General features: G+C 36.9%; 2 protein-coding genes and 1 pseudogene across 3 annotated transcripts; all 3 read right to left on the bottom strand.

Annotated features, from left to right (window-relative positions):
* Positions 1–1,402: 1,402 nt before the first annotated feature.
* LOC132282986 (calmodulin) lies at positions 1,403–7,651 on the bottom strand. The gene is made up of 4 exons (XM_059784844.1): positions 7,461–7,651; positions 3,555–3,712; positions 1,990–2,070; positions 1,403–1,901 (listed from the first exon to the last, which is right to left on the bottom strand). Exons 1-4 carry the CDS (start codon positions 7,534–7,536, stop codon positions 1,767–1,769), a joined length of 450 nt encoding a protein of 149 aa, XP_059640827.1. The 5' UTR covers positions 7,537–7,651; the 3' UTR covers positions 1,403–1,766.
* A 48,055-nt stretch (positions 7,652–55,706) lies between these two features.
* LOC132287420 (small nucleolar RNA R71) lies at positions 55,707–55,805 on the bottom strand (annotated as a pseudogene).
* A 13,270-nt stretch (positions 55,806–69,075) lies between these two features.
* On the bottom strand, positions 69,076–121,587 carry LOC132283914 (uncharacterized). Of its 2 annotated transcripts, XM_059785954.1 has the most exons (10): positions 120,999–121,580; positions 119,590–120,358; positions 96,343–96,961; positions 95,907–96,078; positions 94,566–94,926; positions 91,911–92,021; positions 82,849–83,200; positions 79,756–79,981; positions 74,723–74,944; positions 69,076–69,394 (listed from the first exon to the last, which is right to left on the bottom strand). In XM_059785954.1, the coding sequence occupies exons 1-10, from the start codon at positions 121,523–121,525 to the stop codon at positions 69,241–69,243; spliced, it is 3,513 nt and encodes a 1,170-aa protein (XP_059641937.1). In that variant the 5' UTR covers positions 121,526–121,580; the 3' UTR covers positions 69,076–69,240. The 2 variants fall into 2 exon arrangements, with proteins under 2 accessions (XP_059641937.1, XP_059641938.1); XM_059785955.1 differs by lacking the exons at positions 69,076–69,394; positions 74,723–74,944; positions 79,756–79,981 and adding an exon at positions 82,068–82,294 and having other exon boundaries at positions 120,999–121,587.
* Positions 121,588–144,179: the final 22,592 nt, after the last annotated feature.

Raw genomic sequence — 144,179 nt, 5'->3', positions numbered from 1 at the left:
AGAACAGCACAATTTTGATGTGTTTGTTGTTCTTTGTTGAATTTGAGAAAGAACGGCACAGCTTTGGATGTGCTTGTTGTTCTTCGCCTTCAGAGAGAATTTGTTAAATTTGGTGAAGAACGGCACGATTTGATATGCTTGTTGCTCTTTGCCTTCAGGTTTGGATGTTGGGGATGAATATCGGCAGCGCTTCTGTATTTACTCTGGAATTCTAAATCTTTGGATCCCTCTAGATTTTTGGCCCTCTGGATTTCTGAGTCTCCCAATTTCTGGACCCCTTGCTTCTTCCTCCAGGTCTCTATTTATAGGCTTCTTGGATTAATAAGATGATGACACGTGTCCTCTCCTGATAAGGATAAAATCATAATTGGGTCGGGCCGGTTATATTATGATAATTATCCTTAAAACTAATTATTTCAAATATATTTTATTAGGAATAATTATCTTTTCATTTAATCATCTGGGCTGAGCTAATTAAATAATTTAAGTGGACCAAATTTGGGCCAATTAAATAACTTAATTAAACATTAGACCCATATTTGATAGGTCAATTTGTTAAAACAAAAGTCCATTAAAATTTTAGTGTCTACAACATGTAAATAATAGTTGAGTCCTCAAGAATACTCAACTATATTCACCTAATCTATGACTTATATTAATTTATTTATTTACTTTTATTATTGATTTTTTTTTTTTCATCATGATTATCATCATCCTATGCGCGTATTTAAGGCTGTGGAATTCATATCAAAGAATCAAAGTTTGAGAGTATACAAAATTCCAATTTTACCCCTCAAACCCTAGATTGATGCAAAATGAAGAACAGTTGATGCGGTTGATACTTTAAACTTGTTTTCTCACTCTTATCTTGTAATACAGATTGAGTATTGTTGACCGTAACCTCTTTTATATATTGTTTGTGAGCTGAGAGGGCTCATAAGGTCTAAGCAAGGGTGATGTGGACAGGGGAGTGCAGTGTGCACTTAGTTGTACTAGTGTGTGTGTGTGTAGAGAATTATGATAATCAATCTTTCCCTTCTCTCTCTCTGATTCACATTCATCTACTGTGAGGATGTCCAATTCTTCATTGGGTAGTCCTAGTAAGTCAGTGACAAACCACAAATTCTCTCCCCAGAATGCAAAAGCCTTGCATTGGCATGACCTTACCAACTTCAGGATTTTGAGTTTTGATATGTTTTAACCTTTATACTACCCCATAGATACCTAAAGCGTTGACATGAATGTGTTACTGGTAATCAATTACTTGTGAGACTCATTGTACTCTTTTTCTGGATATAGTGGATTGATGCACTATCGGGCCTGCATAACCACAACTCTCACTTGTAACAAAGCAACTTGCCCAAATTATTGAATTGATCATACAGAAATATTTTCAGAACTATTTTTGAAAAAGCCTAAAATCTCATTTAAGAAAGAGCAGATCAGTTCAGTAATAATATCCTTTGTTACTGCAAAGCCCATACGAGATCCAATGTATCAGATTACAAATTGTAATAAAGACCCTTTTTTTTTATTCCTTCCCATTGTCATGAAAAGGTCACAAAGACCCTTTTTTTCGGTTTATGGTGGTGGTTAGCAGAATTCACCAGCATGACAGAAAATAAAGTTCAATTCCGACCAAATAGACGACCAGTTAAAAAAATACCCGTGATCCTTGCTAAACACCAATTAAAGGAAATAAGAAGGAACCCTCCATATGGACTCTCTAAAGTTGAGAGATGCTGCCACTAAGGAAATAATTGCCATCACTTGGCCAGCATCATCCTCACAAATTCCTCATAGTTCACTTGACCGTCGCCATCAATATCTGCTTCCCTTATCATCTCATCCACTTCATCATCAGTCAATTTCTCCCCCAGATTTGTCATTACATGACGAAGCTGCAAACATTCAAATTAAGTATGTTTCTCGTTTCATTAAACAATTAAATTGACAGACAAGCAAGTAGAATCAATACGTGATCCTTACCTCTGCAGCAGAAATAAAGCCATTCTGATCTTTATCAAAGACCTTGAAAGCTTCTTTGAGTTCCTCCTCTGAATCAGTGTCCTTCACCAGAAGAAAAGTATGATTACATTACAATGTGTGTACATCTATCATGTACTCAAAACAGTTAAGAACTCATTCTTGTTATGGCCCCATATTATATAAATATAACATAATTTTTCTTTGGTAGGGTATATACGATTATCACTTGACTAAGACTACTCCAATCCTCCATCACGCACTGCATGTGTACTTGTATGCGTGCACACCCACCCAATGTGTAAGTGCGTGTGCGCGTGTGAGAGCAAAGATTATTTATACTTGACTTACACCAGTAAATAACTTCACGTTGGACCTAAAGAAATTGCATTGAAAAACTAATTTATATACATATAAGAACTGCCAAACATTATATTTCTTCTTCTTTTTTTCTTTATTTTTTTAAAAAAATATATATATATATATATATATATATATATATATATAGTATGACATGCAGTTGACTAGTCAATGAATGTAGCCAATCATGAGTTCTAAACCAGGTGAAAACATGGTGGCAAATTGTCCCCTTATGGCCCAAAGTATAAAATTTCTACAACCCAAGATACAAGACATTTGTAAAAAATTCAAATATAAGTGCATATATGTTTCAGGATGATTTGCGGCATGTAGCAGCCTCAAGCTGCAGTCATAAGTTAAATAATCAGCATGGTTAAGCAACTTTTACAATTAAAACAAGATTATAGATGTTTATATTAACAATAGCTAATTGATTTGCATTTATACAAACCAAGGGATATTGCTTCCACAACCTGAGATACAAGCATAATATGTGCAAAAATTTGGAATCATGCATGTCTCAGACTTTCAGGATGATTTAGAACATGTAGCACCTCAAACCAGTCATGAATTAAATAGTCAGCAAGGCTCAATTAACTGGTACACTTATAAAAAGATCACAAGATGATTGAAATTGACAAAAAGCTAGTTGATTTGAGTTTGTACTGAAATGAAGACCAACAGAAATGCGTCAATATAAATATATATATATATATATATACATATACACACACTCATACATACATCCATACATACATACATATTAAATATATATATATATATATGCAAGGATCAAAGGATTATAAGTTTGCAAAAAGCATGCTATTCTTTGATCACCAAATTATCATCTTGCTGAAGAAACTATACTTCTGCATAGTAAACACTAAAACGCAAAGCATTTTGATAAGTACCCCAAAAAGAGATTTATTCACGGCGACAAGTGGACCAAACAGCCAAATGTTGTAGGCAAAGGTCAACTCAGATTTAAAAAATGTAAAATTAAGGCCAAGAAGGTGGGGAACATGAAAAAAGATAAAAACAAAATAAAATAAATAATAATAATACTAATAAACCTTGGGCTGCATGCTCTGAACAAGCATGTGCTCAGAACCAAAGCCTAATATCCGAACATCACAGGCATAAACAGAATCAGTCTCTGGGTTTTGCTAAGAATTTGGAGCCCAATAAATGTACAGAATTGAACCCACCTTCATTTTTCGTGCCATCAAATTCAGGAACTCAGGAAAATCAATGGTACCATTTTGATCAGCATCAACTTCATTGATCATATCTTGCAGTTCAGCTTCAGTGGGATTTTGTCCCAGAGATCTCATCACTGTACCCAACTCTTTGGTAGTTATACAGCCTGTAAAATCAATTCAGACATCAAAAAAGAAATTTCATTTGTCAGACAACAGTTTCAATCTAGAAGTAGTAACATAAAAGAATAAATAAGTACAACCACAAGAGAGTAACAAAACAACTGGAAAAGAAAATCAATAATAATAATGGTTGCATGGCAAACAGAAAAAGTTTGTCATAAGTTTGTGTCCCATGCCTTTAAGGAACTTTTAGCTATTCCTGTTCTATCCTGTGAAGACAATATTACACAAGAATTTTACAGTTCAAAACTCAGACATCAAGTGCAATAAGTGTGATCATTGAAGCCAAAAGGCACCAAGTGATTTCAATATGTTTCTTCATATGGTTCAAGCTCACTTCAAGCTTAGTGAAAACTTGATTTATTGAGTTTGAGTATGGCTTGATATATTAACAAGCTGCTCATGTTGGACTCAGGCTCAAACAGACAAGAAAGTTGGCATTTGAGAGGGGGGAAAAGAGTTGTTATATAATTCATATCAACTCTCCCTATCACACAAACACATGGGAGAGAAGGAGAGAGAGGAGGGGGGGTATTCTGTCTTCTCACATTTCTCAACTGACCCAAATCTACATCACAGAAGTGAGAAGACTATGACAAACAATAAATGTGAGATCTCCATCTGATGCAATTGCTCTCCCCCCACTCGGAATCCTCTGATATATACCAACTCCACTACCCTCTTCATCAACTTTTTGGGTGTATTATTTCATTTATAATGCAGAATTTTTGGCTTCGTCATTCTAAGGTAACATAAAGAATTTCGTAAGTGATATACTGTATTAATATGTACTAATATAAGGATTAAATATACAATGTCGGGGGATTCCACCTGGTGAATATTATTTGCATATGCATATGAGGTCACAATTGTGCTCATTGAAATTAACAAAACATCACTTACGTGAATTTGATTTGCATTTTCTAAAACATAAAGCGATTCATTTGCATGTCCAAAGTTTAGCTTCCTAACAAGCAATAGTAGAATTTCAACCTCTTTAATAGATGCCCAAAGCTATTACTAATAAGCACTAAGACTTTGTAAAAAAAATAATATTTAATTCCAACATAGAGATTTTTGAACAGCCATAACATAGATTCTGCCTTATTCTCTCCATGTCTCTCTCTTTTATATGCTTCATTTCATATGCTTTGTCAAGTTGTGTTGACATACATCACTAATATTGTAGAGTAAGCACTAAGACTTTGTAAATAAATAATATTTAATTCCAACAGAGATTTTTGAACCGTCATACAATAGACTCTGTTTTATTATCTCCATGTCTCTCTTTTATATGCTCCATTTCATATCCTTCATCAAATTGTGTTAACAACTTGACGTACAACACTAATATTGTAGAGTAATTCATCACTAAAAGTTACACCAAGCAAAGCCAAGTTGCACAGGTGCAAGGCGGCATGCACCAGTGCAATTCATGTGACTTTGTGACTTTTTATATGCTTGAAGAAACATGTGAATTATTGCACCGGTGCAATAATGGAAGAGAGGGTAAATAAGAAAGAAAAATGGATTAAGTTAGTAAGGTTGGTGGAGAGGGTAGTTTGGTCATTTCATAATAAAGATAAAAAGGGACATTTAGGTATCAAAAATATCAAATGTTTTTCCATGTCTATGTAATATAGGATCCAAAACTCCATTTGTTTCTAATTTTCCCAATTGCCACTCTTAATTTAGGGTTATTTAGGTTATTTTATTTTATTTTATTATTATTATTTTTTTGCCTAGTATGTTTTTTTAACTTCAGGGTGATTTCTTCCTTATTTTAGGGTTCCTTCGAGCTTGCCTATGATTTAGCCTGTAAGTAAGGCTCATATGTAATAAAATTATTCTAACCTTCAGACACTCTATTTTTTAATTTATCCTTGTTCCTGCACTCTTCATATCTTTTCTATTTATCTTCACATCCCTTTCTTCTTTGTTTTTCCTCTCATTTTCATGTGTTCTAGTCCTCTTATGGTTTCTTATCCTGCATCACCTGGTCAACCTCCCCTTTAGTTGACCTGATTCTAGGTTTACCAAATGGCATCTAAAAGGCATTACTCAGTATATGTCCCACCTATGTGGAGACCTAGCTCCTCACAAGTGGGTCATAATGCTCATTTCATTTACTAGCCCTTAATCAACAAAAATAAACAATACATTATACTATCATATGGTTTATGTGCAATTCAAAAAGTTCCAAAATCGATGGAGAGAGGCATTAACAACATACAAAGCATATAACATTGCAAAAATACAGTCACACACTAAGTCATGAACATAAACTTATTTTCCATTTTATAGATTTTCTTGTGCAATAATTTTTATAGTGAAAAAGGTTCCTTATCCAAAATATGATCATAGACATCATAAAAAGCCCATAGCATGAATTCCAAGGTCTTAGATCATAGAAATCATAATAAGCCCAGATCATGAATTCCAAATAGTCTTTGCATGATATAAGCATAGTATGAAAGGTTTCTAACTTAAAAAATGAAAAATGGAAATATATATATATATAAATAACCCTATCAAGCCCACTAATAAAATTCATTAAATTCATTCATTAGAACCGCAAATTCATTCATTGTAAATGTCTTGAGCAATGACACAAGCTAATTTTAGCATTCAATAATTTATATATGTATAGAGTGTCAAATTGTTTTTGTCGTTGACAAAAGAAACATGAAACATGTTGAAGCGACAAAGAAAGAATATCTCAGCAATCATAATTATTCAGATGTGAAAAGTAACAAAGAGGGTGCGTAACAAGCACCAAACTTATTATATGCTTATAATTACTAATTAGTAAACAAATGCCAATCAAATCCAATTAAAATAGCCTTAACCATCTATCTTATGTCTAAAATGAACAGCTTAAGCCTCAATCATATTCATAAAAATCAAATGCCCAAAGCTTCATAACAGAATAATTTTTTTTATTTAACCAAGAAGTTTCCTTGGTTTGTCACCGCAGCTAATGAATGAACCACTGAGAATCAAAAAAGAATGGAAGAACCAACTGACCATCAAAGGAATACAAATCTAATAAAAACGAATCTTGAAATTAACCCTAATATGAGTACATGCTCTCAAATACATAATTTCACAATAGCCAAGAATAGAAGGCTGGTTAAGAGCCAATTGAAGCTAGATAAAGCCATCCAATATGATGAAAATTCAGAAAGCTACCTAGCTCTAATCATGATCCATGTCCCTATTACGCACCCCTAAACCCAAAGGAAAATAAATGTGCTCCCATGGCCGACAGAGACCAAGCATTCAGAACACATTATAATAAAGAAAGAATGGATTAGTAAAGAAAACATACATATCTAACAGTAGGCAAACAAAAGTAGTGTGTATCAATAACCATGTAGAATCTTAACCTTGCATAGTATAAAATAAGCAAGATGTATAAATGAAATTTTTGAGGGAAAAAAATGAATAAAAATTCCAAGCCCGCAAACAAGAAGGACACATAGAGAGCAAAAGAAATTGCTGAGGTTGTAAGGTTAGAAACACAAAAGACCCAAATCATTGACTTGGGTTATTTCCAAATGAACATTCAGAAAACCAGATCTGGACTAAAATAAATCACAAACAAAAACTAAACAAGCAGTTCGAACAACAAATGAAAGCTAATCAGAGAGAGAACAAAACGGAAGTTAACAATTATGCGTCTGTATATATGAAGATATACATGTGTGTGTGTGTGTGTCTGAAGAATACCATCGCCGTCCTTGTCAAATAGGCTAAAAGCTTCCTTGAACTCGGCGATCTGGTCCTCAGTTAGCTGCTCAGCCATGTCTATCAAGTATCGAGCAGAGAGAGAGAGAGAGAGAAACCGTAGACGGAGAGTCAACCCAACTAAATGAAGGTTTTAGGGTTTACTCTGGAACAAAGGCTAGAAAGAGGCACAATGCATTTTATACTTTTGGACGCCACGGTTATTACGGTACTAAATTGAATATTACTAGCATCAACATCATTATTAGGAATAGTAGTAATCAGAACTTGTTTTTCATCACCTTTTATTTATTTATTTAACATCATTACTTTTTTATAAACACAATATAAATATGCTCATTTTTAAACTCTATTTAACATTTTATTGTGTAAATTTACACATTTTGGATTATTTATTTTTATCTATTACCTTTTAGGTAAAAATAGAATACACAATAATTTTACACACGGGTATATATGTTAATAGACTGCTGGAGATAAAACAAAATTTACACATAATTTTAACATACTGTTACAGATATTCTTATGAAACATATTGTATATTTTTTTCTTTTTATATAGAAGAGAAGAAAAGAATCCCATAATTTACTATGTTAGGATAAAATAAAAATTTTTAATTATTTCACCATTATATATATCTAATAATTTATAGACATAGTACAATAATTTAAAATTTATATAATTTATAATATGGGTAAAGTACAACCACACCCTTTTAGATTTGACAAAAGGATATTCAGATGAAACTTACCTGTTTTTTGGACAAAGACACCCCTGAAGGTTCAAAAATGGACAAAGACAACCATTTACATGAGAAATTGACCAAATTACCCTTTAACCGTTTAGGAGACTTTAAACTTTGCATTTAATAAATTTGACCAGTCTATCCTCATGAACAATTTATGCATAAAAAAAAATTAAAAAACTTTATATTGTTCACTTTTTTTTTTTTTTTTTTTACTTTATAAATGTCCAAACTTCTTAAAAATGAGACGTCTAAAATGATTTTTTGATCCAATACATATATTTCAAATAAATTATATTTTGTTATTACTTCTTTTCTTTTTCTTTTTTATTTTTAAATTAAGATGCTTAATTCTTTCATTTAAAAAAATTAAATCAATCTTTTTTCCTTAAAAATAAAAAATATAGTACTAGTATAACTTTATACATCTTAAATTATATATCAAATATTATGCATTTCTCAACATAAAAGGGAAAAAATAGTAATAAAATAAAGAAAAAATAATAATAATAAAATAAAGGGAAAAAAAAAAAGGCATGCATAAAGTTAAGATACATAAAGTTATACTGATACCTATTTTCTTTTATATTGGGAAATGCATAATATTTGATATATAATTTAAGATGCATAAAGTTATATTAGTAATATATTTTTTATTTCTAAGGAAAATAGATTGTTTTAATTTTTTTAGATGAAAGAATTAAGTATCTTAATTTTTTTAAAAAAAAAAGAAAAAAGAAAAGAAGTAATAACAAAATATAATTTATTTGAAATATATGTATTGGATCAAAAAATCATTTTAGATGCCTATATTTTTAAGTTGGGACATTTATAAAGCAAAAAAAAAAAAAGTGAATAATATAATTTTTTTTTTTGTTTTTATATTTTTTTTTAATGCATAAATTGTTCATGAGGGTAAATTGGTCCAATTTATTAAATTGTAAAGTAAAAAAAAGTCTCCTAAACGATTAAAGAGTAATTTGGTCAATTTTTGATGTAAAGGGGTGTCTTTGTCCATTTTTGAACCTTTAAGGAGTGTATTTGTTCAAAAAATAGATAAGTTTGTTCCGAGTATTCGTTTGCCAAACTTCAAGGAGTGTGACGGTATTTTATCTTAATATTTAATTAAAGGGCCAAAGCTCGTCATAAGTAATAATTATCTACTCATGTTTATATGAACCAATAAGAACAGGTCACGTGTCATGCGCTTCCTGCTTTCCTACCAAATCTCCATTGGTATGGAAAGAAAGTAACCTTATTTTATTAACCAAAACCCATCCTTTGTAATAATGTAGAATATAATATAATAAGGGAATTGACTTTTAGTAAGAAAAAAAGTTGCCCGTTTTTCCTTTTTTGTCTTTTTTCATTCCTGCTTTCCCACCAAATCATGGAAAGAAAATAAGCTAATTTAATTAACGGAAACCCATCCTTTGGAATAATCTAGAACCTATATAATATGGGAATTTTTTTTAGTAAGAAAAAAAAGTTATCCAAGAACAGAGAATTTTTTCCTTTTCTCACACTTTTTCCTCTGCGGTTAAATAATGTGTGCCACATTCCATCTCACAAGCCATGTGAGACAATTTACCTCGCTGGTGGACCCTGTTCCACTATGTGTGTGTGTGTTATAGAGATAAGTTTTAAGATTTTTTAATCTACTAATACATGAGAATTTTAAAGGGTTTCAACTTCTCTATAATTATAATTTGAATTTTTCATATAATTCTACTATGGACGTGCATGTTTATAATTCGCCATTTTTTTTCTTAGCAACTAAAATATTTACATTCACATAGATCACATAAATAATGAAGTATGTTACCAAATACCTGTGCTAAATACATATATATCAACCCACACATAATGAACTATTAAATTATATATAACTCTATAAATGACCTTGTAACTATCCAAATCCATTTGATCCGAATAGTTAATCGGGTCTGTTGGTGAAAATTTTCTCTTTATAAAAGATCATTCAAGATAAAACAATAAGTAGCAAGAATTACTCCGAGAAAAGTGTATACTGCTCGATGATCTTTATTAGAGGACTAAGCCTCTGTTTATATACAAAAAGGTGGTGGAATTATGGTAGGACTCGCCTTACTTGTCTTCCAATTTATTCCATATACAATTCTTTACTAATTAAATTACTTCCTTTTATCATTATCTCCATGTCAGATTTTTCTTTTTGTAGAACATTGCTTTCAAGTAGGATCCTTCGCTTAGCAGGACTCATTGATTCTCAAATAGTCTAGGCCGGATACATCTTGGGCCAGCTGAGCTTGATTGATTAACGATCTTGGGCCGAATAGAGATTCAATTTGGGCTTGACCAGGATTGGGCTTCTATAATCCAGGAAAAGATCAAAAGCATAATTTCATATTGTAGTCATGTGGATTACTATTACTGGAGGGAGATTTTTCCCTCTGCACTTTGCCCCCAATTCGCTCTTTAATTGGACTATGGCTCCTAATTAAAAGGAAATTGAAGTTGCACAGTTGCCAATTTCGCAAGAGGCGATTCAATGAGTGTCCATTGTCATTCTGTCCCAAGAGCTTTTACAAGACTTGCTTTGGCCCTTACTGCGTTCATTAAGTTCTTTGCTTCGTCGTGAAACCAGGTTAGTTTCTCATCCACTTCTTTGATCTTGTATCATGCGCACCTCACACCCATTCACGACCACATAGAAATTGTAGATTCCGAGTCCACACCTTCGTCTTCCCCTATGTTCATTAGGGTTCCTCCCCCTAGGGTTTTTGACCCCTCTGAATCTGCGAACGATTCAGTCAGTTAAATGGATGATTCCTTACCTCAAGCTGAAGTATCCATTTTCGGGTTAGATAGTATTTTCACTAAAGAGAAGAAAAGAGTGATTTTGTCTATTCGGCGTCTCAAGTTCACTATTGAGTTTGTAATGGAGGAATTTGAAATCCCTGAAGGGGTAGAAATCGTTGAATATCCAAATAAGGCTAATTTCAGTTCAAGCGAGGGCGTCGGAGAGAATGAATTGCTTTTATCGGTTAGGCACCTTAATGCTCTTCGCTTTCTTCTTCACCCTTTCTATCACTTGGTCTTCAACAAGTTAGATCTTGCCCCTCTTCAAGTAAACCCTAACTTTCTTCGAATAGTCTCGGCTCTTCTTATTCGCCGAAGACTAGAGAGTCTTGACTTGACTCTCGCTGACCTATTAATTACTTACACCATTTCTAGGCATGGGACCAAACTTGGCCATTTTTATTTTACTTCGTCTCTTCAGACCAAACTTGGCCATTTTTATTTTACTTCGTCTCTTCAGCAAAGGATATGTACGGACCTCCCTTCCTCTGAGGAGAGGTGGAAAGAGAGTGATTATTGTTAAGGGGAACTGGTCTGTGTCTCAGTCGAATAAACTCCCCATTCCTTGCAAATTTGGGAAGCTACGTATAGAGTATTTTCCCTCTCTTCATAAAAAGTGCTCTGGTTGTTTCCCATGTCAAGTTTTACTCTTTCACCACACTTATGAATTTCTTGGTGTTTTTTCAACAACATTCCCCTCCTCTACAGCTAAGAAGAAGCTCACTTTCCTCGAAGGACAAGTTTGGAGTGATCCCCCATCTGTTGACGATTTGCTCTCTTCATCCAACCTTAAGGAAATCGCTTCTAGTGCTATAGCTGCTGATCTCATGGATTTGGCACTTCTTCGACAGCTTCCCTCTTATTGACGAGGAAAAGAAAAAAGCTGAAACTCTTAAGAAGAAGGCAGCAGAGGATCAGCCCTTTACTGTTATCCGCTCTACTGAACATGAGAAGGAGGTGTTGACCTTAAGGATTTCATCCAATGACAATCTAGGTGTTTTGATGATAACAAACCATTAATGGTGTTTAAGGACTAATGTTTACATTGAGTGTTATATAGATTATTCACATTCAAAGAATGACCTCAATGAAGCACTAAAGATCATTCAAAGTATTCCATTATTCAAGATCACATCAAGGAAAGAAATGGATACAATGAAGACATGAAGTTGCAAGGAACAAAATGCAATGTCCAAAGGTAGCTTGGACTTCAATGAGCAAGAAAGCAACTCAAAGGAAGAAAGAAAGCAATACTACCTCAAGCCTAAACGATCATGGACAATGCATGAAGAAAAGGGGTAGATAGGATGGTGAGTGTTTTGGATTCAATGTCAAAGTATTTATGAATCCATTTGAAGCTCATCTCTATAGGATCATGCATATTATCATCATTCACATATTCCTATATCCTTAGTACTAGACTTTGCACTTCATTGATAGATATTGTCATATGAAGTCTTTGCTAAGAAAGGGTTAGTTCAAGCTTGTATAAGCTTTGAAAGAACTCACAACTTAAGCTAGAAATGCTAGGACCATGCACATTAATCATAAGATTTACTTTGGTGTCTAGAAAGAAAAGGAAAAGGCATTGAACTTAATATTTCATCTTTAAAGCCTTTGTTGCCATAATTTGGTAAATGACTCTAGGACACAATGCACTTGAAATTTATCATCTCCATATGTCCCTAGACTCTTAGAAATAGGTCTTGAACAAAATTGAATCATTCATCAAAGTCCTAGGTGCTAGAAAGATGGATATCTCAAAAAAAGCTATTTTCAGCCTAGAAAATTTCAGACCAGCTTGCACTAAAACTGCTATAACTATTTGTGTAGTTGGAATTTTTACACAAGGTCAGTGGCATTGGAAAGCTGACTTCGAGCCCTTGAGTTTAGACTCAAATTTCACCTAAATTGGATTAAAAATGACTGAGATATGAGCTTCACAAAATACATAATTCTGCTCTGCGAAAATTCTGACCAGGTTGCACTTAAATAGCCATAACTTCTTCTGTGTTTGGAATTTTTGAGCAAGGCCAGTGGATTTAGAAAGCTGACTTCAAGCCAATAAATTTAGACTTAAATTTCACCTCATTTGGAGTTTCATGGACTGAGTTATGCCCATTTGAAGTCATGCCATTTTCTGTCAAAATCCAAAACAAGGTGTTGCCTCCATGAAAACTAAAGCAAGCACATTTTATCAATTGGAGCCACCTCCCATTTTTATTGGAGCCGCCTCCCAATTATTGGAGCCGCCTCCCATTTATTGGAGCCGCCTCTCATTTTTATAGGAGCCGCCTCTTTGCACTCCAGTAGCCAAAACTTATGTCGTAGAATGCATTTCATGGATTGGAGCCGCCTCCCAGTTATTGGAGCCGCCTCCCATTTATTGGAGCCTCCTCTAATTTTTTGTAGAGCCGGCTCTTCTAAGATATTTGAATCTACAACGGCACTTTTCTGCATTTAAGTCTTCCAACTACTTCTAACAGACATATTAAGCTACGGCTGTCTATATAAGGAAGGCTCATTTTGCTGAAGCATACAGACCACCATTTTAAGAGACATAATATTACATTTCAAGAGAGCTTTTGTTCTCTCATCTTCTCATCTCTCTCATTCACTCTTATTCTATCTTGAGAGATTCTAGTAAAGATTAAAAGGGCTTTTGCTCTTGCTTTAATCTTCATAGAGTTTTTGCTCTATTATTCACTTGAGAGATTATAAAAGCTTACATTGTTCACTTATATCATCTTCTCTCATTCATATCATTTATAGAGTTTGAGCTTCACTTATATTCATATATACTCTAGTTGAGAGCTAAAGTTTGTACATCAATCTTTGAGAGATATTTCTTGTGAGCTTGCACTTGTATATCTATCTTGAGAGAGATTCAATCTTGTATTTCAATTACAATCCTTTCTACAAACTTGTAAGGGTTGGTGTGACCCAAAAGAAGCCTAGGAGAAGGGTGTTCTCCTAGCAAGGAAAAGAAGCAAGGTCTTGCTTCATGTAAAGGTTTGCTCTCCACCCGCAAGGAGAAGCTATATTGGATTGGGAAGTCTCAAGAGGGATCTTGAGCCGAGGAGTAGGAGTTTCCGAACCTCGCAAAAATCGCCGTGTTGTTGTTTGCAATTTCTCTTCCCTTATCTCTCTTATAATTATGCTTTAATTGCTTATTCCATATCTTGATCTCATATCTTGATTATTGCATAATTACTTAAATTGTTAAATAGAAATTGTATTTCTATATATTGCGAAAATTATCTATTGTTTGGCATTGACTCTATTCACCCCCCCTCTAGAGTCAATTCTTGGGCAACAATTGGTATCAGAGCCTAACTCTAATTAAAGGACTTAATCGTCTTAGAGTACGATCATGGCCAACAATGGTAGTATCACCCACTTAGAAGGACAACCCAATGATCAACCTCCTTGTTTTGATGGAAATGATTATATCTATTGGAAAATTAGAATGAAAGCCTTTCTAAGAAGTATTGATATTGATTTATGGAAAGTTATTGAATTTGGTGATCATATCCCAACCAAAGTTATTGAAGGGAATGAAAATCCTAAATCAAAAAGTGAATGGGATGAAAATGATCATAGATTAGTTCAATGTAATGCTTTAGCCACATGTTATCTTTATTGTGCATTAATCAAAAATGAGTTCAACAAGATTATCTTTTGTAAAACGGCTAAAGAAATTTGGAACTCACTTGAATTAGCATATGGAGGATCAATTCGTGGTAAGGAATCATATATGCCTATGCTTATTGAAAAAGACGTGTCTTCCATCATAAATGAAAATGAATCAAGTAGTGAGATGCATTCTAGTTCTACTAACATTACTAATCATTTGAACTTTCTTAGTAGAACTTACTCTTATTCCTATAGTGAAGAAAATGAAGCAATGCAAAAGAAGAGTATAGACCTCCAAGCTTCTAGCAAAGAAGTAAGTTGCATAAAAGAGGTGGTTAATCTTTGTCTCATGGCCGACAAAGATGAGGTAAATTCTAACCATGATGATTTTGATGTAAATATTTCCTATAATGAGTTAGTGGATGAGCACAATGAATTACTTGATGCATTTAAAGAATTACAAGGTGTGTTAGAAAACATGCTTGTGAAATGTGCTTCCTTTAAAAAGGAAAACCATGATCTCCTTCAAAGACATGAAAAAGTTCAAATGGAAAATGACTTTTTGAAAAAGGAAAATCATCATCTTGTGCAAAAATTAGAAAAGATTCAAATTGAAAATGAGTCATTGAAAAATGAAATGAAATGTGTATTTTCTAAAGAATCTTCATCAATTGATCTTATTCCTGAAAATGAGTCTTTAAAGAAAATAATTCATGATCAAAATGACATGTTAGCAAAGCTTACCAAAGGAAAAGAGAATTTGAGTACTATACTTAGAAATCAAAGAGATGTCTTTTTCAAAAATGAGATACAATATAATCCTCACACTAAAGATGCATGTTTGTTAAGAATAAAAAGGCCTTTGTATGATCATTTTGTCAAGAGTGGTCCCCAAACCTCTAAATGCAATTATTGTAAAAGATTAGGACATAAGATTCATGATTGTCCATTTAGAAAGAAGTTGAGGTCAAAGAAGATTTGGGTTCCAAAAGGAACTTATGTTCCATTGCCTAACTTATATGGACCCAAGAAAATTTGGGTACCAAAAGAAGAATATGCAACCCTTTCTTATAGGGTTACTTAAGGGCATCAATTAAGGATTATGAAGGAAGCATCACTCTTGGGAACAACTTCAAGGGCAAGGACAAGTGGATTCTCAAGTTGGTGCCTAGAGCACAAAAGAAATATTATGCCAAGAATTTCTCAATCACAAAATGGAAAGGATGCATCACATTGAGAAACAACTCCCAAGCTAATGAAGTTAGCACCATGGGTAAAGAATTTCTTTCTTATTAATGTGCTTTTATATGAAGAATTCAATCGTGAAATTCTAAGCATGACATTCTTAATATGCTACTAGTTGCTAATAGATGTAAAAATGTACATGTTATAGATTTTGATTTTTTTTGCATGAAAGTAGTTTGTTTTGGCATATGAGTTATGAACATGCTAACACGAAATGATACTCTATCTTCCAAATAATCTTTAGATTAAGTATTCTCAATCTTTGTGAAAGATTTACTTTTTGGAAGATATGCCATCAAAGGAAAGCATACACTATCTCATGAAGACCATTAATGCTATTTCATTTGAACCTTATCAAATCTATCAAAGTAGCAATGTCTAAAACATCATCTATATGCCTTTGTGATCTTAAATGCTTTATCCATTTTATTGTGTCACTTCCATGCATATAGAAAATGAGGTTGTTCATCTTGAAAAGGTTTAGTTGGGCTTAACAAAATAAGAAATCAAAGAAATCCTCAATTGAAAATCTCAAGGAACAAAACTCCATGGAAGAGCCATCTCATAAAATCTAAGAGTGAGAGTTTATAATGCCTTCCTAAGAGTGTTTGAATAGTTCACTTCATTATTTTGATCCATCATTGGAGAACATTCTATATGTGCTTGATAAAGATCTGATTCTCTCTTAAAGTTGTAAACTTTTATCTATGTTTCTTTTCATTCACATCATGATAGTTAACATGTGTCATCATTGGCAACTAAGCTAGAATATCTCTCCAAGTCTTCAACCTTGAAGAAGGAATTGAATGAATGACTTTGTGCACATGTGACTTTGATTAAAGGAACAAAAATGCTATATGTTTTTGCATGAAATGATTTGTATCAAATGCATTTTTAAGTGACTTTAAATTCAAAGGTCTCTAAAAATAAACCACACAGATTTAAATTGCACTATATGTTTAAAATGATCTCTAGCCTATGTGTTTTAAAAATAAGCTCCTAGAGCTCCTTTCAAAAGGCTTTGTGGTTTTCTAAAGAATGATGGTTTTTGAACAAACTTAATATCTTCATATATTATAGCTTTCAAAACCATTGCTGAAAATATGTTGATTGCATTTAAATTTTATCCTTGAATCAACATTCATGATTTACGCAAAGATGTTTACCACTAGCATGCAAAATGATTTAACTTAGCATGTTGAGTAAACATGAATTCTTCTAAGGATTAAAACTCCTTAAGTATCATAAAAATAAAATTTATATATTTATTTGTCAATTTAGTCTTGGGAATAAGTTATTCAAATAACAATTTGTTCTAGCTTAGATGACTAATGTAATAATTCAAGTGCAATATGCATCTCTAAAAAGCATTCAAGAACAAAACATATAGAAATTAGATACCATTTTCTTAGGGATCATGTTTCTAAGGGTGATATTGATCTTATTTTTGTGACTACTGAAAAGCAATTAGCTGACATCTTCACAAAACCACTCCAAGAGGAGAGATTCTGTCTACTCAGAAGAGAAATTGGAATGATCATAGAGCAGAATGTCATGCAGTGAAGTAGCAGCAGCAGAGCCGGCTCCAATCTAAATAAGAGCCGCCTCTATAGAAAACAAGAGCCGGATCATCTCATTCAAGAGCCGCCTCTCCAACCTGCATCCAAGAAAATCACAAATCCTAACTCTCGGTATCTCTAGAGCCGGATCACCAAATTTCATGAGCCGGCTCCCCAAAACCTGCATCCAAGTCCTAACTCTCGGGATCTCTCAAAGCTCATCAAGAGCCGGCTCCAAAAATCAAGAGCCGGCTCCAAAAAGCTCTTGAGCCGGCTCCAAAAAGCTCTTGAGCCGGCTCCAATTTTCCTTGAGCCGGCTCCAATCAACTAAATCTCTTTATATTACTCTCGGCACTTCATCATAGAGGCTGAGGTGATTCAAATTTTGCTGTGGACACTTCTAAAGGTTGAACAAGGTCTGAGCACACATAACTTGGTGATATACAACTGTTGAAGGGGCTTAGGACTACATATTGCAGCTGGTATTAATTTCTATATCTCAAACCTCAAGCTTTGATTATTTTCTGGTTTAAGTTTCTGGAGATGAGTATATATTGTCATAATCTTGCTATGCTATGATTTTTAAACATCTGAGCATGATTAAAATGTTGTTTTAAGGCTATCAATGTTGAGTTTTGAACTAAGGAGTGACCTACACTAGTTTTGTACTTTGAACCACACATGTTTTAGCTTGTAGTAGTTTTGCAAGGCTGGTTTGGATGTTGAAAATGCATTATATTACTGTGATTGTTGTGCTACTCATTTGAGCATGAATATATAGTTAATATACACTTGAGAGAACCATAATCCAAAATTTTGAAGTGGTGAAAAACCAAAAATACCCTTATAACAGCGCTGCAGCAAAAATCTGGTATATATGCTGATTTTGGGCTTTATAGTGATGAAACCTTGCTATAATCTGAGAGGCAATGATGTGAGCAAGTGTTATATGATGAAATTCAGCTGTGGGAGCTAAATTCAAGAAGGACCAGCCACAAAATTATAGATTTGCCCTCTAAAACCTAAAGGTAACAGGTGCAGCAAATTCACCTGCTGCAAGCTGTTGTTTGCTGCCCTTTTTGTGCTATAAATTGTTGATTCATTGATCCTAAATTATGTCCAAGCTTCAGTATAAGTGTATTTCATCTATGTCAAGCTGAGGGAACCTTTGACAAAAGAGAAGTTGACTATTTTACCCCTCAAACCATAAAGTTACAGGTGTAGCAAATTGCACCTGCTGTGAGTTATTATTTTGTTATTTTATTAGCTGCAGTGTTAAGCCCTTGTTGATATAATTTGTCTTAGCTATAGAAAAATTTTAATTCATTATTTTCAAGCTGAGGGAGTCCTTGGTTGTTGAAGTGTTTGTGTCTTCAAAGGCAGTGCTTGATAAAACTAAGATTTGTGGTTTTTGGTTCTAATAGTGCTGCTGTGAGCTTAATATATATCATACCTTGCTATATAATTTGTTCTGAATTTATAAGCAAGTGTATTTGGCATATTGAAGACTGGGGGAGCAGTGTTTGGGTGGTCCTAGAGGCTAAATTACAAACTTACCCTTGAGAGGTGAAGTTGAGGGTTTTGAAGAAGAAAAGGCTATTGTGCACTTATTTTGAAATACATTGCTTCATTATTCAATTAGTTGCATAATCTTTGAATAATATATTATGTAAATGGAAGCATATTGATAGGGGGAGATTATTAGTAATCTCTTGTGAATGAATATTGCATGGTTTACTAAGCTTCATTGACTTATCTTGAAATTGACAAGCATGCTACAAAATGACTTTTTGGTCATTAGATTCATTCCTATGAACTTTCATGACTTTGATGATATTTCCCTCTTTCTTGAGGATATCAAATGTGAAGAAATATATTAGGGTAGAAGTAGTCTTGAGTTCTAAAATTTGCCCCTAAAAGGTTGTTTGCCTTTATGCTTATTCTAGTTTATGCTTCATTTTTGTTTCATGTTTGATTATGTATACTTTTGTATATGACATGAACCTTAAATGATGATTCGAACTCATGTTGTCAATGAAATTGGCCTCTTATGATATAATTGCTTATATGTTTCATCCTAAAACATATTATAGTAACAACTACTATTGCCAATTCTTGATTATCATTACATCACCATGTCAATTCTCTATGCTAAATGATCAATACTACAAGAAGATGTCTTGACCTCCCACCTTTTTGAGATGCCAAAGGGGGAGAGAAATGTGATGTGTTAAATGATCTAAAATGATTTATGATATATCAAGCATGCCATTTTATAATGATATATCAAGCATGCCATTTTATAGTGATATATCAAGCATGCCATGTTCAATGAATGCACTTTGATAGGGGGAGCATTTTTCAAATGCTACTCCATTTGCTTATGAACACATCAATGTTTTGTCATCATCAAAAAGGGGGAGATTGTTGACCTTAAGGATTTCATCCAATGACAATCTAGGTGTTTTGATGATAACAAACCATTAATGGTGTTTAAGGACTAATGTTTACATTGAGTGTTATATAGATTATTCACATTCAAAGAATGACCTCAATGAAGCACTAAAGATCATTCAAAGTATTCCATTATTCAAGATCACATCAAGGAAAGAAATGGATACAATGAAGACATGAAGTTGCAAGGAACAAAATGCAATGTCCAAAGGTAGCTTGGACTTCAATGAGCAAGAAAGCAACTCAAAGGAAGAAATAAAGCAATACTACCTCAAGCCTAAACGATCATGGACAATGCATGAAGAAAAGGGGTAGATAGGATGGTGAGTGTTTTGGATTCAATGTCAAAGTATTTATGAATCCATTTGAAGCTCATCTCTATAGGATCATGCATATTATCATCATTCACATATTCCTATATCCTTAGTACTAGACTTTGCACTTCATTGATAGATATTGTCATATGAAGTCTTTGCTAAGAAAGGGTTAGTTCAAGCTTGTATAAGCTTTGAAAGAACTCACAACTTAAGCTAGAAATGCTAGGACCATGCACATTAATCATAAGATTTACTTTGGTGTCTAGAAAGAAAAGGAAAAGGCATTGAACTTAATATTTCATCTTTAAAGCCTTTGTTGCCATAATTTGGTAAATGACTCTAGGACACAATGCACTTGAAATTTATCATCTCCATATGTCCCTAGACTCTTAGAAATAGGTCTTGAACAAAATTGAATCATTCATCAAAGTCCTAGGTGCTAGAAAGATGGATATCTCAAAAAAAGCTATTTTCAGCCTAGAAAATTTCAGACCAGCTTGCACTAAAACTGCTATAACTATTTGTGTAGTTGGAATTTTTACACAAGGTCAGTGGCATTGGAAAGCTGACTTCGATCCCTTGAGTTTAGACTCAAATTTCACCTAAATTGGATTAAAAATGACTGAGATATGAGCTTCACAAAATACATAATTCTGCTCTGCGAAAATTCTGACCAGGTTGCACTTAAATAGCCATAACTTCTTCTGTGTTTGGAATTTTTGAGCAAGGCCAGTGGATTTAGAAAGCTGACTTCAAGCCAATAAATTTAGACTTAAATTTCACCTCATTTGGAGTTTCATGGACTGAGTTATGTCCATTTGAAGTCATGCCATTTTCTGTCAAAATCCAAAACAAGGTGTTGCCTCCATGAAAACTAAAGCAAGCACATTTTATCAATTGGAGCCGCCTCCCATTTTTATTGGAGCCGCCTCCCAATTATTGGAGCCGCCTCCCATTTATTGGAGCCGCCTCTCATTTTTATAGGAGCCGCCTCTTTGCACTCCAGTAGCCAAAACTTATGTCGTAGAATGCATTTCATGGATTGGAGCCGCCTCCCAGTTATTGGAGCCGCCTCCCATTTATTGGAGCCTCCTCTAATTTTTTGTAGAGCCGGCTCTTCTAAGATATTTGAATCTACAACGGCACTTTTCTGCATTTAAGTCTTCCAACTACTTCTAACAGACATATTAAGCTACGGCTGTCTATATAAGGAAGGCTCATTTTGCTGAAGCATACAGACCACCATTTTAAGAGACATAATATTACATTTCAAGAGAGCTTTTGTTCTCTCATCTTCTCATCTCTCTCATTCACTCTTATTCTATCTTGAGAGATTCTAGTAAAGATTAAAAGGGCTTTTGCTCTTGCTTTAATCTTCATAGAGTTTTTGCTCTATTATTCACTTGAGAGATTATAAAAGCTTACATTGTTCACTTATATCATCTTCTCTCATTCATATCATTTATAGAGTTTGAGCTTCACTTATATTCATATATACTCTAGTTGAGAGCTAAAGTTTGTACATCAATCTTTGAGAGATATTTCTTGTGAGCTTGCACTTGTATATCTATCTTGAGAGAGATTCAATCTTGTATTTCAATTACAATCCTTTCTACAAACTTGTAAGGGTTGGTGTGACCCAAAAGAAGCCTAGGAGAAGGGTGTTCTCCTAGCAAGGAAAAGAAGCAAGGTCTTGCTTCATGTAAAGGTTTGCTCTCCACCCGCAAGGAGAAGCTATATTGGATTGGGAAGTCTCAAGAGGGATCTTGAGCCGAGGAGTAGGAGTTTCCGAACCTCGCAAAAATCGCCGTGTTGTTGTTTGCAATTTCTCTTCCCTTATCTCTCTTATAATTATGCTTTAATTGCTTATTCCATATCTTGATCTCATATCTTGATTATTGCATAATTACTTAAATTGTTAAATAGAAATTGTATTTCTATATATTGCGAAAATTATCTATTGGTTGGCATTGACTCTATTCACCCCCCCTCTAGAGTCAATTCTTGGGCAACAGGAGGTTAAAGAACCTCCTTTAAAAAAGACAAAACAAAACCCTCCGTTAACCAGCAAGGGTAAGAATGTCTCCAAAAACAAAGGGAAAAGGTTGGAGAAGATGACCCTGAAGAGGAGGTTAGGGCTTATGTCCTAGTAGAGGCTGGAGAACCTTGGAGACCTATCTTCTCAAAAGCTGATAAGTCAGTTCTTCATTCTAGAGACTCGATAGTCACTGATCCCTCTGCGTTTTTGGCAGTAGCTCGGGGGATATGGCTACCCAAAGATGAAGAAATTATTGGAAACATGGGGCTAGACCAGTTGCTTCCTTCTGCCCCCGTTTGCATTATGGAGGTTTGTATTTTCCCTCTTCCTTGATATTTACTTAACTTTCATTTCACATTATTTACGATATTGTTGATTGTGCATAATATGTACCACACCATGGCCCTGTGTGCCACTGTTGAGGCTTAGTCCCTTTCTATCAAGAAATTGGAAAGGGACCTCGCCACTGCTAAGAAGAAGGCTTCCAATGCAGCTCTGGATGTAAAGATGGCCTATGAGACGAGGGATATGCAAAAGAATCGCTTGGCAGCATCTGTGGCCAAGGTGGAGGCACTGGAGGCAGAGAACCAGCGCTTGAATGATGTAATTAACACTTGCATTACTGTTGGGAAACAGATGCAAGAACACTACTCTACCTTGGTGTGCTTATCTAGCGTAAAGGCCTTTCGGTTCGGCTTCAGCCAGGGCTCAGGTGACAAACTGAAGGACCCTGAGGCTTTTATGCTGATAGGGGGGTGTACTTACCTTATGCTGAGGGTCCAAAGGCCCAAGAAGCTAAGGTGATCTTCGCAGAGATGTTGAAGTCTCACCTAGTGGATCCTCCAACTCCAAGTTCTTCAGTTCCTCCAACTTCAAGCCCATCAATTCCTTCAGTCTCAAGCCCGAACATAGTGGATGTTTTTGACTCAGCTCCTTTTGACCCCAAAAGGAAGTGAATCTATGTAATTGCTTCGGATCGATGTATTTATTATGTTTGTGCGAACAATGTCTGTTATAACTTTGATATTTAATATTTAGAAAATCTGCATACTTTTGAGTACTTCAAAATTGTATATATTTGCTGAGCAGCTTTCATGTCTTTTGAGAAAAATTTATTTTCTCTTAGAGCTTCTTACTCCTCATGGTCCGAAGCAAAAACAGGGACGATAGTAAGAAGGGAACTCTTATGACAATTCAATTACTAGCTAGAGATGGTTGTGCCATTTAGTGATTTAACCATCAAGGGAACCCTTCTTGCTATTGACCTTGTGTGAACAAGTATATCAATACTTGTTTTTCCTTGTATTATTTTGATGTGGGACAAATTACTTACTTGACTTAGTAATTGTTTTGATCAAATTCATTGATTTTGAGAGTAAAATATCAAAAAATATATCAACCTCTACTTAAGTTTTGGCTGGCTTATCTGGGTTTTGACCCATTTACTTGTACTTAGACTCCTAATGTCTGAAGCATGAAGTTCCTTGTCTTGGAGGAATGTTTTGATGTCTTCGGACTCTTGAGATCCTAGGTATGTGTTTGACCGGTATCCTCAAAATCCTAAGGTCCGTAGTGTATGTCTCTTTAGCCTCTACATATGCCTTGTAGGAATTTTATTGATGCCTTTAAACTCCCAACTTTTAGAGTATGTGCTACATTTATATCATCATGATCTGAGGATTTTGAAAAAGATAGGCTCAAGAAAGAGGGTCTCTTGATATGTATGTCTCTGATTGAGTGATTTCGCTTGAAGACCCATTTATCAAGGGGCACCTTTCTTGGCGATTAACAATTGTGGGATTGCACTATATATTACACTTACGTTTTTCATTTGTTTTTGATGTGGGACAAAACTTTTAATGGGCCTTACACTATTGGGCCAAGTATAGGGGCCTACAAGTGTGACAGCTATAAAGAATATTTGCTCCCACTTGGGTTCAGACCTATTGACGTAACTTCGGACTCTTAGTGTCCGAGGTGGTAAGTTCCTCGGCCATAAGCCTGAGAGGAATTGTATTGTACCGGACTTTTGAAATCTGAAGCATGTAGTTTCTCGACTATGAGCCTAAGGGGAATTGTATTGTACCGGACTCTTAAGGTCCGCAGCATGTAGTTCCTCGGCTATGAGCCTGAGAGGAATTGTATTGTACCGGACTTTTGAGGTCCGAAGCATATAGTTCCTCGGCTATGAGCCTGAGAAGAATTGTATTGTACTGACTCTTGAGGTTCGAAGCATGTAGTTCCGCGGTTATGAGCCTGAAAGGAACTGTATTGTACCGGACACTTAGGGTCCGAAGCATGTAATTCCTCGGCTATAAGCCTGAGAGGAATTGTATTGTATCCTTCGGACTCTTAAGGTCTAAAATCTAAGGTGGAGAAGATACCACGTATGCAGGATAATTCTCTATAGCTTATAGGCCGAAGATTTAAAAATGATGTGAGGCCACGAAAAAGAGTGACCGTGACTGGGAAGTCTCCTATGCATTTACTTGGGTGACTATCTTCCATAGAGACTTTCTTCGTGGTGGCTAGATGTGGTGAGCTATGAATATATTAACTACACACACTTTTTATTTCTAGTCGATGTGGGACAAAAGTAGAATTTATATTTTAGGCCAGAAAGTCTGGGCTTAAAAAGAGAGAATTATTGTAAAGAATGCCCACTGGTACTATTGATTACTAGGCCCTCTTTGCAATATGCCCAAATACTTTCACTATTCCTTATATAAAGGAAGGCTTAAAGCTATGTCTAAACGATATGGGATCACAACAAAATAAAAGTTTTGGGCCAAATAAATTTGGGCTTTGTGTACAAAAAATGAGGGAAAATATTGCAAAGAGTGTCCTTTAGATATATATGGCCCAAGTACATGCCTTATTTTCCAATGGGTACTCGATATACGTGCTTGCTAAAGTATGCCCCTATGTAAAAGGACTTGTAGAATAATTTTTTTACCAATGTAGGATAAAAGTACAATCAAAATACCAAAAAATATAGTTTCTTCTTTCGTAATATCAATAATAATATCAATAGTAGGGTATATGTGTTGCCACTTATGACGAAAAAGAAAGTAACAATACATAGTATCCTACATTAACATCGAATAATATGGTGACCGTTGGATACACGGATTAATCGATCGTTCGTGTATCCGACGTACTTCCACATCATGAGTTTAAAAAGAGGGTGCAAAGAGATATAGTTAATAAAAATCTTTATTAAGTAGGCCATAAGCAACCATATTTGTATAAAGACAAGTTGACTATATTGTCTAATGATAGTACCTTTTGAGGTGTATTGCATTCCATGGGCGTGCAATTGTTCGCCCGTTAGCTTCGACTAATTGGTAAGCCCTTTTCCCTACCACTTTTGTGACTCTATAGGGTCCGATCCAATTGGGTTACAATTTCATTACATGTGTTGTTTCCTACTTCAGCACCTAATTGCCTACTATAAAGCTTCTAAACCTAACTCGCTTGTTATAACTGTTATGCAACTGTTGTTGGTATGAAGCGAGCCTAATTGCTGCAGCATCCTTCTTCTCCTCCAAGAGGTCAAGGTTATGCTCTAGCTGCTTATCATTGTTTCCTTCGAGCAACAAATATGTCCGTAGAGTCAGAATTGCAGATTCCGTGGGGATAACAGCTTTGGACCCATAAGCCAATGCAAAGGGGATTTCCCTCGTTAGCCGTCGTGGGGTGGTTCGGTATGCCCAAAGTATTTTAGGTAGATTCTCGTACCACTCTGACTTAAACTGCTCCAAATTTTTCTTCAGACAGTTGAAGATGGTTCGGTTAGTTATTTCAGCCTGCCCATTCCTTTGTGGATGACTAACTGCGGCTAACTTCTGCCTAATCCCATGCTTGGCGAAGAACTTTCTTGTGCTTCTGCTGTCCAAGTTCTTATTGTTCTCAATTATGATAACCTTCGGCACTCCGAATCGGTAGATTATATTGTTCTATAGAAAATTCTTTACTTGCTCATGGGTCATGCTTAAGTAAGCCTCTACCTCTACCCACTTTGGGAAGTAATCCGTGGCTAGTAACACGTATTCCTTTTGCTCCACAACTTTGGGTAAAGGTCCGACCATATCAATCCCCTATTGTGCAAATGGCCATGGATTCGCCATTACGTGCAGATCTTTAGCAGGCTGGTGCTTCATTGGGCCATGTCGCTGGCACTTATCGCATCTCCTGGAATATTCTTCGGCGTTCTAAGCCAAGTATGGCCAGAAGTAACCTTGAGTTAAAACCTTATATGCGAGGGATCTTTCACCGAAGTGATTGCCATAATCTCCATCATGATTTTTTGTACAGTTGATTATTGATAATAGAGTATTTGGTTACGGAAAACCTTACTTTCCTTGCCTCAACTTTCTGGTTCGAAAGAGTTCTGTGCTTGAGGTAAGCTTTCAGCGGGTCCATCCAGCATGGTTCTCGTGGAATATCTGGGATCACCATTATCTCTTGCCGAGGACTTATACTAGGTTCATCCAAGATGTCTATTGGCACTATTTGGACCAAATCTTCGTCTGAGGAAGACATCATTGTGGCCAGTTGATCTGCTTCGGAGTTCTCTTCACGAGGTACTTGGTGGAATTCGATTTAATCGAATCCACGTGTAGCACTATCTACAGCCTCCTTATAAGTTTTCATTCTTTCTTCTTTAGGCTAATACTTGCCTGTCACCTGATTCACAACAAGTTGGGAGTCACTAAAAATCTTTAAACACCTTACCTGGAGCTGGTTTGCCAACCAAAACCCGGCAAGCAAGGCCTTATACTCGGCTTCGTTGTTAGTGGCAGGAAAAGTCAAACGGATTGACTGTTGCAACAAGGTGCCTTCAGGGGTTGTAATAATGATTCCAGCCCCTGCAATGGTTAGATTCGAGGAGCCATCCAACCGAAGCTCCCACTGTGGTTCAGGAGGCTCAGGCTCGTCGGGTTTATCTTTATATTCTAAGAGAAAATCGACTAACGCCTATCCTTTGTGTGACACCTTTGGCTCATAAGTTATATCGAAGGAACTGAGTTCGATTGCCCACTTAGTAATTCTTTCAGATTAATCCGGCTTGGAAAAAATAGATCGCATGGGGTAGTTAGTAAGGACCACGATGCTATGAGACTCGAAATAGTGCGGAAGCTTTCTCTTTACGTACACCAAGGCTAGTATGATCTTCTCTGCTTTGCTATATCTTATTTCAACATCTGTCATCGTCTTACTTGTGTAAAATATCGGGTACTGATTCTTTCCTTCTTCTTGGATTAGTATGGCACTAGTAGTTATACTGGAGATTGCTAAGTACATGATGAGGGATTCACCAGGCTTTGGAGCAGACAAAATTGGTGGTTTAGCCATGTAATACCTTAACCGATTAAGTGTTTCCTGCTGTTGAGGTCCCCATAAATCCTTGTTCTTCGATCTTATGGCATCGAAAAATGGTTTACACTTATCTGAATCTCAGTAGGTGAAGTAGGCTGTCCCCACTCAACCACCGCTTAAATCTTGGCCAAATCCACCGCTATTCCCCTCTCTAACACCACGTGACCCAGAAACTTCACCTCCCGTTGCCAAAATTCACATTTCTCGAACTTGGCATACAACTGGTGCTCACGAAGCGTCTGCAAGACTATTTGAAGATGTCTAGCGTGATCGTCCTCTGTCCTCGAGTAAATCAAAATGTTATCTATGAAGACAATGAAAAATTGATCCAAGTAAGCCCTGAAGACTCTGTTTATTAAATCCATGAACACCGCTGGTGCATTAGTCAACCCGAACGGCATCACCCGAAACTCATAAGATCCATATCTAGTGAGAAACGTTGTCCTCGGAACATCCTGCTCCTGAACCCGAAGTTGATGATATCCAGACCGCAGATCAATCTAAGAGAAATAAGTAGCTCCCTTCAATTGATCAAAAAGATCATCAATCCGAGGTAAAGGGTACTTATTACGAATAGTAACCTTGTTCAACTCTCTCTAATCTATATACAGCCGAAGTGAACCATCCTTCTTCTTCACAAACAGAACTGTTGTTCCTCAGGGTGAAGTACTCCTACGAATAAAACCCTGGCTGAGTAACTGCTGAATCTGATCCCTCAGCTCGCGCATCTCCACTGGTGCCATCCTATACGATGCCCTAGCAATAGGCGTAGTGCCTGGAACTAAGTTTATCACAAAGTCAATCTCGCGACTAGGCGGCAACCCTGGAATCTCCTGAAATACATCCGGGAAATCATGTACAATTGGTATGCTATCCGAAACAAATAGGTGCTAATGTCCCCGTTAAAACGTGGCATAACAACGACGTAACATCCGGACTAAGTGTGGTAACCACAATAGACCCATCCAAAAACAAATAACTTGAGCATGGTAGTGATAACCAATCCATCCTAAGTATCCCGTCATAAGTGTGCATGTCCAGGACAAAAGATTGGCTAGAAATCCGAGTCTACCAATATCTAGTGTCACAAGCACATCACTCTCATGAAAAATAGCAATATTGCCCAATAATATAAAAGTATCCTAAGGTCTACTGCATACATGTGTCACCAACCAATCCATAAGAATCCCATGTTTTGAAATACTCCGTAGAGCAAAACACATAAGGTAAAACGAAATGCTCCTCAATCGTCCCATTTTTTAGATTATGGTTCTGTCCTGGGAATGCCTCCTTCTATACCAAACCTACCATATTGATTTACACAAGTTCTCTTATAAACTCCTTGGTAATCGTCCTGTCTCAACACGACATACATATAAGCAAATATCTGTTTGCCTCAGCAAAACCAATCACTCCACTGTGATAGACATTTATGAGCCCAACATACACATTCTAATATAGCTTAATAAAACCATATGTGTATAACTCACACACAAGCCATCACAAAACAAAATAAAATAACCAAAACCGTGAGTTCACTTTATTAAGAACTTTTCCAAAACAAAACCGTCAAACAAATAACCGTAAGGTATATATATTTTTTTAACATAATCCTAATGTACGTGATTAAATCCGTACTACATTCTTACTAATACCTTCTCCACTACTAGTAATTATAAGTACTCTTAAAAGAGCAGTCATCCTCGAACTCCGGTGTCCTCCATCTTGAATGCACTAGTATCTCCTCCATCCTGATCTTCTTCGGGGTCTTCCTCTCCGCTTGGCTCAGCTTTGAGCACCACCGAAGTTGTGCTAGGTCCACAGTTTGGTGGCCAATCCCGTACGTAAGAAACTTTCCTTAACTTGTACTCCGATGCAACGCCTATTGGAATCAACTCCCTGGTCTCCAATTCTGCCTTCTTGGTCGGCCTTCATAGGGGAATCACCGGAGTAACCTTCCTCAGCTTTGGACCCTTCTTTGCTTTCATCGCGGCCCTCATCATCTTCCTAGTGCCAAACATTCTAAAATTTCAGAATAAACTTGACATTAGTACTTTCTAAACGAACCGTAAAGGAATACTATGAATCCTAACCTTAAGCTCTAATCCAAAAAAAACGCTACGCGGAAGTCTTAATACGAAACACCCTAAAGACACTTGAACCTGGAGTGCTCTGATACCAACTGTGATACCCCTCGGATCCGAAACATGGGTTGATCAGGCCCAGGCCAAACCTGAGGGAAATATCAAACAATTAATACTTAACAAACACAGAATACAAATTGAAATAATAAGAAATAAATAATAAATGGCTGGAAAGAACTCTAATTGAAAAATCCTCAATGTATAATCATTAAACCCATTAATCCAAAACCTCCAATTATTTAACAACTCGGGAATCCATCTAGAGGACCCCTAATAAAAATCCCAACTGTAAAATACAATAACTGTAATCAAAATCCAAACTAGTAAGGAAGCAGTACTACGTAGTTGGTGGAATAGAAGTCTGTATCTGCTTTGTAAGATTAAGCTCTAACCCTGGAACTGACGAGCACCTGGAAAATAAAAGAGTGGGTCAGGCCCACATGCAAGTCCTATTATACTACGATCCAAACAAGAATCTGATACGCAGATACATCCTAGATAGACTCAACAACATCTAGAGTAGTCCATATATGTATATAATACACACTATAGGACGCTCACTAGTTCAATAGGTCTGTCTCAGCCTGAGTAGAGATACCATGCAAATCGCACATTACGTGGTCATGTGTACCAAGACCTACCAGGGAACATCATTACTGTCCAGCTATCCATCCTAGGCGATATACGCACCCTAACCATGGTTATGAGACTTAAGCTCATACCATGGCTTCATAACATAAATATATAAAGTCCGTATCCTCCTAATACAGAATATCATCCATCTGATATAGTGGCTTGATATCTGTATAACAATTCATCCCAGAAATCCAATTATGTCATTTAGTTATTTACTGACCTGACACTAACAGAAGTCGAACTTAACTTTTATTGTTAATCCGAACCTTAATCCAGATTAGGTAGGCTTAGTGTCTGAACCAATCCATTCCTGGTATGCCACCGTCCCATACTGGTGCATACTATCATCTAGTTGACAAAAATAGTATAATTATCTATCAAGCACATTCCAAAATAAGCGTACGTATAGTTTAACATGGGTGTAACTAAACCATGCCTCCACTGAAAGATTCAGAATCCAAGTTTCAGTCCATTAAATTGATAAAACAGGTTTATGCAATTTGCTTCTCCAAGCAGTACCATAACTGGTGCATTTATGTACAGATTTAAGCATCAGTTTATTCTAACTAAGCATACACATTATTGAATAACAACATGCTTATAACAGAGCTGCACAACATGATTCAAAACCTAAGAACATGCAAAGGCATCAAATCCCCCCCAAACAGTGTCGTAACAGATGAGATATATAACAGATTTAATTATCAGTTAAACCCAACCAAGCATACATATAATTAAATAACAGAATGCTTATAACTCAGCTACAAAACATGATTCAAAACTTAAGATCATGCAAAGGCATCAAATCTCCTCCAAACAATCTGCAATACAAGTTAGTTACTCAAACTTCCACATACAGACCTTTGTTCAAACTCATGTTAATTCTGCCCTAAATTCCTAGATGTAAGCTTGTTTCTCAAGGTTTTTTTATAAGTCTTAAGCAATGTATTAAATCACCCAGAAACCTTTAAACAGTGTTAGAAACCTCAGTCTCAGCCAAACAGAGTATAAAAACTCAGTTTTACGTAATACCAAGAGAAAGAGAAGGCTCTGAAACTCAGAGAGCCTTCTCTATTCAAGGAGAGCCTTCTCCACTTCAAGGAGAGCTTTCTCCACTTCAAGAAGAGCCTTCTTCACTTTAAGGAGAGCCTTCTCCACTTCAAGGATAGCGTCTATTCTTCTGTTGTCTTCTTCGACTCCGGTGGTTTGCAGTCTTTGAATTTAGTTTTATTACATGTTTTAAGGTTCCATCCTCATCCCAGATTGATCACAAGACAGAATTATACAACTAAGAATTTAGTTACACATCAATGTTTAAAGCAAACAACAACCATATATACACTGCCCTTGTAACAACTAAGCAACAAACCTAATTCAATGATGCTAGAAATTGATTTAACATGTATAAACGATGTAATTAAAATTTAGTTTAATTCCTGGAGTCTACCTAAACATGCACAGAACACAGATTCATAGAAAGAGAAGAACAGAGACTTGCCTTTGAGTCTCAGATTTGAAACGCTAATTCCACGTCTTTGAGTTTTCCCTTGCTCTGCCTTGCTAATCCCCCCCGTTCACTCTCTGTTTTTCTTTGCTTTAAGACTTAAGCTTATGTTTTTTTTTTCTAAAACCCTAAACCCCAATAAGCGTATGTATTTATAAGCTACAATTAACCAAAACCCTATTCCAACCCTAACTATAAGTCGGCCAATGTTAAATCCTAAAACCCTAATCTAAGATAAACAAAATAACGAAACCGTGAATTAACTAAAAGACTCAATTAACTACTTAAAGTAATTAAAATAAGTTACATAATAATAAGCAATTAATTTAATTTAAATAAGTCAAAGAATTCAAATAATTTAATTAAATCCAATAAAAACAATTAAACCAATCAATTAATTCAAGTAATCCAAAGAATTCAAATAATTAATTAAATCAAATGAATCAATTAAGCCAATCAATTAATTCAAGTAACAAAACAATTAAATAAATACTCAAGTAAATACCAGAAATATCCTTTTAAAATTAGGGGTATTACAGCTTTGGAGCTTCGACTTCCTCCTCTACTTTTAAATACTTAGGCAGAGGGCTCTGTAATTGCTATTTGGAGATACCTTCGGGGTCGCCTCTGGCTGGGATTGCTTGATCCTCTTCTTTGCCTCATTCAATGTCAGCATGTAACATTCTGTGATACCCCTCAGATTCGAGACATGGGTTGATCAGGCCCAGGCCCAAACCCGAGAGATATCAAACAATTAATATTTTATAATGAACACAGAATACAAACCGAAATAAGAAATGAAGTTTAAGCTGATAGAAACTAAAATAAAATCCTCAAATAATAAAGATTCAATAATCCAGCTCAAAAACCTCCAAGGTTACAACTTGGGAATCCAACTAGTGGACCCCGAAATAAAACTCCACTGAAACTGAAAAACTGAAAGTACAGATATTCCAAAACTAAATCATGAAGTGAAATCCTACATCGTCGGTAGAATGAATGAGAGTCCCTGCTTAGCACGATCAAGCTTGAGACTGGAACCGTCTATTATCCGAAAAGAATAATAAAGAAGTGGGTTAGGCCCACATGCAAGTCCTATTCCAACTGTAATCCATACAGTGCCCGATACGCAGATACACCCTAGATACCCTTAACATAACTACGTAATCCATAAATATACATATATATCCACACTAAGGACATTCACTGGACTATAGTAGAGGTCTCAACCTGAATAGAAGGTAACATGTGAAAACGCACCCAAAGGTAGGCATGAGTACCTAGACCTAACAGGGTACACCTACCCACTAAATCTAGCTACGCATCCACTGCATATACGTACCCTAACCAATGACTCTGAGACTCACGCTCATATCGTGGTATCATAATCATATATCTAAAGTCCATCCGAAACCATAGTATGTCATTCACTTATTCAATGAGGAGACATACAAAATACCGTCTAGAAAAGCACTCAACTTATTCAGTGGAAGTGACTTAACCACAACCAATTAATCCAAGGAGTCATTCAACCTGGTCAGTTGATTCAACTCAACACATTAATGGATTCCATATTTTATAATCTATACTTTCCATCCGGTAGGTTAGGTCTTAGCGTTTTGAGCTAAACAGTCCCCAGTATGCCACCGTCCCATACCGGTGCATATAATCCTCCATATCCATGCAAATTACAATACAATAATCATAATTGAGTAATTTACAGTCCTAACTAGTATCCAAATAATTTTATAAATGGTTTTGTTATACTAGCAATTGAAAATCAACAGTAATCTATGTAATAGTAGAAAAGTTTACTGTTTCAACGATTTAGATCCCAAAGCATGTACAGATTCAAAAATAAATATATAGAGGATCCTATCATGCATTCTAGTAGGCTTTTGTAACCATCCTACATCCCACTACATTGCCAAAATTTAGTTAGGCAATTAATCCATCGTTCCTCCGTTAACCGTATAGAAAATTAGTAATTTTTATACCGTTTGTCCCATTGATTAAACGTAAGATTTTAGCCCTTTAAAGGTCTTAATAATACCTAGGACTAACTTTTTAGTCATACAGTGAAGTCCCAAACTCAGTCCAAACAGTCCCCAATTCCTACAGTCTCAAAATTTATCAAAAAAAACAAGTTCTGAAACTATTCGTGAGAAAGAGCCTTCTCCAGATTTTGGAGCAGGCTCTAACTACACCTGGAGCCGCCTCCTAGGTGGGTAGAGCCAGCTCTACCTCTCCTAGAGCCGGTTCTTTGATGGGGGAGGCGGCTCTTTGTATTCCAGAGCCGTCTCTCTCCTCCTCCTCGAGCCTCCTTCAACCTCTGTTGCTCCTACAACTTTTTGCAGTGTTTCCGGCCATTCACAACCTGTCTAGTTGGTTTTAAACTGATCCTAAGAGTCCCATCTAAGTCCAGTATCATTCCCAAGATGTGTTTATAACAGTTAAATACAACAACAGAGGCTACAGATTCATCAGATTGTTCATGCTTCAAGAAACAAATAAATCACAGACACGCACAAACTGTAACTGAATTAATTTTCACACACACAGAACATTGATATACCATCAAATATACATAAGAAACTCAGTTAATTCTTAATTAAATCCTAGAGACCACCTAGGTGCATAGAACACAAGCAAAGGGAAAAAGAAAGAAAAGAACTTGCCTTTGAGTTTCAGACTTGAAACTCTAAATTCTCAGCTTCTGTAGTGATATGTTTGTGTCCTAAACTGCAAGTCTGCTTCCCCAGTAACTTGGTTCAACCTAGAGACACCTCCTATCTTCCTCTGTTCTCCTTCTGTACCTCACAATTTCTGTGTCTTTCACAGAATTCAATTCACGTCTCCTAGTTAACTGCTATGAATCCAAACCCTAAGCTTACCGCATGTAATATATTTATAGGCTTAACTCTGAACCCTAATCCTTGTAACCTTAAAGCCAGAGCCCATCTCGGCCCATAAACCAACCTAAGATATATACCTACGTCGACCACCCATGTGAATTGCAACCCTAAATTCACGTAGAGAACAGAAAACTAAATTCCCTTAAATTTAAATTTCCATTAAATAAAATTGATTAAACAATTAAATAAACACAATTAAATAAATAATTAATTAATTAAATAAACAGTTACCAAAAACAATTTAAGTAACATGACTGATTAAACAAATAAACCATTAAGCAATTAATTAAGTAACATAACTAATTAAACAAATAAACCTTACTTAAATAAAACTATTACGCAAATAAGCAAATAAAATGCAAAAAAACTATAAATTAAATTCCAGGAATAGCCTTTTAAAATTAGGGGTATTACACATTCTTTGGCAGCGATTTGATCTTCCCAAAGATTGATAACTTCTTTTCCATCTAGAGACAAGCATCACATCACCTGATGAAGGGTAGATAGGACCCCGTTCATTCGGTGAATCCAACCTCTTCCCATAATGAGATTATAGGAAGGATGGACTTCTGTCAGAACAAAGTTTTCCTTCAATGTTCTTTTCGCCGCAGTGACAGATAGATTAATTACCCCAATGGGGTCCACCTTTGTGCCATTAAACCCGATCTTTGGGGCTGAGCCCGCACGGTTTTGCTCTTGGACTTTATCCCAAAAGGCCTCATACCAATTGGAGATGACATACTTACATATAAGCACTTCATCTTTCCTTTACCCAGGCGATATAGGATTGTGCACCCGTAACTCGCCAGTGTGGTAACTTGTCAGTGTCTCACACCCGCACACGGCACACCCGCCCACAGGGTCATCACAATCCACCCCCGTTGGAGGCCCGACGTCCCCGTCAGTATACTTCAAGCTGGATCAGGCTTTGATACCAAACTGTCACACCCCAAATTTTAACACAAGAACTACTTGTTCTGCATATAAAATCTAAAGTATAACTTCCACCAATTCTCAACATACATCCACCATAACTAGAATTTCGATGAATCTCATCATATAATTTATTAACCTGAGAGTCTGACAAATTTATCCAAATAATGAATAGAGGTGAAATTTCCTCTAACATAATAAAAACATCCATAACTACTAAATCAACTAAACAAGATCTCACAAAACACCAACTTTATTACAATGATCATAATAAAGGAAAACCAAGTAAAACATAAGTAAATGTGCAACGAGTTAAAATCTGTCCTCGTCATGTGACTCCATCACATTCTTTATAAAAATCGTTCAGCAAGCTAACCTTACCTTGTATTTCCATATATATAAGCAACTCAACAAATGCATTAATAAAAAATGCATAACCCAGTTACTTATAAACTTATAACCATCGTTTACTTTTAACAAATCCATATATCTTACATGAGCCCCGGGCTCCCATCCAATAAAGTGGTGTAAATCGTATAGTCCCTGACTGCTGAAAACACACGTGTGGCTGGTTTGTACGTCAACTCCCCAAATGATCCCTGATCACGTCCACACAATAAAGGCTCATTAGACCTATGGCCAAAATAAAAGGGTAGTGCACTCTTATATAGGCACGTCAAGGAGTTGACTTCCCGAATGGATATCTCCACATCAAAATCCTCAAAATCAAAGTGAACCAAGTAAGCTTGTAGGGGATCCTCCGTTGAAGGAGGTGGGATTGGATTTTGAATGAGTTCATCAGCAATAGTGACTGCAAAACACTCACTGTCATCCGAAGGAAATTGCACAGCATTGAAGATATTGAGCTTAACAATCATATTCCCAAAAGAGATATCCATCAATCCGGTCCTACAGTTAATGAAAGCATTACCTGTAACTAGGAAGGGACGTCCGATGATGGACAGAGGCCGCACTACCACCTAGTTTGAGAGTGTGAAATTTAAGGCGAGGGCCAAGAGTTTTACATTTATAGAAGCCACTACTACCTTTCACTATAAATATAGCTAAGGCGAGTAGGGATCGACCCAAGGGATTGTGAGGGTCGGACAAGGTTGTGGAATCGCTATTAGGGCTAGTAGGTCGAGTGATCAAACAATTGGTTGGTTGGTTGATTAGAGAGCAACTAAATTGAATAAGGTAATAACAAAAGAATGCAAATTAGAGTAAGTAAGAGAGAGAAGAGTCTTGGGGTTTAGAGATCACCACCAAGCAATGCATTTCTATACCATTGACAAGTGACTAATGAGGGAAAATGGTGTGTTGCAATAATGGTGTGTGTGTGTGTGTGGTTGGTTCAACAAGCAAGGATGGCTAGTTAAGCATGTATTGTCTAAACATCATGTGAAAGGCACAATAGATCAAAACAAGTCCTTAATCCTTTCATTAAGCTCACAATCCAAATACAACACAAGGTTAGAGACATATGCTACTTGTATTCAAAAGCATGGATCATCAAACAACAATCATGGATTGTCCTCCCATTTAACACTACACTACCACTACACTACATCTACATTACTAGCATGAAAATAAACTAGGGGAGAGGCACAATCCATCAAGGATTAAGTATAAACCATTAAGAAAATCACAAGAGTATTCCATTAAGCACTATGTTTTGACAATCTCTAAATCTATAGCATCAATACACATAGACATGCATCAATAACACAAAATCTAGAGACAAACACATGAACATCTAGTCTAACATACATAGACATATGGATAGAATGAAATGATCAATTGAAAATATTTAACCACATAAATCATTGAACAATCAAGATCTATATATATCAAAGTGTCAAAACATTAATTATAACACCAATCCCTCAATAATACCCAAGATTAAGATATAGAAAGCATGTTTGGGGCTAACTCTAGCCCCAAGAGGATGTCTAGCCACTCATGGTGATGCTCCTCCAACCCTCAAGGGCTAACTCCATGGTTGAAATATGCTCCTTGTTAATGAAGAGTCTCCAATGGTGTCTCTAGCCTCCTCCTCCTCTAAGCTTGCCTCCTTTGAGAATAATCCCTAGAATTGTATATTTCTCAAAAAGTGCATCATATTCCTTTTATAGGTAGGTCAAGTGATACACAAAATGAGCTGGGGTCGTGCAAAAAATATTCTCTAATGATTGGATAGAGGACAGATTGTACAAGCTGGCTTTTTAACTTTTTCACACTAGAGGAAGTTCGATCGATCGAACCTTGGACTTGGATCGATTGAACTGGCTGAGATCCATTGAACTGAGGCTGGATCGATCCAACTGGTTGAGCTTTTTGGGAAAAGACAAATCCGAGATATTTTGGGAGATATTTTTGGGAAAAGGACAAAAGTGGTTAGTAGGTGGTACAGTTGTGGATAAGATCAATCATTTGAATAAGGACAAAAGTGTTCAATCGATCGAAGGGTGGTGTTAGATCGATCGAACTTTGGACTTTTTGCTTTGGGTCAAGGTTTGGATCTATCTTGAAGTACTGAGATCGATCATTGTTCGATCGATCGAACCTTGAAGTTGGATCGATTGAACTTTACTGCTTCCCACCTTTGGCTTCATTTGCTTATTTCTTTCTCCACTTTACTCCTTTCTTTGTTTAATCCCAGAATTGCTTCAATTAAGCTCTTATTTGGCTGAGTTAGCTTATTTTCGGGATAAGTGCCTGAAAATGGAAATAATACGAAATCAATCTAAAACGGTAAAGTAAGATAGATAAAGGTATTAAAATGCTTAAGCTTAAGGGGTTTAAATACGCACTTTTCAGCACTCATCACACCCCCAAACTTAAATATTACTAGTCCCTAGCAATGAACTTGAAAGTAAAGGAATGAAATGAACAACTATACAAGTATGAATCTAGAAAATAATAAATGGATAACGTCACTTTCGTAGGGAACACGATTGCACTTAGCATATGCAATAAGCCTTTTAAACCCCTAGGTTACCCCTAGTGGACGAGTGAAGTCTCGTGAGGGTTTCCAGAAATGGTACCCACAAACATTAAGCTCAATCTTTTAAAAAAGGCACCAATATTGCAAACAAGCATTGTGAGAAAACTACCTCAAATATGCAATTTTTCAAACATTTCTAAGCAATCTCCCAAAATCTCAACATCAAGCAAGCAAGTATGGTCCTTCACACATCAAGAAAATGATCATACAAATCAAAACAACTCTAGAATCCTTTTTGAGTGGACCGGCATCAAATGTGTTGCTATCTTAGCCAACTAGAGAAATGATCACATCCTTACCCTCAAACTAGCACACAAATCTAGTACCGATCATCAAGACAAAAAGTGGACATTTTATTAAAGCTTTATTATTCTAAGTGCGCTTATTCTTTTCACTCAATTTTTTTATTTTTTATTTTTATTTTATAGGATCAAAGATGGAAGCATGGTGCAATGTGTTGATCTATTAAGCTTTCTAATGATTCATAGGGTCAAGCGTTAGGTCAATGACTCCCAAACCAGACGGCTTTAGGGCATTAGGCATTCAAATATCCCTACGAACTTACAAGCTCAAATCAACTAGGTTACAAATCAAGACAACAACCATCTAATCATTTCCCACTTCTCACTTTTTGGGAGAAGTCCTCACTTTTTTATTGCTTTTGTAACCTTTTTTTTTTTTTTTTTTTTTTGTATTCAATTATTAACCTAGAGTTTGGGCCCTCCACCTTTCGGCGCCAGAAGTTCAGTGCTCGATGAGGCTAGAATCCCGGCTACTTAGTGAAAAAGGATTGTTATCCACATTTATCAAGAATGAAAGCTTTCAATGGACTACTAGCTCAATTAGGATATAACCAATTCAATAATCAACAAAGCATGTACCCCACAAATGAATGCTAGTGTGCGCCTGTGCTAGTGTAGAATACTAGAATGAATCTCAAAACAGTCATAAAATCAGGATGATGTGGACCACAAGTGCAAGCAAGATATCAATCTTTTAAAAAATTTACTCCTAAATGGCCTCCACAAAGCACACAAGGAGTATTGGACTCTCAAGTCAAGAAAATTTTAAATTTTAAGCAATATAGTCCTCAAAAGATCAAAATCATCGCTAGATATGGACCAATCATAGAAATATCCCTCAAATACACAAGTCATGCTTAAAATTTTGAATTTAAAACTAACACTGCAAAGCACCATTCCCCCCAAACTTAAATGGCACAATGTCCTCAATGTGCAAGAGAACAAAGGAAAGAGTATACCAGTGCAACTAAGCAAGAATGATCAGGACTGAAGTATCTGAAGCGGGTGGCATGGCCCCCCCAAACTTGGGATGAACTGTGGTCCTGAAAATTGGCACTTGGATAAACTCATCAGATAACAAAATGAGCTAATTAGTGTACAGTGGACATGCAAGTGTAAATGGGATAAACAGATAAAGAAATGAGAGAGGTATAAGGGTGGTCTTGAAAATTGGGTAGCACTCTCTCACTGAAGTCACTGTGATGCACCTGATGGAGTCAAACATACAGATTTGAGATTATAATCATCTGACATCCACAATAAAAACAGATATATAAAACAGATAAAGTGCAGGTACAACAAAAATATCAAAGCCGACAAACCGGCTGCAAAAATAATAGTATTGTACAGTGACAAAAATATAGATCAGAGATCAGAGAGCAGAGAGAGATCAAAAGATAGAAGGAACTGGGAACTCAGGATGATGAGGTAAGACGGGCAGGTTGGGCTCTGCGGATATCTCTAGATAGATCTTGGAACATAGTCGCGACATCCGTGCGGAAGGCAGCAAAATTAGCTCTGTGGGCTGTAAGATCAGTTCGTATGGCAACAACAGCATCCTCAAGAGTTTGCAGGCGTACTCCAAAGCCGGGGGTCAGATCTGGAGCCTCAAGTATAGAAGAGTCAGAAGAAAACTCCAGAGTCTGTTCTTGGTCGTGAAAAGGCAACCCAGCTGGAGAGTACTGCTCTGTGTCATCTGCAGGGCGCTCTAAATCAATATCTATATGCTCAGCAGCTGGATTAACTAGTGCGTCGTCCACTGTGGGATTTGCTGCTGCTGCTTGAGCTACTGCCTCTGCCTCCTCCTCAGCCTCTAGCTCCTCTGCAGCCACTACTGCGTGGTCCTGCAGTCTAGTAATAATGGCGTTGTAGCTCTTGGTCCAGTCCTTCTTCAGAAAGTGACAAGAATTTCTCTCGGGGTGCTCCCGAGGATGAATAGGGTAGCGCTGGTCAATAAGAATCTGGGTGATGAGGTGGCTGAATGGGAGAGACTTAGCCCATCCAGGCGTCTCCTTGCAAATATACTCATCATATAGCTTCCTCATCACGCTCCAGATGAGCACAGGAATAGATACCCAGTGGCCGGTGTAGAAGGCATAGAGGGCTGTCAAATAATCTCACATTCTCTGAATCTTGTGCCCTACCATGTAAATGTTCCAGAAGAGCATGGAATTGGTGAACCATAGGTCATCTGGAAGGAATGTCCGGGTGGCGAAGGTCTCGCCAGCGGCATGGTGACCTGTAAGAAATACTGCCATGTCGGCATAAGAAGGCCTGTACAGCCTCGGATATGTCTCCTGAAGCTCTGGAGGACAGCGGTGTGGACAATGGCAAGAGCGAGCTAGCGAGTCCACTGTAATAGTGATCTGATGGCCATCTACAAAAGTGACCAACTCTGCTGTGGTACGCGGGGATGGTCGGAGGTTCTGGTAGAACAATCGTACCAGCCGCGGGTAGACTGGCTCTGTGACTGGGGCAAGAATAGCTGCCAGGCCCCTTTGAATGATATCGTGGTAAGCTAATCGGGTCAGCACCGATCTGGAGAAAAAGGCCATGTCGAACACCGACTCATGGTCGACCGCCATATGTGCATATCTAGGCATGGGTCTATCACGCTCCTGAGCTGGCTGAGCTGGCTGGCGTGGTAGAGATGGTATGGGTAAATGCTCAGCTCCAGCACGTGGTGGAGATGGTGATGGTGTAAATGCAGGATGAGCCGCAGAGGTGGATGGAATATGATCAGCCTCTACTTCAGCCTCGTGAGATGGTGACTGAGGTAGGGTAGCCTGTGCTGGCTCCTATTGTGCATGAGAGGGCTCTGCTGGCTCCTCTGTCCGTGGTCTGATATGGCGCTGAGGCCCATGTTGCCTGTTGGCAATGGTCTTCCTCTTAACCATGGCCTGCAAAAAGAAAAAGAAAAACTTGCAATGGGAGTTAGTGCCATAATAAGAAATTTTAAGCACAATATAGAAACATGTATGTCAAGTAAAATAGACAAAACAGATATGACATGAATATATGCAAGTGGCAGGATGTGAAACATGCTAAACAATATAAGTATGAAATGCATCCAATGTGAAATATCACAGGCATTGGGTATATATGAGATAGCATGAACATAAGGTATGAAGAATGAAGTGTGTGTTTGAGATCTGTGAAATTCGATCGATCACAAAAGTTGGATCGATCGAAAATAAGTGAGATCGATCTCACAACTTCGATCGATTCAAGATATGAGTTCGATCGATCTCTAAAGATCGATCTGAGATACAAGTTCGATCGATTGAACTGTGCGATGAATGTAAACAGTCACAGATCTGTGACTTTGGAAGCACGGGGCCCACACGAACGTGTTCGTGGGCCCATCAACACAACACATCATCAAATCCCATCACCCAATCATGGCCCATCCTCCCAAAAATAGATCAAACACATATATATACATACGAAGCATATACACATATATACAAACATGCTTCAAGGTCATCAATAGTGGATTTCATCATAAAAATGGCTCGGATTCAACACATAGAGTATGTATGGATGAGATTGAAGCTTAAATGAACATGAGATGCTCGGATCTTACCTCAAAACGATGAGAGAAGTGGAGAAGGTACGAAGGAAGTGAAATCCGAGATGAGGGAGAAAGTGAAGCTTGGATCTCGCGGGAGATGGAATAGATGAGAGTGCACAGTGGCGGCGAGAAGCAAGGGTTTGGGGTGTTGGATCAATCTAAAAGATCGATCTTGAGACCCTCCAGGTCTATTTTAAAAACATTCCCGACATAGTTCAATCGATCGAACTGAGACTTCAGATCGATCGAACTTTGATGAACTCTCCTCAAGTATTTTTTGAAATTTTTGAAATTTTTTAAAAATGCAAAACTAAAAATAAAAAAAATTAGAATTAAAATTAAAAATTGAAAAATAAAATAAAATAGAATAAAATATTTTTGGATTTTTTTTTTTTTTTTTGTGATTTTATTTGAATAAACAATAATAATTAAAAACAAAAATATTTTTGTATTTTTGAAAACTTTTTGAAAAATAAAATAAAATGAAATGAAAATAAAATAAAAATAAAAATGAAAATATTTTTGGATTTTAAAAATTAAAGAAGTCAAAACAAAGTCAAACAATGAAATGAAGAACTGAGATCGATTGGAACAAGAGTTCGATCGATCAGACAGAGGGCAAAAATATGTAGGTTTTTGGTTCAGAAAATTGGCTAAGTGTTGGAACTTGAAGATCGATCGAACTTTGAAGTTGGATCGATCGAACTTTGAAGTTGAATCGATCGAAGAATTTCAGATCGATCTTGGAATGTTTCGATCGATGAGACAAAGAGCTGAAATATGCAGGCTCAAAATTTTTCTAAGTGTTGAATCATGAGATTGATCGAACTTTAAAGTTGGATCAATCGAAGGTCTCCTAATCAATCTAAAAATAAGTTCGAACGATGGGACAATGAGGTGATTTGGATGCAAGTGGATGCAGGTAGAAAATTTTTCTAAGTGTTGGATGCAGAATGGAGTTCGATCAATCGAACTCAGGTTTGAGATCGATCGAACTATGCAGAATGCTCAATAATGACATGAAAGCTCATGCAATCATCACCAAAGTTCTTATCAATACATATGAACCAAAAACAAGTATCTAGACTTCGCAAGAAATGAAATGAAAGATAGAAATGAGGGAGGAATAGGGTTTTGACACCCTACGAAATGTTTTTAATAGTCTTTAACATCTCTAGCAAGACATTGGGCTCTTTTAGCCCGGATCAAAGATCTTGTAATGCATCCCCTCCTTGTTGGGGTGATAGATGCTTTGAACTCCACCCAACAAATGGTTCTTTGAAGAACTTGTTGGATTAAGCTCAAAAGAAACTTTTGATCCTTTGTCTATGCAATCACAACCTTTGGGCTTCCATGCCCTTTCAAAGCAAGAATTTGAAACAAGACTTTTAGAATGCAAGGTTAAAGATGATTCTTTGGAAGTTTTGGTCTTACACAAAAGCTCACTTCCTTGACATTGAAGATCATGACATTTATTTACAACATTAATCTCTCCTTCATAATTGTCAAATGAATTGGGTGCGGGATTAAAGATATTCAACTTCACCTTCATGTGGCTAAATGAGATCGTCATTATCCCCGTCCTACAATTGATGTTGGCATTAGCGGTTGCCAAGAAAGGACGACCAAGGATAACGGGAATTTGGCTCTTAGGATTAGGGACCGGTTCCGTGTCTATGATAACGAAATCCACGGGAAAAAAGAATTTATCAAATTTAATCAAAACATCCTCAATGATACCCCTAGGCTTCTTGATAGATCAGTCGGCACGTTGCAAGACTACCGACGTCGGTTTTAATTCACCTAGGCCCAATTTGACATAAACCGAGTATGGAAGAAGGTTAACACTTGCTCCTAAGTCAAGAAGCGCCCGATTAATGATATGATCACCAATAATGCATGAAGTAGTAGGTGAACCGGGGTCCTTAAACTTTGGCAAAGTGTTATGTTGCAAAATTGAGCTTACTTGCTCGGTCAAAACCATTTTTCTTGGTGCTTGGCTCTTGTTCTTCTATTTTTGGGTGCACAAGTCTTTCTCGAGAATTTAGCATAAGCCAGAATTTACTTGATTGCATCCAAAAGTGGAAGATTAATTTTTACTTGCCTAAACATTTCCATAATTTTATTGGTTTTTGCCTTTTGCTTGTCTTTTGAAATGGATCTTTTTAAGGCATCCGGAAATAGAACTTTTGGTTTAAACACTTTTTCAGAATTTTTTTTTGAACTCTCTTCAACACAAGAAGTTTTTGAATCATTGTTTCAAATCATTTTTCAACAAAACTTTTTCAACATCATTTTTCATAACTTCTTTTTCAAATACATTTTTCAAGACTTTCTCATTCACAAGATCATATATATGCAATGAAGGAGGAATGTGATGTGAAACGGGACGGGTGACGACTTGAGGTTGCACCAGTTCACTCTCTTCATTGGACATTTCAACTTGATTGTCCACAATCCTACCACTCCGTAAGGTAGTCACCGCATTAATATGTTCAATGGTGTAGCCTTCTGATGAGGAATGGGTTTCCACAACACATTGTTGCTTAGGTGGGGCATTAATAGGCATATTTCCCTTCTCTCTTGCATTAAGAGTGCTTGTTATTTGCCCAACTTGGGTTTCTAGCTTCGCAATAGATTGAGAGTGAGAATGAAGCATTGTGTGTTAGCCTCTAAAGTGCCCAAAGCATTCAAAACTTTTTCTTCAAATGCGGGACTTCTAGTATTTCCTTGGGAATAAGATTGGTTGGGGAAATGAGAGTTAGCAAATTGATTCCCTTGTGATTGATAAGGTCTATAACCTTGGGATCCTTGGTTTTGAAGTGGAGGTGGAATGTACTTCCCTTGAAAACCGCCTTAATAAGGGTTTAAGCCCTCTTCTAGGTTTTTCCAAGAGAAATTCGGATGATTCCTCCAACTTGGATTATAGTGAGTACCATAAGGATTGTTCCCTTGGTTCACAAAAGCTGCATTGACTTGCTCATTAGGTTCATTTTGCACTTGTCTGTGAGGACAATGAGAAGTAGACTGAAGAACACTAGAACAAGTCATACATGTTTCATTTGATGCACGATGAGAATGGTTAGGAAAGGAAGATACTTGGTTCGCCGAGTTTTGGTTAATCAAAAATTGATCAAACCTTTGAGATAAAGACTTCATTTCGGCAGCTATTTCATTTGAATGGTCGACTTGATGTAAGCCAACACTCTTCTTACCTTATGAATTTCTACCATTCTTAGATGATAATGTTTTATGCAAATAATTTTCACTCATGCTCTCATAAAGACGCCACACGTCATTCTCATGCCTATCAATGTATGAGCCACCCATGGAAGCATCAACCATACCCTTATAATTGTCCGATAAGCTCTTAAAGAAATATTAAACTAATTACCAATTGGGCATGTCATGACGTGGACACTTCCTAAGCAACCCATTGAAGCGTTCACATGCCTCATGAAACGTTTTTCCATCTCCATGTGAAAATTCTCGAATTGAGGTTCTCATGGCATTGGTCTTTGAAACCGGATAGTACTTCTTCAAAAACTCTTGTTGCATTTCTGCCCAAGAAGTGATTGAAAAAGGCCTAAGATTGTTAAACCAATACTTTGCCTTGTCTTTTAAGGTGAATGGAAAAATTTTGAATCTCAAAACCTCTTTCGGCATGTCCGTATAATTTACGATGGAACATACTTCAAGAAACTCATCCAAATGCTTGTAAGGTTCTTCACTTGGAAGTCCATGATAGTTAGGAAGCATTTGAATGGTTTGTGGCTTAATTTCATAATGATGTGCTCTAAATGGAGGCAATTGGATAAATGTAGATGCATTATACTCATTAGGCACATAATGGTCTCTTAAAGCAAGAGGTGGATTAGCTAATTGAGGTGCAACATGAACACCTTGGTTTTGAATTCCTTGATTGATGATGGGAGGTTGTGGTGCATACATTGGCCTTAGCATTCCATATGGAGCTTGGCCTTGTTGTTGTGGTGGTTGGTGAATGTATGGCCTAGGCATGCCTAATGGTACTTGTATGTTCTCATTGTGCACATTAGGATGAAGAATACCTTGTTGGTCTATGTGACCAAGGTCCTCAACATGATCATCATTATCGTCATCCATTGATAGATTGGTTCTATTTGAACTTCCTCTTCCCCTAGGATTTCTAATGATGGATTCAAGATGCAAATCAAGAGGGACAAGAGTTGGTCTCAATGAACGACATCCATGCATGCACAATGTAAAACACAACAAGCACAAAGAATGACAAACACTATGCCTTCACAACAATGCAATTAAACTTCTTCCATAAACACTTAATTCATACTCCCATGCTTTAACAACAATGATGTAAAGAACAATTAAAAACAAGCCTCCATGTGGGCCGACGATTTAACTAAGGGATTGAGTAAAGAAAGTCTCACAAAGGTCCTTTAGCACTTCAACTCCAAATTTAAAGCTTAGCTTAGCAAAAAAAATTTAAATTTTAGCTTTTTACTTTCTTTACTTGCTTGAATACTCCTTTGCTTACTTCCTCTCCAACAATGCACCTAGTCAAGTAAGAACAACACAATAAGTAATCAAAAAGAAAAATAAAAGTAAAGTAAAGACACGATCAAAAGAGTACTAATTCTAATTGATTCCACAATTCTGACTTGCCTAATCAAATCAAATCAATCCCCGGCAACGGCGCCAAAAACTGATGGACGGAGACCGCATTACCACCAAGTTTGAAAGTGTGAAATTTAAGGCGAGGGCCAAGAGTTTTACATTTATAGAAGCCACTACTACCTTTCACTATAAATATAGCTAGGGCGAATAGGGATCGTCCCAAGGGATTGTGAGGGTCGAACAAGGTTGTGGAATCGCTATTAGGGCTAGTAGGTTGAGTGATCAAACAATTGGTTGGTTGGTTGATTAGAGAGCAACTAAATTGAATAAAGTAATAACAAAAGAATGCAACTAAGAGTAAGTAAGATAGAGAAGAGTCTTGGGGTTCAGAGATCACCACCAAGCAATGCATTTCTATACCATTAACAAGTGACTAATGAGGGAAAATGGTGTGTTGCAATATTGATGTGTGTGTGTGTGTGTGGTTGGTTCAACAAGTAAGGATGGTTAGTTAAGCATATATTGTCTAAACATTATGTGAAAGGCACAATAGATCAAAACAAGTCCTTAATCCTTTCATTAAGCTTATAATCCAAATACAACACAAGGTTAGAGACATATGCTACTTGCATTCAAAAGCATGGATCATCAAACAACAAGCATGGATTGTCCTCCCATTTAACACTACACTACCACTACACTACTAGTATGAAAATAAACTAAGGGAGAGGCACAATCCATCAAGGATTAAGTATAAACCATCAAGAAAATCACAAGAGCATTCCATTAAGTACTATGTTTTGACAATCTCTAATTCTATAGCATCAATACACATAGACATGCATCAATAACACAAAATCTAGAGACAAACACATGAACATCTATTCTAACATACAAAAACATATGGATAGAATGAAATGATCAATTGAAAACATTTAACCACATAAATCATTGAACAATCAAGATCTATATATATCAAATTGTCAAAACATTAATTACAACACTAATCCCTCAATAATACACAAGATTAAGATATAGAAAGCATGCTTGGGGCTAACTCTAGCCCCAAGAGGATGTCTAGCCGCTCATGGTGATGCTCCTCCAACCCTCAAGGGCTAACTCCATGATTGAAATCTGCTCCTTGTTGATGAAGAGTCTCCAATGGTGTCTCTAGCCTCCTCCTTCTCTGAGCTTGCCTCATTTGAGAATAATCCCTAGAATTGTATATTTCTCAAAAAAGTGCATCATATTCCTTTTATAGGTAGGTCAAGTGACACACAAAATGAGCTGGGGTCGTGCAAAGAATATTCTCTAATGATTGGATGAAGGACGGATTGCACAAGCTGGCTTTTTAACTTTTTCGCACTGGAGGAAGTTTAATCGATCGAACCTTGGACTTGGATCGATCGAACTGGCTGAGATCCATTGAACTGAGGCTGGATCGATCCAACTGGTTAAGCTTTTTGGGAAAAGAAAAATCTGAGATATTTTGGAAGATATTTTTAGGAAAAGGACAAAAGTGGTTAGTGGGTGGTACAACTGTGGATAAGATCAATCATTTGAATAAGGACAAAAGTGTTCGATCGATCGAAGGGTGGTGTTGGATCGATTGAACTTTGGACTTTTTGCTTTGGGTCAAGGTTTGGATCTATCTTGAAGTACTGAGATCGATCGAACTTTGTTGCTTCCCACCTTTGGCTTCATTTGCTTCTTTCTTTCTCCACTTTGCTCATTTCTTTGTTTAATCCCAGAATTGCTTCAATTAAGCTCTTATTTGGCTAAGTTAGCTTATTTTCGGGATAAGTGCCTAAAAATGGAAATAATACGAAATCAATCTAAAACGGTAAAGTAAAATAGATAAAGGTATTAGAATGCTTAAGCTTAAGGAGTTTAAATACGCACTTTTCAGCGCTCATCATCCGAGAATTATGGGAATGTGTTTTCTTGGGTCATGGACTGGTTCCGTATCAAGAACCACGAAGTCTACCGAGAAGTATAACCTATCCACCTGTATGATAACATCTTCAATGATTCCTTGTGGTTGTTTAATAGATCCATCAGCAAGTTGCAACACTATCGGAGTTCGTTTAAGATCACCCAACCCAAGTTGTAAGTAAACTGAATATGGAATCAAGTTCACACTCGCTCCTAAGTCAAGGAGGGCCCTCTCTATCTTGTGGTCACCAATGACACACGAGATTGTTGGGGCACCCAGATCCTTATACTTTGGAGGAGTGCTGTGCTGAATGATCACACTCACATTTTTAGTTAATCTTACCTTCTTTGGTAAATGATTCTTGAAAGTGCGTTTTTGAGTACACAAATCCTTGAGAAATTTTGCATAGGGAGGGATTTGCTTGATAGCATCCAAGAGCGGAAGGTTGATATTTACTTGCCTAAAGACCTCCCATATGTCCTGAATTTTACAACTTTTGTTCCCAAAATGTGTCGACTCTTGGAGACGTTGAGGAAACGGAGCCTTAGGCTCATAAGAAGTCTCCACATTTGGGGGCATAAGCTTAGAATTTTCAGTGCTAGACTTTGGATTTTCAAGAGTGAAATTTGGATTAGATGAGCTAGGATTTGAATTTTTGGGAAGAAGAATTTGTTCATCTTTTCCTCCATCAACCTTGTTGTCCACAATTCGACCACTTCGAAGGGTGGTGATTGTTTGAACTTGTTCATGAGTAGGCCCACTCGGAGGAGGGGCTTCGTCAATCACATGCATCCCTCTAGGATTCTCAAATGGTTGAGCTGGAAGTTTTCCCTTTTCTCTTTGAAGAAGTTGGTTCACTGAATTAGCTATTTGTCCCACTTGATTCTCAAGTTTAGCTATTAACTGGGTAAGTGAATGAACCATTTGGAGAGTGGGCTGCAATGATGTCAAGAGTTGCTTGTTGGATTCCAAAATTTGCTTGTTAAAGGATTCCATCATTTGCTTGTGTGCAGCCAAAATCTCATCAGTTGGAAACACAAGAGATGGAGTAGAGACATTTGGATTGTAGGGTGGACTGTAACTCGAAAAAGCCTGAAATTGCCTATTAGGAAATTGAGAAGGGGGCTGATTTTGATGCCCTTGATTTTGAAAATTCGAATTTTGTGGGGCGGGTTGCCTCCACGAAAAATTCGGATGATCTCTCCATCCCGGATTATAGGTATTGGAATACATATTATTTCCGGGCCTAGAAAACATAGCATTTACTTACTCTTAATTGTTACTAAGAAATTGCTCATGTGTGGGGCAATCTTCCGAGAGATGAAAAGGGCTAATGCATGATGCACACACCGCACTTGCCGAATTTTGAGACAAGGAAGGAGAGAGATGTGGTGCCATTAATTGATAGAATTTGTGAGCTATGGTATCCATTTGAGAAGATTCTTCCCTCAGTGTCTTTGGTTGACATAGATTGGTGTTCTTTGCATTGGTTGAGGTTGGAGCACTACGAGAATTATGTTGCAATGAGTTTTCACTCAAATTCTTGAGTAAGGTCCAAGCCTCATCCCCATTTTTAGACATGAACATCCCTCCACATGATGAGTCAACCATGAATCTATGGGGGTCGGTTAAACCAGCATAGAAAGCTTGCACCAATTGCCATTTTGGAATTAGGTGGTGAGGACATTTTCTAAGGAGGTTTTGAAGTCTTTCCCAAGTCTCATAGAGTTGTTCCCTATCGATTTGTGCAAAGCTAAAAATAGAATGCCTCATTTGGTTGGTCTCACTCACAAGATAGTATTTTTTTTTAAGAATTCTTGCTGCTATTGAGCCCATGTAGTGATGAAGTTTGGAGCAAGGGAGTTCAACCAATATTTCGCCCTATCTTTTAAGGCGAATGGGAAGAGATGCAAATGGAGAGCATTTTCAGGGAAGCCCCTAAGCTTGATGGTAGAACATATTTCAAGAAATTCATCAAGATGCTTATAGGGATCTTCATTTTCAAAGCCATGAAAGGATGGAAGCATTTGAATTGTGCTAGATTTGATCTCATATTGGGCTGCCTCAATATTTGGCATTACTATGCAAGAAGGAAAGATATAAGTTGTAGGGATGAAATGGTCCCTAAGAGTCATATGAACTACATTTGGAATTTTGGCTCTATTATTATTGATTTCCTCATTCCTGACATTTTCTCCATTACCGGCCATTGTATTAAATTGAAATTCAATTCCTCTTATGTTTGCAGATTCCCTAAGGTTTCTTCTAAGAGTCCTTTCAAGTGAATTTATGTCAATGGGAGATTCAAGAGTTGGTAATGATAATGACCTACGGCTAAACATCAACAGCACAATTTACAACAACCACAATAATTCATCACCATAACCTCCACATACGATGTTCTCTTTCTCCTCAATTATTAACAAGACAGAAAATAAATGGCCACGACAAGGACAGATGCTTTGTAAAACAGACTAGCAGGAATAGCCTCAACAAGGGCTTCACAATTAAATATCTCTAATTTAACCACATGTAAGATATTCACAATTTTTGAAACTAGGACTTCGAAAAACTTACCTAAAGTCCTCTAGACTTATGATATTTTCAATTTTTCCTCGGCAAGCCTTGAGTACCTAGAATCTCACTAGAATACTTAAAACACAACAATAGTCAAAATCGAAAAAAAAAATATTCACAAGAAACAATATTAAAAATTAAACTAAAGTTAATCCTTCAACCTCGATTACAAAACCGTTTACAATCCCCGGCAACGGCGCCAAAAATTGATCGGTCTCGTCGACTATTACAATAATAATCAACCCTTTGCTGCACAAATCATTGTAAAATAGGGTTATTGTTCGGGTAAGTCGAACCACTGGGATTGCTAGTTTATGGCAACCAAGGTCATTAAAATCACTTAGTTTGATGAAGGGGGTATAGAGTTTTGTTTGTTTTGTTACTTAGAACTAGGAATTAAAAAGTGCATAAAACAATAATTGTAAGGAAATTAAGAGGAAAGAAATCTAAGTAGAGAGGACTAGGGAAGTGAATCCACTACCTACCCTATAAACATGCTAAAAAATGATTTACATGGGAGAAGCAACATATATAGTAGCCATGATATGTAGCAACACATGGATGCTACATTATCTTCAAGAAATTCATTAAATCATAAGGCAAGAACAACCTATCAAAGATTCACATGCTTGAACTACCTAAACTAGGGTGTAGCCTTAGACATGCTCACTAAGCTAGAGATTATCAAGCCCTTAATCAAATGATGAAAGCACATCAAGCATAGATGATGAGCGCTGAAAAGCGCGTATTTAAACCCTTTAAGCTTAGGCATTCTAGTACCTTTATCTATCTTACTTTACCATTTTAGATTGAATTCGTATTATTTCCTTTTTCAGGCACTTATCCCGAAAATAAGCTAACTCAGCCAAATAAGAGCTTAATTGAAGCAATTCTGGGATTAAACAAAGAAATGAGCAAAGTGAAGAAAGAAGGAAGCAAACGAAGCTAAAGGTGGCAAGCAGCAAAGTTCGATCGATCAAAGTTCAAGGTTCGATCGATCGAACAATGATCGATCTCAGCAATTCAAGATAGATCCAAGCCTTGACCCAAAAGCATAAAGTTCCAAAAGTTCGATCGATCCAATACCATCCTTCGATCGATCGAACACTTTTATCCTTATTCAAATGATTGATCCTATCCACAGCTGTACCACCCACTAACCACTTTTGTCCTTTTTCCCATAAATATCTCCCATAAATATCTCGGATTTGTCTTTTTCCAAAAAGTTCAGCCAGTTGGATCGATCCAGCCTAAGTTCGATCGATCTCACTTACTTTCGATCGATCCAAGTTCAAGGTTCGATCGATCGAATTTTTTCCAGTACGAAAAAGTTAAAATTCCATCTCATTGAAAGTTGTCCTTTATCCAATCATTAGGGAATATTGTGTGCATGACCCCAGCTCATTTTGGGTGTCATTTTGACCTACCTATATAAGGATAAGGATTGCTTTTTACAAGGGGAGCCAACATTTATTTTCATATCATCTCTTGGAAAGCAAGCTTAGAGGAGGAGGAGGCTAGAGACACCATTGGAGTTCTTCATCAACAAGGAGTAAATTTCAACCATGGAATTAGCCCTTGAGGGTTGGAGCATCATCACCATGAGTGGCTAGACATCCTCTTGGGGCAAGAGTTAGCCCCAAGCATGCTTTCGATATCTTAATCTTGTGTATTATTGAGGGATTAGTGTTGTAATTGATGTTTTGACACTTTGATATATATAGATCTTGTTTATTCAATAATTTATGTGGTTTAATGCTTCTAATTGATCATTTCATTCTATCCATATGTCTATGTATGCTAGAATAGATGTTCATGTGCTTGTCTCTAGATTTTGTGTTATTGATGCATGTCTATGTGTATTGATGCTATAGATTTGGAGATTGTCAAAACATAGTGCTTAAAGGAATGCTCTTGTGATTCTCCTGATGGTTCATGCTTATACCTTGATGGATTGTGCCTTTCCCCTAGTTTGTTTTCATGCTAGTAGTGCAGATGTAGTGTAGTTGTAGTGTAGTGTTAAATGGGAGGACAATCTATGCTTGTTGTTTGATGATCCAAGCTTTTGAATGCAAGTAGCATATGTTTCTATCCTTGTTTTGTATTTGGATTGTGAGCTTAATGAAAGGATTAATGACTTGTTTTGATTTATTGTGCCTTTCACATGTTGTTTAGACAATATATGCTCCATTGCTTAGATATATTGTGCCTTTCACATGATGTTTAGACAATACATGCTTAACTAGTCATCCTTGCTTGTTGAATCAACCAAACACACACACACCAATATTGCAACACACCATTTTCCCTCGTTAATCACTTGTCAATGATATAGAAATGCATCACTTGGTGGTGATCTCTAAACCCCAAGATCTCTCTCTTTCTTACTTACTCTTAATTGCATTTCTTCTGCTATCATTTAGCTTCATCTAGTTGCTCTTTAATCAACCAACCAACTAATTGTTTGATCACTCGACCTACTAGCCCTAATTGTGATTCCACGACATTGCTCGATCCTCACAGTCCCTTGGGACGATCCTTACTCGCCCTAGCTATATTTTTAGTGAAAGGTAGTAGTGGCTTCTATAAATGTAAAACTCTTGGCCCTCGCCTAAATGCACATTCATCAGGCTTGACGGTGGTGCGGCACAACACCGGCCAGTTTTTGGCGCCGTTGCCGGGGAATTGTTGATTAGATTTGGCAACGTCGGATTTGTGGAATTGATTAGGATTAGTACTCTTTTGATCGTGTCTTTACTTTATTTTTATTTTTCTTTTTGGTTAGTTATTGTATTGATTACTTAACTAGGTGCATTGTTGGAGAGTAAACAAGCAAATGAGCCATTGAGCATTCAATTCAAGCAAGCAAAGAAAGCAAAAAGATAAAAATTGTAAAGTTACTAAGCTAAGCTTTAAAATTTGGAGTTGAAGTGCTAAAGAACCTTTGTGAGACTTTCTTTACTCAATCCCTTAGTTAAATCATCGGCCCGCGTGGAGGCTTATTTTTTATTGTCTTGCATCATTGTTGTTAAAGTATGGGAGTATGAATTAAATGTTTGTGAAAGAAGTCTAATTGCATTGTTGTGAAGGCATAGTGTTTGTCATTCTTTGTGTTTGTTGTGTTTTGCATTGTGCATGCATGGACGTTGTTCATTGAGACCAACTCTTGTCCCTCTTGATTCGCATCTTGAATCTATCGTTAGAAATCCTAGGGGAAGAGGAAGTTCAAATAGAGCCAATCTTTCAATGGATGAGCATAATGATAATCATGTTGAGGACATTGGTCACATAAACCAACAAGGTATCCTTCATCCCAATGTGCACAATGAGAACATACAAGTACCATTAGGCATACCTAGGCCATTCATTCACCAACCACCACAACAATAAGGCCAAGTTCCATATGGAATGCCAAGGCCAATGTATGCCCCCCAACCTCCCATCAACAATCAAGGAATTCAAAACCAAGGTGTTCATGTTGCACCTCAAGTAGCTAATCCACCTCTTGCTTTAAGAGACCATTATGTGCCTAATGAGTATAATGCACCTACCTGCATCCAATTGCCTCTATTTAGAGCACATCGTTATGAAATTAAGCCACAAACCATTCAAATGCTTCCTAACTATCATGGACTTCTAAGTGAAGAACCTTACAAGCATTTGGATGAGTTTCTTGAAGTATGTTCCACCGTAAAATATTCGGACATACCGGAAGAGGTTTTAAGACTCAAACTTTTTCCATTCACCTTAAAAGATAAGGCAAAGTATTGGTTTAACAATCTTAGGCCTTTTTCAATCACTTCTTGGGCAGAAATACAACAAGAGTTCTTGAAGAAGTACTATCCAGTTTCTAAGACCAATGCTATGAGAACCTCAATTCAAGAATTTTCACATGGGGATAGAGAAACGTTTCATGAGGCATGGGAACGCTTCAATGAATTGCTAAGGAAGTGTCCACATCATGACATGCCCAAATGAAAATTAGTTCAATACTTCTTTGAAAGCTTATCGGACAACTATAAGGGTATGGTTGATTCTTCCATGGGTGGCTCATACATTGATAGGCATGAAGATGACGTGTGACGTCTCTATGAGAGCATGAGTGAAAATTCTTTACATAGAACACTATCATCCAAGAATGGTAGAAATTCACAAGGTAGGAAGAGTGTTGGCTTACATCAAGTTGACCATTCAAATAAAATAGCCGCCGAAATGAAGTCTTTATCTCAAAGGTTTGATCAATTTTTGATTAACCAAAACTCGGCGAACCAAATATCTTCCTTCCCTAACCATTCTCATCGCGCATCAAATGAAACATGTTGACTTGTTCTAGTGTTCTTCATTTTACTTCTCATTGTCCTCACGGACAAGTGCAAAGTGAACCTAATGAACAAGTCAATGCGGTTTTTGTGAACCAAGGGAACAATCCTTATGGTACTCATTATAATCCAAGTTGGAGGAATCATCCGAATTTCTCTTGAAAAAACCAAGGAGAGGAGTCAAACCCTTCCCAATGCGGTTTTCAAGGGAAGTACATTCCACCTCCACTTCAAAACCAAGGATTCCAAGGTTATAGACCCTATCAATCACAAGGGAATCAATTTGCTAATTCTCATTTTCCTAACCAATCTTATTCCCAAGGTAATACTAGAAGTCCCGCCTTTGAAGAGAAAGTTTTGAATGCTTTGGGCACTTTAGAGGCTAACACTCAATTGTTTCATTCTTACTCTCAATCTATTACGAAGCTAGAAACCAAAGTAGGGCAAATAACAAGCACTCTCAATGCGAGAGAGAAGGGAAAGATGCCTATAAATGCCCCACCTAAGCAACAATATGCTGTGGAAACACATTCCTCGTCGAAAGGCCACACCATTGAACATGTTAATGCAGTGACTACCTTGCGGAGTGGTAGGATTGTGGATAATCAAGTTGGAATGTCCAACGAAAAGTGTGAATCGGTACAACCTCAAGTTGTCACCCGTCCCGTTTCACATCCCATTCCTCCTTCATTGCATCTACATAACCTTGTAAATAAGAAAGTCTTGAAAGATGTGTTTAAAAAAGAAGTTTTGAAAAATGATGTTGAAAAGGTTTTATTGAAAAATCATTTGAAAACTTCTTGTGTTAAAGAGAGTTCAAAAGAGAATTTTGAAAAAGTGTTTGAACCAAAGGTTCCATTTCCGGATGCCTTAAAAGGATCCATTTCAAAAGAAAACCAAAAGGCAAAAACCAATGAAATCATGGAAATATTTAGGCAAGTGAAAGTTAATCTTCCACTATTAGATGCAATCAAGCAAATTCCGGCTTATGCCAAATTCTTGAAAGACTTGTGCACCCAAAAGCGGAAGAACAAGAGCCGAGCACCAAGAAAAGTGGTTTTAACCGAGCAAGTAAGCTCAATTTTGCAACATAACACTCTTCCAAAGTTTAAGGACCCCAGTTCACTCACTACATCATGCATTATTGGTGATCATATCATTAATCGGGCGCTTCTTGACTTAAGAGCAAGTGTTAACCTTCTTCCATACTCGGTTTATATCAAATTGGGCTTAGGTAAATTGAAACCAACGTCAGTAGTTTTGCAACTTGCCGACCGATCCATTAAGAAGCCTAGGGGTATAATTGAGGATGTTTTGATAAAGATTGACAAATTCTTCTTCCCGGTTGATTTCGTTGTCATAGACACGGAACCGGTTCCTAATCCTAAGAGTCAAATTCCCGTTATCCTTGGCCGTCCTTTCTTGGCAACCGCTAATGCCAACATCAATTGTAGGACGGGGATAATAAAGATCTCATTTGGTCACATAAAGGTGAAGTTGAATATCTTTAATCCCACACCCAATTCATTTGACAAATATGAAGAAGAAGTTAATGTTGTAGATGAATGTCATGATCTTTAATGTCAAGGAAATGAGCTTTTGTATAAAACCAAAACTTCCAAAGGATCATCTTCAACCTTTCATTCTAAAAGTCTTATTCCAAACTCTTGCTTTGAAATGGCATGGAAGCCCAAAGGTTATAATTGCATAGACAAGGGACCAAAGATTTCTTTTGAGCTTAATCCAACAAGTTCTTCAAAGAACCATTTGTTGGGAGGAGTTCAAAGCATCTATCACCCCAACAAGGAGGGGACGCATTATAAGATCTTTGATCCGGGCTAAAAGAGCCCAATGTCTTGCTAGAGACGTTAAAGACTAGCAAAAGCATTCGTAGGGTGTCAAAACCCTATTCCTCCCCCATTTCTATCTTTGATTTCATTTCTTGCGAAGTCTAAATACTTGTTTTTGGTTCATATGCATTTCAAGGAACTTTGGGGAGGACTGCATAAGCTTTCATGTCATTATTGAGCATTCTGCATAGTTCGATCAATCGAACTCCATTCTGCATCCAACACTTAGAAAATTTTTCGACCTGCAAAAACCTGCATCCAAATCACCTCTCCGTCCCATCGTTCGAACCAACTCCAAGATCAATCAAGAGACCTTTGATCAATCCAACTTCGAAGTTCGATCGATCTCATGACTCAACACTTAGAAAAATTTTGAGCCTGCATCAACCTGCATATTTCAGCTCTCTGTCTGATCGTTCGAAACATTCCAAGATCGATCTGAAAGTTCTTCGATCGATCCAACTTCCCAATTCGATCGATCTCATGTTCCAACACTTAGCCAATTTTCTGAGCCAAAAACCTGCATATTTTTGCTTTCTGTCTGATCGATCGAACTCTTGTATCGATCGATCTCAGTCTTCATTTCATTATTTTAACTCTGTTTTGACTTTTCAAATTTCCAAAAAATTCAAAAATATTTGCATTTGCATATTCATTTTATTTTATTATATTTTATTTTATTTTTCAAAAAGTTTTCAAAAATCCCAAAATATCTTAATTAATTTTTAATTATTAGTGTTTATTCAAAAAAAAACTTTGAAGAGAGTTTATCAAAATTCGATCGATCACAGTTAAGTTCAATCGATCGAACTCTGTCTGGAATGTTTTTAAAAATAGAACCGAGGGTTTGCACGATCGATTGCAAAGATCGATCTTACTCACCCTCATCCTCAAAACCCTAACCTCTCTTCGTCGCCATCACTGTCCAACCACTTCACCATCTCCAGCGAAGCTTTTCGGCGAGTTTCCAAGCTTCACATCTCTCTCTCATCTCGGATTCCATCTTTCCTTCTTTGCATCCATTTCTCTCACTTGTTCAAGTTAAGAACCGAGATTCACTTTGAGATTTGATGTTCGATTTGATGGTTCAATGATTTGCATATTCGATTTAGGTTGCTTAGATGGATGAATCCGCCATTGATGAGCCTTCGAAGCATTATATATATATGTGTATATGCGTGTGTATGTTTTGTAGATATTTTGAGATTTGTTTAGATTTGTTGGAGTATGGGCCTCGATTTGTGATGGATTTGTTGATTTGTTGTGTTGTTTAGCCCACGAACATGATCGTGTGGGCCCCATGCTTCCAAGGTCACAGATCTGTGACCTTTGAGTTTTCAGCGTCGCACAGTTTGATCGATCGAACTTGTATCTCAGATCGATCTTGAGAGATCGATCGAACTCATGTCTCCAATCGATCGAAGTAGTGAGATCGATCTCACTTACTTTCGATCGATCCAACTTTTGTGATCGATCTCACTCCTTTTTATGATCGATAGAACTTCACAGATCTCACACATACACTTCATTCATCATATCTTATGTTCATGCTATCATATCTATGCCCAATGCCTGTGATATTCCACATTGGATGTATTTCATACTTACATTGTTTAGCATGTTTCATATTCTACCACTTGCATAGATTCATTTCATATTTGTTTTGTCTATTTTACTTGACATACATGATTCTATTTCGTGCTTTTAAATTTCTTATTATGGCACTAACTCCCATTGCAAGTTTTTCTTTTTCTTTTTGCAGGCCATGGTAAAGAGGAAGACCGTTGCCAACAGGCAACACGGGCACACCTGACATACTAGGCCACGGCCAGAGGAGCCAGCAGAGCCCTCTTATGCACAGCGGGAGCCAGCACAGGCTACCCCGCCTCAGTCACCATCTCATGAGCCTGAGGATGACCACATACCATCCACTTCTGCAGCTCATCCTGCTTTCACTCCATCACCATCTCCACCGCAGACTGGAGCTGAGCATTTATATATACCACCTCAGCCAGCTCATCTGCGGCGTGATAGACCCACGCCTCGATATGCGCATATGACACTCCACCATGAGTCAGAGTTTGACACGGCCTTCTTCTCTCGATCGGTGCCGACTCGATCCGCCTACTAGGATATTATTCAGAGGGGCCTGGCTGCTATTCTTACCCCCGTTATAGAGCCGGTCTACCTACGGCTGGTTCGATTGTTCGCCGCATACCACAGCCGAGATGGTCACTTCTATCGATGGCTATCCGATCACCATTATAGTGGACACTTTAGCCCGCTCTTACCGCTATCAACACAGATGTCCCCCAGAGCTTCAGGACACATATCTGAGGCTATTCAGGCCTTCATATGCCAACATGGCAGTTTTCCTCATAGGTCACCATGCCAGTGGCGAGACTTTCGCCACCCGGACATTCTTTCCTGACGACCTATGGTTTACTGATTCCGTTCTTTACCGGAATATATACATGGCGGGGCACAAGATTCAGAGGATGGGCGATTATCTGACAGCCCTTTACTCTTTCTACACCAGGCACTGGGTGTCCTTTCCCGCGCTCATCTGGAGCGTGATAAGGAAGCTGTATGACGAGTACATCAGCAAGGAGATGCCCGGACGGGCTAAGTCTCTTCCTTTCAACCACTTCATCACCCAGATCCTCATCGACCAGCGCTACCCTATCCATCCTCTGGAGCACCCCGAGACAGGTTCCTGTCACTACCTCAAGAAGGACTGGAACAAGACCTACCACTCCCTTATTACCAGGTTACAGGACCACGCAGTACTGGCTGCAGCAGAGTTGGAGCTGGAGGAGGCACAGGTACAGGCCCAGGCCTAGGCACAAGCAGAGGCACCAGCAGAGGCAGTAGTAGCACATCCCGCAGTGGACTACGCACCAGTCGATCCAGCTACCGAGCGTTTAGACATAGACTTAGAGCGCCCTGCAGACGATGCAGAGCAGGACTCTTTAACCAGGTCGCCCATTCATCAGCAGGAGCAGACTCAGGGACTTTCTTCTGATTCATCTATGCCTAAGACTCCAGATATGACCCCCAACTTTAGAGTACGTCTGCAGACGCTTGAGGATGCTGTTGTTTCCATCCGAGCTGACCTCATAGCCCACAGAGCTGACTTTGCTGCCTTCCGCACGGATGTCGCGACCATGTTCAAAAATTTATCCAGAGACATCCGCGGAGCCAGACCTGCTTGTCCTACCTCATCCTTCTGAACTCCCAGTCTTTCTATCTTATGATCCCTTTCTCCTTTTGATACTTTACTATTGTCACTGTATTCTTTTTACAGCCGGTCTGTCGGCTTTGATATTTTTGTTGTACCTGCACTTTATCCATTTTATATATGTCTATTTTTGCTATGGATGTCATATGATTGTGTTCTCATATCTGTATGTTTGACTCCATCAGGTGCATCACAGTGACTTCAGTGAGAGAGTGCTACCCAATTTCTAGGACCACCCTTATACCTCTCTCATTTCTTTATCTGTTTATCCCATTTACACTTGCATGTCCATTGTGCACTGATTATCCCATTTTGTTATCTGATAAGTTTATTTAAGTGCCAATTTTCAGGACCACAGTTCATCCCAAGTTTGGGGGGGGGGGGGGGCAATGCCACCCACTTCGGATACTTCAGTCCCGATCATTCTTGCTTAGTTGCACTGGTATACTCTTTCCTTTGTTCTCTTTGTACATTGAGGACATTGTGCTATTTAGGTTTGGGGAGGGGGGATGGTACTATACAGTGTTAGTTTTAAATTCAAATTTTGAGCATGACTTGTGTATTTGAGGGATATTTCTATGGTCCATATCTAGCTATGATTTTGATCTTTTGAGGACTATATTGCTTAAAATTTAAAAATTGCTTGACTTGAGAGTCCAATACTCCTTGTATGCCTTATGAATGCCATTTAGGAGTAAATTTTTTGAAAAATTGATATCATGCTTGCACTTGTGGTCCACATCATCTTGATTTTGTGATTGTTTTGAGATTCACTCTAGTCTTCTACACTAGCACCAGCGCACACTAGCATTTATTTGTGGGGTACATGCTTTGTTGATTATTGAATTGGTTATATCCCAATTGAGCTAATAGTGCATTAAAAGCTTTCATTCTTGATAAAGGTGGATAACAACCCCTTTTAAATAAGTAGCCGGGATTCTAGTCTCATCAAGCACTGAACTTCTCGCGCCGAAAGGTGGAAGGCCCAAATTCTAGGTTAATAATTGAATTAAAAAAAAAAAAAAAAGCAATAAAAAAAGTGAGGACTTCTCCTAAAAGGCGAGAAGTAGGAAATGATTAGATGGTTGTTGTCTTGATTTGTAGCCTAGTTGATTTGAGCTTGTAAGTCCGTAGGGGTATTTGAATGCCTAATGCCCTAAAGCCGTCTGGTTTGGGAGTCATTGACCTAACGCTCGACCTCATGAATCGGTAGAAAGCTTAATAGATCAACACATTGCACTATACTTCCATCTTTGATCCTCAATAATAAAAAAAATAATAATAATCGAGTGAAAAAAATAAGCGCACCTAGAACAATAAACTTTAATAAAAGGTTCACTTTTTGTCTTGATGATCGGTACTAGATTTGTGTACTAGTTTGAGGGTAAAGATGTGATTAATTCTTTAATTGGCTTAGTTAGCAACACATTTGATGCCGGTTCACTCAAAAGGATTGTAGAGTTGTTTTGATTTGCATGATCATTTTCTTGATGTGTGGAGGACCATACTTGCTTGCTTGATGTTGAAATTTTGAGAGATTGCTTGGAAATGTTTGAAAAATTGCATACTTGAGGTAGTTTTCTCCCAATGCTTGTTTGTAATATTGGTGCCTCTTTTGAAAGAATGAGCTTAATGTTTATGGGTACTATTTCTGGAAACCCTCACGAGACTTCACTCTTCCACTAGGGGTAACCTAGGGGTTTAAAAGGCTTGTTGCATGTGCTAAGTGCAATCGTGTTCCCTACGAAAGTGGTGTTATCCATTTATTGTTTTCTAGTTCATACTTGTATAGTTGTTTATTTCATTCTTTTACTTTTTAGTTCATTGTTAGGGACTAGCAATATTTAAGTTTGGGGGTGTGATGAGCGCTGAAAAGTGCGTATTTAAATCCCTTAAGCTTAGGCATTCTAGTACCTTTATCTATCTTACTTTACCATTTTAGATTGATTTCGTATTATTTCCTTTTTCAGGCACTTATCGCGAAAATAAGCTAACTCAGCCAAATAAGAGCTTAATTGAAGAAATTCTAGAATTAAACAAAGAAAGGAGCAAAGTGGAGAAAGAAGGAAGCAAATGAAGCCAAAGGTGACAATCAGCAAAGTTCGATCGATCCAAGTTCAAGGTTCGATCGATCGAATAATGATCGATCTCAGCACTTCAAGATAGATCCAAGCCTTGACCCAAAAGCATAAAGTTCCAAAAGTTCAATCGATCCAACACCATCCTTCGATCTATCAAACACTTTTGTCCTTATTCAAATGATTGATCCTATCCACAGCCGTACCACCCACTAACCACTTTTGTCCTTTTCCCATAAATATCTCCCATAAATATCTCGGATTTGTCTTTTTCCAAAAAACTTAGCCAGTTGGATCGATCCAGCCTAAGTTCGATCGATCTCACTTACTTTCGATCGATCCAAGTTCAAGGTTCGATCAATCGAACTTCCTCCAGTGCGAAAAAGTTAAAATTCCATCTCATTGAAAGTTGTCCTTTATCCAATCATTAGGGAATATTGTGTGCACGACCCCAGCTCATTTTGGGTGTCATTTTGACCTACCTATATAAGGATAAGGATTGCTTTTTACAAAGGGAGCCAACATTTATTTTCATATCATCTCTTGGAAAGCAAGCTTAGAGGAGGAGGAGGCTAGAGACACCATTAGAGTTCTTCATCAACAAGGAGCAGATTTCAACCATGGAATTAGCCCTTGAGGGTTAGAGCATCATCACCATGAGTAGCTAGACATCCTCTTGGGGCTAGAGTTAGCCCCAAGCATGCTTTCTATATCTTAATCTTGTGTATTATTAAGAGATTAGTGTTGTAATTGATGTTTTGACACTTTGATATATATAGATCTTGTTTATTCTATGATTTATGTTGTTTAATGCTTCCAATTGATCATTTCATTCTATCCATATGTCTATGTATGCTAGAATAGATGTTCATGTGCTTGTCTCTAGATTTTGTGTTATTGATGCATGTCTATGTGTATTGATGCTATAAATTTGGAGATTGTCAAAACATAGTACTTAAAGGAATGCTCTTGTGATTCTCTTGGTGGTTCATGCTTATACCTTGATTGTGCCTCTCCCCTAATTTATTTTCATGCTAGTAGTGTAGATGTAGTGTAGTCGTAGTGTAGTGTTAAATGGGAGGACAATCTATGCTTGTTGTTTGATGATCCAAGCTTTTGAATGCAAGTAGCATATGTCTCTATCCTTGTGTTGTATTTGGATTGTGAGCTTAATGAAAGGATTAATGACTTGTTTTGATTTATTGTGTCTTTCATATGTTGTTTAGACAATATATGCTCCATTGCTTAGATATATTGTGCCATTCACATGATATTTAGACAATACATGCTTAACTAGTCATCCTTGCTTGTTGAATCAACCAAACACACACACACCAATATTGCAACACACCATTTGCCCTCATTAATCACTTGTCAATGATATAGAAATGCATCGCTTAGTGGTGATCTCTAAACCCCAAGATCTCTCTCTTTCTTACTTACTCTTAATTGCATTTCTTCTGCTATCATTTAGCTTCATCTAGTTGCTCTTTAATCAACCAACCAACCAATTGTTTGATCACTCGACCTACTAGCCCTAATTGTGATTCCACGACATTGCTCGATCCTCACAGTCTCTTGGGACGATCTCTACTTGCCCTAGCTATAATTTTAGTGAAAGGTAGTAGTGGCTTCTATAAATGTCAAACTCTTGGCCCTCGCCTAAATGCACACTCATCAAGCTTGATGGTGGTACGGCATGACACCAGCCAATAGACCATCAAAGAAAGGACCTAAGCCATGGACTATCAAAGTTCTCCAACAACATGCCATTAAAACCATTTCATAATCTCATTTCCATTGTCACTATAAAAATGCAAGCCATACAATCATGAGAAAATATGATCTAAGACAAGATAATAGATTCAACATAATCATTTATAAGAATTTAGGTTCATTACATCAAGTGTAAACTCTAGATTATGAAATAACCACATATACACATCATTTGCCCCAAAATAAACAAAACTAGAACATGCTTACTAGAGAGGGCTTCATCACCTCCCTAGATAGGGAGTTAGTTACCCATGGATGCAAGGGAGGAAGTAGAAGAAGTGGTCTCACCCTCCATTTTCGCACCTAGGAGCTCCAAGACACACAAACCCTCTAAACTCACAATATTTCTCTATCTAAAACTTGCAAAAATGTGAGATATCTTTTTCTTGCAACCATACATGCCTTATATCCATTAAGATAGCCTCCTAACTACCCTTAATTTTGTGGCCTCTCAACCCTAGAAGATTAGAGAACCACCCATTGGGTCAAAGGGGATAAGATGAGCTAAATCATGGAGTGGGTGAGCAACTCTCTACAGATTGGCGGGCGCCCGTGGCTTTGTCGAAGAATCTAGTCATTTAGGCGGGCGCCCGTGGTGCCTCGGCCTCACTAGATTTTTCTCTTGAACTTCTCTAGGCGCAGACTGTTGACGCAATTCTTCTTCCTAGAACTTTGTGCATAGAGCGTCATGAGTTCCATGGATCACTTGGCTTGGCCAACATGACGGTCCCCAGCAACGAAGTACTTTGATCTTCAAAAACTTATCAAAGCGTCACTTTTAACTTCCTTTAGGGAACCAACCTGAAAATAGACAAAAGTATGCAAATAAAGCTAATATATACAGCATAATCAACTAATGGACTTAATTAATGCAAATAAGGGTGCTTGAATATGCAATATTCGGCACTTATCAGAGAGTATGCAAAGCGGACAATATCTACATAAAGCGGGGCGAGTTGTTACAAATGGTATCAAAGTCATCCCTAATTCAAAAAAAAATGGGGAGGTGTGCACTATCCTATAAGGAACAAGAGCCCAACAAGGACGCTGGTCCCAAAAAGGGGGTGATTGTGACATTCCACATCGCCTGGGAAGATTATTTGTTGGCAGTTATATCTGTGGACTCCTTCTAACTGTGTAGATACATTTTGAGGAAAATCGTGAGCACAGGGAGAAGAGTGTGCAAAGCAGACAATATCTACAAGAGCTGAGGTAGGTTGTGGCATGGGCCCACTCTCTGTTCCAACTGAATTAAAATAATGTTTTAAATTATTCTAATGAATATAAAATTAAAAATAGGGGAAATATTTATAATATTTCAAAAAATTAGAATATTATATTTTAGAATAATGTACTTAATTATGTGAAAATACTTAACTTTATGTGAGATTTAGATGGCGTTGCTTTTATTAATAGAATTATTGGTTGAAGAGTTGATTTTATTTAATGTTATTATTGGTGTTTTATGTTTTATGTTGAAATACTTAATTTTAAGTCAGATTTGACGTTAATTTTATGGATTTGTTTTAGATTAATGGAGTTATTGGTTGAAGAGTTGATTTTATTTAATGTTATTGTGGATGTTCTATGTATGTTATGCCCTAAATTTAAACATGGGACTAGAGTTTTCTATTTTTAAATTTGAGGGTGTGATAGTTCGATATCATAGCCTAGGCTTAAGAGTTACCTGAAAAAATGATATTAAGGATAGAAGTAGGTGATATGAGGATAGAACTTAAGTGATAGCTAGGTCATTGGGTATGATACGTATTCATTATCTACTTTCCTGCCATACTCTTTAAGTAATATTAATAATAATATCATTTCTTCCTGAAAATAGGATCTATAGAGCTAGTAAAGGCAAATGACATGGTAGGTATGTCGGTCGCCGGTCGTGAGTTGGTTAGTTAGAGGAAACACTTGAAATGTCGAATCCTGATGCAGGACAAGATTTTAAGTCTACTCTTACTAAAGAGATGAGAGATTGTGGGTTGTTAATTGTAGGAAACTAGTTCCTCTTCGTGAGTAGATGATCATGGTATATTTATTTGTTCAAACCTATTTCCGGGTGAATGAGAAATTGTGTCCCAAAGTGAGATAATTGAAAAGCTTAAAATGAAACAAATGAGTAATTGGAAAGGTGTTACAAGGGAAACTTGTCCCTCATTGGATCTAGATGGAGAAGTGAACATGTATTTATGGGTTGCGTGTTTAGCCCTACCTAATAGTTTAACCTTTTAGGTCTGATCGCGAACCACCTGGCCCGTTACAATTGGTATCAGAGTTAGACCCATTTCTTGATCCAGTGTCACGCTAAATTCCCGGTTTGGAGGTGTCCGAGTATGCCACCCCGAGTAAGCAAGGCAGCCCGGCGGCAACGAGGGCGTTGCAAGTTCAGGTGGGGGAGAGTTATAAGGGAAACTTGTCTCACATCGGATCCGGATATATATGGGTTAGGTGTTAGGTGAAAAGGTATATATGGATTAGGTGTTAGCCCCACCTAATAGCTTAGACTTTTGGATTGAATCGTGAAGCACCTGGTATATATGGTGGGGAAGTGAAAAGGTATATATGGGTTAGGTATTAGCCCCACCTAATAACTTAGACTTTTGGATTGGATCGCGAAGCACCTGGCCGTTACAAAAAGCTTATCCCACATTGGAATCTAATGAAATTTTTTATGTCTATTTATATAGAAGTGTGGGAAAGGAAGCTCACAACCAAAATGTTGTGGTGGGATGGACTTAGTTTTGGTTGGGCTTGACCTAATTGAACAACACGCACCACCGCCTCTCGTTTGGTACTCTCTGTGGAGAGTGGGCATGGACTTTCAGTAAGATTTAACTTTTTACTGATGGAAACGTCCAACACCATGCGGGGTGTAAATTTGTCTCAAGGATATAGTATATTATTTAGTTACTTTAATTTGCATGCTCAATTAAATATTCTAAGTGAAATATTTAATTAATAGTTAGTTGGTTTGTTCATAGTCTCATAAGCATATTAGGGTGATTTCTATTTAATCTTAAATGCCATATGAAGCATATATTTTTCAATATTGAATTTACTAGTGCTATAGATCCATTTGATTATGAGAAGTGGGTTGAGATTATAGAGAAGTGCTTTGAGATTATTTTGCATTTGGTAGCATCAAATTTGTGCTTTAGGTTTGGGATTGGAAGAAATATCCCAAATCCAAACCACGGATTTGGTGCTTTCAAACATATAATTGAAAACACTTTGATAGTTGTGTTTAGTGTTCACTGTCATTTTTTATTACACTTGGATTGGAACCTAAACCGTGTGTTATACCTTATCTACCTTATCTATTGCAATTCCACTTAGAAACACTTGATAGCATGTGTCATGCTCGTCCTATTAGGATTGATAGTGTTAATTGTTATTGTTAATTTGTTGAAACGATGGAAGAAAATTCAACCCAAGGCCAAGTCTGTAGGATCACTCTCTCCACCCAATTTTTAGCAAGAGGCAATGGCAGCTTATCCCAAAGAGTAGGTTCTCCAAAGTGCTCAATTTCATAGATTTAGCAATCCTCCACTTCTTTTCCCAGTAAATTATTCAAGAGTCTGTTTCTTGCTAGCCAACATTACAAAAATAATCACTAAAAACTGCTCTCCTCTTTCAGAGTGTAAGGTCAAGAGTTCTAGTCTCTTGAAGAGAGGATTATGGGAATTATTGTGAGGAGAGAATATTTCATAAATAAAAGAGAACATTAATTAATCCCTTATAAGGTTGAGGCAAGAAATAAATACAGATTTAAAAACACTTCAATTACTTCATAAACCACCAATTACCAATTAACTACAAATACCAAAAACAGATCTTGTAATTACCATCAATTTTTATGTACTCGCCATATTTCTTTTATATTCAATCATCACAGGGCTGGGATGCTAGTTATGAATTTATCGCACTACACAGCTCGCAGATCACAGGTAGGTAGATGATATTCCTGATACTAAAAAAAAAATTTGCTTCCATGAAATATCATCCAAGTAATATACAATTTTTTTTGCCTCAGGTCATTTGTTGTATACAAGATGAGTAACAGAATATTCGCAACCTGGGAAGTAAGCACAAAGAAAACTATTACAGTTACATATGACAAAGTGACTACTTTATGAAAATTTCTCATCCTGCAATAAGATCTCGTAAATATCCGTCCTCAGGTTTAGTTCTTTATCCCGCATCACTTCTTGGAGATCTGACAACTCTTTCGCAGTTAGGACTGAGTTCAGCTTGAGGAATCCATCAAGCCATAACTTTTTCGACCTGGGAAACACATTGAACATAACTTGGTAAGCCCGGAAAAAGAATACCAAAATACACAACTGTACAAGCCAACCCGTATAACCTACTGGCAACAATTCTCCACCATGAGCAACATTCCGTAGTTCTGTGTCTCCACATTTTAAGTTAACAATTAGGAAAATATTAGCACATAGCTTTAAGCTGAGACTGCAGCCGCCAACGTAATAGTACTCTCTCCAGACTCGAGCATTATAAATGGAGTTGCAAAGCTTCTAGCATTATCAACTAATTCACATTTAATAGAACTAAAGGAGAGAGGCTACGAGTGATATTCAGCCAGCTTTTATCAACTAACTCAGTTGAATACTAAATCTAAATAAATTAAGTACTCATTCAATTAAATGCATTTTATAACACCATAGATACCACTTCAAAGAATGTCATTAAAAAGGAGTAAAATTTTAAGTGAGATATATCACTCATCATTGAACAGTTAACATTTGTAAATTCAAAAGTTTTAAAAATATCTCAATTTATGATTGGAACTTAAAATTTCAAATCTTAAAATTTCCGGTGCTCAATATTTATAATTTTATCAAACTGCACAAAATGAATAAGCTTTTCTTTTTTCTTTTTCTTTTTTAATAAATAAGATTGTATTAAAAAGCGTTCAAAAGGGGAACGCATCCCTCAAAAACTACACAAAGCCAAATAGGGCCTCTAAAAATCAACTATCTCCCGTAAGGATTTACAATTTCTCCCTAGAACCCTACAAAAAAGAGTGCTAATAATTGAGGAACTTCAGCGCACCAATGGGGAGTCTCCTTTCCTTCAAAAGATTTCCTATTTTTTTCTAGCCATAAACGCCACTAGACGCACAAAGGCGTAACCGTCCAAAAATCATGAGCTTGAGGCCCCCAGTATACAACCTCTCCAAGCCTCAACCAAGCCTCTGGAAGAGCTGGGCATAACCCACTGAACCGCAAACAGACCCAACATCAAAACCCAGCAATCCCACCCCACTGGCAATGCAAAAGATGGTGGTCAACTCTTTCCTCATATCTCTTGCACATGCTGCAACAATTGACCACAATCTCTCTCCTCCTCTTTAGATTATCCTGGATCAAGACCTTCCCCAACACAGATGTCCATGCAAAGGAGGCCACCTTGAGGCCTTAGAACGACAAATAGCCTTCAACAAGAACGGAACCCCTGGAACATTCGTAAGACACCTATAGAATGACCGAAACTCCAAACAACCCTGGGAAGAGAGAACCAGACCACAAAGTCAGGAACTCCACTCACAATCTCATGGCAATACGACTACTCCAAAAAACCAATGGCGTCCTCAATCTCACAATCCTGAAAATGCCTCGAAAAACGCACATCTCAGGACGTTCTCCCGCTATCGAGCCGATAGCAGTCAACCACCAAGTTAAAACAGAATTGATTAAAAAAAAAAAAAAAAAAAAAAGAAAAAAAAAAAAGGGGTCACCATGTAGGCAAATATGGGATATTGTCCTGCTTTGCTTAATCCTGAACATTTGATTATAAAGAAATAGGTTGTCCTATGAAGGTGGTGAAATTATGCCTCGGCTACGTCATTTCCGCCATTTAAATTACGTGACGTCAACCCTAAATTCTCTCCGAATTTTCTATTCCAGTAATTTTCCAATGTATAGTTAACATCGTCTTTTGGTGCTCAAGAGTATATATAACATATCAAAAAGGGGAAATGAGAGTGTGAAAGTGGCTATTGTCACAGAGTGCTACTGAATAAATTATGAGAATATAGAAGACACAGGAATGGAGGCTCCCCGATGAGGGAGAAGATTGCTGAAAAGAGAAGGGAATTGTAAGTGTTAGGAGAATATCATGATAGGAGTGATTTAAGCCTTGATAGAATATTGATACGAGTGATTTATGGAGTCGATTTTAGGAATCCTCTATCAATATATTTTCCATATTTATCACTTGTATTCTTTTACCTATATATTAGGTAGTCATTGTAAACAAAACAAAGAGAGAATATAATAAAAATGATGTAGCCCTTTTGGCTTTGTATGCCGTGGACGTAGACCTTAGTGGCCGAAACAAGTATATACTTGTGTTGTTTCATTCTTAATTTCTCTCTTCAATCTTTTATTCTTTTATTTTTATCAACATAGTATCACGGTAGGCTTATCACATCCTACTCTAGGCATGTTCGGCTTTCGTGTGTCTCACTAGAATTTTATGATCAGATTTACTCGTCTCGGATCATAAGAACAACTCGTCTCAGATCTTTGGAACAACTCATCTTGGATATTTGGATCTATTCGTCTTGGACTCTCGACAATTTCGTATTTAATTTCAAGTTGGACATTTTTTTTTTGATAAATAATAATAACATAAAAAGGCATTCAAAAGGGGAACGCGTCCCTTGTATAGAAGTGGAACCGGGGCTAAGGCCCCAAGAATCCAAAAAAATAATTAAATCATCAGAAGAGGAGCAAGAGCTCCTCTTCACGTAATTGAAAAGAGAACAAAAAATGTGAAGTTTCAACATTGCCGTAGACGACTCTTTCCCTTCGAACATTCTACTATTTCTCTCCTTCCAAATACACAATGTGAGACAATTCTACAAGAAATCACGTACATCCCTCTTCTCACACGACATCCTCACATCCTCTCCAAACATGAATCAATTCCTTAGTAGATCGTGGTATTACCCAACGCATGCCAAACAAACCAAGAATAAGATTTCAACAGTCATTCGCCACAAGGCAATGCATAAGGAGGTTATCAACTGACTCCCCATCTTTCTTGCATGGACAATATCAATTAACAATACAATTGCCCCTTTTCCTCAAATTATCAATTGTCAGAATCTTTCCCCAAACAGCGGTCTAGACAAAGAAAGCCACCCTAGTTGGAGCCATGGATCGCCAAATAGACTTCCACGGGAAGTCACGATTATCAAAATTAGACAAACATAAGAACAAGGATATTACTTCGAAACGACCGTGGAAAGATGGAACCCAAATCAAATCATCATTATCTCTGCCAACACCCTCCTGCCGATACAAAAGATTCAGAAAAACACATACCTCATCCAACTCCCAATCCTGAAAAGAGCGCCGAAAGTGCACATCCCACGTAATCCCACAAGCTGATAACAGTCAACTACATAAGGGTGTTTATCAACTGCAATACTGAATAATCTAGGAAATGTACGAGATAATGGCTGATCACTACACCACAGATCTTCCTAAAAATGAACGCAGCGTCAATCATGGACTTTGAATCTGATATGAGCAGAAAAGGCATCCCATCCCTTCCGAATAGACTTCCACATCCCTACTCCTCCCACAAGGAAACCGGACGTGTAGACCAGCCTCCAACCTCTTCCCCAAACCGACAAGAAACTAACCTGCGCCAAGGACGATGTCTTTCTCTCCCATATCTCCATAACCATTTACCCAGGAGAGCTTGATTGAAAGGAACTAATTTTCTTATGCCACGACCACTCAATTTCATAGGCTTGCAAACTTACTCCCATCTGACAAGGTGATACTTGAACTCATCACCCCTTCCTCCCCATAGGAAGTCCCTTTGAATTTTTTCAATCCTATCCGCAACGGAGCAAGGGATTTGGAACATAGAAAGAAAATAAGTGGGGAGGCTCGATAATGTACTTTTAATAAGAGTAACTTTACCCCCTTGGACAAGTATTGCTTCTTCCATCCTGCCAATCTCTTCGCATACCTCTTAATCACTGAATCCCAACTCCCCACTATCCTTGAAGAGACCACTAGGGGCAAACCCAAATAAGGAATAGGGAAAGAACTCACTATGCATCCAAGAACTACAGCTAAAGAGGAAATATCCTGAACATTCCCTACTGGGATATATATATATATATAGATATTTGATAAGTAAAAATGTATTGGGTGTTAGGAGAATATCATGATAGGAATGGTTTAAGCCTTGAAAAAATATTGATAGGAATGATTTATGGAATTGATTTTAGGAATCCTCTATCAATGTATTTTCCATATTTATCACTTGTATTCTTTTATCTATAAATAAGGTAGTTATTGTAAACAAAACAAAGAGAGAATATAATAAAAATGATGTAACACTTTGTGCTTTGTGTATCGTGGACGTAGACCATAGTGGCCGAAACAAGTATATGCTTGTGTTGTTTCATTCCTAATTTCTCTCTTCAATCTTTTATTTTTTTATTTTTAGCAACATGGTATCAGAGTAGGCTTATCACATCCTACTCCAGACTTGTTTGGCTTTCGTGTGTCTCACTTGAATTTTATGATCAGATTTGCTCGTCTCAGATCACAAAACAACTCGTCTCGGATCTTTGCATCTACTTGTCTTGGATCTCCAGAACAACTCATCTTTGATATCTGGATCTACTCGTCTTAGACTATTGACAACTTCGTATTTAGTTTCAAGTTCGACACTTGAGTTAAAATCTCCGTGTACTAACTTGAGGGAAGGTGTTGGGAGAATATATATATATATAGATTTTTTTTTTTTTTTTCGATAAGTAAACATATATTAACTAGATATATTTGATAAGTAAAAATGTATTGGGTGTTGGTACAATATCATGATAGGAATGGTTTAAGCCTTGATAGAATATTGATAGAATATGATTTTTGGAAGCTTCCATCAATGTATTTTTCATATTTACCACTTGTATTTTTTCACCTATAAATAGAGGTGATCATTGGAAACAAAACAAAAAGAGAATATAATAAAAGTGATGGAACACATTGGGCTTCGTGTGCCGTGGATGTAGGCTGTAGTGACCAAACCACACATCTCCTTGTGTTGTTTTATTCTTAATTTCTCTCTTCAATCTTTTATTTTTTTATAAACAGTAAGCAAACGCACAAATCCTTCAAACTGATGCTGAGTTGTAACCTGAGTGAGTCATGTCGTTCATGTTATTATTATTATTATGTTTTTTTAATAAGTATCATGTACTTCAAGTTATGATTAAACCTTCATACTATACTCTGATTGAAATGTGTCTTAAGAACCACAAATAGTGGGATAGACAAATTTAATTGATCTAAATGACTATGAAATAAATAGGCCATCCGAATATCTTACTAACCTATCACATTAGCTTTTTTGTTTTCCTTGATCTATCATTACTGTTTTAGAAACTAACATAATTTGTAATACAGCATTGACAAGAAACTTCAGTAGTTTCTCAATTTCTCATGTGAACTAACCTTATTGGTCAACTACAAGCATTGGCAGACAATCACAATAAATCATGATTTATGAGACAGTTACATTAAAAGAAAGTATTCCTTTTCATTGAGAGTAAGAGCTTACCATGGGCAGGCATGGATAGCTCGAAACATAATTCGTCGAGCAGCGGAAGGGTTGCATGCTACATTAATTTCATATGCAATATAGCAACGCCAGAGTATTACTGAATTTCGCAATCTGTCATTTGACAATGCCCTTTCAAATAATCCATGTATTCTATGCAGGCAAGCTCCTCTACTCATCTCAAATGACAATGCAAAGAGCCAAACTGTCACCGATGGTTTCCTGAGTGTGTGGACAGAGCGTAAGATTTAATTGCATATTATGAGCACATGCAAAGTTGAATAAACTATTGAAAGCAGTTCAAAATTAATATACGCCATCTCAAAATAAACCAAAGAGTTGACAAGGAACAATATCATTAATTTTTTTAGATAGGTGACATGTTCACTTAAGAAAGCTTGGGAAAAATTCAGAAATTCTTATAAGGTAGAGTGGTTTGGCATATGCTGGGGCAAACATAGACCTAGATGGTGTGTCACTGCAGTCTTTGTAATGCTGGACAGATTGCCTTCCATGCTTAATCTGCAGAAGAGAAATATTAGTCTTGCTGCTAGGTGTTCTAACTGTCAGCAGGATGTAGACACCAGAGAGCATATATTCTTCACGTCCATTTGCAAATGCTGTATGGAGGTGGTTAGCTTAGGTGATGAGGTGGGATATTGCTCCTTCCTTTAACTGTTTGGGACTGGTTCTTATGGTTTTGGTAGAACAACCACAGCTCCAAAGTGTGTAACAGCAATGCCAGACTTCGTGATGCAGCTCCTAGATCCACTGATGCAGTTGCTAGAGGTCTATTACTTGAAATTCTAGATGTTCACAATTTATCCATTAATGACTTGCACTAGTAACCGATTTTGGTTTTTCCTTTGAGTGTACTGGATATGGGCCTTCTCTTTACTGAAGGGCTTTCTTTCCTATTTTTGACTGAGGCTATGCCCTTTGTGCGCCTGTAATCATTGTTTTCCTTTTTCTTTTTTAATACAACACCAATTATGAAAAAAAAAAAAAAAAAAATGATCTTAATAAAATGAAGCTGCAGCACATACATAAAGAGTTGAAAGAAGATGAATGGGTGCAAAGCAGCTATTTTCATTTTATCTATTGTGATTGAATGGTGATAGACACCTTTTACAAAGTGACTCTGTCCATAAAGAGGAAAATTACAGCAATCTCATGTCTATCATAGACACTGGCGAACACACATTTTAAATAAGAGAATAATTAAACAGACAATTTCTTCTCGAAGGCAGGTCCGGAGCAAAGATAGCAAAGAGACGTAACAATCAGCTACTGTAACATTCAAACAAATTGCAATTCTCAGAAAATTTTGCAAATAAAAATTCTTTAGCCAACCAAGCACATCTGTAGCCATTCTCTAAGGCAAGCAAATTTTGTTCTTTTTAATTTTTCTTTCTCCTTGCTTTTGAAAAGTACACCTCGTGATAGACAGTGGACACCATGCAAAGAGCAATATGCAATCAATTTGTGTCCATGAAGTTAATTTATTGATGCTTCTATTCAATAAGAAATGAAAATAAGAATAAACAAATATAGTGAAACCACCAAAAGCAAAAGAATAATGAAGGGAAGCATCAAATATTTTATAGGTATGAGTGAGGAGCTAATAATAAAACTTTCATCAACCAAAAATCCTATCTCCACTCAAAATGGAACTTATCTAAACAACAAAACAGAGAATTTATCCACGGTCCAACCAAGTTTAGTGCATCTTAAATACCAAAATGCCCTTTAAATGGCCAAAACATGTAAGGCAGGCCATACCTGGTCCTTAGTCTTCTTTGTAGTTTAAAAAGACAAAAAAACAAATAATGAAAGATCCAAAAAGAAATTCTGCATGATTTTGTACCTATCATGAGTTGTAAAATAATCTATTGTTGGAATCTAATCGCAAAGCTACTTTCTGTTTTTCATTCAGCTAACATAAAAGTGAATATTAATAATCATGTTAGAAATAAGTGACTTTAGTTTTTGCAACACTATTAGTCAAAGTGATGAGAAAGCAATTAGGTGAATTAATATCTTCATATTGTGTAATATGCTTATATAACATTTCAATGGTGTGTTTACATATTCAATTATAGGGATCATTGCTTGGTGCAATTGTACATGTTTGAAATGGCCAGTTCAACTCTTGAGACCATTTATGCAGAATAATGTCAAAAATTATATATGCATCAGAACTTCTCTTCCCAACACCCCTCATAGTGCAATTACAATTTGAGATGACCAGACAAAAGGAGAAAGAATTTTTTTTTGATAAGTGGCAAAAGCCTAAAGATTATAGCCATATGCACAAGAGGTTGTTGGATACATCGTGGATTGGCTAAATTTTAAGGGTGGAAAAACTGACAAAACCATCAACATGAGAATCCAACACGAGTGGGCTTAGATTAATTTTAATCGTGTTCATGTCAACCCAATTAACATAATGAATACATGGAATGTAACTTTAGTAAATATAGAAATATAAATGAAGATGTAGTGAGGATTGAGAATCAAGAGGTGCAAAAAAGTGATCATTTTTGTTATTTAGGTTCAATTTGAGATGCGTTCTGATATGGCTTCAAGTTGTTTCAGGTTTGAAGATTAACGTGGGAAAATTTTTTTGGTTCCAGTTGAGGAGGTTCCTGATATTTCCATTCTGGCTGATACCTTAGGCTGTTGCATTGACTCTTTCCCTATCTATTACTTGGGGCTTCCTCTCAGGACGCCGTCGAGGAGAATGGGTTTTTGGTATCCCGTGGTGGAGAGGTTTGAAAGAAGGTTGGCAGGCTGGAAGAAGCAGTATCTGTCGAAAGGTGGAAGATTGACTTTGATGAAAAGCAATTTGTTGAGCCTTCCTACTTATTTCCTCTCTCTTTCAGATTCCTTCTTCTGGTTCTGAGAGGATACAGAGATTACAGCGGAACTTTCTTTTGGGTGGGGGAAAGGATGGGGAGGAGTTCAAATTTTATTTGGTTAATTGGGAGCAAATGTGTCGTCCAATTAGGAATGGTGGGTTGGGTATCAGAAAACTGGTGCCTTTTAATAAGGCCCTTTTGGGGAAAAGTGGTTATGGAGGTTTGGTTTGGAGAGGCACAGATTGTGCACGATGGTGATTGTGAGTAGATTTGGGGAGGACAGAGGTGGCTGGTGTTCGCTGGACGCGCAAGTGGAGTTGGCGTGTGGAAATTCATCAAAAAGGGATGGGATGAATTTTCTAAGCTCATGAGGTTCCGAGTCAGAAATGGTAGCACAATTTGTTTTTAGGAGGATGTTTGGTGTGGGGAACGGTCTCTTGCTCTTTCCTATCGCAGTCTCTTCAGAATTGCCACGGACAAAATCGTCTTGATAGTGGTAGATCATCCCGGGATGTGCGTGTCTCGAGGCATTTTCAAGATTGGGAGATTGAGAAAGTAGTTGGTTTTCTGGAGGAGTCGTACCATCAAGAGATTGAGAGTGGAGTCCCTAATTCTATGGTGTGTGTCCCCTCTTCTAGGGGTCATTTTGAAGTTCGCTCTTTCTTTGGATGTCTTATGATTTCTACAGGAGATGCATTCCCGTGGAAGACTATTTGGCGTTCTATGGCCCCCCTCAAGGTGGCTTTCTTTGTTTGGACATTTGTATTGGGAAAGGTATTGACCCAGGATAACCTTAAGAGGAGACAAGTTGTGGTCAACTGTTGTTGTATGTGCAAGAGAGACGAGGAAACAGTAAATCATCTTCTTTTACATTGCCCAGTGGCAAGATTGCTGGGCTTTGATGTTTGGTTTGTTTGGAGTTCAGGGGATTATGCCCAGATCTGCTAGAGGCTTGATTGAGGCCTAGAGAGGCTGTTTAGTGGGGGCTCAAGTTTGTGATTTCTGAAGGATCACACCTTTGTGCATCTGGTGGTGTTTATTGCTTAAACAAAATAGGAGATCCTTTGAAGGGAAGGAGACTTCTATTGGTGTGCTGAAACTCTCCATTATTAGCTCTATTTTCTGTTGGGTTCTTGGGAGAAATTGTAAATTCTCTAATGAGATAGTGGACTTTATTGACTCTTTGAGAGATTAGAGGCCCTATTTGGTCTAGTGTGGCTTTTGAGGGATGCGTTTCCCTTTTGAAGGCTTCTTTATATACAATCTTACTTACCATAAAAAAAAAAAAAAAAGGATGGGTTAAATGGAGTACATGTAGTATGTTGTGTGACAGACGTATCCTCTTAAAATTGAAAGAGAAGTTCTATCGAACCGCTATTAGACCACCCATACTTTATGGCACAAAATGTTGGGCAACTAGAAAACAACATATGCATAAAGTGAGTAGTAGAAATGCGAATGCTGAGATGATTTTTGCAATAAGACTAGAAAGGATAGAATTATTGGGAAATGGTTGGAGTAGCACAAATTGGTGATAAAATGAGAGAAAATCGGTTAAGATGGTTTAGACATGTGCAAAGTAGACAAGGGAGCCAATTAGGAAGAGTGACATTGTCCACATTGAGATAATACTAGGAGGAGGGAAAGACCAAAGTTAAAGTGGGTAGATTTAGTAAAGAAGAATATGATTGCATGCAGTTTGACTGAGGCTATGACCTTAGACAGAGCAGAATGGAAACATAGGATTTATGTATCTGACCCCGAGTAGTTGGGAAAAGGCTTGTTGTTGTTGTGTGGTACTATAGTGAAATCCTTGATTAGTTATTGTAATTATAGAGATAAATGAAAATTTTAGTCATTTCAAAGTTTTTAATTCAACTCTTATTTTTTGGTTTATATTTGCAATTTATATTTATCGAAAAATTAGTAAATAGATGGTTAACGGGTCATGTCATAATACTTGTTTAATTAACAATTTGAGTTCATGTCGAATATGTCTAACCTGTTTAATAAATGAGTCATGTTGGAGTTGACTCATATAACATAATATCCTTATTTTGATACAACACGACTACGACCCATTAACACGAATTGTCACACCTACTAAATTTTTATAGTTGTATAAAAAAACAAGGTCTATGATTCAAGTACAAAGGAATAAGAAGGTCTTACTTGTGACAGTATTCATCAAATATCCACCGCAGCTTATTGGGCGTAGTATGAAGATGGCCAATTTCAACCAAGGCATTGTAAAGTTTCGGGCTGAAAGGATATATTTGCAACCCTTTAACAATGGAGTCCCATACTTTTGAAAGTGTTGCTTGTGCACGATGTCTCCAAAGCATCCTCACATAATAGTTAAATAAAAACTCAAGTTGAGAACTTTTGCTTCTTCTCTCTGCAGTTAAATACATTGTAGTAGTCATCATAAATAACTAATATACATTATAACTTGAATTATATAAAATATCCACTGAATTTCCTCAATGCAGAAATATGACTTCACTGTTGGGAAGTACATTCGAATGGTCAACAAAACATGTAAGACAAATGCAATTCGCAATTATTCACTAGTACTATTTTCATTTATTCAGTTACTCTCCAGTGGTTGATAAAAAACAGAGTGAAAGAAAACTATAATTTCATTTCTTAAGTTCTACATTCTATTGGTTTCAGAAAGTTATAAGTCATGCTAACGAAGAGCCTTTTTTTTTTTTTGGGATCAGATAGTAACGAAATTAGAAAGCATTCAAAAGGGGAACGCAGTCCACAAAACAAGAAGGACCAAATAGGACCCTGATCCGAAGTTAATAGAATAGTAGGTTCAATCCAGTGAACTTCTTTGTTTTATTAGGTTCCAAATGATTTTTTTTTTGGATTTTCAGATTTCCAGATGATGGAAATCTGAAAAGTTTAATAATCTAGTTCCTATGTCCTTCAGATGGTGCTTAAATGGGCTATTGGAAGGCACAACCAAGCACAACCATCTCTTCTAGAAATACTTCTGGTCCATGGATTTTTGCGAAGCTTGGTAAAGTCAGGTTGGGTCTAATGGTCATGCAACTGTGAACCCATTATGGGCAAACATTTGGGTAACTTTCAAACCTCTGCAACCACCTACAAAGTGCAATTACAGAAAACTGAAACTGCTCAGAAATCCATGATCTCCCAGGAGGAGTCATGGGAAACCTCCTCCTCTTAGCTCAGAAATCTGCTCTAGTTTGTTCGCAGTTGTTTTAAAATTTTATTGTCTAAGAGTTATTTATTTGTTTATTTTGACTTCAGAAGGGGTGGAGAAACGGTTGCATTAAGGCGTCAACATCAAGTTTTCATCCATAAAAATTCTGGAGTCTCTAAAATGAACAGGTGGCATTCAGCGTCAACATCAAGTTTGTTCATTAAAATTCTAATGTCTTTAAAATTAAGAGTTTAAACTGCACTTTTTTTTTTTTATAAATAAAAAGATTCTTAAAAAGCGTTCAAAAGGGGAACGCATCCCGATTACAAAAGACGAACAGGGGCCCTAAGGCGCCAAAGAAGTCAAAAATCTATCATCTCCTCAGGAGAACAATGTCTACCCGAACCCCAAAAAAAAGAGAGAGCCAATAACAGAAGACTTGAGAGCAGCAACCGAGGACTCCTATCCTTCAAAGGCTCTTCTATTGCGCTCCATCCACAAACACCACCATAGACACAAGGGCGCCATCCTCCAATACCCTCTAGCATGAGATCCCACAGAACCCCCTCTCCAAACCTCCATCAATCCTCTTGTAGATCTAGGCATGACCCACGTAACTCCAAACAGACCCAACAAGAGGCTCCAACAATCCAAGGCCACTGGGCAATGCAACAGGAGATGATCCACCGACTCTCCATTTCGCTTCCACATGTAGCACAGTTAATAATGATATGCTTTCTCCTCCTCAAATTGTCAAGCGTCAAAATCTTACCCTACACCACAATCCAAGTAAAGAAAGCCACTTTAAGCAGCACCTTGGAACGCCACACTGCCTTCCATGGAAACCACCTGGCTGAATCCAACAGACAACCGAAAAAGGATCTCACACAAAAAGTACCCCAAGAGGAGGGAACCCAAACCAAAGAATCCCTACCTCCACCACGAATCTCCTGTCTGTACAAAAGCTCCAAAAAACTGTAAACATCATCCAGCTCCCAATCCTGAACCGATCTCCGAAAATGTACATCCCAGGTCATCCTCCCGCTATCAAGCCAATATCAGTCAGCAACCGAGGCATGCCTATCAACAGCAATCCGAAACAGTCTCGGAAATAAACAAGCTAGAGTATGATCTCCACACCACAAATCCTCCCAAAAGCGAATATCCGTACCTTCCTAAACTCTTAATCTAGTATGCTTGGAAAACTCATTCCACCCATTCCGAATAGCTTTCCAGACCCCCACCCCTCCAGGAATCGTCATAGAAACCGAGCACCACCCCCCAACCTCCTCCCCAAAACGTCCCAAAAGAACTCTCCTCCATAACCTGTGACGCTCCAAACCAAACCTCCATAACCACTTCCCAAGAAGGGCCCTGTTAAAAGGCACTAACCTCCTAATCCCTAGGTCTCCGAACTGAATGGACCTACATACCTGCTCCCAACAGACAAGATGATACTTAAATTCATCCACTGACCCTCCCCATAAGAAGTTCCTCTGTAGTCTCAATCGTAGCGGCTACTGAGGACAGAATCTGGAAAAGGGATAAAAAATAAGTAGGGAGACTCGACAAAGTGCTCTTCAACAGATTGACCTTAAACTGCACAACATGCAAATTCTGTAATATTAGAAAATTATCTTTTAGAGGTTGCCAGATAGCAGCTAAAAACCCAAGAACTATCAAGTCAAGATGACACCAATTGGAAACTATTAAACAAATTCAAATTTGTCATGGCCAAAGCTCGTCATCACTGGCTCAACTACACAGATCACTTTGTTGACTGGATACAGGAGGGAGAAACCTTGGACTACCTATTCATTGATGCACGATCCCTACATAAATCCAAGATAAATTAATAGGATCTATTCTTCAAACAAGAACTCTGCATTAGATACAAAAATTGTCACTCCTTTCCATGCAAATAAAAGCTATTTATTTCTCAAATACTGGTTAGGATGTCCGTCTACAAATATGACCATAATGAACCATGAAAGAAGTCAGAATTGAAGCATGCATTCGAACAAATATAAATTGCAAAAGGAACAAAAGGAAGGAGGAAAAAGACATGAACAAGGAGGCCAAATTACCTGGAAGCACCATGGAGAAAGCCCGATTTAGGACTTCAATTCCAGTAACCCAACCAGTGGTCAACTCTTCAAATAAAGCTGCAGAGCAGATGAGAGCAATAGATATGTCATCTGTAATACCATGTACCCATTTTGTTCTTAGCATTGCCATTTTCTCTTTAAACCCTTGGTGTGCTTTCAGTTGCTGCAGACTTGACGGTTGACATTTAAAAGGGCTGTATTTTACCCCACTTCCAAAGCAAGACAAAATGTGTATCACACGTGATGATGATTCTGAACTACCACCAGAACTACTGCCAAATTCCACTTCAGCATACCAGAAATATAAAAGAGATGCATTTGACTGAAGATCCTGCACAATTGAAAACAGAAAACTAAGTATATCATGTCAGCTAGCAAAAGCACTTTGTTAAATCTAGGACGATATGCTCTGATACCAATTGTTAGGTCTATAATCGATATGCTCTAAATACCAAATTACCAATTATGCGCGCAAGACCGTAACACGAGGCTCTGATGTGAGAGAAGTGCAACACCCAATATAAGTCTAAAGGGTGTGAATAGATCTTTTCTAATTTTAACTTACAATAACTGATTTTTAAACAGACACACGATCCGCTTGTCAATAGATCCGTTTCTCCAACTAGTGATTTGATCTCCAATGACTAATTGTCCGAGAGCATGCTCATTTGTAATCTCCATGTAGCACAAGCATTATGATATTCAACATTCTGAACTCAACATCTGATGCAATATGTAGATGATGAAAAATAAAATATGCTCTCTAAAAATATATGATTCTCATTCTCTCTCTATATGATTTCTCAATAATGTGTGTAGAGAATAGAGATCTCTATGTATGTATATGTGCTATGAAAGCCTAGAGGTTCCTGTATAGTGCTTTAAGTCTAAAGGAATTTGGGTTTCTTATTTAAATCAGATAAGGAAATCTAAACCTTCTAGAATTATGATTTAGAGAAGTTTCTAAAATCAAGCTATCATTGACAACTACTGTCAAGGGGTTGATCAATCGAGAATTCAAATCAAGCTACACTAGCACTGTTTCGATCAATTGAGCTTTCGATCAAAGTATTCTAGACTTCCTGCATTCAAAACATCTTTTGCATAAATCAAACCATGTATGCATTAACGCCTTAAATTGAGAGCATATAATTTTGAACCCTAATTGGAGATTTAATTTAATTACTCGAGAGGTGATTTTACCATTTGCCCTCTAATTGTATCTTCAAATACTGACTCTACCATTGGACATAGGTACCACCACTAACTAACTAACTAACTAAACTAACTTTGAAATCTAATCAAAAGCTAAAAATAAAAATACAGACTTCGACTTCTGTTACGAAATTTTGCCAACACTAAGTTCTATTCCTAGCAATCTGTCTCTTTGGCAATTTTGTGACAAAACCAAAATAAAATAAATAGACTCAAAAATATCAAAAGCTGCTTGTCTTATTGGAACAGCTAGGCATATCAACATTATGAAAGAAATATAAATGAAACACGAATAAAATCATAAATTATAAATTTGCAATCTCTCCTTTAATTGCAATCTCCCCCTCAAACATAAATCACGTGATAATATTTCTTACTGCTTTTTGTCAAAATTGACAAAATAGCAAAGCAAGAAAATTTATATACTCCAAATGTAAACAATGCAAATAAATAAAATTTGTCTCTTAAAAGAATAATATCTAATGAAATATATTCATAATTTCAAGAGGAGATAATTTCCTTTTGAGGGTATTAAACAAATTCATTTAACCTTAAATATTCTTATTTTTATTTTTATTTTTATTTTTCAAAGTTTAACTTTAAACAAATAAATAAGAACTTCTTAAGAATATTAATTATGTGATTTTTTAAAGTTTTGAAATTAATCATGCCATTCTTTCAAAGTTGATTATATTCTCAAATTTAAAAATATTTCATGATCAACACACTAGACTACATAAATCTTCCAGAAATTGACCAAACAATATTGTTAAGCCAAAAGATTATCCAACAGTTTTATTCACTTATTAACTTTTAGTAAATCATTCAAAAATCCTAGTGTGTTGTGTATTCTAACTGTCAACAACTATAAACACAATCAAATTTGTGTCCAAGTTGTTCCGGTTCTTGTATAGTCTTCGGGATGCGTTCCCCTTTTGAAGGCTTTCTAATATATTCTTACTTATCAAAAAATAAATAAAAAATTTGTGTCCTAGTTAATTTTTGAAATAAGTTCTCAAATCTTCAGTGATACATGAACATAGATTAGAAAAGGTTCAAGAAAACTTATATAATTTGAACTTTTAGCACAAGCTCGTCTCTTAAATTGTCACGGCGACTTTCATACTAGTGGGTAGCTCTTTCTATATCTTTTGTCTTCTTTATCATTCCTATTTCTTTTACATTTTTAGGTAGCTTCAGACTAATCCAATAGGTAGCCCTTTCCACAAATTCAACGGTCTTATCATATTGCTATCTTTTTCATCCTTAACTATCTTTTTTTTTTTTGATAAGTAAAATGTATTAGAAAGCGTTCAAAAGGGGAAAGCGTCCCGAGATATACACAAAAAGAATCTATGAACTCAAAGAACCCAAAAAGTCCACAATGTCCTCTAAAGAAGAATAATCCCTCCCCCAACCCCAACAAAAAAGGGTACAAATAATAGAAAATTTCAGCTCTCCAATAGAGGACTCCTTCCCATCAAAAGATCTTCTGTTCCGCTCTTTCCAAAGACTCCACCAAACGCAAAGAGGGGTCACCCTCCAGAAGTCTCTAGCCTGAGTCCCCCACCCATTGGCCCCTCCAAATATCAAGCAATCCTCGAGAAGTCTGAGGCATGACCCAATGGATGCCAAACAAACCAAGCAAAAGACTCCAACATTCATAAGCAACAGGACAATGCAACAAAAGGTGATCCACGGACTCCCCAAAACACTTGCAAAGACAACACCGGTTAACAACAATATGTCTTCTCTTCCGTAAATTGTCCAAAGTCAGAATCTTATTTCATGCATAATCACTTCGATTCTCACTAAATTATCAAGTTCACAACTCAGATTTATGAGTATATATATAAATGTTACCGTGCATTAAGTGGACTTTATGAAGTCATCACCAACGGAAAATAAAATAACTAATTATTTAACAAAACAAATTATTCAATCAAATCTCTACTAGATTATGTGTACCATGTGTTAATTTCAAAAAGAGATGTTATTGTTCAAAAGTAATCTCTTTTGAAATGAGGCTTGAGTTAAAATAAACATATGAATAAACAAAACTAGTTTCCAAGTCTCAAGTCTTTGTAAATTTTCATATTAATCCATCCTAAGACTGATCTCCTTCGTTTTTTTTCTTTCTTTCTAAAGAGCAAGTTTTTTTTTCTTTTAATTTCTTAGGATACTGGTATTCTAAACAATTATGAATATATATATATATATATATATATATATTGGTATACTAAAGATTCTAAAGAAAGTTTAACAGAAATTTCTTCAAATCTTCCTTTTTTTAATCCAGACTTTTATTTTCAAGCCAAAATTTTCTTGCCAGTTAAAATGCTTTTGCTTGCAAATTTTTATTTCTTTCAAATTTTGAAGCAAAAGATATTTGGTGTGGGGATCGTCCCTTGGCTCGTACTTATCCCAGACTTTTTAGAATTGCCCCAGATAGAGATGCCTTGGTGGCCGACTGTTATTGGCTTGATAGCTGGAGGACAACCTGGGATGTTCATTTTTCGAGCCACTTTCAGAATTGGGAGTTGGAGGATGCTTTTGGATTCTTGGAGCTGATTTATTGTCAGGAAATTGTGGAAGGGGGAAGTGATTCCTGCATTTGGGTTCCCTCTCCACAGGGGACATTTGCTGTTCTGTCGCACTACAGATGTCAACCGAATGATCCAGGGCCTCCTTTCCCGTGGAAGGTTGTATGCCCCCCCCCCCCCCCCAACCAAAAAAAACCCAAAAGGTGGCTTTCTTTGCCTAGACGGTTGTGCTTGGAAAGATTCTTACTATAGACAACCTGAGAAGGAGGTGGTATTGCATGTGTAAGAGAAATGAGGATATGGTGGATCATCTTTTGTTGCACTGTCCTGTGGCCCAAGCCTGCTGGGGTCTTTTGCTGAGTCTGTTTGGGATCCGTTGGGTCATGCCTAGGCCTTCCAGGGGTTTGATTGAGGCTTGGAGAGGATGTACAGTGGATGCCCAAGCCCACGACTTTTGGAATGTAACGCCTCTATGTCTTTGGTGGTGTTTATGGACAGAAAGAAATAGGAGATCCTTCGATGGCATGGAGACTCCTATTGGAGCGCTTGAGTTCTCTATATTTTTTTCTCTTTTTTGTTGGGTTTTGGGGAGAAATTTTAAATCCATGGAAGAGATTGTTGATTTTTTGGACTCTTTGAGAGTTTAGTGGCTTTTTAGCCCTGTGTAGTTCCTTGGGATGCGTTCCCCTTTTGAACGTTTTTTAATACATTTTGACTTATGAAAAAAAAAAAAAAAAGAAGAAGAAGAAGAAGAAGCGTTCCCCTTTTGAACGTTTTTTAATACATTTTTACTTATGAAAAAAAAAAAAAAAATTAGGATACATTTTTACTTATGAAAAATTTTTTGTTCAAAGCTAAATCCTTTTGAGACAAATGATTCTCCTCATTATTTCCATTAGCATTCTTTAACTTGCTTTTCTCATCTTTTATATTTACGAACATTTTTATTTTACATAAAACAACCCGTCTTCTCCGAAAACAGAAAATTTTAATGTAACCCCTCCTTTCACAATATGAATATAAATTTTAGGATACTAGGGAGAATCAGATTCTCTAGGGAATTCTTTCATTTTTCCAATTTTAGTGTTAGAAGTAAACGGTAAATTAGAGTTGTTAACAAATCCTCAACACTCTTATATCCTAAATGTTTATTTATCCGCAAGAGTTTATCCAATTTTTCTGTTCCACAAGTCAAGTTGTAAATAGTCTCTTTTGATATTTCAAAACCAGCTACAAGTTTTTCAATTAAATTTATTTTTTTTTTTTTTTTTTTTTTTTTTTTTTTTTTTTTTTTTTTATAGATAACAAAGATTTCATAAAAACGCTCAAAAGGGGAGCGCTCCCAAAGAAGACAACCGCCGTCCATGACAACACTGTAGCTTTAAGCTATCAACAAAATCCAAAAGACAATCCATTGAATTACAATTCCACCCATTTACCCAAAAGAATAAAGAAGAAAGTATACTATATTACTATACTTGAGAGCCCAAAATAAGAGACTCATCTCCCTCAAAGTATCTCCTATTTCTCTCACGCACAAACCCCACCATATACACGGGGGAGTAGCCGTCCAAGCATCTCTGTGACTCGGCTCTCCACTGTACACCCTCTCCAAGTCTCTAGTAAGTCAACCGTAGATTCTGAAACACCCATGGAAAACCAAACGCAAACAAAAACAAAGACCAAACATCCCTTGCCACCGAGCAATGAATGAGAAGATGGTTGACAGAATTCTGGAAACTTTCTAAAATTTATGATTTGATCAAGTTCAGTTTCTAAGAACACTTTATTTCGAAGCTTCTTTTACAACTTTTAGTTCTTAAACTTGAGATAGAGCTTTTTTGTAATTCAAGTATGAAACTAGTTCTTTCAAGTCAACATCTCTAAGTTGTTTTTTAGAAAATATCATGTTCATGATCTATATTTCTAAGTATTTCAACTTTAAGTTTTAAGTTCATCTCGCTCTTTTCCACTACCATCAGTTTTGCACTCAACTTTTTGTTTTTGTTTTTGTCTTTAAGAAAATAATAAATAATTTTTGTACCTAACTTTTGAACAAGAGTCACATTCTTTGTAGTAAATGACAATTTAAGATTTTACTAATAGGGGTAAGTGACGATTCAAACTTAGAACATATAGATTAATTAATAAAAACAGCGAGATTAAAAGGTTCTAACTCAGATTTTTAATTTTTTTTTTAATGAAAAAAAACAATTTATGAACCATAAGTTTTATTCGCAAAAAATAAAAGGATTTATCTATTAGATATTTAGGCAACTGCTCTGAAACCAATTGTTAATCTAGGACTGATATGCTCGGATACTACTTGATGACTATAACTTGAAGATTTGAGGCGAGAGCTGAAAATATATATATATATATATATATTTTGGGGGGGGGGGGGGGGGGGGGGGGGGGGGGGTAGTTGAATTAATCTTTTTCAATTTTAACCACTGGTTTTTAATCTCTAATAATTATATTAACACTGCAACAATATGAATGAGCAGAAATATATAAACCATACAACACATGGATTTTACATAAAAAAAAATTCAACGGAGAAAAAACATAGGACCTAGTCTAGGCAAACCAAATCTACTATGACAAAGAATTACACTAGTAACAGTTCTCAATTTCAAACCCTAGTTAACTCTTGACACAAACTAATCCACTCAGGTCTCCAGAGACATAGTCCGCTCATCAATAGATCCACTTCTCAGACAGTAATTTAATCTCGAACGACTAGTCATTCAAGTTGCATGTTCATTGTGTAGGAACACTTTGGTGTCAAATTCTCCATGTAGCACAAGGATTATGATATTCGACACCGTGAATAATAACTCGCCGTCTAACGTAAGAGGTAGACAATGAAAAATAAAATACGCTCTCTAAAAATATACAACCTCTCTATAATATGTGCCTATATATCTGTGTACATATATCTGTTATAAGGGAATAGAGGTGCTTATATAATGCTATGAGTCCAAAGAAATTAGGGTTTTTTAGTTAAAATCAGAAAAGGAAACCTAAACCTTCTAGGATTAAAATTAGAGAAGTTTCTAAAATTGTTAGCACACAAGTCGATCAATCAAGACACCGATTGACAACTACTGTCCATGGTTATAGAGATGGATCAAGCTACACTACCACTGCTTCAATCAATCAAGACTTGATAGAAGCAATTAGACTTCAATATAGTTTTTTTTCTGGACTATTGACATATTGATCCAAGCTTACTATTTTTGTAGAAAAAAAAAATAGTTTAAAAATATTTATTCCAAAAACAATTTCATGCATTCAGAACATCATTTTCATGAATCAAACTGTGTATTCATTGTGCCCTAAAATGAGAATGTATGATTATGAACATAATTGGTGAGTTAGTTATTCAAGATATGATTTTCCCTTCTTGCCCTTTGATGTATCTTCAAATTCTAATTCTGCCATTGGACATAGGTGACACTATTAGTAACTAATCTAATTTTTGAAAATCTAATCAAAAGCTAATACATATATATAGACTTTGGCTTTTGTTATTGTTACTAAGGAGAGGATGAAGAAAAGAAAAAAAAATCTCTTATTGTTCAAGTTCCACCTTGAAGAAAAGCAGAAAGAATTTCCAAAAAGATCTCAATAGTATTAGGTCAAATTAAGAAAAAAATTATAGAGCTAAATATGCATAAACTACATGCAAAATAGTTGTAATGAATAGTTAAATATGGGGACAGAAACTACACAAACTATGGATACTATTGTGAGTTATGATACAGAACATCCTTGAACTGTGTGCAAGTTTGAAGGAAAGTGGAAGAAGACAAGAGAAAAAAAACAACTGAAGAAAATAGGTTTCTGTGGTTCGGCAGAAGACCTACATCCATGGATCCCAAACAATACCCACCAAGAGATTAAACCACTATTAGCTGCAAATTAAAGAATTCTACTACCAAATAAAAAAAATAAAAAATAAAAAGAAGAAGAAGAAAAGGAAGTGTTCCCTTAAGCAAGGAAAGTACCTTTTAGATAACAAACGGTACTTAAGGATGAATAAAGTTTCTAATTGTTTACATGGATGACTAGTAGGCAGTACACATCCAAGCCAGGCCGGTTAGATCAGCTGCTGGCGTGGGAGTGTGGAAATTCATTCAAAAGGGATGGGATGAACTCTCTAAGCATGCTAGGTTCAAAGTTCGGGAGGGCAGGGATGTCCGGTTCTGGGAGGATTCTTGGTGGGGTGATCGCCCGTTGTCTTGTTTGTTTCCAAGACTTTTTAGGATTGCTGCAAATAGACATGCTATAGTAGCGGACTGTTATCGGCTTGATAGCAAAAGGCTTACGTGGGATGTGCGTTTTCGGCGTTCCTTTCAGGATTGGGAACTTGATGATGTCTTTGGCCTGCTGGATCTTGTGTGGACGGTAGAGGGTTTGATTCCTTGGTTTGGATGCCATCTCCTCAGAGAAGGTTTGATGTCCGTTCTTTGTTCCTTTGCCTCGCCGGTTTTCATGGTTCAAATTTCCCATGGAAGACGGTTTGGTGTTTGAAGGCCCCTCTCAGGGTGGCCTTTTTTGTTTGGACTGCAACTTGGGGCTAGATTCTGACTCTGGACAATTTGAGAAAGAGAAGACAGATCACAGTCAAATGGTGTTGTAAAAATGATGGAGAGTCTGTGGATCACCTTCTTTTGCATTGCCCTGTGGCTTATGATTGCTGGAGACTGTAGTCTTATTTTTGGTCTTTTTGGCATTCATTGGGTTATGCCTCGGTCCTCAAGGGAGTTGATTGACGTTTGGAGGGGCCAAGGTGTGGGGGCTCACGCTGACCCCCCTTCGTGTTTGGTGGAGCATTTGGAAAAAGAGAAATAAAAGATCTTTTGATGGGGAGGAATCCTCCATTGGGGCGCTGAAATTTTCTATTATGAGTTCGCTTTTTAGTTGGGTGATGGGGAGAAAATTTACATCTTTAGATGAAATCGTGGACTTTTTGGGTTCTTTGGGTCCACAGGATTTTACTTTTGGCTTTGTTCCTTGTACAGCTCTTGGGAAGCGTTCCCCTTCTAAATGCCTTCTAAAACAATTTTATTTATCAAAAAATATATATATGATTAGAAAAGTATAAATCCCGAAGATGAGGGAGACATAACCATACATTCTCTCACAATCCTGATAACACATACAAGCAAAAATAGCAGTGTGATTTCAGATGGTTTCATGCAATGCCCCTATGAATGTAAATACATTAAATTTCACTTTCTAACACATGAAAACACTAATATATAGAGAACTTACCAATGGAAGCCCTTCAATAGAAGCCAATGCCATGTCGAAAACCTTTCTTGCATGATCAATATTCCCAAAGGCAGCCTCTCTTCGTGCATAAACTCCACAAAGTAGTACATCCTATGGCAACCAAAAAAAAAAAAAGAAAAAAAGTGGGGTTCCATCAAACACAAGGTAGGCTTGAAGTGCTTATAAGTAACACCAACATCTAATTTCAACAAGAACACCACACCAAACTTTAATAAGATTCTAGGAGGAGTGTATGTTAGGGGTGCAGTCCCTGTATCATTTACACATGCCTTCATCTATGAGCTCGTAAAATTTTCGGTGTTGAATTTTCATTTTTATCAAAAAGCAATATAATCCGTCCTCCAATCATTTTTTAAGTCTTCTAACAACTGGAGGGTCTGTGAACCACCTTTTGATTTACTGCCCAGTGGCGAGGGATGTTTGGGCTATGTTCTTGGTTGTTTTTGGTCTGACTTGGGTGTTTCCTTAGTCCACGGTCGATTTTTTAGAGGCTTGGAAAGGGTGCACAGTGGAGAACCACGTCAGAGATGCTTGGAGGGCCACTCCCCTTTGTTTACGGTGGGGTTTGTGGCGCGAGAGAAATAGGAGGTCCTTTGATGGGGAGGAGTCTCCTATTTGGTCTCTCAAATACACTCAAATACAATATACTGACTTCTTTATTCTTTTGGCTTAATGAGCAAAATTGTATACCTTTGGGTATTCTTTTGGATTTTGTGGATAGCTTAAAGTTGTAGGGTCGCTGTAGGTGACCTTTGTTCCCTTTAGAGCTGTCCCCTTTTGAGCGCCTTTAATGAATTATTACTTCTTCTTTTTTTTTATAAGTACCTTTAATGAATTATTACTTATAAAAAATATATAAAAAAACACTGGAAAAGGTTTCCAACACCAAATAAAACTTGTTTTTACTTTTCCATAAATGATAAAAGAAGAGGTTTTCACACACACACACACAGAAGAAAATAAGCTTGTTATATACAGAGTTTTATATTAACATTCAAGGCTTCCTTGCTCTCTCTTTCTGTGTTTTTCAGAACACACTAATTCTTTAAATGTGAAGTTTTCTGAACTTTAAGAAGATCTGTTACATAAATTCAAAATCAGAAGAGCATTCAGAAAGCATCAGTCCATCAATCAATTATTGGTCATTGTGTAGAGAGCGGTTGTCGAGTAATAACTATAGAAGAAGACATGTCATCAGTGTTATGGCCTTGAAGATTCAGGAGTCAGTCTAAGGCATGGGCTACTTCTGGACTCGAAAGCACTGAGTAAATAAATCTGCAACCAAGTCTTTGCACATTTGGGTGCAAGTCTGAGTCAAAGTACGTGGTTTTGCTTCATCTTCTGATACTGAATTGTTTGATTTAGACTAGATCCCCTTGTTTTCCCCAATTGGATTTTCCATTCTTCACATAAAAATTGCTTGCGTCTCTGCTCTAAGTTTGCATTATCTTCAGTGCCTTTTGATATTGGTTTCCATTATAATTCACAGACTCCGTACCAAAGGGCCTTTGGCCTAATGGTATAACCTCCTCATCTTCAAAGAAGAGGGGAGGGGTTCGAGCCCGGGCGTGGGCAAAAAAGTGTGTGTGTGTTTGCTTTATCAAAAAAAAAAAAAATTAAAGTAATAATTCACAGACTCCGTACAATTTAAATGAACAAAAGAGGACTATTCCCGTCCCCTCTAGGTAAACCAACTACGATTTCCGCTTGTGCCATCAATCATCTGGATCTACTCCTTATCTCAACAGATTATGGTTTCACGGGTCATCCTACGTGGCTTTGTCAGATTAAACCTTCTCTCTGCCCTTTAAATGGGAGGAATGAAGATGGTAGTTGATTTTGCATCATCCTGTTGGGGATCCAACAATTTGGAGTCAGTAGTTCACAGGATGACAGCCAAGATCACCACTTCATTCTTGTCAAGATCAATGTTAAAAAGTTGAGGGTACGTTTCCACTGAATGCCATTGCAACTTTTGGAAGTGAGTGATGGCAGATAAAAGCAATGGAATGTGGTGCTCGACGCAAGAAAGGTTAGCAGTCCCTAGAAAGTTTATCAATGAAGGAGGCAGGAACTGAAGCTCGTCTCAACATCGTTGTTTTTCTTGTTGCTGATGCTGTTGTTAGTATGGGTCTGGTTGGAATATCATAGTCATGACAGCTAATATGCCATATTTAGCTCCTTTATTTTAGGGTTTTGATTATCATGATTGCTGTAAGTTAGGGATTTCATTAATATGATTATTATAGTTAGGAGCAGATTGTAGGGATTTGTTTTCGACTTTCTTTCCTTGTATAGTTTTCCTCTTTTCTATATATACTTGTAGAAGATGTATATTCAGAAGATGAAATATACTGAGAATTTTCTCTCTGAAATTCAACATGGTATCATAGCAATAGGGTGAGAAAGAGAGAAAAGTAAAGAGAAACCAAAGTGCTTTGAATCAATTAAACAAATAATGGAACTGTCTCAAATCAGATCCACTGATAGATAAATGTTCATAAACTAACACTGTCAAAAGAATATCAATCAACTCATAAAGTATTATTTACATCCTAAGAATGGTGCATATAGAAAGCTAAGAAAGAGTCTTCCACAACAAAAAAAAAATAAATAGTAAATAGTGAAGAATACCTGACGGTTAGTTTTCAGGAGTCTTTTTGCTAAAGCTAGACATGGGGTTGTTGAAGATTTACAAGAATTCATTCTTGTATTTGACAGCTCTTCAGCAACAAGAGCAGCTTCTTCTAAAATGTAATTGCGTGGAAATGCAGTGATACAAAGTAAGGCAGCATTGCAAAGAAATTTCATCATGTTAGTTCTCATGGAAATGTCGTTTGAGCTGCCCAAAAGGAATTCCAGACTGAAACTACTTGGACTGCTTTCTGCTTTCACTAACACATCATGAACCTTTCTCAGATCATCCAAGACAGAATCTGGCAGAACTTCTAGGCTGAGGATTTTTTCTGCCCAACTTGAACTGTTTGTGCACGCCCTACAGAATAATGAAGATTATAGTCATCAATCCAATAATGCATGGCAAGTGTCATCATTTATTCATGCGTGTAGAAAAAGACATCCATGCTAAAGCATGTGCAGGGAAAAAGATGAGAACAGTAAATACTTATCAAAAAAAATAAGATGAGAACAGTAACATGATTTAGACCTTACCAAAAGCATTATCTATACACATTGATAGATCGTAACACACGATCTACACACATTGTAGAAAAGTTGAAGCGAATCATCAATACTGTATTAAGTGGAGTAATTTACTTCGTTCCTGTATTAAATAGAGCAATTTTTCAGAAAGCATGTGTACGTCTTCATGGTTTTCTTTGTTTTTTTTTGATAAGTACACGTCTTCATGGTTTTCTACCATTTAAAATTATGTCCCTAGATGTCAAAGAAGGCTGAAATTTAGTGGAATGTTCCATCCGTCATGGGTAACATTGAACTCTTCAACTAGGTTGAGTACGAGTGTGATACTTAAACAATAAACAATTAGTGTAGGTTTCATAATTTGATTAGTGGTGCAGCCTTCTATAGCTGTTCCACAATACACCCTTCATGCTGAGGTTTCATAATTTGGTTGGTTCACAAAGCTCGTAAATTATCCACATATCACAGATGCGAATCATAGTATTCATTCTTATGAAAATGGAAATGAAAAACAAGAGATACTTTTTCTTGAAATATGGACAAATGGAAGTTTTAACTCCTGAAGAAGCACTTCATGAAGCCTCCCGGATCCTGTAATTTGATTGATTTATTTATTCCTTCTTACATACGGAAGAAGAAAACTTACATTTAGAGGACAATCAGCATAAAGGTTACTTTACTCACTTTTACCTTTCATGATAAACTGGTTAAACTATATCTGAGTAACAAATCAACAAAAATAAAATAAAATTGAGGATTGAAAAAAGAACAGAGCAATGAGATCAAATGGATAACCTATTTTGAAATACTAACCATTGAGATATCCTCCCACCATAGAAATCAATGAACTGGAATGCCAGAGACAAACGAGCTTCCTCAGAACTCATCGAGAACAGATATTCACTGACATCTTCAAATAATATTACTCTTAAAAGGTGTTCATCACCTTCTCTATCTGCAGTCCCATCACTATGAAAAACCCCATCTGTTTTGAAATAATACTTCACAAATTAATACTTGAATTAGGGAAAAAAAATTATTAAATGTGTGAACATTTACTTCTGAACAACAATGTAAACATATAGTTGGAATATTTTTACAGTAGACAAAAGGGAAGATGTTATGCATCACACGAGGTTGACAATGGTAATATAATAATATTATAAATAAACAAAATCCAGATTGCAATTTAAGAAAAAGGAAAAACAAAGAAACTAAAAAATAGATGTGCGAAGAAAAAAAAAAGCACCAGATCTTGCATGAACAGGCATCCATTGATCAGAATCTCTTGATAACTCTTCTTCTGCCCATCTTGTCCATGTTGCAGTATCCTTGACCTCCCCATCAGCTTCAGCATCAGCATTAATGCCCAGCATCTTGAGTAATGCCTCAATATCATCAGTCTGTTCAATGTCTCTTGTCTCAGATTCCTCATCAAATTCCTCAACAGCCACATCGTCATCCACTATATTTTCTGTATTTCCACTGGTTTCCTTATTTTTAGATAATGGTTGTGACCAACCTGTCCAACCACCTTCTTCATTTTTATGCAATTCCTCATTAATAACCTTTTGTCTATGTTCCTCCTCTTTCTCCAGCCATGCTGACCAGCCAAGAGCCCCATCTTCCCCAATTCTTGAACCATTACTATTCCAGAAGTGCTCAAACAGTCTTCGTTTATTCTGCTCGGTTAGAAGTAAAGGACAGAACAAACTATATTCAATCTCTGCCTGGAATAAAGCAGTAGCTAATTCTTGGTACCCAGCCTGCCACTCAAACCTGCATAGACTTACAAATATATCAACCAGACCAAGTTCAAGTTGAACAATAGCAGGATCCAGAGAAGATGCAATAGCAGTTTGGCAAACCTGTATCAGAAAAAAAATGAATTTAGAATCAGAATTATAATTAAGATATAGAGGCTTAGCAATAACAAAAATCATTTGTCACTTCTTAAAGAATAATGCCACTTGGCAATTAAGGGGGAGAGAGAGAGAGAGAAACCTTTTTTATTCCTAAGTGGTTTTGTATTTAAAGATGACGACAATAAGGTACAGGATTAAAGCAGAGGCATACCCCCACTATACATCACAATGAGAATGAAATAAGTCCAGTTCCAAAAAAAAAAAAAAAAAGCAAGCTAAATACTAGCAACAGATACAACTTTTTAAATCTCAGACCACCAGTTTCAATGTCGGAAATAACTTAAGGGCTGCACAATAGAAAATAATGCTTCGATACTCATATATTACATAACCTGATTCATATCAAAGACCGGTGGAATCATCAGTGTCTGTTGTAGGAATGCTCCTCGCTAACTTTGCAGATTCAGGCCTTGTGGCCTAGAGGTATCTCCTCTACCTCCCAAAGTGGATGGTGAGGGTTCAAGTCCCCAAAGGGGTAAAGTAGGTGTGTGAGTTTCTTGCCTATGAAAAAAAACTTTGCAGATTCAAATTTTGAATTCAAAATCACTCATCAGCACTAGCAGTGCATCAGTTCTGGCGTCAGTTTCCCCTTTTCAGTTACTTACCAATCTTGCTTATACTTGCATAACAAGCAAAGCAAGTTGTTGCATATGCTTTCTTTACACAATGAAGCTAAATACACATAAAGTGTGCATAGAAACAAGGCATGCATTTTGAGCTTTAAGATACTTTTGTATCACGCAATCATAACTCAGAGTGACCACCATCATTTCCTCTTAATGTTTGGAGAAAAAGGGCAAACTAACTAGCTATACTTCAGTTACTTGAGTCATACACTTGTACAATGGAACATATATTATAGTCCCCCATCCTAACGCAGACCCTAAAAAGGTCATCAAATTCTTTTTCTTCAAAATGAAAGAAATGTACAACTAAGATTTTAAATTCTTAAGGCACCATGAAAAACGCAATAATTCAAAAGAATATATCTTGCTGTCTTATGTAACTGGCGCATTAGTATTTCATACAGAGCCAATGAAATTTATTTCTCACCAAAAAATTAACAAAAGGCACAACGTTTGATAAATCCTCTATGGAATTGAAGTCAATGTAGCATGGAAGGACTCTTAGAAACTAGAGTAAAAGACTTGTACTCTCTGACCAATGCATTTGGTTTCCTTTTTTACATATTTATTTTCCAAGAAAAAGAGTTTACAACAAGATTCTCGTGGAAGTTAGCAGCTCTGACTTGTTCAGTGGGTTAGTAAACATTCAAAGTACCTTTCATATATCATATATGTGTGGATATAGATAACATATAAATCTTACATGGATCCATTGGGTTCTTTTGATTCTTGCTCGAGCCGGATTATGAAAAATTATCATGTCTGGTTCCTTCGGGGGATGGATATATATATGAATTCACCTATCCCAATAACCAAAAACCAAAAAAAAAACCTGACTTGCTATTAAATATTAGTATTTAGACAACATAAATTGCAACATGTGAGGCTGCAGATTTGAGTTTGGGAGTACAGTCACTTGATGTAAAATGATGCCAAGGATTAAGTCCGTCTCCATTTTTTTTCTCCCAATACTCCGTAAAGGCAGGACATATTTTTCACTTTCACTACCTGCTATTACTAGACAACTTGTAATAAGAGAAATCGTGACAAAATGGCATGAGTTATACTCAGATTGTGGAGCTGAGATACTAACAGCTTTTGAGAAATGCATTTATAAGTTCTAGTTCCAAAGGAGTGAGTTACAAAATTATAAATGTATCAAAGGGTATAAATTATAAATGTATCAAAGGGTTTTCTCAAAAATAATGGTCTCACTTATTATTTAGATTAACTTTACTGTTGTCAACTTAATTTTCTTAAATGGAGAGCACGCCCATATACAACTTCAGAAAGACAAAAGACCCTTAAGCTCTCAAACTATCCACAAACTTAACTATATCCTCAATGGATTTACAAGAATACCTTTTAACCCAAAAATATAATATGGTCAAAATAGAATGTTTAAGCACCCAGATAGGTACCTCCTCCTGTTAGAAGGATCTCCTATTTCTCTCCCTCCACAACCCCCGCCATGTTCTGTATTCATATACAATGAAAATGTAGATCTCCTATTTTTATGCAACTCTACCTCATTTATTAAACCTAATCTCCTATTGGTCACTAAAATGTGTTAACATCTCAAACAGTTATAAAAATCATCAAATTGTCACACCAACTAGTAGCCTTCCACAACTATAATTTTTTTTTGATAAGTAATAATTGAATAAAAAGGCGTTCAAAAGGGAAACGCGTCCCTTATACAATTGGAACCGGGATCTAAGCCCCAAAGAATCCAAAAAAATAATTAAATCATCGGAGGAGGAGCAAGAACTCCTCTTCACATAGCTAAAAAGAGAACGAATAATATGAAGTTTCAGCCTCGCCGTGGACGACTCCGTCCCTTTGAACATTCTGCTATTCCTCTCCTTCCACAACTATAATTGTTGTTACAAATACCACAAACCAAGAACAAATCAAGAATCACAAAAGAAAAGTAAACACGCCATACACAAAGATTTACGTGGTTCGGCAAAGCCTATGTTTACGGTGAAAATCCGTTGAATGATTTCACTATGCGAAAAAATCAAGAGATTACAAGTTTCAACCCCCATACCCTAGTGCTCACTCTCTCTCTCTCTTTCCTGCGGTTTTCATTGTTCTCTCGTTATCCCAATCCCAACCCTAAACACCCTTATATACTGAGCAACAAGAGAGTACTAAACAAGGTCCAAGACCGGCAAGAGAAAAATGGGTCAAAAAGCTTTCCATTTTTCAAGACAAAAACAGGTCGCGTTGCCGAAACAAAATTCGGGCCACAACATTACAAATCTCCACCTTGGCTCGAATTCTGCCAAGCTCCACAATAGCAGCTACTCCTTTCAGCTCCTTCGCATGTCCCCAAGGACATTAGCAACTTCAACACCAATCAAATCCAGGCAATGTCATTATAGCCGTCAGATTCTCAGTTGTCCTAATCTTCCTCATTGCAATAGCACCCTATGCAATCACATCTGATAAAGTGCAACATGACATCAATGTGCTTGGACCTTTCATGAAACATCTTATTTTTAGTCAAATGTATGGCACTTTGGCTATCACAAAACACAATCAAAACATCCTGCTTCAAGCCCAAAACAACCACCAAACTTTTAAACGATATAGCTTTCTGCCATGTACTCCACCTCAGTCGTAGTCGCCTTCAAACTGATCACATTAACTCAAAGAGAGAAGACATACCTTTTCAGGGACCTCCTCCTATCAACATCTCCAACATAATCCAAATCAACAAACCCAACAACACTCCCACATGTCGCTGCCTCCGTCGTAAACTAAACCGACATTTGCAGTGCCTCGCAACTACCGCAATATCCATATTTCAGCCTGCCAATGGAGGTATATCCATTTATTTGCTCGCTACACTGGCCTAGTGCACGCCATAGCATACGTGGTGCTACCAACTACACTAATATAAGGAACATGGGACATATGCTCCACCTCCTCCTCAGTTTGTGATGACAATCCTGCCAAAAGTCTAAAGTGAGCTGCCAATGGAGCACTCACAGGCTTTGATGCTCCTTTGTTCCTTTCAATTTCCATACCCAAAATCCTCTTTGTAGAACCAAGATCATTCATTTCAAACTCACCACTAAGTTAAGCCTTTAACATGTTGATTTCTGACACATTCCTGCAAGCTATCAATGTGTCATCAGCACAGAGCAGCAAGTACAAAAACAAACCATATGAGGTCCTCTGATTGGTGCATAATTTGTACATAATTGATCTCCCAAATTATATTTGACTATTTGTTAGTATTTTATTTTAGATTATTTTATTTAATAAAAGTGTTTTTATATCTTTTTAGGTTATTGGTATTTTTGTGAAAATTGTTTTATTTGATTAGCTCATCGTGTGGAGGTCAAGCGTCCAAAAGAATCCAAGGGTCAAGATTATTTGTAGAATTTTAGAAGATTTCTAGAAGAATTTTTCAGCAAGTAAAAGTCTAGGGAATTTACTGAAGTAAGGCAACTTCCATATTGAGTTATTGACTTTGGAAATAAACCTAGAAGGAATGTTCTAAAGCTGTCTGGCCATAACTTTTGACTCGGTTATCGGAATTAGGCAAACTCGGCGGCTCTTAAAAGAAGACTTAAAGACCGTCATTTTTGTATTTCACAGAAATTTCGTGGAAAGCACTCCAGCTAGGTCAAAATTGGGCTGCAAGTCGGCGCAAATATGGAAAGAAGATTTTGACAGATTTTTGTTTCTACAATATACAAAAAAAAATATAGAAGAATCGATTGGTGGCTAATAAACAAAGGTGGGAGGCTTGTGCAACTGCCAAAGAAAACATAGAAGATCTTCCACTTACGATTCCGGGTTTGATTGTTATTGTTTTATTGTTCATGGGGTTCTAATCTCTCAGCCAAGGTTGAGGGAAGCCCTAATCTTGTAATTCTATATTTTTCAATTGTTAAATTTATTGAATGGCTATTTTTAATGTTATTTTTACTTATCAAAAAAAAAAAAAAATTATTGAATGGCTATTTGATGCTATCTTTAATTGCATGTTTCAGCTCAATTAATTTTATGTGCTTAACCATAGAATAAGATTAGTTGTGTTTAAACTTTACCATAAAGGTTGCTTGCGTCTGACCACGAACTAGTTATCTTCGTAGGGCTATTTGAGAAAAAAATAATAAATTATGACAATTTATACCTAACCATGGATGGATAGTTGTAATTTATGTGTTTTCTTTCAATTAATCATTTATGATTCATAACCAAAATAATAAATATTTAATTGAATCTATGCCTAACCAATGATAGACCATCTATGATTTAAACGAAATATCATGTATTGGATGTGTGAAAATTAAGTAGGATAATTGGTAAATTTACAATTGAAAATAGGAGTTATAATGATTAGTAGTGGAATCAAAGCCTTGGTACTTCTTATTTATCAAAAAAAAAAAAAGCCTTGGTACTTCTTTCCATTGTCTTTTTATAAATTATATTGTTCTTTTCTCTTGAATCACTCAATTTTTTTATTGAATTAGTTAAGTAATAATTTTATAATTAGGTTGTCCTAATCAGTCCTTGTGCAATACATACCATATCTATATAAGATTAGTATACTTGCGAGTTTAATTTGATTCAGATTGAAATATTAATTAGGTTGATTTAAATTCACATCATCCTCCTGTGATACTCCCTACCATAAAGGTATCGAATCGCTTGTAACACTGTATAGGAGACTACTTCAACCCATGCAAGAACTTCTTTAGTAGGAAAATACCAAACCCAAAATACCGAACCCCTCAAGCTAATATAAATAAATCTACTCTTCCAACTGAACTCACCATGCAAGAACACAATCTTCACATCAAGCTGCTCAAGTTCCAAGTCATACAAAGCAAGTAACACCCTGATTGAGCTATGTTTCACCACATGAGAAAAAACTTCATCGAAATCCACCATTTCGGTGTATGGGCCGGTGGATGATGGTGTGAGGGATGGGTTATGGGAGGAGTTGAGTGGGGTGAAGGGGAGGTGGTCTCTTCCTTAGTGTGTGGCCGGCGATTTTAATGTGGTTAGGTCACCGGCAGAGAGATCTACAGGTGGCTCGTGGACTCAAGCTATGATGCATTTTTCTGATTTTATTGATGGTCATCAGCTTATTGATCTTCCTCTTGAGGGAGCTTCTTTTACTTGGTCCAGCGGGAGGGAATCGCCAACTTTTTCTCGGCTTGATAGATTTCTGATTTCCGGCGACTGGGAGGAGAAGTTCCCAGATGTTGTTCAAGCTGTGCTGGCCAAGGTTACATCGGACCATATCCCCTTGGTTTTAGATTGTGGAGGTTTGAGATCTCGTTGCACTCCTTTTAGATTTGAGAACATGTGGCTTCAAGCGGATAATTTCCAGGTTTCTTTGCTTTCTTGGTGGGAGGAGAACCCGGTGGTGGGTACGTCCAGTTTCATTCTTGCAAGCAAGCTTCGGCTCCTGAAGAATAAGCTTAAAAGGTGGAATAAGGAGGAGTTTGGGAATTTGGAGTGGAGGAAGAATAGGGCTTTGGCTCATATTGCCGAGATCGATAGAATGGAAGGGGAGGGTGTTCTTTCTGAGTCTCATCGCTCTAGGAGAGCAGCTTGTCAGGCAGAATGTGTAGAAATTGCTCTATTGGAGGAAATCTCGTGGCGCCAGAAATCTCGGGCCTTATGGCTCAAAGAGGGGGATCGTAATACCAAGTTTTTTCATAGAACTGCTAATGCTCATAGGAGGGGCAACCATATTGGGCGACTGTGCGTGGATGGTACGGTCCTGTCTACAGAGGAGGAGGTGCGTAATGGTATTGTCTCTTTCTACCAAAGGCTTTATTCTGAGCCTCTTCGATGGAGGCCAAGGCTTGATGACCTTCATTTTGACTCTATTTCTGTTTTGGAAAGGGATGGGCTGGAGGTTCCTTTTTCGGAGGAGGAGGTGCTGAAGGCTCTTAAGAGTTGTAATGGCGATAAGGCTCCAGGCCCCGATGGTTTTACTATGAGATTTTTACTAGAAAGTTGGGAGGTGGTTAGGCTTGAGATTATGAGCACTTTTCATGAGTTTCATTCCACGGGGAGATTTGAGAAATCACTGAACGCATCCTTTATTGCCCTTATTCCTAAGAAGGGTGGTGCTTCTAATGTCAAGGACTTTAGACCAATTAGTCTGATTGGGTGTATCTATAAGATCATTGCGAAAGTCCTTGCGCTTAGGCTGAGGGAGGTGCTTGATGGAGTTGTTTCTGAGTCTCAGAATGCCTTTATTGGGGGTAGACAGATTCTGGACTCGGCTCTCATTGCCAGTGAATGCGTGGATTCTAGACTTAGTAGTGGTGTTCCTGGTGTTCTTTGTAAGCTGGATATCGAAAAAGCCTACGATCATGTCAGTTGGAATTTCCTGTTGTATCTGTTGGAAAGGATGAGTTTTGGTGCGAAATGGAGGAAATGGATTACTACATGTGTTTCCACTGTCAGATTTTCGATTTTGGTTAATGGGTCTCCTACGGGATTCTTTGGTAGTTCTCGAGGTCTGAGGCAGGGGGACCCTCTTTCCCCATTTTTGTTTATTATTGTTATGGAGGCCCTTAGTAGGCTGATGAGAAGGGCTGTGGATTTGGGGTTTATTAGGGGTTTCAAGCTCGGCCCTGAATCGGTTCAACAGATGGAGATTTCTCACCTTCTTTTTGCGGATGATACTATTGTTTTCTGTGAGGCAGAGGTGTCCCAGTTGCAGTATTTGAGATATGTTTTGGTTTGCTTTCAGGCTGTCTCTGGTCTGAAAGTCAATGTGGGTAAAAGTGTGCTTGTCCCTGTGGGGGAGGTGCAGGATGTGGATTCTCTGGCTGCTGTTTTAGGCTGTGGGATGCAACGCTTCCCTATTTCTTATTTGGGTCTACCGCTGGGGGACTTGGCAAGGAGGGTGGGAAGTTGGGACCCGGTGATTGAGCGGGTCAAGAGAAGATTGGCTGGTTGGAAAAAGCAATATCTCTCCAAGGGTGGAAAAGTCACGTTAGTGAAGAGTGCTTTGTCAAGCCTTCCAACATACTTTCTCTCGCTTTTTCCAGCCTCTATTGTGGAAAGACTAGAGATGCTCCAACGGAATTTCCTTTGGGGGGGTCGTGGGGAGGAGTTTAAATATCATCTTGTCAAATGGAGTCAGGTTTGCAAGCCTCTTCAGCTTGGTGGTCTCGGAATTAGAAGACTGGCCCCTTTCAATAATGCTCTTCTAGGCAAGTGGCTTTGGAGATTCGGCAGTGAAAGACATAGATTATGGAGAAAGGTCATTTCTTGTCGTTTTGGGGAGGAGAGAGGGGGGTGGTCAGCTAGGCCTGTTAGGGCTGCTTATGGTGTGGGGGTGTGGGGGTGTGGGGGTGTGGAGGTATATTGGGAAGGGGTGGGATGAATTATCCAAACACATTAGATTGAGAGTTCGGGATGGAAGATTTGTCTGGTTTTGGAAGGATTCCTGGTGCGAAGATAGGCCTTTGGCTCTGTTGTTTCCAAGATTGTTTAGGATTGCTGTTGACAAACATGCTTTGGTTGCTGACTGCTATCGTCTTGATAGCGGGACATTGTCTTGGGATGTGCGATTCAGGCGACCTTTTCAGGATTGGAAGTTGGATGATGTCACTGGCTTGTTGGCCCTTTTGTATAGACAGGAATTGGATGGCACTGGTGTGGATTCCTTGTTTTGGGTGCCTTCTTCTAATGGGATGTTCCAGGTCCAGTCATTCTTTGTGCGCCTCTCTAGGTTTCATGGGTTGCCCTTCCCGTGGAAGACGGTGTGGCTCTCTAAGGCGCCCCTTAGGGTGGCCTTTTTTGTGTGGACTGCAGCTTGGAGTAAGATTCTGACTTTGGACAATTTACGGAAGAGAAGACATATCATTGTTAACCAGTGTTGTCTTTGCAAGTGCTTTGGGGAGTCCGTGGATCACCTTCTGCTGCATTGTCCTGTTGCTTATGAATGTTGGAGTCTTTTGCTTGGTTTGTTTGGCATCCATTGGGTCATGCCTCAGACTTCTCGAGGATTGCTAGATATCTGGAGGGGCCAATGGGTGGGGGCTCAAGCTAGAGACTTCTGGAGGGCGACCCCTCTTTGCGTTTGGTGGAGTCTTTGGAAAGAGCGGAATAGAAGATCTTTTGATGGGAAGGAGTCCTCTATTGGGGAGCTGAAATTTTCTATTATTTGTACCCTTTTTTGTTGGGGTTGGGGGTATTCTTCTTTAGAGGACATCGTGGACTTTTTGGGTTCTTTGAGTTCATAGATTCTTTTTGTGTATATCTCGGGACGCGTTCCCCTTTTGAACGCTTTCTAATACATTTTACTTATCAAAAAAAAAAAAAAAAGTATAGCCCTTCACCACCAAGTGTGCCTTGAATCTTGCATCTTCCACTCCTAGGGTTCCTTCCTCCTCTTTTTTGATAAGTAAAGATGTATTAGAAAGCGTTCAAAAGGGTAACGCGTTCCAAGAGCTGTACAAAAACCAAAAAAGAGAAAGGGGAAGTCCTATGGACCCAAAGAACCCAAAAAGTCCACAATTTCATCTAAAAATGTACAATATCTCTCCCCCAACTCCAACTAAAAAGAGAACAAATAATTGAAAACATCAACGCCCCAATGGAAGATTCCTCCCCATCAAAAGATCTTCTATTCCACTCTTTCCAAAGGCTCCACCAAACACAAAGGGGGTCACCCTCCAAAAATCACGAACATGTGCCCCCACCCTTTGGCCCCTCCAAATGTCAATCAAATCCCTTGAGGTCCAGAGCATAACCCACTAGACACCAAAAAGTCCCAAAATAAGACTCCAGTCATGAGCCACAGGACAATGCAAAAGAAAGTGATCCACGGACTCTCCATCATTCTTACACAGACAATACCGATTGACAATGATTTGTCTTCTCTTCCTCAAATTGTCCAGAGTCAAAATCCTACCCTAAGCTGTAGTCCAACAAAAAAGGCCACCCTAAGAGGCGCCTTTGAATGCTAAACCGTTTTCCACGAGAAAGTGGTACCATGAAACCCAGAGAGACAGAAAAAGAAGGACTGGACCTGAAAAGTCCCCTGCGAAGAAGGCACCCAAGTCAAGGAATCTGAACCAGTACCATCCACCTCCTGTCTATACGAGAGGGCCAACAAACCAGTGACGTCATCCAACTCCCATTCTTGAAAGGATCGCTGAAACCGAACATCCCAAGACAACCTACCGCTTTCAAGACGATAACAGTCAGCAACCAAAGCATGTCTGTCATTCAATCTTGAACAACCTTGGGAACAAACAAGACAAAGGACGATCCTCACACCAAGTATGCTCCCAAAACCGGACGTCACTTCCTTCCTTCCCAAACTCTGAATCTAACATGCTTAGAGAACTCATCCCACCCCTTCCCAATGGATATCCACACCCCCACGCCAACAGCAGATCTGACCGGCCTAGCTGACCACCCCCTCTCCTCTCTAAAACGACATGAAATAACCTTCCTCCATAACCTATGTCTTTCACTGCCGAATCTCTATAGCCACTTGCCTAGGAGTGCTCTTTTGAAAGGGGCCAATCTGCTAATCCCAAGACCTCCCAACTTAAAGGGCCTGCAAACCTGCTCCCCCCGGACAAAATGAAATTTAAACTCCTCCCCCCGACCGCCCCATAGGAAATTCCATTGAAGCATCTCAAGTCTTCCAACAACAGAGGAGGGGATCTGGAAAAGCGAAAGAAAATAAGTTAGAAGGCTGGACAATGTACTCTTAACTAAAGTAACTTTTCCGCCCTTCAATAGATATTGCTTTTTCCACCCAGCCAACCTTCTCTCGAACCGCTCAATCACCGGGTCCGAACTTCCCACCCTGCTTGCCGAGTCACCCAACGGCAAGCCCAAGTACGAAATAGGGAAGGAACTCGTTCCACACCCTAAAACAGCTGCAAGAGAATCCACCTCTTGAACCTCCCCCACAGGTACAAGCACACTTTTTCCCACGTTGACTTTCAAACCAGAAACAGCCTGAAAACAAACCAGGACACATCTCAAATATCTCAATTGGGACACCTCTACCTCACAGAAAACCAAAGTGTCATCCGCGAAAAACAGGTGAGAGATCTCCATCTGCTGAACTGAATTTGGACCAATCTTGAAGCCCCTAATAAAACCCAAATCCACAGCCCTTCTCATCAACCTACTACTGAGAATCTCCATAACAATAATGAATAGGAAAGGGGAAAGAGGGTCCCCTTGCCTTAGACCACGAGAACTACCAAAAAAAACCCGGATGGAGACCCATTCACCAACACCGAAAATCTGACAGAGGAAACGCATGTTTCAATCCATCTCCTTCATCTCTCTCCAAAGCACATCCTCTCTAACAGATAAAACAAAAAATTCCAACAAATATGTTCATAGGCTTTCTCAATATCAAGCTTACACAGAACTCCAGGAACACCACTATTAAGCCTAAAGTCCACACATTCACTGGCAATGAGAGCAGAATCCAGGATCTGTCTACCCCTTATGAACGCATTTTGAGATTCAGAGATGACTTCGTCCAAAACCACTCTCAATCTTAACTCAAGGACTTTAGCGATAAACTTATACATACACCCAATCAGACTTATTGGTCTAAAGTCTTTAACATCAGAGGCACCGCCCTTCTTAGGAATAAGAGCAATAAAAGATGAACTCAGTGACTTTTCAAACCTCCCATTAGAATGGAACTCATGAAAAGTGCCTATAACCTCCTATCTAACCACCTCCCAGCTCTCCAACAAAAATCTCATAGTAAAGCCATCCAGACCTAGAGCCTTGTCACCATTACAACTCTTCAAAGCCTTCAGAACCTCCTCCTCCGTAAAGGGGCTCTCTAACCCATCCCTATCCACATCTGAAATAGAATCAAGCTGTGGCCTCCAACGAAGAGGCTCAGAGTAAAGCCTTTGGTAAAAAGAAACAATCCCCCTACGCACCTCCTCCTCCGTATTCAATATTGTTCCGTCCACACACATCCGCCCAATATGGTTGCCCCTCCTATGAGCATTAGCAGTTCTATGAAAAAACTTTGTATTACGGTCTCCCTCTTTGAGCCACAAGGCCCGAGATTTCTCACACCATGAGATTTCCACCAAAACTGCAATCTCAACACATTCTGCCTAATAAGCTGCTCTCCTATTACGTTAAGACTCAACAAGACCACCCACCCCTTCCAATCTATCAATCTCAGCAATGTCAACGAGGGCCCTATTCTTCCTCCACTCTAGATTACCGAACACCTCCTTATTCCATCTTTTGAGTTTGTTTTTCAGGAGACGAAGCTTTCCTGCTAAAATAAAGCTCGTTGTTCCCACCACCATATCCTCCTCCCACCAAGATTGCACAATCCCCTGGAAATTCACCGTTCTAAGTCACATGTTCTCAAATTTGAATGGAGTACAACGAGATCTCAATCCTCTATAGTCCAAAACCAAAGGAATGTGGTCCGATGTCACCCTAGCCAAAACAGCCTAAACAGCGTCCGGAAACTTCTCCTCCTACTCTCCAGAAATCAAGAATCTATCAAGCGGGAAAGAGTAGGCGCTTCTCTTCCACTAGACCATGTAAAAGAACCTCCCTCTAAAGGAAGATCAATAAGCCGATGTCCGATGAACATCAATAAATTCCGAAAAATGCATCATAGCCTAAGTCCATGAACCTCCTGTAGATCTCTCCGACGGGGATCTAACCACATTGCAATCTCTGGCCACACACTAAGGAAGAGACCACATCCCCTTCACCACAGTAAGCTCCTCCCACATCCCAGCCCTCTCACAATCATCCACAGGCCATACACACCAGAGAAGGCCTAAGAGAAACCATCCTCCTCCATTACAAAAGCACAAGACAAAGATGAGTGACCCCTACAAACATCCACCTTAGCCATCCATCTCCTATCCCACATGAGATGAATACCACCAGAGGTCCCTAGAGAATCCAAAGCCTCCCACTCAACGAACTGATTTCCCCAAAGGCTCTTAACCACTCTATCAGTCATAGTATCAATCTTCGTTTCTTAAAGACACACCAAATGAACCCCCCCATTAACATCCTCTTGCCCGGGTCATTGAGACCACAGACATTCCAAGATAAATCCGTAGCTTCATGAGTAAACATTAACATCCACCTCTCCCTTCCCCCTCCCTCCCCCCTTATCACTGCCCCTTTCCTTCTCCCCCACTAACTTCCTATTATAGTTCACGTCTGAATAAAGATTTCTTAGCTCCCTCTCCCCTCTCCAAGAAGGATGGATCTTCTTCCTTCTGCTCCTCCTTCTAGAAAACTGTATCATCTCCCCTTCTCTCCCCTCCACTGTAGCCTGAAGAATCGCTAAGGCCTAATCCCGATTGCCTTTGCAAGAGACACCCAGCAGTTCACTAGTGGCCCCGATATTTGCCATGACCCAATCCTTGCCAGTATCATCACACTCCTGCCTACCAAACTCACTGTCCATACCTTCCGAACGTACAACAACCAGAGGATCCACCATCCCCTGATTAGAGTGACCCTCCTCCGCCCACAAGATCATGTCAAGAGACCTGCCCTGTTCAACCCTGCTCCTATCAACATCTCCTCCCTCGGCCTCCTCCACCTCATCAAAACAAGACATCCAGCCATTACCACTGTCCATCCCACCTTCCTGAATGTAAGAATCAGGATCAATAGTGGGCAAATCATCAGGCAAACACATGTGCTTCTGCAACTCCTTAACCAACAAAGTAGCTGATTCATCACTGAGGGTAATCCGAATATCCTTGCCAACACAAACTGTCATCATATCTGGCAAAATACCTGTCATAGGTGTCACCGGAACATCACCCTTGGGTGAACAAAGACCTACTACTCTACCCAAATAAGGCTCAGCTAGCCTACCCAACTCATCCCCAGACGAACCATACTGCAAATAAGAGGAAGAGAAATCTAAGCAAGACTTATCCCCCTATCAACAAGCAAACTGACCGTCCCATCCCTTTCTGATGGCCCAAAAGCCCCAAACCCATAAACGTCCGTATCAATCACCTCGTCCACGGAGTCCACCTCCACCACTGATGATAATATCCGAGGCTTCCCATCAAGATCCTCCCCCACCTCGCTCCTCAACACCCCACAAGGAGGAGTAGAAACAGAAGGAGGAGCAGAAACAGAGCTTCGAGAAAGGGAAAAGGGGTACATACCAGGTTTAGAATGAAGCACCTTACGGGCGACCCACTTCTGCTTGTCTTTTTTTGGTCCATTTTTTGCTGGACTGATGCGATTTACTCAAGGATTGACCATCTTCTTTAATGGATGCACAACTTCCATTCTCATCATCACACAAAGAACCCGACTGAAGCGATCCAAATCTATTCCCAGAAAGCAAATTCTAACAACACTTACCGTGCCGAAACTTCTTTGAGCTTAACCCAGCACCCTTCTTCTTGAACATACTTACATTCGCCCAATTCTCCTTCTCCATCCTCGACCAATATCTCAAGTCCGACTTCATCTGTGCCATATCCTGAGAATGTCCATGAGAGCCTAAAGCAAATTCTGACAACACTTACCGTGCCGAAACTTCTTCGAGCTTAACCCAGCACCTTTCTTCTTGAACATACTTACATTCGCCCAATTCTCCTTCTCCATCCTCGACCAATATCTCAAGTCCGACTTCATCTGCGCCATATCCTGAGAATGTCCATGAGAGCCTAAACTGGGCACCAAAACAAAAGATGGGCTGGGCTGCAAACCAGTGATAGAGACAGAAAGGCACCTATTTGGACCCCAAATCACCACCCTATCCTTAGAAAAATTGTGATTGGCCTTGGCATGTGCAAGCCCAGAAGAAGAGGATGGCCCAAAAGACTTGAGCCTATCATGCCCAACCCACCTATCAACCCTCGAATCAACTTGCACAGGCTTAGGGTTCCTTCCTTCTTCTTGAAGACCCATTTATAGCCCACAATCTTCTAACCCTTACGCTTCTCAACTAGCTCCCAAGTTTGGTTCTTATGAAAAGACTCAATCGCCTCACTAATGGCAACAGACCACTATGCTGACTCCACCCGTGAGGCCTCATGATAAGTATGTGATACGTGCTCATCAATACTCTCTACCACACTAAGTGCAGAATCAACTGAATCAGCGTGTGAAAACGCATACTTTTAAGGTGGCTTAACCTCCCTCCTAGGCTTGTCTCTAGCCATACTGTATTGCTACAACTGTACATCTTCCTCCTCAACCCGAAATTGCACCTGCTCATCATTCAACCAACCAAAAACCTCTACATGCTCCACTTGCTCATTGACACCTAAGGTCTTGTTGAATCAACTACCTCCTTTTTGTAAAATAAGCATCACAGACTCATGAAAGGTCGCGTCCCTGCTAACAAGTACTCTCTTTGCCAAAACATCTAAGCAACACAATCGGCATCCCTTGACCCCGGGCTCAGAACCAAGAAATATACATTTATTAGCCCTCAGTTCAAGCTTCCCCTCATTGACAAGTACTCTCTTTCCCAAAGCATCTAGGCACCACAATCTGTATCCCTTGACCTTGAGCTCACAATTAAGAAATATACATTTCTTAACCCTCGGTTCAAGCTTCCCCTCATTGACATAAGCATATGTAGGACACCCAAATATTCTCATATTACAATAACTAGCAGGAGAACCAGACTATACCTCCTCCGGAGTCTAACAATTGACAGCAATGGATGGAGACTGGTTCACCAAGTAACAAGTTGTGCTAACACTTCATTCACCAACTAACAAGTTGTGCTAACAACTTCAGCCCTGAACACTTTACCTAACCCAACATCGAACAGCATACATTGTGCTCACTCCTATAGTGTCATGTTCATTCGTTCTGTAACTCTATTCTGCTAAGGAGTTTTTCTCGTTGTGCAGTGTCTCACAATCCCGTGAACCATGCAAATCCCATTAAATTATTTATCATAAAAATTATAAAATTCCAAGTTGTTGTATGTCCTTAAGTGCTTGACCTACTTTTTAGTCTGATTTTAAATCAAGGTCTTCTACTAATTAAACATGACAAAAGCCTCATTCTTGTACAGATTATAAACCTAAACTTTTCAATAAGTCATCATATATCTATAACCACTATGTGAAGCAACCTGAAAGAGACCCCGAAGATCAAAATGGATATAGTCCAACTACCCTTGGTCCTGTGGATTCCTGTACTAAACTTCACTTTACACTGTTTCCCGAAGACACGATGCTCACATAAATCCAGCTTCCCAATTTTTTGACCACCAAACAAACCCTGCTTACTCAAAGAATCCATCCCCCTCACTCGTATGCCGAAGCCACATATGCCACAATCTAATGATATTCGAGGACGATACTACAGCTAAACCCGTGACTATGCTATCCTGCAGCGCATATAAACCTTGCTTTAGTCCCTTCATCACCACAAGAGAACTTTTTAAAACTCGAATGACTCCACCTCCAGCCTTGTAACTACACCGATAGAATCCAGCTTACCAGGGAAATCAAATTCTTCTTCAGTTCTGTTACATGCCTTTTTTTCCATAATTTTTTGTTACGTGCCTGACGTTAGTTTATATTCTCACTATGCCGTCACACATCTTGATTCGAACTATACCGATACATACAACCTTGCACAACACGTTGTTCACCAGAATCACCATTAGGACTTTCCCTCCATCAATGGATTCATAAAAGGTAAACTAGTCCCTGATTGGACAAATGTGATACAACTCAGAATCAAGAATCCACTCATTGCCAAAGACGCCAACAGAAATCATGAGAATGTTAACGCCATCTGAATCAGTTCTCATACGAGTGTGGTAGAGATCATAATAGAATAATAGCCTAACTTCATACTCTATTATAACGTCAATATTATTCAACTCCATGATGATACTATTTATCTCATCAAGATGGTCTTTCATAGACGAACCCTCGTGCATCGAAAGAGTGAATAGCCTCTTCTTTAGATGCAAGCGGTTCGCAAGAGATTACGTCGTATACCGGGCCTCCAACTTGTTCCACAATCCATCCAACATAGTCTCTCCAGAAACTTCTCACAATGCCTCGTTACTCAAGCACAACATAATTGCACTATGTGCTTTCTCAATAACCTCATCTTTGTTCTTAATCTTTTCTGATAGCGCATCCTTCCCCTTCAACACCTTAGATAACCCATGTTAAACCAACAGAGAATGCATCCTAACCCGCCATAGGTTGAAATTGTTCCTGCCATTAAAGTTCTCGATTTTCAGAAACTTGGTCGCCATTCCAACTTTGAACTGAAGGCTCTGATACCAGTTTGTTGTTATAAATACCATGAACCAAGAACAAATCAACAATCACAACAGAAAAATAAACACGCCACACAAAAAAAAAAATAAAGATTTACGTGGTTCAGCTTGCCTACGTCCACGGTGAAGATTTGGTGAAAGATTTAATTATGCAAAAATGAGGAGATTACAAGTTTCAGCCCCCAAACCCTAGCTCGCTCTCTCTCTCTCTTTCCTGCGGTTTTCAATGTTTTTTCGTTATCCCACTCCAAACCCTAAACGCCTTTATATACCAGGCTACAAGAGAGTACTAAACATGGTCAAAACTAATTCAGATTGGACCATAACATCACAATAACTTCCTCCAAAAATAGCCCTAAACAAAACAATGCAGCACACAACTCCTAGGCTCCACTAAAGGTCATGTGACACTTATAGTAGCTATTACAAAAGAAGTAGTTTTGGCTTTTGGCTTTACTCAAGCCGAGAGCCAAGAGCTATATTTATATACAAGAATATCGTACAAAGAAAGGAAACCAAATCAAAGAAAAACAAAAAATATGCCAAAATCTACGTGATCCCATAATTATGGGGATCTTATCTACGGGATCCCATGATTACGGAGATCTTATCTACGTGATCCCATAATTATAGGGATCTTACATAAAACACCTAATAAAAGGCTAAAAACATCTAATAAAAACAATAATAATAATAATAAAGATATTTCAACACTCCCCCTCAAGCTGGAGTGAATATATCAATCAAGCCCAGCTTGGTAATCAAGTAATGAAGCAAAGATGAACCAACAGATTAAGGTGGACACTTCGGCCGACTGATTAGAGGATCGAACAAAATACGGCTTGATAATTCCTGAACGAACCTTCTCTCTAATAAAATGAATGTACACCTCCATATGTTTAGTCCTCTCGTGAAGAACAAAATCTAAAGCAAGCATGATGGCTGACTTATTATCACAAAACAAGTTTGAGGACTGTTTTTCACCTAGCCCTAGCTCCTCCAAGAAAGATAGAAGTCAGAGAATCTCACAAGTTCCTTAAGCCATGGCACGATACTCATCCTCTGCTAAAGATCTCGAAACTACAGGTTGTTTCTTACTTTTCCAGGATATAAGATGGTCTCCATAGAAAATACAGAAGCCAGATGTGGAACGTCTATCAGTCTTGGACCTAGCATAGTCTGCATCACTGAAACTGGATAGCCCAACATGCTTGCTAGAATAATAGAATAATCCAAGTCCAGGACAGGACTTAAGATATCGAAGAATATGATATATTGCATCCATATGAGTTGTACGAGGAGCATGCATAAACTGGCTCACAACACTAACAGCAAAAGCCAAATCAGGACGGGTGTTGGTAAGATAAATCAATCTTCCTACCAAGTGCTAATACTGCGAGGGATCAGAAAGGAGGTCTTCGGACTCGGTTGAGATCTTCAGATTAGGATCCAGAGGAGTGGAAGCAAGTTTACACCCAAGCGTACCCGTGTCTCGAAAAAGATCCAAGACATACTTCCTTTGCAATAAAAAGATACCCTACTTAGATCTAGCAACCTCAATTCCTAAAAAATATTTGAGTTGCCCAATGTCTTTCACTTCAAAAGCTTTAACCAATTGAAGCTTTACTTGAGCAATCCCAGGGATGTCATTGCCAATAATGATGATATCATCAACATAGACATGAAAAATGATACATCGACCAGTGAAGGAACGGTGGATAAAACATGTATGGTCAGAATGACATCTAACAAACTCCATGGATAGAATTACATCACTGAAGCAGCTGAACCAAGCTCTAGGAGATTATTTTAATCCATACAAAGACTTCCGCAATCGACAGACCTTTCCAACATACTCCCCCTCAGCCCGGAAACCGGGTGGAGGATCCATGTAAATAGTCTCAAGAAGATCACCGTTAAGAAAAGTATTCTTCACATCAAGCTGATGAAGAGGCCAATTATGAGAGGCAGCCAGGGAGAAAAGCAAACGAACTAAGGTCAATTTAGCCACTGGAGCGAAGGTATCATTAAAGTCTTTACTAGGAATCTGAATAAACCCTTTGGCCACCAAACGGGCCTTATACCGATCAATAAAGCAAATCAACAAAATATTTAACATTGAATACCCATTTGCAACCAATAGTCTTTTCACCGGGAGGGATAGATACAAGCTCCCATGTTTCATTATGTTGCAAAGCATTCATTTCTACCTTCATAGCAGACATCCAATTTTGCGGTCCCGAGTGGGAAACCGAGACTCGGGAACAGGGTCAGGGCATGCAAAGGAGAGAGAGATGTACCTGAACCTAAATCTAAGGAGGATGAAGGCAGTGGAGGCGAAGCACGAGGGCAGCGAGAATAAACCAGCAAAGGAGCTGAGGAAATCACAAGAGAAAACTCTTATTGACAAATAGGAAGAGGACGAGCAAGAGGAGAAGCCTCTTGATCGATAGTGGAAGTTTCCTGCAAGATAGTGTTAGAACCATAAAAAAGGGTATGCTCATGAAAGGTGACATCAAGAGAGTGATACATTTTTTTTTTTTTTTTTTTCCCCTTTTCCTAGATGGGACTCACACACTGCTTCCACTGAGGTTCGAACCCCTGACCTCCTTTTGAGAAGTAGGAACCTTGTACCGCTAGGCCACAGGCCTGTTGGTAGTGATACATGTCTTTGTATACTGGATCAGAACACCGGTAACCTTTTGACATGGAAGAGTATCCTAAAAAATACATTTAATGGCCTTGCCATCAAATTTAGTACAAGGGGGGCTACGATTCTGAACAAAACATGTACATCCAAACACTCGAGGCATAATGAAAAAAAGAATAATATCAGGCTGAAGCACTTGTAAGGGAGCCTTACCATTTAAGACTTTACTAGGGGTACGATTAATGAGAAAAGCAGTTGTAAGAACCACCATACTGACTTTGGCACATTCATACCACTTAAAAGACATCGAAGAACTGACATTAGTTAGCGGTTTTTACGCTCTGCCCCACTATTCTATTCAGGGGTATATGGGCAAGTAAACTGATGAAGAATACCCTGTTGGTTAAGTTAAGACCGAAACTCATTAGAAACATATTCACGACCATTGTCAGACCTAATATTCCTAACAACAGTTTTATATTAAGTTTTGATCATTTAGAGGAATTGAGTGAACAAGGGAAAAACTTCAGATTTCATTTTAAGTAATTAAACCCATGTGCAGCGGGAATAATCATCAATGAATGTGACAATAACGATGCCCCGAAAAAGCAGTAACAGGAGAGGAATCCCACACATCAGAATGTATGAGATCAAACATACTAAGTGCACGATGCATATGAGAAATATAACTAGTTCTAGTATGTTTAGAAAGCTCACAAATCTCACATTGAAACTTATTATCCTTACAAGCCGTTATTAATAAAGGGAAAAGTAGACATAAATACTAAAAGTTTACATGCCCAAGGCGAGCATGCCATAAACTTAAAGTCTGAAAAGAAAATTCATAAGACCTAGAAACTGGAAGAAAAGAGGCTTAAAGGCTTGAAGCAAGTGGAGGAGGTCTCGGTGGAGGATCCCTAAAGTAGTAGAGGCCATCGTGCTCCTATCCCCTGCCAAAAATCCTCATCGAACACAAGTCCTTTAAAACACAGTAATGAGGGGAAAAAATCACTACACAGTTTAGTGATTTGGCAAGTTTGCTAACAGATAGAAGATTAAATGCAAAGTTAGGAACATGAAGAACAGATGGCAAAATAATATCAAGGGATAGATGAACATCTCCTTACTATGAATAATGGTGGTTCACCCATCAGCTAGACTAACAGCCTGATTAACAGGGGTAACGGGAGTAGAAAATAATCACGACACACCAGTCATGTGATCATTGGCTCCGGAATCTAGAACCCAAGTAGGTTTTCCCTCTTTAACATGAAAAGCATGTAGCTATAGTAGCCGTGGGAGGAGAAAAGTCGGCCTTGGTAGATAAAGCTCTAAACGACTCCTGAAGCTAACCAATCTAGGACTGTAACTGTTTAAAGTCCTGAAAAGATGGTCTGGGAAGAGTTGAAGCAGGAGGGACATCAATTTGTGTAGTAGTATACCCACCAATAATATCGGCTATTGCGGCAGTGCAGCCACGGCCCGAAGATAAAGTGTCCTTTTGGCTACTAGAATCACTCATAGTACCAACATAAGGCTGGTCCACACGTCAAAGAGAGGGGAAAGAGAAAAACAAGGCCAGAAAAATCAGTGTTTTCCTCTAAATATGTTGTCGAACAAACACCAACAGCCCACAAAGGAAAAAAAAACACCATAAGGACCCTTAGATCATAAAAAAACCTAAGGGAATTCTCCTAAAAAAGGAGAAAATTGAGTGTTATCCGAGGGGTCCGGTGCAAGGGCTGGGAGGAGATGGAGGTGCGCCGGAGGTGAGGGTAAATGGAGAGAGGGAGAGAGAAGGTGTCTGCGTTGGGGAGGAAGATAGGGAGGTGAAGGTTTTTGTTTTTCTCTGATACCAAAAAGAAGAAGCTTTGGGTTTTGGCTAACTCAAACCGAGAGTCAAGAGCTATATTTATATACAAGAATAGGGTACAAAGAAAGGAAGCCAAATAAATAAATAAAAAAAACAAAAACAAAAAATATGCCAAAATCTCCGTGATCCCATGATTACGGGGATCTTATTTACGGGATCCCATGATTACGGGGATCTTATCTACGTGATCCCATGATTATAGGGATCTTACATAAAATACCAAATAAAAGGCTAAAAAACAGCTAATAAAAATTATAATAAAGATATTTCAACAATTGCCATCATTGTAAATAAAACAATTTAGTTTTGGCTCATTTCCGAGGTGCAAGGAACAATAGAAGGTTCTTTAATTTAATTGTACGGGAAAAAGTTGAATATAGGTATATTCGATTTACTTAAAAATTAACTAAAAAGCTATAGATCATCCTAACTCAATCATGATCGGCAAAAATACACAAAGATAGCATCATATTTACTTGCCAATCTACTTATAAAATTATATATATGTATATCTTTACTTGCTAATCCAGAAAATGAGCAAGCAAACTATAGTATCTCCCTACATGGGTGACAAAGTAAAGAAAACAAAAAAATCTGCCTCGTATCCTCTCCTCTTCTGTGTACAATGCCAAAGAAGGAACAATTCCCACAAGGAAAGACAACTATGAGATTACTTTCAAACGACAACAAATGGGAATTCCCTATTCGTATCTAGAAAAGAATGAGACCAAGCAGAGTAACATAACTTCTGTTAAATACTCTTCTAGTCATCACTTATCAAAATATATATATATATTCTTCAAGTCATCCAATGTACAAATCTTAGACTTGGGATACTAGCAATGCATAGATTACATGCTAGTTGAGTTATATAGAAGTACTAAGTACAAGAAGTGAGACAAAACAGTGTTTATAGAGTTTGTGTCTATGTATGTGTGTATCTTATGTCTTTGTCTGAGATGATAAACAGTTTGACGGTTGAAAACCAAATTATTTATCGTCATAACCAAAAGCCAAGAATAATTTGTTCCAATTTTCCAAATAACAGCAAAAGAAACTTAAAAGACAAAATATGCTCAGAAATTAGAACATGATTTCAACCACGGATACAAGAAATTAACATAAAAATATTATAGTAAGAACCTGCCTATACTGCTTGCTGCATGCAGCAGATAAAGCTTGGATCGCATTTGCATAGAATTTTCGCATTTCAGAAACCTTGAATCTTGAGAATTCCCCCTGAATGATGCGCAAGAACTCTTTCCACAGCTTAATACTCCCAGAATTCTGCATGAGTATTTTCTCCCATCTGCCCATTAAGACATCAGTGCTGTCTCTGCTCTGATAAGAGTTCATGAGACAAAGTAATAATTCTTCATTATCCGGGTTGAGCTCAGTCGCCTTCTCCAGGATACTAATCTTCTTTTCGAGAGTCTGCAAACGAGCACCTTTCTGCGGCTGCATACTCGCAACCTTGTCTTGGAACTCTGCGAAACCTAACCAAACTTTTTCATCATGGGGATTTTCCCTCGACATCTTGTTGAACTCCCTTGTTTTCCGGAACATCTCATCTTCCCAAGACTCTTCAACTACTGAAGCTATTGAATGTGACCCACCATTAAGACCTTCACGAGTAGTTTGATTATCCAATAAAGGAATGAAATCACCAGAAGTAATTGTTGTTGGTCTTTGAGGTGCAACAATTCGAATATGCTTTAAATTCTTATGGCTTTCCAATGCTGTGTACTTTGCAGACCAGTAGCGACCCATGACCTTAAGTTTGCTATCTAATGCCTCAGCATCAACATCTCCATCAAAGACCACACTCCTCCGATTCCACCGATATCGTGCTTGATAATTAAGCTCAGATAACCTTGTAGATTCACGAAGTTTGTAACGAGCAACATCCATTCTGCAACATAAGAGGAAGCCCCATTGTACATTAAAGGGTTCCAATTCTCATACACAAAAAGAAGGTGAGGGGTTCGAGCTCCATAATGGGAATTTGTGTGTGTGTGTGTGTGTGTGTGTAAACCAGCTGGGCAAAACAGAAGAATAGAAGAAGTAACAGTATTATAATATATTTTCATCATGTGAGACCCAAATCGGTCTCAAACTTATTTGGTTAAGTTCGGGGCTAAGAAAATGCAATGAAACGGAGGATTAAGCGAGAAGCATCATTTTCTGACAGAATGCAAGAATCGGTTTGGTAGGTGAGACAGAAAAATAAGGAAATGAAAATAGTTAAATTCTGAAGCTGAGATTATTCATGACTAGGGAGCCCAGTAAAACAGACTCTTTTGGTTTAGCTTTTTTAAAACAATAACTCAGAAAATTCTTATATAGTTCTAATCTGTCAACCAAGCGTCTGTTTTCTGATTTTCAGTTATCTGAGAACTGAACCAAACAGGCCCTCAAGAAGCTCCCATAAATTGTGCTGAGGTGAATATTCCATGAACAAGGCAGAATAAAACAAATAATCAAAAAGTAAAAAATAAAAAATCACAGCAACCAAACAAAGTCTGCAAATTCAGGAATTATTCAGTGTGTACCTGTAAAGAGATCCGAAGGCCAAATTATCGCGGTCGCCCCGAGAATCAAAATAATATTCTTTGGTGGGTTTGACATCGGAAGAAGAAGTAGACCAAAATTGAACGTCGGGTTTCCTCGAAGAACCGTAGTAGTCGTAAGGTGCGTCGGAGGATCTCTTCTTCTTCTTCTTCTTCGTCGTCTTCGTCTTCCTTTTGCGCTTCTTTTTTGTGTCAGAATCTGGGTCGGATTTCGATGCAGAAGAGGAGGTTTCCTCTAGCAGTTCGTAGGAAGGCATAGTTCTCTGTTCATTCTTGGTATCGGCTGTTCCTTCTTCTTCTTCATCTTCTTCCTCCTCTAATTGGATGGTGTTGTGGTTGTGCAGTGAAGGAACTGCAGAGAGGTCGACGGTGAAGCTAGGGTTGCAGAGCCACAGAGGGACGCTGTTGTTGGTGGGGTTGGGGATGGGATTGGGATTGGACTCAGATGTTGGTTGGAAAACCGAGGGAAACAATGATTTGCTCTCTGCTTCCTTCTCTGCGTTCTCCATTTCTCTCTCCCTCTAAAACGTACTCCTATTGAAATTTCTCCACCGCTCTGTGTATGTGTGTATATATATCCGTCACAGGGCACTACGAAACTTTCACAAACTTGACAGGGTGGACTGAAAAACAATAATGAATAAAAAAATTAAAATAATAAAATAATAAAATAATAAAAAAAAAAAAAAAAAAACAATAATTGAGATGATTTGAAAAGATTAAAATAAAATAAAAAAAAGACATTCTTGCAAGTTTGTAAGATTTGGATGGGATTGATGAGGGCTACGCCACAATATGGACCACCTTGTCATCGGAAGAAAATATATATATATATATATATTTTTTTTTTTGGTAAGGTCGGAAGAAAATATTCTCCGGTGGAACAATAACCTGTTCCAATCGGTCCTTGCAGCAATGGTTTGGCTCTTTGTACTCTTTACAAAATACACCAAGTATTATACAACCATTGTTTAATATTTCATTTTGTAAAATATTCGTATTTCCTCCCAAAGGTCAAGTGAGCCCTTTTCATTTCCCTCCCAAAATTATGGTTTGGCTCGTCTTTGTCTCTGGTCTGGATTTTTGCATCTTCGAGTTGAATTCCTATGATTTCCATCTTCATTGTAGGCTTTTGTATGAAGAATTGTTGGTTCATTGCTTCATAGGTTGGTCCTGCTGGTGTATTTTTGACTTCATCTTGTCACCTCACAAAACCAATCGAATTTGCAGAAGTTTTGCTTGGTTGCCTTCCTTCCATTTGTTGGTGGAATTTGCAAAAGTTTGTTGTGCTGTGTTGTGTTAAGGTTTTTAATGGGTAGGGTTAAGACGATAGCTTATAAGAATTCAGCAAAAGGGGCAATATATATATATATATATATATATATATATATATATATATACCTATCCGAAAGAAGAAGAACGTCCCTAATGCTCCTCCTACTCCTAAATCTTCTCCTACTCCTACTCCTACATCGTCTAATAATACTTGTAAGGTTGGTGAGAGTTCAAAAATGGCAGCTGACGAGGATTTTGATCCTGAATCTTGAGGCAACCGAAGACGATTTTGATCCTGAGGCAAACAGTACCACATCAGTGAAGAGCAAAGCCATGGTTCCGAGTCGTCCAAACAGAGTCTTCCTTCTGATTAAGTATACATTCATATTTACATTCACATTTGTATCAATTTTAGTTACCTATCATTTTTATTCACATTGGAATAAAATTTATGTTACTAGTATAGTTGTTCATTTTCTATCTTCCTATTACAATTGGTTATGAATCTAAAATTAGTTATTCTATGTTGATGAGGAATTTTATACTTGTAATATGTTATGTAAGGTTTGGGACATTATATGCATTTCATTATTATATTCCCTATTTTAATATTGAACTTGAGATTTAATTTATGGTTTAGGGTTAGAAATTATTTTATTGTGTTACACTAACAATTGTGCTTAAAATTGAAATGAATAATTCAATTATAATGATCAATTATATAATTATGATAATTTAGGAAAATTTTGGGATGTTATGTTTATGTCACACTTAGATAAGTTAAAAAAAAGTAACTTATAATGCATTTGTATTGAAATCCTTATGCATGATATGATATTATATGTATCAGGCCTAGTTTTATGAAGAGCTACCAAGAAGAGCAAGGTCTGAAAGGCAAAACAAAGATGACTTTAAAAGATTAATGGACAGAAATGCCAGGAATAAATGGAATTCAATGAGCACTACCGACAAGGTTAATTTTTTTTAAGGAAAAAAGGAGACGTGAAATGGAGTTCAGAAAGTCTAGAAATAATGAAGTAAATAAATCCAAAAAAAAAAAGGTAATGTGTTTAGTTAACTGTGTTTTTGTTTTTATGATATAACTAGCAAAAGAGCGCGTGCAGATGCACATGGTGTAAGTTCAAGTTATTAATAAGATTATAATAAATTTTTAAAAAAAATTATTTGATCAGTGATTAAGTGATGAACTATAATTAATTTGATTTGATGCTTTTCAATGTGAAGTAAGGAATATGAAAATATATTTTCATATGTCATTTATATCACAAATGAGCTTCTATTTTTAATTTGCGTTTTTGTTACTTGTATTAAATATTTTTTAGTTTTATCACACTTCTATCTATAATCATTCTATGTAGAAATCCCTCAATAGAGCAATTCCCATATATTTTCACGTTCAAATATTTTAAATGATTATCATGCACTAAAAGATATCTTATTTTGCTTCTTATGCTTCAAACTCAAAATCATGTATATTAAGATATATTCTAAAATATAGATTCTAATCAATTATATAAATGTATAAATAATTATTATTTTGTAATCCACATGGATCAAGCACAAAATGAATAACCTTCCAGCTTTTTGCATTATAAGAAATAAGACACCTTTTCTTTCTGTAACATTATAACATTTTTTTTGCATTCTCATTTAAGAAACACAGAAGCAAGTTGACATACAAATACTATCTAAATTAAGCAATAATGTTTTAAAAATTAAATTAACAAATGTAAATCAAATGAAAACCAAAACAATTGAAGGCTTTGGATATCATGAACAACCAAACTCAAGTCCTTATTAAAATAAAATAAATAAATAAATAAAAGTACATGTAATCCAAACGAAGAATACAACAAAATACCCATATTCAAATAAATACTTCAACATGATTACAAGAAAACTCAATAATTGTTCATTTGTTGAACTAAACCTAACAATCCTTTGATCATCACTAAATATATACTTGTTTATATATATATATAATTATCATTTTGTAATCTACATGGATCAAGCACAAAAGGAATAACCTTCCAACATTTTGCATTGAAAGAAAGTCTTTTTTTCTATAACATTATAACATTTTTGTTAAGACTTTCCTTTCACGAAGACTTTCAAAAAATAAATACAATGGAGAAAGAAAAAAGAAAAAATAGCAATCCAAAACTCATAGAAACAAGTTGACATACAAATACCATCTAAATTTTTTCAAGAAACGGGACCAAGGAAGATTAAGCAAAAATGTTTTAAAAATTGAATTAACAAATGCAAATCAAATGAAAACCAAAATAATTGAAGGCTTTGCATAACATGAACAACCAAACTCAAGTCCTCATTAGGAAAATAAAATAAAATAAAATAAAATAAAGGTATGTAATCCAAAGGAAGAATCTAACAAAATACTCATATTCAAATAAGTACTTTAACATGAATACAAGAAAACTCAATAATTGTTAATTTGTTAAACGAAACCTAACAATCATTTTATCATCACTATGCCTAATATTAAAACAATTTAATATGAATTTATCACTATGAGTTATGTTAATGCAGAAATCCTCGCGACTTAGAACGACGGCGTTTACCTGCAAAACAAAAGGACGAAATCTCGCACCCTCCGACGATCAAGTTAGTACTTGTAATCGTATCACATAATAACTATGTAAATTCTGTTTAGGGGTTTTTTCTCATACCTTCTTTAACGGCTTGGTGCCCTATTTATGGCTGTCGATTGGAATCAAATTGGTCCCGTGGGAGATCCGCTTGTGCGAGATTAGAGGAGATCGTTTGTTGCCAGATTTGTCGGGGATATGATTTTCTCCTTTGACTTTCTCAAATTGTGCTAAGGTTATCTTCACCCTGTTGAACCGCGTCGTCATTCATTATTCTGGATAAGAAATGTCATCATTTTTATCCGATGGAAATCTTTATCTCTGATAACGAAATATGTCAAATAGGTCTGACGACTGGTCAAGGTAAGTTATTTTTCCCTATCAGTTGCCCCCTATTCCCAAGCTTGCTCGTTTAGCTTTAGGAATGTAAATTTATTTATTTTTTTTTTTTTGCCCCCAGCACTGTTCCAAAGGGAACAGTACCCGCGGGTACTATTCACTGGAATAGTAAAACTTTTTCTTCTTTTTTTTTTTTCCTTAGGCACTATTCCTTCGAGAAGAGTGCCCGCGGTTACTGTTCATGTGAACAGTATTTTTATTATTATTATTATTATTATTATTTCCCCTGGGCACTCTTCCCTTGGGTAATTTTTTCCCTTGGGTACTATTTTTGGTACCCTTGGGTAATCTTCTCTCGGGTACTATTTTTAGTAACTTTGGATACTCTGTCCCTGGGTACTATTTTTGGTACCCTTGCGTATACTGCCCCCGGGTACTATTTTTGGTACCCTTGGGTACTCTGCCCCTGGGTACTATTTTTGGTACCCTTAGGTACTCTACCCCTGGGTACTATTTTTGGTACCCTTAGGTAATCTTCTATTGGATATTATTTTTAGTACTCTTGAGTACTCTTCCCTCGGGCAATATTCCCTTGGATACTTTTTCATTGGGTAATCTTCCCTTGGTAAGGGAATAAATTGTACGAGCTTCACTTAGGTCGTCACTCCTTTAATAAGGGAATTAAATTTTACAAGCTTTACTCAGCTCGTCCCTTTAGTAAGGGATTTTTATTTACTATCCATTATACTAAGGGGATATTGATTATGAGATTCATTCAACCCAGGTCCTTGTAGTACAGGACATTTATTTATTATCCCTTATAGTACGGGAATATTAATTACGGGATTCATTCAGCCCAGGTCCTTTTAACACAGGACACTCATTTACTATCCCTTATAGTACGGGGATATTGATTACGGGATTCATTCAGCTCGGGTCCTTTTAATACAAGACACTCATTTACTATCCCTTATAGTATGGAGATATTGATTATGGGATTCATTCAGCCCAGGTCCTTATAGTACAGGACACTCATTATCATCCCTTGTAACCCTTACGGGGGAAAGAGGTGTAGTCTGAAGGAGGGTGACCCCTTTAATACGAGAGGTAGTCGTGTCTCTCCAATAAATGAATGAAGCTTTAATTATATACGACACCGCGATGATAAAACCTATTTCCCTTAATATGTAGATCGATGATTAATATCGTGTGATCCACTATTCTGCCCCCGATGATGGGATCTTAAGTGATGACCTATTCTATAGACGTTTATATAGCGAACAGGGTGCCTGGTGCTACAACAATTTACAGTTGTCTAAAAATATTAGATTGTGTTAGAAATGATTACTGAAAATTAACTTGCCATGGATTATCAATCCAAAATTCTGCATAATCTGAAGTCGATAGGCAATTCCTGCAAAGGAAGATAGGTGGCGACTATCGTCTAGTAGGTGGAGGCTTACTCATTTATGCAGGCGCAGAATGACCAAGCCTTAGCCTTCCATGATCAGGCCTTGGTAGTTGATTGCTGCCAGATATGAGATAGAGAGTCTTAGACAACCAAACCTCAGTAGTGAGGGGACCAAGCATCGTTAGATGGAAAACACCACATTGGACTGCTTGGGTCGACGGGCCAAATTTTAATTATTTTCGTTATACACTGGGTGACATCACGCAACCCGCCGTTTTGCCCCCAATATAATGGACAGGTAATCATGACGTAGAGACCCGTCCTTATATAAGTACATGGAAACCCGTTGTCAACTAATGACTTTGGGATGGTTTCCATGATCGAAAACTTTCGTCTTGCTGTCCGAGTCAAGTCGCGTCAGGATTATTATTTCTTCAGAGAACTAATCGTTCCCACAGACGGCGCCAGCTGTTGATGCGGAAAGCCTCGCTACTCAGAACGACGGCGTTTACCTGCAAAACAAAAGGACGAAATCTCGAATGGCACCGGTGGGGTGCCAGCTGAGGACCCTCCTACGATCAAGTTAGTACTTGTAATCGTATTACATAATAATTTTGTAAATTCTGTTTAGGATTTTTTCTTGTACCTTCTTTAACGGCTTGGTACCCTATTTATAGTTGTCAATTGAAATCAAATTGGTCCCACGGGAGATCCGCTTGTGCGAGATCAGAGGAGATCGTTTGTTGCCAGATTTATCGGGAATATTATTTACTCATTTGACTTTCTCAAATTGTGCCAAGGTTATCCTTACCCTGTTGAACCACATCGTCATTCATTATCCTGGATAAGAAATGTTATCACTCTTATCTGATGGAAATCTTTATCTCTGATAACGAAATATGTCGAAGAGGTCTGGCGGCTGGTCAAGGTAGGTTATTTTTCCTTATCTAGTTAAATTGAGTAAAGGATTCAAAATAAGCAAATAACTTAACGAAGCTAATTGATGCTCCTGATTTGTCGCACATGAATTCTCATCCTCACTACCAAAGCTAATTGATGAAATATGCTCCTTGATACTTCTTCTTCTTGTGATCCGTACTTGTAATGCTCTTGTTGACATCTAATCTTGCTGCTCCCTCAATATTAGAGCTTGATCTTGTAATTTTTACCTTTATTTATATAATAGACTTTTATATTATTGTTCAAAATTTTAAGAGACATCAAATACTATTAAAGTTTGGAAATTTTCAAGAATTACAAAAGTTTTGCATTAAACATAAAAATAGTAAACTTTTAATGAAATTTAAGGTTAAAAATTCCAAGAGGTTGTACACGTTTTGTACTCCACTTTTAATAACATTGTTTTAGGTTGAAAATCCCAAAGGTTATCGACCATTAAAAACATGAAATGAAATTTAAGTAATTAATGTCCACTAATATTTTTTAATGAAATTGGATTTAATTTAAAGTGAAAAAAAAAAGAGTTAAGAAATACTTGGTTGGAGATTTTAAGTATCAAAATAAAAATAATACAGTTTTAATAAAATTTAAGGTTGAAAATTCCAAGGTACCATTTCACTTTTAATTGGATTAAAAACATGCTTTTTTTTTTTCTTTTTCTTTTTTTTTTTGTTTTTGTTTTTCTCAACTTTTTTCATGAAATATTAGGTCATATATAATATATACATTTATAATCTATATTATTAATGAGGCATGATTCATTGTGCTTTAATCAACTTTTTTTGTTTTAACCTTTCTGGAGGCATTTTAAATTATTATATATAGTTGATATGTACATTAATAAAATTTCTAAATTTAAAATAACAAAAAATATTTGGAAATTGAGAAAATGTCTGAAGTTGGGTAGACGTGTGTTTTAAAAACAAAAAATGGTACATTTTTTCCTTTCCCTTTTACGTTTTCTTTTTTTGTTTGTTGGGAGGATTTTTTTTTTTTTTTTTTTTAAACAAAGTTTTTTTGGGAGGAAATTTTGGGAAGGAATGCGTTTGCTTTTAAATATGATTAATCTCTGAATTCCAATAGTCACATATGATTAATGAGTGTATATATCTTTTTATTATTTCTTATCATTTTTAACAATTTTGAATTAGAGTATTTATTTAATGGTTAAAATAAATAGTTAATAAAAATACTTTTTATAACTAAATACACACATACCGGAATCAATATTCAGAAAAAAGGAAAAAGAAAAGAAAAGGAAAAACAATTTTCATCCCACTTCTTAAAAAGCAACCCATTTTCCTTCCCCAAAAATTCCATGCCAAAGTGTAAAGAATTTCTTAACATTTTTTAATTTCAAATTTTAATGTGTAAAGCACTTTCTCTATTTCTTAATATTTTTATTTATGCTCATTAAATTATGTAATTATCAATACCATAATGATACATTTTTTTTGTTGTTGCAATTCTTGAACTTCTAACATAATAGTATAGAGATATTCAGGTTCTCTTTAAATCATGTAATAATTCATACAATAATGAGACTTATTTTATTTATTTATTTATTTTTTTTTGTTGAAATGTATTTTTTGGTTACATATATTTATACCTAAAAAAATTTATTTTTTATTCTAAAGATGTAAAGAATTTTTTGAATTTCTAAACGTTTTTCATATTTGTTAAATAAAATAAAATTTTTAAATGTATCTTTTTGATTATATATCTATACCTAAAATAATACATATTTTTTTATTCTAAAAATGTAAAGAATTTTTTGAATTTCTAAACTTTTTTCATATCTCCTAATCCACAATATGAAAAAAAAAAAAAAAAAATACTAAAAGTGTAAAGAATTTTTTAACATTTTTTAATTTTTAATTTTAATGTGTAAAGCACTTTCTCTATTTTTTAATATTTTTAATTTATTTTTCATAAAAATGTCTCATTAAATTATGTAATTATTCATACCATAATGATACATTTTTTTGGTTGTTGCAATTCTTGAACTTCAAAGCAATAATATGGAGATATTCAGGTTCTCAATAAATCATGTAATAAATCATACCATAATGAGACTTTTTTTTTTCTTTTTTTTGTTGAAATGTATTTTTTGGTTACATATATTTATACCTAAAATAATTTATTTTTTATTCTAAAAATGTAAAGAATTTTTTGAATTTCTAAACGTTTTTCATATTTGTTAAATAAAATAATTTTGTTAAATGTATCTTTTTTGTTATATATCTATACCTAAATAATATATTTTTTATTCTAAAAGTGTAAAGAATTTTTTGAATTTCTAAACTTTTTCATATCTTTTTGTTGGAATATATATTTTTTCCTTTTAAGTTTTTTTTCCTTTTTTATATTTGAGAATATGAAGATTAAAAATTATAATTAATTTGATTTAAAAATACTTTTAATATCCTTTTAATATAAAAATTATGGTTTAAATATATACATATATAAAAAGAGTTAAAGAATCTAAACAATCAAATAGTATAATTAATCGGATTAAAAACATGTTCTTTTGGCCTTCCTCAACTTTTTTCATAAAATATCAGGTCATATATAATATATACATTTATAATCTATACTATTAATGAGGCATGAATTATTATACTTTAATGAACTTTTTAATGAGGCAAAAAAAAAAATGTTAAGAAATTCTCTACGCTTTTAGAATAAAAAATAGTATATGTGTGTGTGTGTGTATATATATATATATATACTTAAAAACTTATACGACATCAATTGTAATTATTATGGGATTTCCTCAGGAGTTTACACATCATAAATCAAATGTCAAATTTAGTTCTTATAATTTTTTAATCTTTTACTAAAATTCTAGATATGAAATGATCTTGTTTAAGATTTTAAATATTTTCAAGTTGAGGAGGACAATTCAGATCCCATGGATGTATTAGATTCATAATCCTTCCATCAGTAGGTTCCATGGCTTTCATGCAAGCCATAATTCATTCAAAACCATAAAAAGAGACTAAGAAAAAAGAAAATAAATAAATAGTCAAGTGCAAACAAGAGATTAGTTAAAAGATTTACATAGAAAAAAGCTTAAAATGCTAATATTTGATTATAAATTTGTCATGATTAAAAAACATGTACTAACTGTTAATGCTCATTATCCACTTTCCCTCCAAAAATTCCAATCAAAACCTCGAGGGTTGGTCAACAAGGTCCATATTCATTTGTTCAAGCAATGTCTCTTGAAAGTTAGACGCAAAAATGTTAGAATATATTGTTACCATGTATAAGAAAGAATATGCAAGTCTCACAACAATAAATAATCGGTAATGAATAATTGGATAAAAACACCATAGCTATAAAACATCAAAGAGGGAAGCAAATAAAATATCAAAGAGAGAAGTTTTGCTTTCCTTTTCGACTAATCAAAAGATATAGATAATTCTCCATTAATGCAACTCGAGAGAATCTCTCAAATTCAAAAACAATTTTATGCAATTCAAGCTAGCAGACTATTTACAACTTCTTTGGTTTAGTGCATGAAATGAAGCTAGAAATGAAAATGGTATACTACCACTTTTCGGTTAAAACAGTGAAAAAAAAATATCAAAAGGCACAAATGTTAAATCGTAATTAAGAGCAATTGAATTGCAATTATTATGATTAAAAACTATATTTAATCAAATAATAAATTGTATTAGAAAATATTTTGTACACTTTGAATCAAATCAAAAATCTTATTATTTAATTTTAAAAAATATGGAAAAAGTTTAGAAAGTCAAAAAATTGTTTGCACTTTTAGAATATAAAATATATTATTTTAGGTATAGATATATAACCAAAAAGATATATTTAACAAAATTATTTTATTTAACAAATAAGAAAAACGTTTCGAAATTCGAAAAATTCTTTACATTTTTAGAATAAAAAATAAATTATTTTTGGTATAAATATATGTAACCAAAAAATACATTTCAACAAAAAATAAAAAATAAAAAAATCTCATTATGGTATGAATTATTACATGATTTAATGAGAACTTGAATATCACCATACTATTGTGTTAGAAGTTCAAGAATTGCAACAATAAAAAAAATGTATCATTATGGTATCAATAATTACATAATTTAATGAGACATTTTTATGGAAAAAAAAATTAAAAAAATTAAGATGTAGAGAAAGTGCTTTACACATTAAAATTTGAAATTAAAAAATGTTAAGAAATTCTTTATACTTTTTGTTTTTTTTTTTTTTTTGAATATTGTGGATTAGGGCATGGAATTTTTGGGGAAGGAAAATGGGTTGCTTTTTAAGAGGTGGGATAAAAAATGTTTTTCTTTTCTTTTTTTCCCTTTTTTCTGAATATTGATTCTGATATGTGTGTATTTAGTTATAAAAATCACTTTTATTAACTCTTTATTTTAACCATTAAATAAAATGAATAATTACATAATTTAATGAGAAATTTTTATGAAAAAAAAATTAAAAAATTAAGAAGTAGAGAAAGTGCTTTACACATTAAAATTTGAAATTAAAAAATGTTAAGAAATTCTTTACACTTTTATAATTTTTTTTTTTTTTTAAAAATATTGTGGATTAGGGCATGGAATTTTTGGGGAAGGAAAATGGGTTGCTTTTTAAGAAGTGGGATAAAAAAAATGTTTTTCTTTTCTTTTTTTCCCTTTTTTCTGCGTATTGATTCCGGTATGTGTGTATTTAGTTATAAAAAGTACTTTTATTAACTCTTTATTTTAACCATTAAATAAATACTCTAATTCAAAATTGTTAAAAATGTATAAAAATAATAAAAAATATATATATACACTCATTAATCATATGTGACTATTGGAATTCAGAAATGACTCATTTAATGACTATTGAAATTCCAAATAGTATATATGTATATATTATAATGTAAAGTATTTAATGAAAATTATTTTGTATTTTTAAAAAATCTAAAAATGTTAAGAAATTCTCTACACTTTTATAATAGTATAGATATAAATAAGAAATTCAATGATTATGTTTTATTACTGCTACTTCTCACTGTTTGTTTATTTGATCTTATTTTATGGTTTAGAAGAAAAAATACAAGATTAAAGTTAGGTGACACAAATATTCTATCTCCAAATTCACTGAAACAATATCGAAACTGAATTTTGAAAAGATGAAGGATGTGAAGGACATTGGTTTCAGCTATTTGTTGAACCTAAAGTATTTGTTGGAGTTGCTCTGCACAATTAACTGGATTTGATACTAGTTGTTGTGGCGGAAACACAAAATAAATAACGCTGTTTAAGGAATAAATAAGCAATCACGAAGAATAAAAAAAATCACACATAAGAACACAAGATATACACGGTTCACCCAAATCTTAAGGCTACGTCCATAGAGCACACCGAACAAATTCACTATGAAAAAGATAAAAAATTACAATGGAGAATTCTCTCTCAATCTTTCTCAATTTCTCTTTCTTGTGTTGGCACAAATTTATCTCTGACTCTCACACCCTCTAAAATCTTATTAGAGTTGATATTTATAGAGTCTCAAACTTGTCCTACAAAAACTTACTTTTTATAGAGTCCAAAATCAATAAGGAAGTTAAATCAGATCAGAAAACTGAATTTTCTTAAACCAATAAGGAAGTTAAAACAGATCAGGAAACTGAATTTTCCCTAAAATTCAGCAGTGTTGGAGTTTCCATATAATTAAACATTCCTAAAAATTAATTAGATTCCACAAAACCACAAGAATCTCCTACTTGGAGGCTAGAACATTTGTAAACTCATTCCATCTTCTTCTCGTGCATATCCCATATATGTCGGTGCGCTTCTTTCTGTCTTCAAGCTAGAAATTTGACTGAAGTTGCGCACAACTTCAGTTTCTCAATGGTCACTATCTTGGTCAACATATCAGCTGGATTCTTGGTGCCAAGTACTTTTTCAAGTGTCAACACCCCATCTTCTAACAAAAATCTGATAAAGTGATACGGAAGTCCTATATGCTTGGTCCTTGAATAAAATGCTGAATTCTTTTCCAGATGTATCGCATTCTGACTATCACTGTGCAAAACATTATTCACCTGTTTGAATCCCAACTCTGTAGACAAACCTTGTAACCAAATTATATCATTGTTGGCCTCTATCATCACCACATACTCTGCCTCTGTAGTAGATAACGCTACAATCCTCTATATTTGCGAAACCCAACTAACTGCAGTTGTACCCACCATGAACACATACCCGGTAGTACTTCTTCTGTAGTCCACCTCACCAGCAAAGTCTGAATCTACATAACCATGTAGCTTCACTTCGCCCCTTCTGAAACATAAGCATCTGTTTGTGGTACCCCGTAGATATCTTAATATCCACTTTACTGCTTCCCAGTGTAACTTGCCCGGATCCTTCATGAACCTGCTTACTGCTCCCACTGCATATGCAATGTCTGGCCTTGTGCACACCATGGCATACATCAAACTTCCAATGGCTGAGGCATATGGAATTTTAGCCATGAAGTTTTTCTCATCTTCTGTCTTTGGACACTGATCTTGAGATAATCAGAAGTGATTAGCTAAGGGAGTACTCACCGCCTTAGCATTATTCACATTAAACCTCTTCAGAACCCGTTCAACGTACTCAGCCTGAGACAATTGCAAAGTACCTTTCTGTTTGTCTCTGCTAATCCTCATCCCAAGAATCTGCTTCGCTACACCAAAATCCTTCATCTTGAATTCACTAGACAACTGCTTCTTCAATTTATTGATTTCTTCAAAATCAGAACCTGCCACTAACATGTCATCAACATAAAGTAGAATGATAATGAAACTTGACTTAAACCTCTTGAATTAGCAGTAATGGTCAGCGTTGCAATTGTTATAGCCATGTCGCTTCATAAAACCATCAAATTTCTTGTACCACTGCCTCGGGACTTGCTTCAAACCATACAAGTTTTTCTTCAACTTGCATACTAGTTTCTCTTTCCCTTTAACTGAGAAACCCTCCGGTTGTTACATGTAAATCTCCTCCTCTAGGTTACCATGGAGGAAAGCAGTTTTGACATCTAACTACTAAAGGTGCAACCCCTCCACTGCAACAATGCTAAGAATTGAGCGAATGGTACTCAGTTTCATAATCGGGGAAAAAAATGTCTGTGTAGTCAATGCCTTGCTTTTGCTGAAAGCCTTTGACCACCAATCTCGCTTTGTATCTCTTGGAACTATCTTGTTCCTCTTTTATCCTGTACACCCATTTGTTGTGAAGAACTTTCTTCCCCATGGGCAACTTGGTTAGTTCTCATATTTTGTTGGAGATAATAGACTTCATCTCATCTTCCATTGCAAGCTCCCACTTGCTAGCATCTTCAACCTGGCATACTTTATCATAGCATTCAGGCTCACTATCATCTGTGAGCAACATATAATCCAAATATTTCCTATATGGTACATGAGGTCGCGTAGACCTTTTGGGTGCAAGCTTAGGAGTTGGAATCCGCGGTGAACTATGCTCTGTGAGTTCTGGCCAAGAACGCTCATCTGTCTGCTTCGCGTCAATGCTTTCTGGATCATCATTCAACTCAACAAACTCAGGCTTACTCTGTACAGGACTAGTTAACTATGCTGCATCTTTATCCTTATACATCACCTTCTCGTTGAAAATCACATCACTACTTCTAATGATTTTCTTATTCAGATTATCCCAGAGTCGATAACCAAACTCATCTCTGCCATACCTAACAAAGATGCATTTTAGTGACTTGGGGTCGAGCTTTCCCCTAACATGGTTACTAATATGCGCATATGCAATACAACCAAAAACTTTTAACCACGAAAGATTTACCTCTTTTCCACTCCATACCTCTTTTGGTATTCGATGCTCCAAAGGCACCGATGGTCCATGATTAATTAGGTAGGATGCTGTATTGACTGCTTTTGCCCAAAACTATTTAAGTATACCCAAATGTATGGGCATGCTTCTGGCTCTTTCTATCAATGTTCGACTCATCCATTCTGCCACCCCATTCTGTTGTGGGGTTCCTTGTACAGTCCTCTCTAATATGATCCCATTATCAAAACAGAACTTCTTAAACTCGGTATCTTCATACTCACCACCATTGTCTGACCTCAACCGCTTGATCTTCAAACCTATCTAATTATCTACCATGGCCTTCCACTTCTTGAACACATCAAATACCTTAGATTTGTGCTTCAAAAAATAAACCCATACCTTCCTTGTGTGGTTATCAATGAAAGTCACGAAGTAGGATTTTTCGCTAATGGATAAGACAGTGGCTGCCCCCAGACATCTGTGTGAACTAGCTCAAGTTTATCCTTTTTGAGATCTCTGCCACTCTTCTTGAAATTGATCCTCTTTTGCTTGCCCATCGTGCAACTCTCACAGAAGCCAATATCAATTGCCCGTATGCCTGGTAGTTTCCCCTTTAAGTGCATAATCTTGAGCCCTCTTTCACTCACGTGACCTAGTCTCTGGTGCCAAAGGTTGTGATCTTCTCTGTTTTCTAGCAACTGCTATAAACCCATAAGCACTGGTAGTTATGTAGAGAGTGCCAGAATTCTTACCACGAGTCTCCATTGAAGGTTATAATAAAACTTTCATCTGACAATTGTCCCACCGAAATTAGATTTTTCTTCAAGTCAGGGATGTATCTCACATCTTTTTACTTCCAAGCTAACCCATTCAACTTGATTTACACTTTACCCTTGCCAACATACGCTGTAAGGCTGATCATCACCAAGATACACATTGCCAAAGTTACCCTATTCATAGCTGTTAAATAGCTCTTTGCTTGAGGTGCCATGAAATGATGCGCCAGAATCTAAAACCCATGACTCCGCTTTGCTCTCCAAGAGCATATCAGTGCATCATCTAATTCTTCTGAGACAACGTGTGCATCAAATTTTCTTTTGGTTCCTTTCTTGGGAAGTATGCATTCAACACGGTAATATCCCTTCTTTCCATAATTCCAACACTCAACATCACTAAGATTTGTGGAATGCCTAAAATTTTGAGACTGTGTCCTTCCATTCCTTACTTGGATCTACCTTTGTTTCTATTACCGTTACCCTTCTTCTTGTTTGAACCCTTGCCTCTACTTTCAACATTCAATGCCGAACCATTGGTGGAAACCCCTGTTGTTTGCCTTCTAATTTCTTCAGTCAGAATCATGCTCACAACTTCATCAAACTTCAACTTGGTCTTCCCTGTAGAGCTACTGATCGTTGTAATTGTGCCACTCAACTCTCGGGTAACTACCCTAGAATTAGTAGTGCCTGGACCTCATCTTTGAAGTCGATATCAACAAACTCTAATTGCCCAACTATCTCGTTGAACACATTTAGATGTTCGTTGAACTTACCACCTTCGACTATCTTCATGTTGAACAACTTCTTGATCAAGTGCACCTTGTTCGCTGCAGAAGGCTGTTCATACATACTAGAAAGGGTTGCCATGAGAGACATCGTCGTCTTCTCATTCTTGATATTAAAGGCAACTGATTTTGACAATGTCAATCTAACGGTGCCAAGAGCCTTCATATCAAGTAATTCTCATTCTGGATCATTTATATCCTCTAGCTTCTTTCCCAAAGGTTGATACAGATTTTTATGAAATAAGAGGTCTTCAATTTGTACCTTCTAGAAACCAAAGTTTGTGCCATCGAACTTGTCGATCATGGATGTGGATGTCTTATCTTCTAATGCCATTATTCCCACTTGAACGGACAAATCTGATCGAAAGACATTTGAAATTTTGTCAAACACCTTCTGTGCCCTAGGTTCTCAACCAAAGGCTCTGATACCAGTTGTTGGAGTTGCTTTGCACAATCAACTGGATTTGATACCAGTTATTGTGGCAGAAACACAAAATAAATAACATTGTTCAAGGAATAAATAAATAATCACGAAGAATAAAAAAAATCACACATAAGAACACAAGATATATATGGTTCACCCAAATTTTAGGGCTAAGTCCATGGAGCACACCGAACAAATTCACTATGAAAAAGATGAAGAATTACAATGGAGAATTCTCTCTCAATCTCTCTCAATTGCTCTCTCTTGTATTGGCACAAATTTATCTCTAACTCTCACACCCTCTAAAATCTGATTATAGTTGATATTTATAGAGTCTGAAACTTGTCCTTCAAGAACTTGCCTTTTGTAGAATCCAAAATCAATAAGGAAGTTAAATCAGATTAGAAAACTGAATTTTCCTTAAACCAATGAGGAAGTTAAATCAGATCAAGAAACTGAATTTTCCTTAAACCAATAAGAAAGTTAAAATAGATCAATAAATTGAATTTTTCCTAAAATTCAATAGTGTTGCAGTTTCCATATAATTAAACATTCCTAAAAATTAATCAGACTCCACAAAACCACAACAATGTTCGCATTTTTCGACTTCACTTTTCAACTACTTGATTGCATGTAGGGGATTTGATAAAGAGGGTAGAACAATCGTGAGTTGGGGATGAATTCAAAATGGCCTTTGTGTTACTTTCTTGTACAATTGTACTTTCCCCAAATAGTCGATATCATGCACATGTACAAGAATTGCACGATGTGGACAATGTGAAGGCAATTAAGTCTTACAACTGGTGCACGTATGTGCTCGATGGTTTAATGAATAACTTGACTAAACCTAAATGTGAGAAATAGGAATGAGAGTACATTAGTTACGTGTTTTTCTTGCAGGTATATAACACTATATTTCCTTACGCTACATACTTAAGTTTTCAAAATAAATTTTGTCTTACCTATAAATATGAATCATGTATGATTTGGTTGTTGCAATTAAAATTATATTTTTTATGTGATGAGGTGTAAAGTGAAATACCCTTATTATCCCATTCGAGATACGAAAAGTTTTGATTTTTGGCACTTTGCCCTTGCACGTGAATGGTTAAAATGGGAGCTTAGGACGAGAGGTTTTGGAAACAGTCGGGTATTACAATATTTGTTATCTATGTTTTGAATTTAAGTAATTGTGGTACCTTGATTTGATTAGTTGAATGCCAATTTGCTAAATAGTGACATATTATTTTAATATTAAATTGGAACAATTTATCCTTCTTTTGGGGCAGAGATTCTTTAAGCAATGCCAACGTTAGCTCACCTGAATGTGGTACATCCCATTCTCGATCGGGGTCATCAAATGGTGAAGATGGGAATGGTAGTTGTTCGGACAGCAAGGTAGAGGTAAACATATATTACCTTACGCTTAATGAGTATATATGAATAGGGTACCTTGTAAATTAATCAATGAAAAACAAGTATAATTATTTACGCAGCATGTTAAAGAGGAAGCTCAAGAAAATTGAGACTTTAATGAGGAAGAAGTCTAAAAGGGAGGAGAAAATCTAAAGTCTTTGTTAACACCACTAAGGTAGGTTGGCATGGGCAACCCTCTGAAGGGAAATAGGCCTCTAAAAATTGTGAAGATGAAGTGGATAGAGAAACATTTAACCTCGTTCACACAAGTGAGGGGGAACCATTTAATGGTGTGCTTTTCGACAGAGATGCTAGCCAGCTTTCTCCTAGCAGCAATTACTTATTAAATGTTCAGGAAAGGGCAGAGTTGAACAAATGGCTTTCGAGGAGGATGTAAGTGCAGTAGAAACATCTCCCAACGTAGGATTAGAAAATAGTGGGTCACCCCCTCAAAATTCCCTATAAATTTAGACAGTGAAGTTGAGGAAATAGTGAAAAAACTTAAAAGAAGTAGTAAGATAAAATTCCGGCACCATTTTACTACTCTCCTTGTGTTTATAGGGGTAATAAAAAGATTCAATTGAGTTTTGAGCATAAGAAATTGTTGAGTTATGCCGCAGAGCGTAGCCATGAAGAAATGTGTAACACACTTATCAAAATCCTAAGCAATTTGAGTTGTGTTATAATATTTGCGCCTCAAATTATTAACAACAAATATACTATTGCGTGTAAAATAATTTAGTATTTTCTAATTATTTGTGTCAGTGAGTTATTGGTATCCATGTACGATAAAGCACTTACTCGAAAAGAGATTGCATGCATGTTCGACCCCAATTGGATCTCCAACTTGGTGAGTGGATTTACAAAAGTAGATTGTTTTAAATGTAATGTATGTCTATGGTTATCAATATTTTAGAATTTAATCAAATTGATTTGTTATTTCAGGTTATAATTTTTTGGGCAAATCGTTTGAACACACAAGGGGATAATATGAAGAAGTAATATTTTTGAAGTATTGTCGTGTAGTTTGTTGTGTAAAACAATATTATAAATGCGAAAAGTCTAGAAGAGCGTAGACAAGTGATAAAAACAATGTGGGAATAATACAAAAGGGATTAAAAAATTGAATCCGTTGTGTTTGGGAATTATGAACTGGTTAGTTTTATTGTTTGTCCTTATTTTCTTATTACTAAAAGAAGTGTGAGAACCAGGGACGGATCTAGAAATTCATATGAAGGGGGTCAAATTTATATAAAGGGTTTTTTATATATATATAATTTCAGTGGGGGCAATTGTAAAATTTTATGGGTATAAATGTAAAAAAGCACAAAATTAGAGGTGTAAAATGCAATAAAAAAAATTAGTAGGGGCGGATGCCCCCACTGAGCCCACTATAGATCTGTGCCCGGTAGGAACAATATAAAAGTGTTTGCTTGATTGTTTGTTCTTATTTTCTTGTCCTTAGCGCGATGCTCACCCTCACACGGTTATTTTTCCTAATCATAGAGAATCACTAGCTTATACTAGTGTTGTAAGCTTAGACATAACCACTCGCAAGAGCACGAATCTTTGCAGATAGGGATTCGTGTAAGGGTGTCATTACCCAAGAGACTTGTATTAATTAAGTTGTTAACAGATTTCTTAAATTCTAAATTAATTTAAAGTAGGACAAAAGAGTTTTGATAGAATAATGATTAAATTTACTGAACTAAACAAAAAATTAAATTAAAGGCAATAATTAAATTAAATGAGAAAAATAGGATAAAAAAAAATTAGGGACATGATTTCACCACTTATGTCACACTACCAGTCAGTTGCATTAATTTATTGGAAAGATATGAAACATGCATAAGAAATTAATCATGGCTACACATACAGATTAATTCAGCTAGAAGATAATAAAAAATTAAAGCTAAGCATAGACTATCACCATATACCTAATTACTCTACTCTAGGGTGTAATATGGTCTATCTTTTCTAAGCATATTCCATCAAAACCCTAATATTATATTCAGTGAAAAACCATTGCATAACCATCTTGTTAGACCAAGAGATGGAGGGGCTGAATTGGTTTAAGTAACTTCTTTTACCTTGTTTCTTCTTTTTCTCTAAGATCAAACATACTCAAGAGTATAAGAATCACCAAATCACCATAACACAAGGTTTACAAGGAAAACCCTCTCAATAGGGAAAAACCTTGGTTCTTGACTTCTGCCAATAATAAACTCCACTAGTTGTATGCAAGTAGTTACACACTCAGTTGTCTCACACTCTGTACACACCTTGTACTAGTATAGACACTAGATTTCATAGCCTCTACACACACACTAGCTCAACACAGTGTAGTGCACACATGCACTCCCCCTGTCCTAAGCACCCTTGCTTAGACTCAATGGGCTCTCACAACTCTCTCAACAAAAAGAATGAAGGTGTTAACACACCAAATACAAATAACTTAAGTTGTTACACAACATGAGAATGGAATACACAGCCTTAAGTACACAACACAAAAAACCATAGCTCACAAATTTCTGCAACAAAAAGGGTACAACTATAAAATCATAATGTAGCATCAATAGCTCAAACTGGGTTTCCATAGCCTTGTCTTATCTTTATACACTTGCACATATGTCAAACTCAATTGTCTCAGCAAGGTAGAACAGATGTAGTACCCAGTAGGCTTAAACCCTCAATCTAAGGGTAAACTGGTCACTTAACAATGCAGCTTCAGAACTAACCTGCAATTGTTTCTCACATCCTTGTAATAATAGGATACACTTTCCCAAATGTAAATCTCACTAACCACAGCAAGGTAGAGCCGATGTAATGCAAAACAGGCTTGGTTACACTTCAAACCCTAACCTTTAAAGGATAGAGAACCTTTCTTCAATATAGCTTCAAACTGACCCGAACCAGAATACTCTCAGTCTTCTCTTTAGCAATACACACTTGCTCAATGATAATCTTTAGCTTAGTATTCAATAGAGAGCAATATAGAACTCAAAGATCAACAAAGCACATCACAAAGCTTGACAACATTTTAGTATCTTTAGTAATGAGGTTTGAGTGATCAATAAGCAATGTAACTTTAATTGGGATTCAAGATGGGTTCTCATAGCTTAGTATCATCATATTAAACTTGCTCATATCATCAACACACAATGGACAATAAGATAATAACACAAAATAGTTCAATACCAAGCTTCAACAAAGTTTCTGCAGAAACTTCTTAAACACTCTGTATACTCTGTGATAGAAGGGCAACTTGGTAATTTTCTATGAGATATGACACACCCTAACCCAATTTACACTATTTAATAAATTTAACAATTGGAATGTATCTAACCATCTGCATTAACCTTATTCATACGTAACGTCTTCCTACATTAGAGTGCCTGCTTAACAATTTACAATTTAAAACAAACTATAAGCCCATTATGCAAGTTTCGACAATTTTAAACCGTTAATTACAAGCCACACTATTAAATTCTAGTACAATATTTACATCATATACAAAAGACGTTCCATTGTCATTTCCTCCATTCACACTCAAGACTCTAGACCTGGCAGTAGCGACCCAACCTTGTACTTGAAAATATAAATATGGAAGGAGTGAATTTAAAGCCCAATAAATGCAACATGTAATACCCCTCGATTCTAGAGCCACGGGTGATCAAGTCCAAGTACATGTCCGAGGTATATCAGACAATTAATATGTAAACAAGCAAGAGTATAAAAAAATAAAAAATAAAATAATATGCTGAAAAGAATTCTAAATATAAAAGTCTCCAAATAGAAAATAGATTAATCTAATTTAATCTTATCAATCCGTACAACTCGGAAATTCGTCTAGTGGACCTCTAATAATCCCAAATGAAAATAAATTACATAACCAAAATCCAAAACTAAATACAAAAGGAAGTCCTACGTAGTCGGAAGAGTGAGTGTCTGTATCTGCATCATCATGATCAAGCTCTAAGCCTGGTACTGACGAACACCTGAAAAATAAGAGTGGGTTAGGCCCACATGCAAGTTCCATCCTATTACAATCCATACATAAACCCGATACGTAGATACATCCTAGACAGCTCGGCGATAACTAAAATAGTTCATATATATATAGATACACACTATAGGATGCTCACTAGCCTATAATGTAGTTCAGCCTGTATAGAAGGAAACATGCATGTAACTCACATTTTCCAGTGGCCATTTACATCTCCTGTCAGGGAACATCAGTAATATCCAGTTACCCATCCTTTGCGATATACGCACCCTAACCATGATCCTGAGACTCAAGCTCATATCACAGTACCATAAGTATATATATAAATCCTTCCTAGTACAGAAAAATAAAACAACCATCCGTTATGTCGTTCAACTGTTTTAGTTGACAGGACACGCATCCATATAGGATTTAACTATTTTAGTTAATCCATTCCGTATGTCTGAAGAGGTAGGACTTAGCTTTTTGATCTAATCCATTTCCGCTATGCCGCCATCCCATACCGGTGCATATTATGCATATGAACCATAAATGATACACACTCAAATAAACATCAAGTACATCCAGAAACTAACATAATAGAAATTAGATATTGATAAGATCCTATCATACATCCAGTATATGATTATAATCATAGAACTTCCGTTTAAATTGCTAAAGTATTGATAAACAATTTAAACCATCCATATCTATCCAATTGACAAAATAGAAAATATAACATTTCATCAATTTACATCCATAGCATGATATAATGATTATCAGAATTTTACACTGAGCACATTATACTAGAATTTCCAAACGGTACTTTCATACCAGTCCATTTAAATTTACTAAACATGACTAGTAATTTAAACCCTCCATAATCCTTAATAGCATGTAACTTATTATATATAGTTCATGATATTTATTTAAATTCTTAATTATGAATCTAAAGCAAGATATATTGATGCTCAAAAGTATATACTGAGTACCTACACTCCAATCCTAAAATACATTCCTATTAGTCCGTTCTAACTTATTACAACGACCACTAGAAATAACTTCCATATTCCGTGACTACATGCAAACTTTTATAAAATGTCATGAAGTCCATTAACCCAGTAAACCAACCTTCCTGGCCTTCATTAAATTATATATATTATTCATATAACATCCCTTAAATAATTTAATACCAGTCCGTTTAAATTCCTAAAGCAAACTAGCAATTTAAACCTTCTTCCTCCCTTGACAACATGCCTATCATCCGTTTTTGTTTTATGATGCCCCTTAGGATTAGCAGCCTAGCATAAACCAACTATTTTAAGGTTTTAATATGTTAATTTTTAAACTTCTA

This window comes from Cornus florida, unplaced genomic scaffold (genome assembly GCF_030987335.1).
Source record: "Cornus florida cultivar Cherokee Brave unplaced genomic scaffold, ASM3098733v1 CherokeeBrave_3.0.0_Hap2_Chr11, whole genome shotgun sequence".
Classification (NCBI taxonomy): domain Eukaryota; kingdom Viridiplantae; phylum Streptophyta; class Magnoliopsida; order Cornales; family Cornaceae; genus Cornus; species Cornus florida.
This window is presented reverse-complemented; position numbering and strand designations above follow the sequence as displayed.

Excerpts from the sequence above, each read along its gene's own strand:
- LOC132282986 (XM_059784844.1), bottom strand. The coding sequence starts at position 7,536 with ATGGCTGAGCAGCTAACTGAGGACCAGATCGCCGAGTTCAAGGAAGCT. Across the intron at positions 3,713-7,460 it reads ATTTGACAAGGACGGCGATG|GCTGTATAACTACCAAAGAG; the intron begins GTATTCTTCAGA and ends TTGATTTTACAG. Across the intron at positions 2,071-3,554 it reads TGATGGCACGAAAAATGAAG|GACACTGATTCAGAGGAGGA; the intron begins GTGGGTTCAATT and ends CTTCTGGTGAAG.
- LOC132283914 (XM_059785954.1), bottom strand. The coding sequence starts at position 121,525 with ATGGAGAACGCAGAGAAGGAAGCAGAGAGCAAATCATTGTTTCCCTCG. Across the intron at positions 92,022-94,565 it reads TCCTGAAAACTAACCGTCAG|GATGTACTACTTTGTGGAGT; the intron begins GTATTCTTCACT and ends TGGTTGCCATAG. Across the intron at positions 69,395-74,722 it reads GCTATCCATGCCTGCCCATG|GTCGAAAAAGTTATGGCTTG; the intron begins GTAAGCTCTTAC and ends TGTGTTTCCCAG.